A 130,038-nucleotide genomic window follows, 5' to 3' on the forward strand; every position below is an offset into this window, starting at 1 on the left:
GGACAAGTATTGTTTTTACAAAAGGTTTTAAGTAAAAGTGAAAATAATGCATATGTAACAATCTCCATGAAAATAACAATCTCTTTAAATTGTATATCCGGTAAACCAAACAAGGGAGTGGGTGAGCGAAGCGAGCAGGGGGCGTAGCCCCCTAGTTTAAACAAAAATAATCTCTGTCCACACCAGTGTTTTCACATAGTTAATGAAAGTATCTCCATCCACACTAAAACAACGGAAAACAATAATGACGTAGACCTTCACCTTCACTGGGCATGCACTTGTCAGTGGAAAAATCCTTGAAGTGATAATAAAATCGGCAACTACAAGATTTATCACAAAACTGTAGTGTCTGGTCAATTATTTGCCTTTTAACGCTTGTATGCAACATTTAAATTGTGTTTATGTCAACTGTGCAAAATAGAATGCATAGAGGTAAGCAACACTTTTTATTGCTGTGATCACATTCTCTTGGACAGACTTTAAATACAAGTTTCCAAATCGGAAATTCGGCATGAATCAAATTCAGTTTAACAAGTCAGGCCGTTCGGAGAAAGCAGTCCACTATTTTGGAATTTTAATTTTCTCGTGTGAAAGGTGTCCAATCAGGTTATTGAGACATTTTAATGGGCAGGATCCAATCAGGGAAGGCCTACATAATAACTATGAACAAATCCAACACGATTAAAGTTAATGTTTTGGAAAGTCTACGTTTTCATCCACTCACATTGCAATGCTCGGCTTGCATTTTCAGAAGTGTACATCTCTCTTATGTCTCCATTCTCAGAGGTTAGAAACACCAGGATAAGTGTGGATGAAGGGTGAAAATAGAGACTAATGTCTGTGTTTTCAAATAAAAAAAATGTAGGAATGTGAACGTAGCCCTTAGTGTCCTGCACTTAAGCGATATTTATATGATGTTTACAACGGAACACTCGTGTTGGTTGTATGTTCATTTACAGTATAAGTGTGTACCATGGAGCATTAAGGTGATACAAACAACAGTGATCAGAAGCCCCATGACTATGCAGGCGCACTGACAGGGCGACAGGAACACTTGTCCCAGTGCCTGGGCTTGTGGTGGGCCCTAGATGGTCTATGCAGAAATTCAGTGTTAATGTAATGGCTTTCTTTGGTAAAGCTATTAACAAGAGCATCGTCGAGAACCGTGTGGGGCTTTAGAAGGTGAGATAAGCATGATGATTTGAACCAAGTGGGCTGCTCTGCAAAACAGTTTGCTGCTTGTAGTGTCGCACTGCCAACCACAGGATACAAGTGGCCTCCCACCTCAGCCAGATAGCATTCACTCCAGAGTGCCTAACTGAACGGACCTTAAAGGCCACAGTCAGAAATCCATGAGAAATGACTTGGTTACACACAACAATGTATCAAGAAAGACTAAATAGCCCTGCAAGCCTATCCATCGATCGGGAGCTTGTGGATGTCATTAATGACTTTGTAACTGCGAAAGCTCAGTGGCGGATTCTGCAGAAATGAATGCAGTAAGGTAGGACCTGCTGTTTACTAGATTTGTTTTCCATGATGTTGAAAGGATATTTTGTTGCATTTGGTTTGTGATGTTAGAAAACACAAGGTGATAATCTTTGCTTCTAACTTGAAATGGAATGGTTTGAATTTGAGTTGAAATGTTACATAGTATTTGTTTATAATGTTTCATATTTGGTGTATAATGCTATAAAATACGTGTTGCTAATGTTCTGTTAGTAATGTTGTTAAATGGCTCACACACTGTGAGGCTGAGGATGTGCCCGTTAGTCCAGTTCTATCCCAACCCTCACTTGGACCAAATATTTTTCTTTGTAGCTTTTGTAGATTCTTGACATTCTCTTTATTGTATTGTGATTTACCATGTTTAATTTTGTTTACACTTGCTTTCTGTTTCACTTTTATATATTTTATAAAGTGTATGATGCCGTGCTCATTTATAAAATCAAGTTTTATTTGTTGACTGAAACATTGCATATCTTCTAACAGTGAAGCCAATGGCGCATAGTAAGTGACAACTATGAAATGCATTAAACATTCCATCCCTCTATTCCTGAATCACAGGATCACAAAGTGTTGTAAACTAGGAGCCCTAAAGTACGCAAAACTTTCAAGAATGTCCACTAGAGGGGGGAAACACCATCAAAACCCCTGGCAAGACACAGAAAGGGCCTCGTAGGATCTCTGTGCAATAATTGATTTATTTGTCACAAAGTAGTATTTCAATTACACCGAAGTTTAGATGAGCACCAAGTCAAAATGGAGTTGCCACACAAGACAATTCAAAACAATATAGTGATCCAGAAAACACAGTCAAACAACGGAGCATGAAGGTCAAAATGCCAGCTAGTCACAAAAGCACAGAAAAAAGCCACAAAAACTCCTCAAACTCTCTGAGCATATTCACAATGAGCGCCAAAAACTGTGGGAGACTCTCCGGATTTATAGGGAGGAGGGCAGTTCCGATGGTGAGGGAACCACCCAAAAAATACACATGGAACATAGCCGGGGCAATGAAATGTAAAGAAAAATTGTTACATACAAAACAATCTCAAATGAACGAAGACAACAAAAATCCTGAATTTAAACCTCAGCCAGGGGAGGAACCCCAGCTGAGACAAAACACGAGATGAAAAGACATTAACTCAGCAGCACATGAGGCAAGTAGGAACCGGTCTTGAGTGAGAAGTCTGCCCATCAAAAGCCACAATTTCACACAGAAATCCACAAATAAAACACAGCAGCTAATCAAATATGCAAGTCTTTGTAATATTAGCTCATTAGGAGAAGTTAGACTAGGACAGGCCATTCCGCCCAGCCAGGCACTCCAATCTTATCAACTTAACTCCTCCAAAATAACACCAAGTCGAGTTTTGGAGGACCCTAAACTTCTACTGTCTACCACGCTATTTGGTTATTTAGTCCATGCATGTGTGGTTCTTGGTGTGGGGGAAAAAACTCCAAAACATTTCTGTCAAATTTGTCCTTAATAAGCTTCCAACCGTGTCCCAGTATAGTGAATTAATTCCTTTCATAATTCCGAACACTTCAGTCATGTCACCTCTCTGTTATTATCTTAAACTGAAAAGGTTCAGCCCGATTGTGTCTCCTCATAGCTCAAACTTCTCAGTCCCAGGATCAGCCTAGTTGCTCTCCTCTGGACTTTCTCTAGTGTTATGTCTTTTTTGACTGCAGATGAGGCCTCCCTATTGCGGCATATAACTTGAACATAACCTCCTTTAACTTGTACTGCATACCTCTTGATATGTTACCCAATATCTCCATTGCTGCCTTGATCACTTCTGAACACTGTCTAGATGTAGACAGTGATGAGTCCACAAAGGCTCCTGGGGTCTTTCCGCATAAGTAGTATTCTCAAGTTTCAGACCTTCTGTTCTGTTCTCAGCAAGGTTATTATAGTTAACGATAACTAAAATCAAAACTGAAACTATTATTAAAAAAACATTTTCGTAAACTGAAATAAAATAATTAACAAAACCAAAATGAAAAACAAACTAAACGAAACAATTAAAGTAGCTGGATATAATCATTTACTAAAATATTTTTAGTTTTCTTTTTTGAATGAATATTCTTACAGTTCTAACGCTAAAACAGAAAGTTATCCACCACAAGCCGCCTGCACATATTCGTCCAGCTGGTGATGGATGGTGGCTGTTCACACAGCATTTGCGGTGACAGAGCAAGCTGAATGCGGGTGCGTAAAGAGTGTGAAATAGAAAGCGATTTACGTACCACCTTTCTTTGCGCTTGTTGCATATCAAGATGTAATTCAAACCGCTGAAATCAGAATGTGCTGGTCAACAAAACGTTTACCATATAGACAGAAAAATCAAGAGTAAGTAACATTTCAGTTTATTTCTCAGGTGTCTGCTTTTTATTGACAGCAATTCATCTGTCACTTCGCACAGGAGAAACAATTTTTACTTTCTCATATACGAAGTATAGAGAAAGTATAGTAATCATGAAAAAATTCGACATCAATATTTTGATGAATCTTGATGTTATAGACCTCCCAGAGTCCAAAAACACAGTTTTTTGGGATTGTGTGCGTGCGTGTGTGCAAACACGATAACCCAAAAACACAACCAGATAGATAGATGGATGAAATTCGGCATGTGGTTGTTACACCACAATTGTAGATCTGTATTAACTTTTGGGCCACTTTTGGGAAGTGGTACTTTACCTGAACATATACTTGATCTTTTTTCTTTTATTCATGCAGCTGCAGGGTCCGATTTATTCAACTTTACTTTTATAATAATTGCTCAATATACAGTATTATTAATTTGATTTAATTTGTTGTTGATGGTTCATTAATGCACATAATATAAAAATATAATTATTGTCTTGTGGTTTACTCCTCAAAAATCCATCCCCATATCTGAGTATACAAGAAAGTCTAGGGGAGACCACTCCTGGTTTTTGAAAATAAAACTACACTGATCGAGAGACTGACTAGGTCATCATACAAGATCGGTATATTGTTACTGACCAATCACTTTTGCTTTAAAACATTGTTTAACAATGAAGCGATACAAACAAAAGTAGGTAGGCGAACAGAGTCTGCCAAGTGATAAAAAACTAAACATACTAATGGGTTTTTGTATTTATCTTTTTTAGTTCATATTCACAACTCAAAATACCTCATATATTGTGAAAGTAATCCATTAGCAGAATTATATTTTAAAATGTTTGTCTCCCTTTTTTTAATGTTTTTCTCTCTCTCCCTCTCAAAATAGGTAGTTGAAATTTCACATTATTTTTATTCTTAACATCAGCCTTACCATACATTTTGCATACCATGGATTTTTCCTGCCTTACATCCAAACCTGCTTGAGTAGGCTCCAGGTTTCCTGCGATCCTGTTCTGGATAAACAGGTTTAGATAATGTATATATTGTTCTTAATCTCAAATGCTGTCTCTGTCGTTTTATACCTGTCTGTACTCCTATTACCTGCTCCTGCTCTGCTCATTATGGTTTTACTGTCCTTTATGTTGGGCTATTCAAGTCTCACTGCCCCTAACCTCGACACTACATGCTTGTTTTTATTTGTTTCCCTCAATACAGATAGGTGGGGTCTGCACACTGATTCAAGTCTAAGTAGCCCTGTTCTTCCTAAGCCCCTGTGATTTTAATGAGAAAATATTTTAAAAATGATAAAATTGTGTAAAAATATTCATATTCAGTATCTAATTTTGATTATGCTTGTTTTTATCAAACCAGTAAACCATGTAGTGTAGTAAGCTTCCACTAACATTAAACTTGTATCCAAATCTGTTAGGTATACAATTTCTGTCTGATTGTGACATAAAACTAAACTCTGTTGGAGCGCCATGCCATAATTACTAAAACTGAATTAATAGATATAAAAATAAAATAGAAATGTCTTTGTGAAATAAAAACTATAACTAAAACTAAAAAACACACGATGAAGGAAAACTGTAACTAAAATGAATTTCCAACTAAGGTCAGAAAAAATATAGAAGTAAAAACTAATATAAAAAGGCAAAACCATAATTACCTTGGTTCTCAGATCTAACATTTTTATTTCCTACGTGTAACATAATATATTTCATCTGCTACAAATCTACTCAATCTGTATGTTGTGCAAGTCCCTCCTGTCAATAAAGTTCACAAGTGGCAAGTTCACTTCTTTATCATCTGCCATGTCACCCAGCTTGGTATCATCTGCAAAATTAATCAGCTTGTTTTTTTCTATATTCTTGCCCAGACCGTCTATGGATATTAAGTTGAGCAGCAGGCCCGACACTGACTCCTGAGGGACACCACGTTTAACATCGTCTATATTACAAAAAAGACATAACACTAGGGAAAGTCCAGAGGAGAGCAACTAGGCTGATCCTGGGACTGAGAAGTTTGAGCTATGAGGAGACATTGAAGGTGCTGATCCTTTTCAGTTTAAGATAATAACAGAGAGGTGACATGACTGAAGTGTTCAGAATTATGAAAGGAATTAATTCATTATACAGAGGCACAGTTGCAACATCACCCTTTACCTCCTGTGTTTTAGCCAATTTTGCAACCACCCACTCACTGCACACTTAATTACCACTTTTTTTAGCTTGATTCCCAACCTCCCATATGCTTTCAGAATATCATGACAGATAATATGGGGACAATTAGAGAAACTCAAACTAATAGTATTTGCTACACCTGTATCTCACACAGGCAGTGACCGAGTTGCTGCTTGACACCAGAACCGTTAATTTGGGCTGACACCACACTTTGCCTACTGTAAATATATCCTCAGTGTATTGAACTGTCTTAAATTATTGTATCATTTTTAACCACCTAGTTCTGTCCCTTTAACATTTATCACTTTTATGCCAGAAACCCACCTTTCGTGATCGGTGCATTCAAGCACTGTCCCAAAGACTCCTTGTCCTAAGGTTCGGATTACCTCATCTATAATGATAATAAAATTTACAATCTGTAAATGCATTTTAAAGGATTCCAAGGTGAAATCGAGCATGGCAGAATGTCTATACATGTTTCTGTAATTTATTTTAACTTGAGTTTCCATGACTTTAATCAATTTTATAATATTCATAACACAAGCAATACTAAAATGCTTATAGAAAACATTTTAATCAAAAGTAATTAAATGTCACTTTAAATGATGGGCAAATCAAACCCATACATGTCCTCCTCTACATGTAAAAGTCAGAATTGAAATCAACAAAAATCATCTCTACATCTTGCTCTTATGAAGTCTCCAGGCTGAGTAATCAGGTGACCCTCCTCATCATCCCTAACACTCCTTGATCCTTTCCTCTGTGGGCTCCTCTGGCACTGTCATCATCATTAGCATCATAGAAAACCGGATTTAAAATGGGGTGGAAAGCGGCATGCATGTGTTCAGACATCCAAGAATTGGAACAAGGCGTCATGACAAAGGTGGTTGGCAGGAACAAATTCAAATTCATCCCCAGAAGTGACAGGGTGACACATATTGTGTTGCAAGAGAAAAACACAGCAAACAAATAAGTTTGTTCTCAGTTCAACACTGCATAAAATTCAGTCATTAGAAATGCTGAGGAGTTCAGTACATTACGTGATTACTTCTTAATGACAGGACACTTCTAAAGAGCTCGGCAGCTGGCTTTCATATTTCTAATTCGTCTGATAGCCAGCAAGAAAACCCCTCAGTTCGGTTGGTGAGCAAAGTACACTGACAAGCAAGCACACCCGACTCTCGATTTACACATTTCTGAAGTATGGTGATAGAACAATTGCCTGACAAAAACAAGTGGGTGGAAAATCCACATCGTTTTGAAACTTATTATTTTCAAGCCATTCCTGCAGAGGATCCTGGGGATAGGAACACTCTATCGTGCCTCAGCCAGGGTTTCTCTGACGGCTGGTGTTCAAATTCATGCTTTACGTCTGTTTTTGCCACTGTAACTTTTGTTCATTATTTGTAGTATTCTTCGTTTTTGAGCTGTCTTTAAGCGGCTTGTGTTGTGTTCTATGTGTTTTGTGGGTGGTCCCCCCAATAGGCCAGGCCATGTGTCAGTCACCATCAGGAACTGCCCTATAAACCTGAAGGGTCTCCCACAGTTCCTGGTGGTTCACTTCGCACACGTCTGGGAGTGTGGTGAGTTTTCTTTGGGTTTGCTATCCTTCTTGTTATTACAGATTTCATAACTTGCCTTCGGATTGTGTTTTTAGGATGTTGTTCCCCTGGGATTGCCTCATTTATGCATTTTGTGGTTTTGGGTGATTTTTAGTGAGCATTTTTTGTGATAAATCTTTTTATAAATAAAGGTGCCGTATAAAGACTCTATGTTTGCTCTTATTCCTACTCGGGATTTGATGGTGATATCTCCCTCCAGTGGACTTTTTTTTTTTTTTTTTTTTTGGGGAAGAGCTTATAGGAACTTATCTATAGAGTGGTCCAGATCTAATTATGCAATTTCATTACACTATAACTTAAGTTTATTACATAGAAAATCACCCGAAAAATCCCGGAACATCGAGAAGTGTGCGAACTGACAACATGAAGAATCGTCTTTGCGCTGAACTGGAATCATCCCCGGATAAGTCATCCAGACAATCTGGATCTGCATAATTAGATCTGGACCACCCTGTACTTTGGGACTCCTAGTTCACAACACCCTTCATCCCTGACTCTGGCACCATCACACAGATGCCTGCACTCCCTGGTACCAACAATCCTGTTTTACATCACAACTCATGTCAAACAGTGAGATGGTGGCACGCAGAGTGGCAAATGCTGAGTGACAGTGTTACTCATAGCCAATAGCCAGAGCACATTGAGTCTGCCTGCTGGGGAAATGCCTCTGTTTCCTTCAGAGAATTGATCATCACTTACATGTCTAATCGAATTTAATCTAATGATCGATGCCCTGTGTCTTCTTTAATACCATCATTTTTAATATACAGATCTTTCTAAATCTTAGTGTATCTGATACTGAAGAAATGAAAAGTAAAGAGTAGCAAATAGGAATTACTACTGTGGGGATGGGCTGCTCCTCTTTCCACCCATTTATCCACTGCTCAAACACAAGCTTGCCAAGAGGATCCTCTCTTTGGGGCACAAAGTCAGGTGTAGGCTGTACTGACTGAGAAGAGTGCAGCCCACTCAAAAATACTGAGTTACAGGAGAAAGAACGGAATCAGGGGAAAAGCAAATGGTAAAGCTGAATGTCAAAAACTAAACATCACAAAAATCAGGGCCAAAAATACAGAGCTTTGTTTCAGATATCCCGTAATTAAGAGCACAAAGAAGTGTCGCTAGCTTCAGTCCAATCTTAATAGTTTCTGGAGACTGTTTTGGGGTGACTTTTTATACTGGCTCACTGTTGACTTCACATACTGTACAGCACTGATGAATGATGGGAAGGTCCCCATGGAAACGGGACAGCACAAAAGTCATAAAATGCTGGTACCCATTGTCAAAACAAAATCATATCGGAAGGGCAGTAAAAAAAAAAAAAATCAATCTTTAAATAGACAACCTGATTAAAATTCTCATTGCAGAATTCAATTCCTTAGTTGTTGCAACCCCCAAAATGACACAAGAAAAATTTGAAAAGGAACTCCAATCATAACATTCGTTGATGGACGTCTGTTACCATTTAGTGTTCACACCAAATCCTAAACACACTAACGTCTAAACTTCAATTCTATTCTAAAACTATACTGAATGTTATGTTCTAAAACTTTATGGCGTTGTGACTCTAAATGTGTGATATTGCTGCATTCTGATACAGTAGAGGATGGTATTTACCTTCTATGTTTAAGAATAAATAAATAAAGTCATTACTATGGAATTTGATTAAAAATGTAATTGCTAGCGAATTGATTAAATCAGTGCACATTTAATATCATACATACCTTTCTACCTTTATATGCAAACACTCAAGACAGAGGCTCACTGTACATGGGAGGGTTCTGACATAAGACTCCGCCCAAATCAATCCCCACCTCCTCTTGTGACCCGCCCCAAAGTGTTGTTGTGCATGCCAAGAAACACATGCAGCCAGTCGCACAGTAATACCAAAAGCAGTCCTGTTCTGATATGGCATAAATTATTGTCTAGAGCTATTTTTCTCCACTAAACGGTAATCATGCAAATATGTGCCAATGTCTCTAAGGTAATGTGGTAACACCACAAACATGATGAAACACATGAAAGTCATCTCCATGAGGTAGAGAAGCTTATATTTCAAAACTGAAGAGACGCAGACACGTGCGAATGCAGCCATGGACACAGGATGTGTACCCTGTTCTGTTTATTGTACATAGTATGGTGTGTGCGTGGTAATCGGATGTAATGAGGATATTAGCCTTGGTGTTACTTGGTATTAGATTGAAAATAAATTTAGTAACCTCACCCATCCCAACATGCCGCTGCTGTGGTCACATGGATATTGGTAGAATGGGATTGGTACAGCCAGCATTGCAGCAGGCTCTTGCAAGTAGGGGTGGTGTCATGGCCGTGGCCCAATTGTCATGTAGCACTTGGGTCATTTGGAATCTTTCGACTTAAGTCCTGTTGATAGAAGTTTCTGCTGTGGTGCAGATTATAGGGTCGCCCAGAAGTGCTTCTTTTTTAAGTTTTAGTATTTATGATTTTTTTTTATGTTTTAGTTTGTTAATTGCATTTTTTTTAACATCACCAGATCCAAATATCTCTTTCTTGGGCTATTTTTTAGCTAGATGTATTTTCATATTACTTCAGCTTTGCGTAAATCAAGAGGGTGGGTGCTTGTCATTTTCAGTTTGAACAAGTTAAGACAAGTACAGTATGTTGCAAAAAAAAAAGTAACCACTTAGAGGTTAATAAATTACGAGCGCTTTACAGCCAACATACATGTTTTCCAGTCTGGAGACCAATCAATATTCTCTGAACGTTTTTTATGTAGATTTGTTGGCGTTAAAACAGCCCAAACTAAATCGTCTCACCCAGTCACCCCCGGCTTCCCTGTGCTGCCGCTTTGCCTCTTCTTTGTTCTCATTCTGCATCCTGCTCCACTCGGCTCGGTCACATCTGTGATTCTTCCAGGAGCGCCTTGCTTTATGTGACTTGCAGGAATAGTTTTGTTTTGACTTCCACAGTTTGTAGGTGAACCATTTGTGTTTTGTTTTCCTAATCAAGTATCGACAACTGAAAACACAAAATAACAGCATTCATAAAGTTAATCTCCGGCATTATGGTGGCAGGGATTCTCATTTGAGCCATTACTACACTACGGTTATAGAGAGCCAGCAGTGCTACCCGGCGTTGCCTGGGTGTAGTATGTAATTAACATAAGAAAGCAAATGTTTGTCTGTCATTGCTGGCTGAAATGTCTCAACCACCCCCTACACTACCTCTCTGATAACCATCAGTTCCTCAGCAGTGTGTGATTGGACTCCACAATTGTGTTAGTTCTTTGCTGGGCTGGAGCCATGACTGCTAGTTCTTGACGTTTCTTACTTTAGTGTGCTTTTACAAATGGATGTTTAATCACACAATAATAAACTGGCTTGTTGAATAATTGTTGATACGGTTGATAAGTGGAACAAAACTAACCATTTTTTGTGTTGTTAATATTGAACCACCTATTCTTAATGAAACTTTTCAAATTCCATAAAATCTATACGTTTGTTGGATTACGTGTGATATATGTACAAAATTTCACAAAAACCCTTTCTGCTGGGTTGGTGTAATGCATGGTTTTTGTGGTACTGACCCACCCATTACAACTCCCCAGTGAAGTTCTTGAAACTCTGCAAAGCCTTACATTTTAAGTTTCGTGAGATTAGACGCAAACGTTTTTTTAGTGTTGCCCGATTTTTGTGCTGCTCCCCCACCACACAACTGCCACTGTCATTTCCATTGAATCACTGACAAGGAATGTAGCGTAAACTTAAGGTGGGCCAAATCCAAACAATATGCTCAATTCAATGGCTGAACCATTTTGGCTTGATAACACTGTCTTGGTTTTGTTAGCCACAATTACAACCCATTTTCCTTCATGGATATTTTGAAAGACCATAAAGTGAAGATTTTAACCTGTATCAACGGTAATACATTTAAATGTATTAGCTAAGCAGACACTCTTATCCAAAAAGAGGTCAACATAAGCGAATAAACATCAGTCTGGGGGACTACTTTGGGACAAGTATAACATGACAAGGGTACAACGTTGACCATCACAAACGATTGGCTCAGATGAGAAAATACAACTGAGTAACAATTCCTAGATAATAAAACTTAACAGCTAATAATAGATAAGTAGAAATTAACAAAACAAGAGGGTCTGCAAACTCTTCTTAAACACATTGAGCAAGCTGGTATTCCAAATGGAGGTGGGCATCACCAGACGCTCTTCACCTCAGACCTGATGTTCAAGGATCTCAAAAGTGTGCCCATATTTATAGGTGCTGATCCATTGACTACTTTGTAGGATGTGAACTTCATAGGGCCGCTACAGGCAGCTAATGTAGTGACCTGAAGAGAAGAGTGACATGGGCCTGCTTCGGCTGGTTGAACACCAGATGTGCTGCTGCTTCATTTTGAATTGTCTGCCACGGTTTCGTGACACATGCAGAGAGTTGCAGTAGTCCAGATGTGCAAGACCAAAGTCTGGACCAGGAGTTGTGCTGCATACTCTTTGTATTGTGCTGGAGTTTAAATTATAGATGCTTATATTTTATTTTTTTGGTCAAACTAAACAAGATAAACTGAAATACCAGACACTTGCAGGGCAGGTAACATCAAAGCATCTCCTCTTCCCGAATTGTACCAGCAATCAGTTACTTTAAAACATCTGTGTAAATGAAGCAGAAGCCCAGGAAACAGTTATGATGTTTCGGACTGCGTTGATTTATTGCTTGGAAAACAGACATGTAGGAGTTTAAACAAAGACAAAGTGTGTATAATATCACATGTCCCCGAAGCCACACGTGGAATTTTTAAATAAATACAGCTTGTCTGAGGGACAAAACTAGAAGAAGAAACAGTGACATTAGAAGAGGATGAAGGCGACATCAGAAAAGGAGGCCAAGAGATGTGCGATCGTTTCATTTGATCGTCCGTGAAACCCTCTCATCAATAAAACCGATTGCTAAGTCAAAAGCCACGCCAGGACAGCTTCCAGTCCTTGACATTCTTTGTAAGCTTTGCTATCTACATTTTCTTTTATACTTTCCTCTACTGGTATTGTTATTATTAAATAAACACCGTGTTGCTTTTAAGTTTTTTATAGTTTGTCTTTATATCTAGAGTGATTGAAATAATACATTGAAAATTAAGACACCTGTATGGGGAGTAGGCACATAGGGTTTATCAAGGCTAAGAGGTCGCTCCTTGAAAGAAATGATAACTGCGGTAAAAGCCAGGCATATTGTTTGGTTGGTAAGTGGCATGACCAAAAGAGTTTTAATTGTGTCAGAATGACACCTCTATATCCATCAGTGCTGGTGATACTAAGTTCTTAAGTCAAGAATTCTATAGAATATCGTGAGACATATTAAGGCTCCATTGTCTTTTTTGAAGGCAAAGGGAATTCTAAGAAGAATACAGTATTGCCGGGTAACTGACAGTTAGACTTTCACCTGAGTCTTTGTCTGCAGGATCCTTATGCGTGATGATCTTAAAGTGCAACAGTAGACCAACCTAGTAATGAACTTGGGAAGTCCTACAGAAACCCACAATATTACGCTGTGTCAGCTACGGTCTGATCTTGCAGACATTGTGTAGAGACTGAGAGACTGTATTAACATGGTCTCTGAAGGACAGCTGATCATCAAAACCACCCCATGGTATTCACATAAAATTTCATGAGCTTCGATTCAGCGTTTATGGAGTGATGAACACATTCCATCATCCCTATTACAGCCACCCTTTCCAATAAAGTCTTTGAAATGCCATGTAGCCAAAATTTTAAGTTGTATGATAAACATGGAAAAAAAAAATCATTAAGATCATTGAAAAAAATGCAGAATTTTTGTTTTTCTGATCCCCCGTTACATTCCCTGTCTTTGATTACATTTCTGAAATGCTCATATTTCAAGTAAAACCAACAGCAACTTGCATGCAAAATTTTGTGAAAATCGTTTTTATGTGATTGACAAACAACCATCCAAGATGCGATCTGAGGGTTGAAACAAGGCCCTTAATGTGATTCAGAATACTCAAAGGATTGTATTAAAAATGTATTTATTTAGATGATATTGAACTTTCAAATGGTAATATTCGTTGTATGAGACAAGATGAAGTTGATCAAAGCACTGCTCTTGCAGAACTTGCTGATATGCTGTTTACCCCCCTAATATTTTCTTCTTTTTCATTCACTAGCAAGCAACCTGTTCTTTTTGCAACTACATAATTTTTTTTTTTTCTTCAAAACCCTGCCCTGCATTAGGAAAGCCACATGCTTCATGAAGGCTGTGACAACATCGTGGCGTCAGTCAAATGTCCTGCTACGGATGGCAAGACCAGATTAGCTGAAGCATTGTCACTTGTCTCACCATTTGTAAATGCTTGTTTAGATTGATTCCATTTTGTGTAGTGCTGTTTTGGGGCACTTTTTATTCACAGTTGGCACAAATGAAATTCAAACGCCTATTGGCAAGATGCCACTTGTACAAAGGTGACTTCCTGTATGTCTCCGCTTACTTGTCATGTAATTAACGTGCAGGTAAGGCCCTTTCCTGTTGTTCTGTTTGTAATTCTAAAAACATCTACACAATCAGGTCATCAGTATGGTTCTTATTCCTGATGTTGGTCGAAAAATCGATTCTGCACCTGTTTCAAGTATTATGGGGTGCAGGGAGTTTGGGTCCTTTCTTGCAGGGCCCGACCCTGGGCAGGTTGCCAGTCGCCCGTACTGTGCCAATGCAGAAATACCATTTATCAGGGATTTGAGGGGGCAAGAAGGAAGACAGGTGAATTGACCCCGAGTGATCAGGCAGACGCTGATGGAGGCAGCAAAGACGGGTTTGATGACAAGAACCACGGAGTCTTAGCCAGCTGAGTGATCTGTGGGTGAGCCAGAGAGACCAAAAGGGTGTGGCACCGGGCTTGGCATGGAATAGATAAGGAACTTTAGGTACCCAATAACTGTTTTATTCTTGGATTATTTATTTAGTTTTTAACTCACAAACTATTCACTGTTTTTATCGGATTGTTTCTTGAAGGAAGATCACTGCACTGTTTGCACTTTTGTTTGGATTTTAATTAAAACATTTGGCACTACTGCACCACCCCATTGCTGAATGTGAGTGTGTGTCCTCATTTGCCTGGCTCATCTCAGCTCATGCCTAGCAATGCTCCTGGAAGCAACCAGATGGCTTTGAGCTAACTCAGACTTTTATCTTAAAAATTTGTTTCCGTACACTTGGGGGCTTTTCCCCTTACCAGGGTGAACTATGAAACAACCAAGGAGAAAACTCATCTTCTGTTAAAGAATGAAGACAGTGGCTTTTCTTATAGTTGCAAGACAAGCGACTTGCTTCAGGTAGTGGAACACTGACATTCAAAAATGCATCCATCCATCAAACCCACTTAATCATTTCAGAGTTGGGGTGTGTCGCAGCTTATCCCAGCATGACTGGGCACATGGCCATTGCATGACTTTTTTCTCCAGGTCCTATGGTTTTCCTCCCACATCCCAAAGACATGTATTTGAACAGGCCGATTCAAATCGAACTCCGCTATCACCATGGCTGCCACACACTTCATCCTGTATGTACTGTATTGATGTTTCCCAGGCTCCTTCTAAAGTTACTTTTAATTCACACAACATTCATAAGATGTTGGTTATAAAAGCCCCCCCCTTATTTAGACAATGTCTCACATGCAGAACTGATTAACATGGCCAGTCAGCAAGAGCCAAATCAACACCAAATTCATCTTTCTATCAAAGAGACTTACCGCCAAGCTACTTTCTGATAATGTTGTCTCATGGTGTCAAAGAAGGTCCTCTGCTGTCTGCAAAGAGCAGTGCCTTTCCGGGGATCCCATGGCGTGGCATCCACACAGTGAGAGCAATGGCTTCTGTGTAGTAACGTCTACAAGAAATGCAATATGAGAACAGACAAGGGAAACCAGTTTTTGATTGTTTGAATTGAAAATGTCTTCAGCTAGTCATTTAAGTATTCTCAATACATGCTGAGAGAGCTGGAATACACCATGGCACACACCTACTGGAGGTACCTCCCGTTTTTTAGGTAAATTAAAATACACATGTGGCTGTTCGAGAAGAACCAACCCAATTTATATACAATCTACATCTGTCACATATAAAACAGTCATGGCCGAAATTATCGGCACCCCTGGAATTTTCCCAGAAAATGCACCATTTTTCCCAGAAAATTGTTGCAATTACAAGTGTTTTTGTATACACGTTTATTTCCGTTATGTGCATTGGAACAACACAAAAAAAACCCAGAAAAAAAGCCAAATCTAACATCATGTCACACACAACTCCAAAAATGGGCCGGACAAAATTATTGGCACCTTTTTAAAATTGTGGGTAAATCATTTTATTTCAAGCATATGATGCTTGTTTGAACTCACCTGTGGCAAGCAACAGGTGCTGGCAATATATCAATCACACCTGAAGCCAGTTAAAATGGACAAAAGTTGACTCAACCTTTCTGCTGTGTGTCTGAGTGTGGCACACTAAGCATGGAGAACAGAATGAAGAGTAGAGAATTGTCTGAGGACTTGAGAACAAAAATTGTGGAAAAATATCAACAATCTCAAGGCTACAAGTCCATCTCCAGAGATCTTCATGTTCCTTTGTCCACTGCACGCAACATAATCAAGAAGTTCACAACACATGGCACTGTAGCTAATCTCCCTGGACGTGGACGGAAGAGAAAAATTGATAAGACTGCAATGAAGAATAGTCCAAATGGTGGATAAACAGCCCCAATCATCTTCAAAACATATTCAAGCTGTTCTGCAGACTCAGGGTGCAACAGTGTCAGCTCGAACTATCCATCGACATCTGAACAAAATGAAACGCTATGGCAGGAGAGCCAGGAGGACCCCACTGCTGACAGAGAAACATAAAAAAAGCCAGACTGGAGTTTGTCAAAATGTACTTGAGGAAGCCAAAATCCTTCTGGGCGAACATCTTGTGGACAGATGAGACCAAGGTAGAGCTTTTTGGTAAAGCTCATCATTCTACTGTTTACAGAACGGAATGAGGCCTACGAAGAAAAGAACACAGTACCTACAGTCAAACATGGTAGAGGTTCTGAGATGTTTTGGGGATGTTTTGCTGCCTCTGGCACTGGATGCCTTGACTGTGTGCAAGGCATCATGAAATCGGATGACTACCTAAAGATATTGGGGCGCAATGTAGGGCCCAGTGTCAGAAAGCTGGGACTGTATCGGAGGTCATGGGTGTTCCAGCAGGACAATGACCCCAAGCATACCTCTAAAAGCACCCAGAAATGGTTGAAGACAAAGTGCTGGAGAGTTCTGAAGTGGCCAGCAATGAGTCCGGATCTAAATCTGATTGAACACTTATGGAGAGATCTCAAAATTGCTGTTGGGAGAAGGCATCCTTCAAATCTGACAGACCTTGAGCAGTTTGTAAAAGAGTGGATGGAAATTCCAGTTGATAGGCGTAACAAGCTTGTTGATGGTTATAGGAAGCGCTTGATTTCAGTTATTTTTTCCAAAGGACATGCAACCAAATATTAAGTTGAGGGTGCCAATAATTTTGTCCAGCCTGGTTTTTGAGTTTTGTGTGACATGATGTCAGATTTGGCTTTTTTTCCTCTGTTTTTTTGTGTTGTTCCAATGCACATAAAGGAAATAAACATGTGTATACCAAAACATTTGTAATTGCAACAATTTTCTGGGAGAAATGGTGCATTTTCTGGGAAAATTCCAGGGGTGCCGATAATTTCAGCCATGACTGTATATGAGGCTGGGTTTATACTTCATGCGACGCCTCCTGCGGACACTGCTACTGCCCAAAAGGTGTACTGCTTATACCTGGCGTGTGTACTTTATGTAAATCTGGAAGATTCCACCAGGTGGTAGTGTGAGATATCGTCACAGTAAGAAAACAACGTTCGACTTCATTGTGTTGTGAATTGCCTGAAACCTCCATTAAATTCTGAGGACACCTTGCTGCAATATCTCTGATAAAGATGGATGTTTAAAGATTCCATTCATCAATCCAGGGACAAGCCCATTCCAGCTAGCATCAGGCATGAGGCAGAAACTATCCCTGGACGGGGCATCAGCTCATCGCAAGGTGAATACAAGCACACATATACACTACTGTCATTTTTTTAGTATCCCCAAATCCCCAAACCTGCAAGTCCTTGAAAGCAAACCGGAGCACACTGTGGAAACCCAACAGGAAAACATGCAAACTCCAGGCAGGAAACATCAGGGATGTGACTCCCTGTGAGGCAGCAAGTGCTACCACTCCACCACCATGCTGCCCCCACATGTGTAACTATTAACAGTATTCATTATTTAAATGAAGTTAATGATTTATCTGTAAAATGTAAAATACATTTCATCATGAAAGTGATATTAAGTATAAATCTAAGGATTCTGAATGTGTGGAGGGCTGGAATATCACAAATTGAATGCGTTCTGTGTGGTGATTGCTGCTTGCCGCCGCTGTCAGTTCAGGATGAAGCCCCAGAAGGATTAACAACTGGGTCAGTTTTAAGATGACTTTTATGACAGTCTACTTTAATGATAAAATAAACTACAGGATTAAAGTGGAAATTTCGAGATTAAAGCCGAACTTTCCACTTTAATCATAAAATACACCTTTTAACTGTGGGTCAAATATGCTGCCGTAAATTCAGATGCTGTTGTAAAGGTGCAAAAAAAAAAAAAGATGGCACAGAAGATGGTATGTGAGATGGTATTGCGTCATTACGATGGGGAGTATGCGACTCTGGAATATAAAAGCACCACGAATATATTTGTCTGTGGGCATTGTGCTTCAAACATCAAAGCGCGCACCTTAACCCTGAAGGATCTCCAAAGCGGCTTTCTGTCACATGTACATAGTAAACTGAGATGTCACATTAAGACTTGATCACACTGCGCCCCCTTGACGTTTTGCTGGTACTGTAACTCACCCACGCGTCATGTTAATTTATGAGCACATGCTCAGAGGACGTGTCAAATGAACGCATGGCAACCATGATGCGTGGGCGTATACGTTCTAAGTGTGAAGTATAAACCGGCCCTTAAGAAGGCTAGCAGAATGTCAGCAAATCCAAGGTGGTTATGGTCAAGCTTTATAATGCACTGGTGAGGCCTCATCTGGAGTATTGTATGTAGTTTTGGTCTTCAGGCCACAAAAAGGACATAGCAGTGCTAGAAAAGGTCCAGAGAACAGCAACTAGGCTGATTCCAGGGACAAAGGGGATGAATTATGAAGAAAGATTAAAAGAACTCAGCCTTGTCAGTTTATGCAAAAGAAGATTAAGAGGAGACATGATTGAAGTGTTGAAATTATGAAGAGAATTAGGACAGTAGATTGAGACTCTTGTTTTATTCATCTAGGACACAGGGACATCTTGTTAAGGGTAAATGTCACACTAACATAAGGATGTTTTTCTTCAAATAGAGAACCATAGCGATGATAAGCAACCAAGTAGCTTGGTAAAAAGTAAGAATTGCGGGCGGTTCTGGTGTGGAAAATCTTCAGTTTCTCATCTGCAGACTGTTTAGATTTAAATTATTCTGCTCAAACAAGCCAGGATGAACTGAATTTACAGAGATTCAATTAAATTAAAACCTGTAAACAGATGGATACAGTAGGACTAGATATTACCAAATTAGTTTACAGCTAGCGAAAGGAAGGAGTGCGGAGTTACTTAAAAGATCAAACACTATGATCAGAGTCCTTCATCATCAGGGCAGGAGAGCCAATAAAACTGCCTGCAGTGTCCTGAAACCTAACGTATGGCTCTTCTGATGGACCAAAAAAGAAAGAACATACAACATCAGAAATCAAGAGACATGAGAACATCTGATTTGGATGACAGAAAACGTAACTATGAACAACACCATTCGCTAAAACAAAAGCTCCCTAGGACATTAACCTCTTGACACTTCTGATTTTCAGTCAATTTTTCTAAGACTGTTCAGATCCAAATTTTGCTGTATATTTTATTTTCTATTATATTTGCTTCTATTTGGTATTGTTTTACAGTATGTTAATAAACACCACATTGCTTTTTATATTTCCTATATTATGTTGTTTATCTAGAGTGATTGAGGTAATCAGTGGGTATCAATTATGAATTAGATGGCTACTGTCTCGTTCACAGTTTTTATCAAGGCTGTTGAGGTCACTTATCGATTATTAGGAATAACTGCGGTATAAGCAAGACATATTTTGGTGTTGTGGCGTAAAATATTATATAAAAGTTGATAAATATTTCCTATGTCTATTTGTAAGTCAGACAAAGCAAATGTAATATTAGTGTTTTAAGAGATATTTTATTTCATTGAGAACAGCAATACTTTCATGTCTAAACCCAAACCCCTCTCGAGTCTTTAGGACTGACTCGGGATGAGAATTTTACGGCAGGCCTGGGGTGCCTCAAACTGGTTTCTCAAGGGTTTCTGTGCTGGACATTCATATGAGAGAATCCCCACGGGATGCCTATAAACTACTGAGCTGGCAAGCTTCATTCAGCTCAACAAAGGGTCTTGGGGGCAGGTGTGAAAAGGCAGTGTGTGCACCCATTGGTTTAAAGTATGGATTGGTTTTGAATCGGACGCCATTCTGTAGCACGACACCTTGTTCGTGTAAGGATTTGGACAGAGAGTCTATAAATATGTTGGTTTCTAACGCTAATCTGTCTCTCTCTCTCTCTCTTTCTCACACCATGGCCATGAAGAGAAGAACACAAGCAGAAAGCACAACTTGGCCACCATATTGAGAGAGGCATGCGTCCTTTCCTGAAGAAAGCGAACTAACAATGATGGCTTAACTACAAACATTTGAGTAACTACGAGACTGTGTGCCGCATGAAACTACACATCTAGCATTGATCAGGTTGTATGGACTTGCTAATATTCACATGTACTTGGCTTATTGTTATTATTTTATGAATATTATCAACTCCTGCTTGTCTTTTACTCTGTGTAATAGCCTGAGGTTATAGATGTAGAAGGGAAGCTGGGGAGATGTTACAAAGTACAATACCTTAAAAAGCGTGGCAAGTCTATGGGATTTGAGGCATTTTGATAAAGTTACACAATAAAGAAGACAAACGGAGAAAGTCGAGTAATATAGAACTCTACCAAGACTTTTGGTAAGTGACATTTAACAAAAAGAGCCACGCTTTGCTGTGTGTTGCGATGACACCCGCTGTAAATATGCAGAATATTGTGGAGTGAACGGCATTGGCACCACTCGAGACTTTGCCCAGCTATGTGTATGTGTGTGCGTTAATCTTCAAGGGTGAGAGCACATGAACCCAATAAACATCGTAGATGATAATGCAGGGACCTCCAAAGCTCAGCTTGATGTTATTTGAGAAGAATTAAGTGGATAAGATGAGCGAGCTTTGAAGGCTGAATGGTCTGCTGTCGCCCAGATTGTTCTAGTACAGAAAGAACAAAAATACAATATGAGCAAAATAAAAATCTGCTGCTGACAGTGAGGGACACAGCAGAGCAGGAGGTTTATTTGGCTGAACAAGTTAATAAGAAACATGAGAAAAGTAGAGAGCATGGACATAGTAGCAATAAGAAGAAACTTGCCATGTCTGGGATTATGTTGGGTGGGGGGTTGGAGATAAAGTGATAAGCACAGATGTCCTATGTAAAGGCACAGCTCCCCACTGTTGATAACAAATGAATCCTTGCCAGCAGATAGCTGAAACATTTAAGGCCATAAAGTCTCACGAGAGCATCTCGGACATGGAATCCTAGCAACGCCATTAGAAGAAATGAAAGACTGGAGAAATGCTTTTATTTTTTGAACTGGATTACTATTGACATCTATTTGTGGTATGACTATCAACAGCAGATTATGCAAAATTAATTAAAAATAAAAAGACCAGAGCTAGCAATTGCACTGAGTTTTCAAGCCAGAATTGTATGTGCAGTAAATATGGATTGCTTGATGTCAGATTGAAGCCAGGCTTCTCTTACAATTTGAAAGCAAATGCCACCCTTAAAGACTTAATAACAGCTCTGAGATAAAAATGTGGAAAGCTACAGAGCAGTGCAAGGGTTGTAAAGATATCAAGGGTGCTGAGAACCATTTAGAGCTCGGGCATGTTGGGCATCAGAACCGAACAGCATACACCAGCAGCTCCAAGCCGATTGTCTTCTCGTAGTCAGTGGCTTTGCTTGAGACTTCGCTGAGATTCCATTGTCATGCCTGGCTGGGAAATGTCAATACATTATATTTGTATTGAAAGGATTTTATCATTTTTATAAGGCTTTTATTTTTGTTTTAATGTCAGATTTTGTTCTTGTTTAATGACGGAACTCCTGTAACTCTTCCGATATGATTGTGGAGGTCTAAGCTTGCATTAATGTGCAAGAAAACACAATTTGTTTGGAACATTGGGATGGGTTGACCAGTGGAGCACAAGAGGGGCAAACGACGAGGACAGTGTGTCTCCAGCAGGGGGCACTTGTGTTCTTTATTGATGCCGAACAGCCTGGAGCCATACACATCCCTTTAGTAACCATGGCGAGAGCAGTGTGGTGCAAAAAGAGATCAATGTATTTAACTGGGGTGGCATGGTGGCACAGTGGTAGCGCTGCTGCCTCGCAGTAAGGAGACCTGGGTTCGCTTTGCTGAGTTTGAATGTACTCCCCATGTCTGCTCCGGTTTCCTGCCACGGTCCAAAGACATGCAGGTTAGGTGCATTGGCGATCCTAAATTGCCCCAAGTGTGTGCTTGGTGTGTGTGCCCTGCAGTGGGCTGGCGCCCTGCCCGGGATTTGTTCCTGCCTTGCACCCTGTGTTGGCTGGGATTGGCTCTAGCAGACCCCTATGACCCTGTGTTAAGATATAGCAGGTTGGATAATGGATGGATGTATATAACTGGCTTTAAAATGTAGGTTCCACCCTCAAAATATAAATTATAATCATTTATTACATACATACCTAGGCCAGAGAGAAGCCAAAGGAACTTGGCAGTTGTCATTCATTTTTTCACTGGGGACCCCTGACAGCTAACCGAATCTGGTCCGGCAGGGTGGGAGGCAGCATTGGTTGGCTTCTGGTTTAAAAATGGCAATGGAAATCTTATTTGTTACATGACCGCTCAATCTACACTGAGAAGCTGAGTTCCGTCTGCCAAAATGAAAGTGTTGGTATTTTTTTTTTGGCCAAAGGGATGGTGTGGCTTTGCAGTGGTGATGTTTTGAACATATTACAATCAACCGGTTCTCAAATATTACACCAAACTTAGAATGCTCTTATAAAGTTTGAGGTACCACACAGATTTATACAGTCCATGTGAGATAATGTTAAAGGTGAAGGTGAATCCATGCAGATCACTGGTTTTCATGGAGTTGTTGATCTGAGTGATGGCACGCACATAAAAATCATTTGTGTTACACGTTACAAGGCCGGAAAGGTGCAGGGACCATAGATTCATGAACCTTCAAACCCTACCATTTAAATGAAAAATGAATGCAAATAGTTGAATATAAATTTGAGTAATGATTGCTTCAATTTATTTTCACTGAATTTATTTCACATTTTCCATATTAGAGCATGATTTTGATATTTTTTTCCAGTCATGGCATACATTCTTAGAGAGCATCCTTTTGTTATTTGAAGCTGCTCCAGAAAAAAAAAAAAAGCGAACACTTAATCATCACAGTCTAACACCAAGTCAGTTAAACTTCAGGGATATCAGAGTTAGGATACATAAGTGATTGTGAACAGCTGCTTTGGAACAAATGAAAGAGACAAGTGATCTGGAGAGGCAACAGCAAGACAACCCCCAAAAAGGGAATGGTGGCCACAGACGAGTGCTCGCTCCTTATCCTTCCTGACTGATTCTTTTCTAGTTTTGTGTTTTGCTATTGTCTTTACCACTACTGGTAGAATGAAGCGGTACCTACAGCTGATTCAGGCTGCACAGGTAGTCCAGCTCCTCCAGGATGGCACATCCATACGTGCCCTCACAAGAAGGTTTGCTGTGTCTCCCAGCACTGTCTCAAGAGCATGGAGAACATACCAGGGGACAGGCCATTGTTACACAAGGAGAGCTGGACAGGTCCATCAAAGAACATCAACCCAGCAGCAGGTCTGGTATCTGCTTCTTTGTGTGATGAGGAACAGGAGGAGCACTGATAGAGCTCTACAAAATTACCTCCAGCTGGGAACAGGTGTTAATGTTTCTGACTAAACTGTCAGTAACAGACTCCATCAGGGTGGCATGAGGATTCAACATCCTCTAGTAGGACCTGTGCTCACAACCCATCAATCTTGCAGCACAATTAGTATCCGTGTGAACCTGCTGTCATCTGTGAAGAGAACAGGTGCCAATGGCGGAGCCGCCAATTGTGGTCTTCTCTGGCGAATGCTGCCCCCTTGTCCTTCACCAATCAAAAGATGTTCATAGCCTTACTGTAGCCAGACTGTAAACTCTCCTCTCTGTGTCTCTATTGCAGTTTCTCTCCTTTTCCTCTCATCTTCAATCTGGTGCTCCTAATTAACAGTAGATGAAGGCTCATGGTAGGGTAGGGTTCAGCAACAGGGCTGGCCATTTTGAATTGTATGAGAGGTTGTTTATCTAAATAGTTAGAACAATGGTTCATTGTACTTGTAAATGTTTTTGACTCGCCACTAAACTAAATTGTACTGGCAGCATTCATGACTACCATTAACTACACTCCTTAAACTGTTGTCTTGTCTGGAAAGAAAAGATGAAGTGAACAGGAAAGCTGGACTTTTTAAAATTATAAACACACAAAAATGAATACTGTGATATGGATGCACTTTCTAGAAGATGCTTTTACATCAAAGTGTACATATCTCTAAGTTTTAGGTCCACTGTGTTAATTTTTTGTGGACAAAATTGATAGCTGGGTTGGAAACAAAGCAAAAAAAATATTTTTTAATTACAGTATGAGTTAGTTTACAGTCTGAGAAAAAATATACCACGATTCCGAAAACAGACATTTAACATAACTTTAAATTTAAAAGCTATGCAGCTGAAGCCTACAAGTATCTGAAAACATCCCTGGATGACGCACCACACACCCCAAGGAAATGTAAATACGCTTGCCCACCCAACTTTGTGTCTCTGAAGAGCTGGACAGTGAGAGGTCACCGAGGTCCTTGGAGGTAAAAGAAAGAATATGAAAACTCCACACTGAGGTGACCCCATCCTGAAAATGAAAGGAAGTTTAGGCATACTGAAGGAGCAATATTACCTGCTACTATGTTATTTTTCTGAGGTTTGCATAATAAATCAGAGTTACTGAACTTGGTAAGGGGGGCCACAGTGGCAGCAGATTTTCATTGAGGCCAACCTCTTTATGAAATAATGATTACAACACAACAGAAATCTACATGTGAGGTTATACTAACAATGCAGGTTTAACATAAAATATTAATGGGCAAATTACCAAAAATAATTATGAATTGGAATTTTATATCAAATTAAGTAGTAGACTATCATGTTACCTGGTAATATGTAAGAATAAGATTACATTAATTGCAATTAAACACAGACATTTTGATAGATATTTCAGTTTTAGACGCTACAGCATTTCCCAGTATGACTTATTTCAGAATACATTAGACAATCACTAATGGTTGAAATGAAGGCTTTATTATATCATCCATACAAAAGCTGTCAATAAAGACTATATTAACTTAATTGTACTTACGGAATTCTGTAATGGGGTTGTGGAAAAATAAGCCATCAAAACCTCAATAATCAATTAGGATGAGGGATTATGAACTGATACCTATATCAAAATGTATTTTTATAAAAGGTTATGTGCTATCTAACCTGTAATGGAAAAGGCAGCTCCCAAATGAATCTGGTGGATTGAAGGTTGTCAGAAGTAATCACTTTAAAACTATCAGTGGTCTGATGCGCTCTCTGGGCAGTAAAGCTTAATAAGGTGCTGGAGTTCAGTAGGATATCCAGTCAGCGGACACCTCTGATGAAGTTTCACATATGTATAAACACAGCGGTAGCAGAACACATAACCAGAGGTCGCCAAAGCGGTATCGTTTGAGCAAAACTTATGACAAAGAGGGCAAAGGGGCATCTGCCCGTGTACATCTAAGGGACTATTTTGTTGATCCAAATGTACAGGAGGAGGGGGGGTTGGGAGAGAAGTTAATGATTTAATTGTGTCCTGGTTTTCAGAGGAGTACCACCAGCTGAGAAACTGCATGAAGAAGACGCCAACCGAGAGGCCCGTTGAGAGAGACGAGGCAACTTTACCAATGGTCTGATTCAGAAAAAGCTTCAGTTTCTCTGAACAGCTGTAAATAGAAAGAAATTATTTTATTTAAGAAAATGTTTTCTGACTTTAGATGTCAATTGTCAAAAATAACAGGAAAAGAATAAATTGCCTCAAAAAGTCACATGCAGCTATATCATTGCTGTGCTTATAGGGCAGCATGAATAGGATTTCTCCTAAAGAAATCTGCCAAGAATGAAGAAAAGCTGGTTTAGCAGATAAAATGCCAGTCTACAAGTTTCCTCTAAATATAAGAACAATTTTTAGCTGTCACTTAAAGTACTTAATTATGGGAACTGTTAGTTTCATTGAGAAAGTCACTCTGAAGTCCATGCATTTCATCAAAATGTATTATGAGAAAAAAAACTTTTTTTCTTGAAATAAAAAGTAAAGCTTTGCAAGAATACATAACTCAAGTTTACATAAAAGCTTTAAATCGCCTAATCTCACTGTTGTCAATTACAGACTTGCTGTGAATGCTTTCATTTTCTTAAGCTATCCACTAAAAAAATAAACTGTATTTTAATTCATTCAATCAAAATTTTCAAGATTGAACATTTTATAGAAAAATTTTTAAAAATAAACAAGCAAACATAGACATGAGGAGAAATAAGAAATAATACAATATTTACATAAGCTTTCATGGCTTTTACTTAAAGCTATTGAATTTGTAATAATGGTAGTGAAAATGTACCTAGTTGAGGCCTTATGTTTGTATTCTTTTACTAGACACACTCTGACCTGCAGTCCCCAAAGAAGCGTCTCCCATGAAACACAGCCCCCTGGGTCACTCCGCCAAGGCTGCTGCAATGTGCTTCACTGGCAGCCTGACAGGCATGCCATGTGTTTTGTTTTTTTTTTTAAACAGGCCGCATGCATCCATGTTTCTTCTGTTCTGTTGCATGGACACCCTGCCTCTTGCCGAGTGAAGGACCCAAAGACATCTTTCACTATCGGGCTGAGCCAAGTTTTAATTATACCAACAACAACTGCTCAATTTTCCAAAACTATCTGCCTTTAGCTCTGTTGCAGGTAAGCGCTGCATGCTGCACCACAGTGCCATCTGTGACTACCTTGTGCAGCAATATCACACTTGTATAAGTTGGTGGTCTGCTCACGGAACTATGTCTTTACACCTGTAGTGTGAAACTCTTTCCCTCCATGCGGCTGTGTATTTCTTCAAGTTACAGGCAATAATTATTATTGTGTTCACTTTTGCCTCCCATGCATATTTAAAGCAGTGTGCAGTCAGTGACTATGCTGAAATATAATATTACCTTGAGAGGCCAAATGGAATGAGTATAGCTTGATAGTGAAAAAAGCCCGCAAGAACAGCGTATCACTATAAAATAACACAAAAATAATAAATGACTTTTAACTGATGAGGCATTAGCATCTTTTGATATGAAAAAGAAAACAAAGTGGATGAGTGCCATTATTATATCACTTAGAAATGATATTGATAATAATTTCAACATCAGTAAGCCTACAGACACGTTTGTGAATGCCTAACTGCATACGGGATAAAGACTCAAATTTCTTCATTGTGTTTGCCCGTCCCTGATGCTGTACAGAAAACAAACAGGTCCTTGTTGTGTCTAGTGTTTTCATTATGAGGTGGTACTTGATGTAACAAACTGAACAATGGCACAGTTGACAGGGATATTGGTTTACAGCACCCTAAAACAGGGGTCTCCAACTCCAGTCCTGCAGAGCTACTATGGCTGCAAGTTTTCATTGTAACTCTTTTCTTAATTAAATGACCAGTTTTTGCTGCTAATTAACTATTTCCCTTTATTTTAATTGACTTTTCTTGAGACTCTGACCACTGAATTGATTCTTTTTTTCCTTAAACGGCACCTAAACATAAATTTGATGTGAAGTAAGCCAACATATGTCCGACTAAGTTGGGGCCTCAAACTCCAACCAACTTCACTTCATTCAGTTTCTTAATTTGAAGCCAATTCTCGTTGCTAATTAAACCCGTTATTTAATTCCATGATGCTCATTTTGCAGTGGCAGACATTTCCAAAACTGACTTCTTTTTTAAGAGCGCTGTCAAAATGTTTTGTGGACCTGAGCAGATCAACATTACTGAGGCCTTCACTTTTCTTTATTTTCAGTTATTGTGTGATGGATGCAGGTTGTTGTTTATGTGTTGGTTCATTTTGTGTCATAATATTGTTTGGTTGCTAATTAAGGAAAAAAGAAATAATTAAGGCACCCGAGTCTTAAGTTGTGCATCAATTAAAATTAAGGAAGATGAGTTAATTAGCAGCAAAATCTGGTCACTAATTAAGAATAGAGTTAGAATGAAAACCTGCAGCCACAGTAGCTCTCCAGGACCGGAGTTGGAGCCCCCTGCCCTAGCGTCTTAGCCAATACACCTCAGATGGGCATTTATGTCTTATGTGGTTTCTGTTTTTTTCTCATGAATTTTTAAAAATGCAAAATATGTTTTAGGTTAAGGGGTGATACATCTAAACAGAGTTACAGAGGACTAATTTAGTATGTGTGGACTTAGTTTTTCTTAAACTTGAAGATTTCATTAACACATTCTCAAATATTTGAGTAGTTTTAGTTATCTTGTTTAAATTATTCACCTTTGATGTAAACCTGATCCAGGACTTGGAGGAACACTTTCAAGTGCACGGATATCATCTGCTGTGAGGTATGCAAGGCGCACTCCAGCCAACTTAAGAAGAGGTGAATGATGTTTAGTCCTACCAAATACATACAGCAACTGCTGGGAGAATATCCAACCCTCCCAAGTCATGCTGACAAAGGGGTACGCTGCAAGAAAAGCCTTGTAAAACTTCTTCTTAGGTGAGGCGGAGAGGTGAATAGCATAGTCATCTTCTTCCCTTAGCCTAGATGCAAACTTTTCCAGTTTTGTCCGTATGTAGGGAAACAGTACTAGGAGAAGAAGGGAATACAAGTGCTGTTTTTTTGGAAGGCCCTGGCTGGCAGGTGGTTGAGAAACCAAAGGTCGTCTTAAGGACATGCGTTTCATGCCATAAAAGTTTTCTGCAAAGGAAGCACTTGCTTGGGAAAGAAAGTGATGCTGAAGTAAGAGGTTTAACACGGTATAGATCTCATCAAACCATTTCCATAAGAAACAATAGCGGGCTGGGTTGGCATCCACAAGGACCTACAACAACACAAGTGCATATCAGTTGGCTATACAGAGAAGAGCGAGCATCTGAGCACTGGATACATTGAAAATCAATTATTTATGAGCAAGCACAATATCACAAAATTAACAGTCATAATAAAACAATTACTGTATTATTAAACTGCATAATTGGACTAGTGACTGGAAGGACAAGGATAAAGGAATTGATATCACAAAATGAGTCAAATGACTTCTGGGCATCATGGGGATACGACAGTGGGCACACAAACACCAATACTTCAATTGAAGACCGGCATCTAAGAAAGCCCAAATTCTGTAGTGAAACACTCACGGTAAGCTCAATATTTTGTGACTCCTTGGACCCATCCTGCCTTGTGCCCACAGCATGTGCTAGTGGTGGTTGTGCAAGTGTGGAAATGCTTTTTTTCCTAGGCATCTTAATACCAACTGAGGGTCATCGAAATGCCATAGCATACCAACTAATGTTGCTAACCACGTACATCAGTTTATCACCACGTTACCAGTTTTCAAGTGGACACATCCAGCAAGATAATGCACCATATCACAAAGTATGCCTCATTTGAGATTGATTCCATGAAGATGACAAAAACTTCCGTTTACTATAGTGATTTGCACAGCCCAAAAACCTCAACCCATTAAAGTACTGTTAAGAGGTGGTTAAGGCTTTGGACTTCAAACCTGACACTGTGTTAGCTGAGCAAGTCACTCCACCTGCCTGTACATTGCATTTGCTAAAGGTTTCAGCCCCATAATCTAATGTAAATGTAAGATGAGGTGGAATAACATGTCTACATTAAGAATATTTGGTCAAGATATTGAGTCATCATGGACCAGATTCGCCAAGGAATGTTTGCAGTACCTTATTTTATCTAAGTCTTGAAGAATCCGGGCTGCTTCTGGAAGCAAAATTAGCTCCTGCCAGCTACTAGATAAAGGTATCTAACTAAATTGGCCTCTAGTACTCAAGTAAAGATAAATTAAAATTAGATACACCTATCCTGGGGTGACAGCACATAAACAGATCAACATTTATTTAACAAAAAATAAAACAAGCCAACACGTAGAATTTATGGAGGGTCTTCGCTTATTTTTGCATCAGCGTGGAATATACTGTATAAAAATACTGAAATTTCCCTGGCATGAATTTGTAACATTATTCTAGTTCAAGTGTGCAGTGCTATTAGATTGTTACGTTTTAATGTTGAGCCAAATGTCTAATTTGACAAAATACAGACAGAGCGATGCATTTATCGATAATGGACCTCTCCACACGTTTTTCAAACATATCAAGGTAAAGGTAGAAAAACTAAAAACGTATTTAAATGTGGTACCTTAATGGCGTGTTCCAAGGCTGGTCTGACAGTTTCCATGAGGCTTTCCTGGGCAATAACCTCAAATATTGATGGTCTGTCGTCCAGATCTGCGACGACGGTGGTGAGGTGCGCAGCTCTTTGAGCCATGGCGAAGTTAACCGCGTCCAAATCAAATCGATGCGTTCTCGACTTTACCACACATCAAATGCGCCATAAATGGAGTCTCCCCTTAAACAGCCCTGTAATCCCATATTCTATCAAATAAGTAAGTAAACCGCTTTCCCGGGGAATAAAAAAACATCAGATTAATCAACTCGTGCTCAACAAATAGTCACAGCACTGTGGATGCAAAGGTCCATAACTCAACTTCCGGTTCACTAATCATATGCAGACAACCCGGCCACCGTAGGACTGTGGGGGCGTGGTTATGGGGTGATGCAAGGATATAAACATCTCCGCCCTGTGCTTCCAAGTTTTCAATGCAAAGGTTAGGCTGGGACAAATATTTATTGTCTACAGTTTGTACCTGCACAGATTATTTTTAGTAATAATACCATATTAGTAAAAGACGCGTCAAACTCGCCTCGTGTAAATGTTATCTCATGGTGAGGCTGTAATCTCATTTACTGGGATGATTTTGACCTGTTTCAAACAGTTTGTTTCTTTTTTCGGGGGTAGTCAAAATATGTCTCCACTGCATAAAGGAAAATAAAATTGAAGTAGGGATGTCTTGGTTTTACAGAGAGTCTTTCGGGTTGCTTCTGTATTAATTGAATCTATAAATATTTAATATTGCACAATTAAATATTAGGTAATTGTAAATGTGTGTGTACTACTCTGGACTGGTTTGTTTCCATCCTAATAAATTACACTGGTGATCAAATTCCTGTAGCTGGGAAAAAGCAGGTTCAAAGTAAACATAGATGTAGGGGAACGGATATTCATAATATCAGAAGAGTGTTACTGACAATCCAAATCTTCAAATGATTAACCGTTCTAATCATTATATTGTATCGACCTGTGGTTGAGTCTTAAAGTTTTCAGAGCCGTACTGAGCGATGCACTTCCCCCCAAGCTGGTCGGCCAGCGGAAAGCCAGCGCCATTCACGCAGCTGTACCTAGCTCAATAAGCCAGCGAGCACTCGTGTCCCATACACCGCACGACTCCGAGTGTCTCGGCAATCATTGCTTAGATGAAATCTTAGCAATAACACAGCTCTGTCCTGTTGTATCTTTTTATTAATCAGATAGTCAGAAAACAAAGCTCAAACTCATTGCATAGCCATTGCCAGGGTCATTAACGAAGCCACCTTTCTCATTGATGGTAACTATTTACAATTTAGTAACCACGGACGGCAATAACCCAAACCCATCCCACCAGTTGAACACAAACACATACAGCAATTACAACAGGAACAATAATTCGATTACCTTGCTAATTTAACACAACAATAAACTTTACATAAATTACCCACAATGCATCATGCCGCCAGCGCTGGCTGCCGGGTCACTACAATATGCATCATAAAACATACATAGAATTTTCCATGTTCACTCTAGTCTCATGGGGTTCATTTACAAACATTATCCATCCATCCTCTTCCGCTTATCCGCGGTCTGGTCGCGGGGCAGCAGCTTAAGCAGAGAGGCCCAGACTTCCCTCTCCCCGGCCACTTCTTCCATCTCTTCCGGGAGAATTCCAAGACGTTCCCAGGCCAGCCGGGAGACATAGTCCCTCCAGCGAGTCCTGGGTCTTCCCCGGGGCCTCCTTCCGGTTAAACGTGCCCGGAACACTTCACCAGGGAGGCGTCCAGGAGGAATCCTGATCAGATGCCCGAGCCACCTCATCTGACTCCTCTCGATGCGGAGGAGTAGCGGCTCTACTCTGAGCCCCTCCCGAATGACTGAGCTTCTCACCTTATCTTTAAGGGAAAGCCCAGACACTCTGCGGAGGAAGCGCATTTCAGCCGCTTGTATTCGCGATCTCGTTCTTTCGGTCACTACCCATAGCTCATGACCATAGATGAGGGTAGGAACGTAGATTGACTAGTAAATTGAGAGCTTTGTCTTACGGCTCAGCTCTTTTGTCACCACGACAGACCGATGCAGAGCCCGCACCGCACCGATTCGCCTGTCGATCTCATGCTCCATTCTTCCCTCACTCGTGAACAAGACCCCGAGATACTTGAACTCCTCCACTTGGGGGCAGGATCTCACCCCCAACCCTGAGAGGGCACTCCACCCTTTTCCGGCTGAGGACCATGGTCTCGTATTTGGAGATGCTGATTCTCATCCCAGCTGCTTCACACTCAGCTGCGAACCGTTCCAGAGAGAGCTGAAGATCACGGCCTGATGAAGCAAACAGGACAACATCATCTGCAAAAGCAGTGACCCAATCCTGAGTCCACGAAACCGGACCCCTTCAACACCCTGGCTGCGCCTAGAAATTCTGTCCATAAAAGTTATGAACAGAATCGGTGACAAAGGGCAGCCCTGGCGGAGTTACAAAGAATAGTGACTCATTAATATAGTGAGCCAAAGTCTGTCCTGTGTAATTTAGCCCGTCTGTATTTCAGTAATTGCATTCATCCTTCCATGCATTTTCTAAAATTTATTTTTCCATTACAGGGATCTGAGGAGCCAGTATCAGATGTAAGACAATCTACTCCAGACTGGGCAAAAGTCCATTGAAGGGCACATACACAAATGTCATTTGACTCTTTTAGAAGAGGTCAGTTTAGAATTGTCATTCATCCCAGCATAAGTATCTTTGTGAAGATGAAGGGAACTGAATTTCCAGGACAATAGCAACAAATGGAAACTGTGCAGATTTCACACTGTCAATGACCAGGGGAAAGGTTCAAAGTTAAGCCTCTAGTGCTTGGAGATAAAATTATCAGCTGCTGTGCTCCCTATGACAGAAACATTTTTTAAAAACTGCGGTACAAATAAGTAAATGTTATTAGACATTTTTAGAATGAGGATATGATGGGTTTTGAAGTACAGATCCCAAGCAAAATGTTGATTTTGCTTGGAAAAGTGGAAGGTATTTATTGGAAAAGTGGAAGGTATTTAGTCTCAAATCCAGAGGTATGCATTATGGCGTTCTGTTGCAGATTGTCAGGCATAGTCAAAGGGGATTCTGTTAGATGCCTTGTGTAACTGGTCATAAGTAAAGGTCCTGTTGAAGAAAAGTATTACAGGAATAGTGAGAACAACGCGATAAAGGGATTATGGGGTAAGGAGGCTGAGTAATGTGTCACAACGGCGGTGGGAAAAGCAATCCGAGGTGTAACGTGCCCAGCTTCAACGAATATTTTACTGCAGTATCTGAACGTAACCGTTTTTATGAATTTGTTGGAAAGGTATAAATATGTATACATATATAGTTTTTCAATTTCAAAAATCTAGAACTGCAGCTTTTTGTTTAAATCATAGATTATCAAGATCTAGATCAAGAATGTTAATCAAGAAAAAGAAAATGGAGCAAACGACGAAAGTAACCTGCATAGATTTCTTTCAGTGTGTTTATTCTCGTCTGAATATGTTATATTATCGCTACACCTTCCTCTTGTAATTTTTTCTAAAGGGTTTATGTACAACAATGTACAGTATATATAAAACGAGCCTCTTTTTTAACTTTCAAAGCGACTGTGTACATTTGAGTAAAATGAACTCTAGACCCCGCCCACCAATGACATCATCTCATGGCTTTGAACTTTCACTTGGTGCTTCTCCATTACTATTTCCGGGTGAAGCCCTCGGCGTTGTTTCCTCTGCAGGTAGCCTGTGGTCTGCCTGGGTTGCTGTTTGTCTTTTTGGGATAGCGGCACCTATTCTGTTTACCTAGAATTGCTTTGCGCGCATTTGGATTCTTTGCTGTCCTTTGGCAGGTCAGATATATCTGTTTTATTTGCATGGTCATATATTTAAGAAAATGTTCTTGTCATAATAGGAACGAGCAGGTCACACCCAACTCGGCTGCTTTAAAGTCCATATCCTTGATGTCAAGTAATGCTGATCGCGGTCTTCCATATTTTAAAATATATAGTGTTATTATTGTTTATGTCGGTCTGTTGTGAGCTGATTCTGATATTTAGTATTTCAAAACCTTTGTCTTCCATGTGTTACAGTATATCTGATGATGGATGGAGAGGCGGAGAATGAGTTGCCCCAAAACACCAGTTTGATCTCGATATACACCAATTTTAACTGATTCTGTATGTTAGATAACATTGTTTTTAAAAAGCATTACTTATTACCTGCCTAATTTAATAAAAACCGTAAAGGAAGTTGTAGCGATTAACGACTTATTCCCTGGTATCCCGTATTTCGATCGCTGGTAGTAATTAACCTTTTGGAAAATTTACCAAGAATGTAATAGACTCTCGAAAAATTTAGCAGTTTTCCACAATTTACCTGAAGTGTAAACATATTAAGAAATTTAGTGGGGAATAAGTGACCGTTTAATCCTATACTTTATGTTAAATGATAAATACCTTCACAAACCTCTTTGGAATTCTCATAAATAACGTTACAGCATGCATTACAGCATAACGGGTATCGCACATAAATCATCCTGCTTTCACAGTAAAGATTCATCCTTAATTATTTCAACCTTAAAAATCTATGTTCTGCAATTTTTGAGATACAAAATATGTACTAAAATATAGTTTTATAATATTATAAAATACCCTGTAGTTAGGATATAGCGGGTTGGACAATGGATGGATGGATACTAAATATTTGGGCGAGCGTTAAGGATATTAAAACCCCTAAGTTTGTTTTATACGGCGGGATGATCAAAAAGTTCTAAAACTGACCTATTAAGACAAACACCAGTAAGTTTTTATTTTTCAGCATAAAAACTTTGAACACTAATACACTAACTATAATGTTAATGATACTTTTCTACAATTTGTCTTGCTTCTGCCAGACCTGATGTCTGCGTTATTGGCATAGTGTCCCCCACGGAGGAAGTCCTTCAGATCTGAGAACAGGGTGTATTCACATAGGGCTATGTCTGGAGAATTTGGTGGGTACGAAGGCCCTTAGAATCCGTAATATTGCAAAGTGGCTTTTGAAACTAGGGCAGTGTGAGTTGGGGGTACTACGTGAAGTAGAAGGAGGGTGAATGACAGCTTTCTTCACTGCTTTCCCTTATTTTAGTGTAATATTGAGGCATATGAGTTACATAATCAATATGGTCTACATGCTCAATTTGCACATGATCTTGTGGACACTGACTTGGACCATGGATTTCTTTGGTTTTGGTGTGGAGCTCAAAAATAGTGTAAAATATATATATTTAAAAGGTATGGCCTGTGGCATTCATTTTCAACCAAATAAAGAAGCAATATCAGAAACTGTTTTTAGCATATCAGTATTCATTATTGAAGGTGTATGCATCACATGATGGTACAGTATGAGTGTGTGTATATATATGTGTGTGTGTGTGTATGTATGTATATATATATATATGTATGTATATATGTATGTGTATATATATATATGTTTGTGTGTGTGTATGTGTATATATATATATATATATGTATATATATGTATATGTATATATATGTATATGTATATATATGTATATGTATGTATATATGTATATGTATGTATATTTATGTATGTATATGTATGTGTATATATGTATGTATGTATATATATATATATATGTATGTATATATATATATATGTATGTATGTATATATATGTATATATATATATATATGTATGTATGTATATATATGTATGTATATATATATATATGTATGTATATGTATATATATATATGTATGTATATGTATATATATATATGTATGTATATATATATATATATATATATATGTATATGTATGTATATGTGTATGTATATATATATATATGTTTGTGTGTGTGTGTATATATGTGTATATATATTATATTATATTATATTACATTATATTTTATATAATAATGAGTTGTAAGTTAATTATTTTGTGTATTAATGATATACCCTAATGTTCTTACTTCTAGGTGGCCAGATAATCCTAAAGCCATGACAGATTCCAAATATTTTACAACAAATAAAAAAGGTAGGTTTACACACGTTATTTTCTGTTGTTCCCAGCAGTGTGCCTGAAGTAAATACAATAAGGGAGAGTGAGGACAAGGTGAGCTGACTATATAATCCTGCTGTACATAGACAATCCCGAAAAAGTTTATCAACCTGTTTGTTCTTTTACTTCGGAGGAGACTGAAAGCTATATGATGAATTACAAATCATCCACCAAAATGTAAAGCTAAATGGATTGCTGGATTTTGAAATGTACAAAGAACACAGTGAGCATCCTGTTTCATCATGGCAAAAATTAAACTTGAGATTATTGAAACAGCCATAGAAAATGCAAATATGAAGAGTGATTTATCCAAAGGTCATATTTATTTTAATGCAACTTAAGTATTTATAAAGGCCAGTATTTCCATTTCAGATGTAAATCCCAGAGCTTATTTACATTTCAGATTTCTGACTTAATTTTTAACCATTTTTCAGACTTTAGATTAATTGATTTGAATTTTATTACTGACAGTTGCTAGATGAACAGCTTTTTACTTATCCTGCTTAAAGTGGACCTGAGAGCATTCTAATAAATTGCTAAATTAGCATAAAGTATTTCACAAAATGTACATCACATGCAAAATGACAATTTAATCGTCAAGTCAGTATTAATTGCACAGAATTAATCTTATGCCACACTTTTGTTAATGCATATTACATACAAGCCGTTAACAGCTAAATAGAAATACATGTAAAAAATACAATTATTTCTCATAAAAAATAAGCTAAAAACAAAAATAAATACAAAGGGTTTTACTGCTTGAGGAAAGGCTTGCAATTAAATGTTTTGGTATTGTCCATAATTGGCTTATATTGTCATGCAAATAATTAAAGAACATATCGAACATTGAAAAAAATCTAAGAATTCAATGTTTCAATGTTTGTTATGGTCATAGTAGCAGACTAACGTACTATTTTTAACATTAGAAGACTGTGTTTTTAAAACTTTACTCATAGCAATAAACTATGGCCTGCTGTAACATTCCAATGATAGCACTGAAAGTGCTGTTCCTGTGATCAGTTTTCTCTAATTTGTTTTTCATGTGTATTTTTTGCACTGTGGCAGTCATGAACTATTTAAACTGTAGCAAATAAATCTGGCAATGCTAAGATATACAGCTAGACAGTGAGGGTGATATTTTTATTATATATTGATAAAATATATATTCTATTTGAAGCAATGTATATGAGACTGAAGTACAGAATGTCGTTTTTCTGTGTAATGTTTTGCATCTAACACATATAATTTTAGTAAAATTACATTTCCTGTGTTTAGTCCCCCAATTTCAGCTGTGCAGACGTTTTGGAGCAAATGAACCTGAAGCAAAAAAAAAAAAAAACTTGGTTAAAGTCAGTATTTGGTGACTTACCTTTACTCACCATAAATGCCCCAAGTCTGTGACCCATTGACATCACCAGACACTTGATAACTTCTCTTGGCATGCTCTGCGAACCCTTTATGGTAACCTCTTTCAGTTGGTGCTTGTTTTGGAGTTTTCTGGCTTTAGTTTCATCTTAAATGGATAAAATGCATTTTCAAACAGACTGCCTAGATCAATCCTTAACTTTTCACTGTGTTTTTTTCCTGTCATTAACTCCTTCATTAAGTGGGTTATTGTCTTGCTGTATTTCTATCCTGTCCAATAAGCTTGGAGGCATTTTTTGGTTCTGATAAGACAAGATGTTTCTGTACACTTTGGGGATTCATTTTGCTGCTTCCGTCATCCTTTACATCATCAATAAAGACCAGTGAGCCAGTTCCAGAAGCTGTCGTCCAACACAAGCCGTGACGCTGCCTGCTCCATGCTTCACAGATGAACTGGTGTGCTAAGGATCATTTGCATTTCTCTACACATTTCCCTCCCCATCACTCATTTTGGCTTAATTTTATACTACTTTGGGAATTCCACCCTGGTCTTTCTGTTGTTGGTTATGAGATGTTTGCATCTTGCTGTACAGCTTCTGTATTTCTTCTCTTTAATTCTCCTGCCAATGGTGAATACTGACATTTTCACTCCAATCGGTAGATCAGCTGCTTTGGTCTTCCAGGGGTGAGCTGCTCATTGTAAATTGCTTACATCTCTGGTGGTTTCTTTCTTTTTTAAAATATTCAATGCGGTTCAATTTGGAATGCCAAGGTGGTCACCAGTGGCTCTGACTGGAATTGCTTTAAACTCATATATAAAATTACTTGTATTTCTGTTATAGTCAATTATGTAGTTTTATTCTTCTTTTTTTTGTTCCTTTGATATCAATACTGGACTCGGAATGAAGACTCCAGTGACTACAATCTAACTTCCACACTCCTTTATATGTTGTTAATTAAGGGAACAGGGAAAATGGAACAATGGAACACATGAGCAATTGCAATCAGCTGTTGATCATTTATCCTAATACTTATGCCCGTCTAGAAATTACATTACATTACATTACAACCTTAGGAAGCAAAACCCGTGAGACTGTGACTTTTGAACGTCACGCTCTACTTACAAACAATTTAAAACAAGTTCACAGACATCTAAACTAGCAGTTGTTAGAATGCTTTTGGAAGACATACTTAATGTGCTCCCAGCTCATAAAACAACGACAAGCGACAAGCAGAACACGCAGCTCGCCAGGAGATGATCTGAGCGCATCCCCTTAGCATGTGTTCAGCCCACGCCAAAGGTTGTAATGCCTAGTCTTGTGTGACATCAAAGTGTCTCTCTGACATTATCACATCTTGATTGCTTCGCTCAACTCCCTCGGAGGCGTGCTATGCTCCTGCCACTTTGCGTCTCTCCCGCTCGCATTGTGAAGTTGGCTGAACGCTCATTAAGGAGATGTGGACGGATCAGCTGCTGGCTTTCTGCTGCTGCTGCCTTGCAGCTTGTTCTGCTTGTCATGCTGCGTGTCGATCATTTAAAAGCCTGTACAGCAACTGTCCTGTTGTCTCACTGCCTTGTCTTACGTGACGTTAAAATGTCTCTCCCGGGGCGTCGGATTGTCTTCCGAGAAGATATGTCTCGTCTCCTTCCCAAGATTTTCCAAGACTTGTTTTTATAATGGAGATATAAATGCTTTCTGCAATTCAATAAAAATTTAGCTGCACAGATTTTTAATTTGTTGATTAATAACAAAACATCGAAAGTAAGAAATAATAGCTAGCTTAATTAGAATTGAAGTGCAATTGCTATAGTTCCTGTTCTACAGTGAGTAAAAGTGGTCTTAATGAATTATGCATGTTGGTACAAACACAGAATCTGTAGCAGCCAGAAAATAATGTAGTACCACATCACCATAAAGAGATCTGGAAAGAAGTCAAATAAATTGAGCATAGACAAATCTCAGTTTTAACCCTTTAGTTACTATTTCCTAGACGTTTTCCTTGGTATTTGTATTAATGGTACCTGCAGCGTTTAAAGAGACTAGATTGAGTACATAAATAAATTAAAAAAATTCATAAAGGCAGAAAGACAAATGCATTGTCTGCCATGTCTTATCAAATTTAAACTTAGTTGACGTTAATGTATTAAGGATAGAAATGCATAAATGAACTGCGACTATTAAGAATATTCAAAGATCAAAGCATGTCACACACAGAAAAATGTTTGACTTTATGCTAACAATAAGTTTTTAATTATAGATTTTCCCATAGGGCAGTAAACTACTTCTCCTTCCTGTGACTGTTTTTTGTTATATAGCTGTTGCATAAATTCTGTTTTTATCATGTGCATACTGTTGTATATCACAAAGCTTCTAAATTCATTAACAGTGTCATGAAGGTTTTCTGCAATACTCAAAATGTATAAGTTTGTGTATCCTATGATGAGATGCAGTGAGCCAGACTGAGGTATATGTTTCCTACTCCAGCTGGAATGCCAAATTTATTAAGAAATCTGTTGAGGCAACATCAGTAATTAGAACTTTATATATGTTTACACATTGGCTGTCTTTACCCTAACTACAAAGTTTAAAACAACAGTCTCAGAATCAACACATAAAGTGTATGTACCTGTTTGATTCTAGCTGTTTCTCCTTGGAGATGATACTTTTCCTGGATTCCTACATAATCAGCTGTCCCTTGGAAGGATGTTGAGTGTCCTTTGTCTGTTTTTTTTTCCGGGTACATTTCTCTTTTTCACTTTGGTCACACATTGTGTTTACAGGCTGCATTGCAGTTTTACAATATTTGGGGTTTCTCTCTCACACACACACACACACACACAGAGGTCCTTTATTGTAATTATTAAATAATTGCATCTGTTGGGTGGTGGTCATTATCAGATGAGACCCAGAAACCGAAGAGAGGCCCCTCTGAGGAGAGCTCATACTTTAGCTGAAGTGTTGTTGAACGAGGTGCTTACAGCTTAAGCTTAAACAAAAGACTTGTTTGCCATGTCAAGCAAATTGTGCAATTCTGCCTTATCCTACACCTTTCCTGTCTCTGCTTATTCTTATAGGAGTCAGAGTAGAGATTTGCACAGTGACATATATTAACATACAGTTACAATTCAGGCTGCCACATGAAATAATACAAGGCCTTTAACAACAACAACATTTATTTATATAGCACATTTCCACCACCCAGTCCCCTCTAGGCATTGTACGTAACATAAATGACCTCATTCAGTCCTCATTGTATTCAGGGTTCTCATGGAAGAATTTGATGATGACAGTCATGGGGACTTTAATCCATCAATGTAGGGACATCATGATGCTTTGATTAGGTGGTGGTGGCGCCAACATATCAATAAAGTTGAATGGTACAAATGGCAACTCTTCCGTGCTAATTATTGTTTTTAGTCTAAAAAATGTAGTTATGACTATGATTACAGTGCTGTCTTGCATTTTATCAATGTATCCGATAACTCCCAGACTTAGAGTGATGTTAAGTATTACATTCAGTTTGCAAATTATTAAAAAACAACCTCTCCATGAATTAACAACTCCCAGTTCATTTTTGTGATAGTGGTAGTTAATATTATTATATAAACACAGTTAAACTCAAACAATTAATTAACTTGTGAATTTCATGTGTTAAAAGCCTTCATGTATTTAGAAGCATCCAACAGTGTTGTCTTATTTATTTTGTTTGTCTCTAAATGGGCATAAACCTTTTGTTGTAGGTGAGATATTTGAGCTTAAAGCAGAGCTGAACAATGAAAAGAAGGAGAAAAGGAAAGAAGCTGTCAAGAAGGTCATTGCAGCCATGACTGTGGGCAAAGATGTTAGGTAAGTTGCTTTTTAAAAAGTGTTACTATTACTATCCTTTGATCAGTCATTGTCAGTATTCAAGACCAGTACAGAATGTTTACTCTCTTTGTATTTTGTACTGTTTTAAAAAAAAATGTATATAGCGTTTTATTTTTAAACATGGCCTCAAAAAGTGGTTGTTGGACTCCGATAACTGTTATAAAAAGAATACATATTTAGTAACATTGTTAAAGATAGTGGCATCCCAACTTATATTGTGTATTCTTTTGCATTTTCGATTCAATTGTCTTCAGAATCTGGATAATTTTTAACACAAAAATGTAATTCTTTAGGAGTTAGCAGTTAAGTTAAGAGTTAAGAAACAAGAGCAATGTAAAAAAAAAGAGAGACAGTCATAACAAGTTTTAAAGTAATTTCATAATTAGAAAAGGAAATGTTATCCAAAAAAAGTGATAAAGCAAAATGATGAAATATTACACGTACTTCGCAAATCAGTTGTGAAGACATTTAAACCTTTAACTCCTGTTACCATTGTGTGCAAGTACCCAGAAAAAGGTTTGATGAGTTTGCTTGTGCGTTGTTACACCTTTACTTAAATATTTTTGCTTCATGAGAGTTCTGCTCTCATATAACCTTATATCCACAACTCTGGGTCACACTTACTCTTTGACATACTCACCTTTGATGATGAGGCCCAAGGGTTTAAAAAAAAAAAGGTTTCTTCTTTATTTTATTGACTTTAATGATCATATTAAAATAAGTAAAAAGCAGAAAATGTGGTTCTTTCTTTTGAAAATAAACACCAACACCTATAGTAGCAACAGAACAAAAACACTTCTGCAGCACTGGATGAGCCTGAATGTGACATGGCAATGATTTGCTCAGGCCTGAATCGTATGTGTGTGTGTGTGGTTTATTATTTATTTAAGACTGTTCTAGTTGGATCTTTGTGCAAATTTGCAAAGAAATATTACCCGTGCACATCTTTGTGTATGCTTTAAATCATATCTAGATTACTTATAATATGTTTTTCAGATCTGTTGATATTTGAAAAAAGAAAAAGTATTTCAATATGTTATGTGATAAACACCAGCTGTTCTTCCTCATTCAACCCCAAAGGTTATGGGTTTTCAACTTTGAGCCAAACTTGTGTTATAGACTTTTAAAAATTCCAGCTATAGCTGCAACTATCAATATAATGTTTCCTCATTCTGCTCTTTTCTAGTTCTTTGTTTCCTGATGTGGTGAATTGTATGCAGACAGATAACTTGGAACTGAAGAAACTGGTATACTTATATCTCATGAATTATGCCAAAAGTCAGCCGGATATGGCAATCATGGCTGTCAACAGCTTTGTTAAGGTGAGATTTTAATTATTGAACTTAGTTATTTTAATACTATATGTCCTTTATTACATACTTTAATTCTGTGTTTTGTGCATTTTTTTTCATTGAGATAGTGTGATTACCTATATTATAGTAGTTTCAAATTTTTGTATTATGTTCAGTTCGTTTATCAAAACTTTGTTTTAAACATATAATGGAAAAGAATAAGTTGTAATTTATAAAAATGGCAGAAAATAGTTTAAGGAGTCAATATCCTAGGTATTGTTTTTGTAAGATAACATGTATACAGTACTATCATTCTGTAAAGGATTAGTTTCCATTGTTAACAATCTGGTTCATTGATATGCTCTTGCTCCTTGGGATTCTGAACAAAAAAGGTTTGTTTGTTTCGCATTTGTATCCATTTTATTTTCACTTACCACCAATGACTGAAAAGTACAGATGCATGTTCAGTAAGGACAATATTGCACAAAATATAATTTAAGATTTGAAATGGAATGAATGTGTTTTCAAACATTCATAATGGCAAATGTATTTTACACCCATTTTGTAATGCGGGAATAGTTAGTATCTTACTAACCAACCAGAAGAAGTTAGTTTATCTTCTTTTTGAAAGTAGGAGTATGTGATTTATGCAGCACCAACAATAACGCCAGGAGCATTACAATTCCTGATTCCTGTCCTTGGGCGTATGTGCTCCAAATGTTGAGTAAAGTGAGTTGGAAGGAAGTGCAGCTGAAATACAGTAATACCACATCTAGTTTAATAGGTTTGGCACCAATATTGTGAGATAAGAATTAATCCTGCAAAAATGAAATGGCATTTTTAATGTTCTCAACAGTAGTTATTTTATTAGCAATTTTTACATATTGAAGCAGGTTGTAATGCTTGTTAAAAATCGGCTGGCACTCTTTTTGCCAATTACAGTAACCTTGAACGTTCTATTCAATCTTCTATTTTACAGTATCTCTTTGGTATTCTTTAAGATTTGGAGAAAATATTACCTTTTAATACTTTTTTTCTTTTTTATTAGGATTGTGAAGATCCTAACCCACTAATCCGAGCCCTTGCAGTCCGTACTATGGGATGTATTCGGGTGGATAAAATCACGGAGTACCTATGTGAGCCTTTGCGAAAGTGCCTGAAGGATGAAGATCCTTATGTGAGGAAGACTGCAGCTGTTTGTGTTGCAAAGCTTCATGACATTAATGCCCAGATGGTGGAAGATCAGGGGTTTCTGGATTCACTAAGGGATCTTATTGCAGATTCCAACCCAATGGTAATTTTTTTTACTCTGCTTTTTTAATTATCCCTTCATATTAAGCTTTTAACATTTTTTTTCAATTAATATTTTAATGAAACACGATTAACATATATAGAGTACAGCATAATGGATTGTCATAATAGCAGCATTGAAGTCATTTACTGCATCTTTAGGCTTCACACCTATAGTATTCCCCTGCCATTGAAGGTTGTTCTGTATATTGTTGAGTTTCTGCAGCCTTCTAATACATAAATTAAGTGTTTATTTGTAACAGCCTGGTTGCTGTTCAAAGGTTGTGGTATGAAATGAGCAAATGTCTGTGGGAAATGTGTCTTAAGACTAGCACCATGCAGCACACCATCTGACTTTCTTCCACAAGGAATTTGTAGGGTAACATATGTCATTGAGTTGATTCACAATGAGCCAGCAGGAGTAATGAATGAGAACAAGTGAGAACTTTATTACTGAACAACAGGAATATGAGGTCTGTCCAAAAAGAAACCAAATATTATTTTAAAAATGCGTATTAATATGCTTACAATTTAATCAGACTTGTCTCCTTTGAAGTATTCCATTCCTCTATGTATAGACTACTCCCAACAGTTCTTTTATTTCTGGAATGCGTCCTGAAACCTGTTTTGTGGAATGTCACGTGTGTCCCTTGGAGAATTATCTATCATTTGAAATCTGTGGATTTCAACTTCGGGAACAAAGAAGAGTCAGCAGGGACTGTACTCCCATGTTTAGTCAACAGTTATGACATGTTTCAGAGAGTTTTTAGCAGCATTTAAACACTCTAAACTCCTGACTGTCTGTAACACTGTTTGCTTTTTGCTCATCTGTCAATTTTAATTGACATGGCGTGATCGAGTAAGTAAGGATTTTAAAGGTCAAGGTTGCCGCTACACACAACTAATATCACAAGTCTACCACATTGGCTCATTGACACACAATTTAGGAAATTCTGTTTATTTTGTGACAGGCCTTGTACTTTTTGTATGCATCCTTCGCTGGCTGTTAAATGCAAGAAATCTACATCACTTCTGCTACCATTCTCCATCACTAACTGTTTTAGCTAGTTGTCACTCATACGGTGGGTACAGAATAGAATCACCCCCTTCGAAATATTCCAATTTTTTTGCTTTACACCAGGTTTACTTACTCAATGCAATCTATAACATCCAAGTGAAAGATATCACAGCTACAGTTCAGAAGAATTAAAAAAAATCAAAAACAAGAAATACTGAGATTAATTAAGGATCACCGCCCTCATAAAACAATCTTTGTAAACTCAATTAGGTGTAAGTAACCAACATTTTCATTGCACACCATAGTTACTGGCTTCCACCTGTGATCAATTGTAATCAGTGAAGCATAAAAACAGCTACTCCTGGAGCATTCCCTTGCTCAGTAGTGCAACTGTCAGCAAACAACTAACTATGGATATCAAGCCACTTTTAAAAGATCTCGGGGATAGAGTTGTGGACTGACATAAGGCAGGAGATGGATACAAAAAATCTCAAAGGCTTTATCAATCCCAAGGAGCACAGTAAAGTCCATAATAAAGAAGTGGCAAGTGTTTGGTACTACTATGGCCCTACCTGGATCCAGCTTTCGCTCCAAACTGGATGGAAGAGCAAGGAGGAAACTGGTAAGAGAGGCTACCAAGAGGCCAATGTCCACTTTGAAGGAGTTACAGGATTTTATGGCAAAGAGTGACCATTGTGTACATGTGACAACAATTTCACAAGTGCTCCTCAATTGTGGCTTGTTTGGGAGGGTTGTTAGGAAAAAGCCACATTAAGGCTCATTTGAGCTTTGCCAGAATGCACCTTGAAGATTCTGATGCCAAGTGGAAAAAGGTCTTATGGTCAGATGAGACCAAAATCAAACTTTTTGGCCTCAATACCAAATGGTACACCTGGCGGAACTCCAATGCAGTTTACCATCCACAACACACCATACCTGCAGTAAAGCATGGAGGTGGCAGCATCCTGTTGTGGGGGTGTTTCTCTGCCGCAGGGCCTGGGGCTCTCTTTAGGGTAAGAAGAAAAAATGGATGGGGCAAAATACTGTCAAATTCTTGAGGGAAACCTGCTACCCTCCGCCAGAAGTTGAAGATGGGCCAAATGTTCACCTTTCAACATGACAACGACCCGAAGCACACAGTAAAATTGACCACGCAGTGGCTGAAGGAGGAAAAAAAGTGGAAGTCCTTGTGTGGCCCAGTCAGAGCCCAGACCTAAATCCAATTGAAAATCTGTGGAAAGATTTGAAGACAGCAGTCCACCAACACTCACCATCCAATTTGACCGAACTTGAACAGTTCTGTGAAGAAGAGTGGGCAAATATTGTTCAACCTAGATGTGCAAAGCTGATAGAGAAGTATCCCAACAGACTCAAGGCTGTCATTAAAGCAAAAGGTGGTTTTGACATTTAGGGAGTGATCCTTTTATTAATCTCAGTATGCCTTGTTTTTAATTTTTTATAATTTTTCTGAACTGTAAATGTGATATCTTTCACTTGGATGTTATAGAATGCATTGAGTAAGTAAAGCTGGGAAGAAATATTTTTTGTGTGTGTTTTCATTTAAAGGCAGTAAAGCAAACAAAAAGGGAATATTTCGAAGGGGATGATTCTTTTCTATACCCACTGTATGTTACTGGTGGTATCAGTGAATAAAAGGTTTTACTTTCTGATCACTTGTTTTAAGCATTCCTCTCGGAACACTTCTCAAAATCAGTAACCTTTATTGATCACTATGCATGTCTTCCTTTCAAACTGCTAGTGACATACTGCTTCAGTCCTTTCAGGTTCTTAGTGTTGCATTATCTTTATGCCCAAAGAGCTGTTTTTAATTCAGAAAGGTTTGGTGCTTTGAAATGCAAATTCAGAAACATCAGGTTACAGTTTTGCTATTTTTTATATACTGAAAGTACCTTTAACAAAATTAAGTGTTAAGTATAATGTAGAATTACATTAACAATTGAATGAAAAACATTTCAAAACATTCCATATCTGAATTATTTTCACACTACCTGGTATCTTCAGCTGTGAATCTAAAACTGAGAAGAAATAAAAATAAATATAAAACATGAATAAAAATGCATCAGCAGGTTTAGTTTTTCTCTAGTCTGCAGCTATGAGTACACTTTTTCAGTACAGATACTCCAATGGTATGTTATTTGTCAGTAACTTTCTCTTTAGGTGCGTAGACTAGTGAATCTCTCTATCACTGGGTTAAAAAAGAGTTGTATTTTTCAAGAAAAAATTCCTCAGTACCATGTGAAGTTGTCATTAACAAAATGAGAAGTACTTGAAACATTTTCCACTCATTATCTACTGTTCCTAAAGGGATTTTATGTGAAAGTTTTGTTGACCAGCACATTTCAGCTTCAGGCTGTCCTCCTTGGGATACAGCAAGTGCAAAGAAAGCCAGCATCTCATCATGACTGACATCAAACCTCATTTGTGCACCATGTAATTTGCTTTCAGTGTGTGTTACTGCTATGCTTGTTCATAATTATATCTTACATGCTGTCACTTATGAACAGATTGAAATCCTTTAAGAACAGATACACACATGCCTTGAGCCCTGGAGTTGCCCTGGATGTCAGCTTTAATAGTTGCCCCACACTGTTGTCATACCAAGCACTTTCAGACGTGGCATCATAATTAAATAGTTAAGCAAAATCATTATAAATGTATGCATCACTATCACTAGAAAAGGAATTTTTCATGTCCTATTTTGAAGAACAGAAAGCATTTCTACTTTCTTCCTCACATGCTTTACACTCAGACCGCCTGTGTTCAGCCTTCCCTGCTGCTGCACTTCAGTCCTACAGCCAAAGTCTGTCACGGATGACGGTGCATGTGCCACTAGAGATGGACATATTATCTTATGGATAACAGTAAAGGTGTTAAAGTGGATTCAATCAGGCAGTTTTGCTGCAGAATGATTTCTTAAGAAAAAATGAGTCGTTTTTTAATTTTAAATGTTTTGAATAATTTTGGGGCCCCTGTTAACTAACAGCCAAGATTAACCTACGGATATATCCGGCCATGATGAAAACATGTACAGTCTACTGACTACATCAACTCCTGTATGGACATTGTAGTTCCAGCAAGAACCGTAAGCTGCTATGCTAACAACAAGCCATGGATTACAAGTGACATCATGGGCCTTTTGAACCAGAAGAGAAAAAACTTTTAAATGTGGTGATCAGCATGAGCTCAAGCGCATGCAGAAGGAGCTCCGAGTCCAGCTCAGGGCGGCAAAGGAGCAGTACAGAAGAAAACTGGAGCAAAAGTTGCAGAATAACAGCATTAAGGAAGTGTGGGATGGGATGAAGATCATCACTGGCTGCAGCTTGAAGTGGGGTGCCACCATCGAGAGAGACGTGGAGAGAGCAAAACTGATGAACAACTTCTTTAACAGGTTTGACCACCCTAACCCACTCATACCTCAGAGTACTGTATCCTCCACCCATCCTTCTGCTGATACCAGCATAGGAGAGAGTTTCCCCCCACCCACAATTACAGCAGCCCAGGTAAGCAGAGAGCTGATGAGACTTCGTGCCAGCAAAGCAATGTGTCCAGATGGAGTATCATCATGAAGGCCTGTGCGCTGGAACTGGGGAGTCCTCTACAGCCATCTTCAACCTGAGCCTGGAACAGGGGCAAGTACCGAGGCTTTGGAGAACATCTTGCATCACCCCAGTCCCAAAGGTATCACGTCCTTGTGAGCTGAATGACTTCGGGCCTGTCGCTCTGACGTCACATGTGATGAAGACCATGGAGCGGCTGCTGCTTCACCACCTGAAGCCACAGGTCCGCTTTTCCCTCGGCCCTTTGCAGTTCGCATACCAGGAGAAACACCATCCAACCTCGGCTCCTTAATGACAAGCTGACAGAGATGGGGGTAGTTTAATACCTGGTGGCATGGATCGGGGACTATCTTACAGACAGACCTCAGTATGTGCGTATTGGGAACTGCAGGTCTGACATTGTGTTCAGCAGCACAGGAGCACCACAGGGGATTGTGCTTTCTCCAGTCCTGTTCAGCCTATATACATTGGACTTCCAATATAACTCGGAGTCCTGCCACATGCAAAAGTTTGCTGATGACACTGCTATCGTGGGCTGCATCAGGAGTGGGCAGGAGGAGGAGTATAGGAACCTAATCAAGGGCTTTGTTAAATGGTGTGACTCAAACCACCTACAACTGAACACCAGCAAAACCAAGGAGCTGGTGGTGGATTTTAGGAGGCCCAGGCCCCTCATGGTCCACGTGATAATCAGAGGTGACCTATAAATACCTTGGAGTGCTGCTGGATGATAAATTGGGACTGGACTGCCAATACTGATACTCTGTGCAAGAGAGGACAGAGCTGACTATACTTCCTTAGAAGGCTGGCATTCTTCAACATCTGCAATAAGATGCTGCAGATGTTCTATCAGATGGTTGTGGCGAGCACTCTCTTCTACGCGGTGGTGGGCTGGGGAGGCAGCATAAAGAAGAGGGACGCCTCACACCTGGACAAACTGGTGAGGAAGGCAGGCTCTATTGTAGGCACGGAGCTGGACAGTTTGACATCCGTGGCAAAACAACGGGCGCTGAGCAGGCTCCAGTCAATCATGGAGAATCCACTGCATCCACTGAACAGTCTCATCTCCAGACAGAGGAGCAACAGATTGCTGTCACTGTCCTGCTCCACAGACTGTTGAGATCGTTCCTCCCCCACACTATGCGACTCTTCAATTCCACCCGGGGGGATAAATGTTAACACTACACAAGATTATAGACTGTTATACCTGCCTCACACTCCTCACCTTGCATTTTTTAACCTGCACCGCCAGCAAATCTGACCACCTCAGTAAAAGCACAAGTTTTGACAGTTTGCTGGTTTGGAGCATTCAGGTGTGTGTTAACACAATGCCAAGGAGGTCAGACGTCGGCAATGATTTTAGAGAAGCAATTGTCCCATTTGTCCATGATGCACAGCTCCATGTTTGGTGAAAAAAAAAACCACAGCATATCAACACAAACGTCTCATACAAACTGTCAAGCATGGTGGTGGAGGGGTGGTGATTTGGGCTTGTTTTGCAGCCACAGGACATGGTGAGTTGACCATGAACAACTCTGTATGCAAAAGTATTCTAGAGTCAAATGTGAGGCAGTCTGTTTGACAGCTAAAGCTTGGCCAAAAAGTGGGTCATGCAACAGGACAATGTTCGTAAGCACACCAGCAAATCTCCAAGCAAATGAATGAAAATGAAAGAATGAAGGTGTTGCAATGGCCCAGTCAAAGTCCAGTCCTCAGCCCATTAGGAATGCTGTGGCGGGACCTTGAGAGAGCTGTGCATAAATAAATGCCCACAAACCTCAATGAACTGAAGCAATGTTGTAAATAAGAGTGGGCCAGAATTACTCCACAAAGATGTGAGAGACTGAGAGTCATGCAGAGAATGACTAATTCAAATTTTTGCTGCTAAAGGTGGTTCTACAAGCCATTGAATCATGATGCATAGTTAGTTTTTCATGTCTTGGCTTTATTTTTGTTAAATAATGACACAATGGAATCTGCTGTGTGTTGTTTTACACCTGAGGCTCGAATAAAATACATTTTATAACCTGCTAAGGACCAGGTGCCTTGTGTCTAAATGGTGTCAACTCCCATTTCCATGTTTGCATCAAGATGTATAAAAATTAAACTTGGCGTAAAGCCACACACATTGTCGCAGAAGCTTCCCCACCTTGCGTACGCACTTTTCTGCTCGGTTTTGCAAACTGGCATCACCCATCGTTAAAACAGTACTGTTTCTGTGTGGTCTCCCCTTTTTCAGATTTGCATCAGTGACTTGGGATTTATCATATATATTGAAATTAACTGCATATCGTTTACAAATATATTTCACTTGATTGTAATCATTCTGTAACAATATAATGGTGCACAGAATGAATAAACATTTCTAAATGCCATAGCAACACTGCCAAAAGAAAGCCACCAGCATCTGCATGGATTCCACTCGGCCATGCCGCAGTCCATTTGAACTTCTCTTTGACTTGTTTGTTTGCACTTTTTCTTACCTCACACTTGATGCTTGCTGGGACAGGTGTGACCCTGCATGGATGGAATAATTAAACATGTATAAATAAGATTTTTCAATGTCCCTTAAAAGTTCTGAAGAATCGGTAATCTAAGCTTACAGCTGGCTTTACATTTATTACAGAGCTTATTGTGTGGCGATTGGTTAAAGCCAACACCCAAAGTGTATCATCACCTGTATTACTGATGTGGAGCCTAATATAAATTTGTAAATTATGTTAGCTTTGGAAAGTCACCCTTGCAAATGTACTACTGCAGGTGTTGCTTTGTTTTTTAGGTTGTGGCTAATGCTGTGGCTGCATTATCTGAGATAAGTGAATCTCATCCAAACAGCAATTTGCTTGATCTAAACCCTCAAAATATCAACAAACTTCTGACTGCCCTGAATGAGTGCACTGAATGGGGTCAAATCTTTATTCTGGATTGCCTATCTAATTATAATCCCAAAGATGAAAGAGAGGCTCAGAGGTAAGTATTCTTAGTATCTCTGCCCACATCATGATCAGTAACTGCTTGTGCTTCTCTAGACTAGTATTGTGTTAAATTACTTGAATTAATAACTAGCATTATTTTTGTTATGACAAAATAATAAGTGCAAACTTGCCTTTTAATTGCTTTATCAGTACGTACTTGAGTAGATCCATGGTTATTCTTTGTTTGTTTAAAAGGTAATACACTCCCAAGCTTCTAATTAACGGCATTTTAGGTCTTGGCAGTTGATGAAATCTCATATTCACATGATTGAGAAAGGGATAATGATGGCATGAAAACTCACCACAAACTCATAATTGATTGTTTAGCAAAGGCATGCTTTCTTTGCTGAAGAATTGCTAAGAGTGTCATCTCCCCCTCCCAGCAACTATGCTTTCCAAGGTGACAGGGCTGAGATGTGTGTTTAATATGTTGGGAATTGAAAGCATCAGTATATGCCACTCAATTACAGCTGCTAATGTAGCAGTTAAACTTCGATGGAGCCATGCACGTCACTGGTTACATTCTAAGATGCATCAGAATGAAAACACATAATGATTTAAAATAGTTACAAAATACCTTACATACATGTTGTTCCTCTTCATTAGTGGTGACTGCTAATTAGTCATCCATGACAATACTAGTTTGCTTTGTTAGTAAGTAGTAGGTCCCTAGTTGAAAACAAATTCATATTCAGTTGACAAGAAAAATCTTGGCTGTTTTACAGTGGGTACGGAAAGTATTCAGACCCCCTTCAATTTTTCACTCTTTGTTATATTGCAGCCATTTGCTAAAATCATTTAAATTAATTTTTTCCCTCATTAATGTACACACAGCACCCCATATTGACAGACAAAAAAGAATTTTTGAAATTGTTGCAGATTTATTAAAAAAGAAAAACTGAAATATCACATGGTCCTAAGTATTCAGACCCTTTGCTGTGACACTCATATATTTAACTCAGGTGCTTTCCATTTCTTCTGATCATCCTTGAGATCACCTTCATTTGAGTCCAGCTGTGTTTGATTATACTGATTGGACTTGATTAGGAAAGCCACACATCTGTCTATATAAGACCTTACAGCTCACAATGCATGTCAGAGCAAATGAGAATCATGAGGTCAAAGGAACTGCCTGAAGAGCTCAGAGACAGAATTGTGGCAAGGCACAGATCTGGCCAAGGTTACAAAAAAATTTCTGCTGCACTTAAGGTTCCCAAGAGCACAGTGGCCTCCATAATCCTTAAATGGAAGACGTTTGGGACGACCAGAACCCTTCCTAGAGCTGGCCGTCCGGCCAAGCTGAGCTACTGGGGGAGAAGAGCCTTGGTGAGAGAGGTAAAGAAGAACCCAAAGATCACTTTGGCTGAGCTCCAGAGATGCAGTCAGGAGATGGGAGAAAGTTGTAGAAAGTCAACCATCACTGCAGCCCTCCACCAGTCAGGGCTTTATGGCAGAGTGGCCTGTCGGAAGCCTCTCCTCAGTGCAAGACACATGACAGCCTGCATGGAGTTTGCTAAAAGACACCTGAAGGACTCTGAGATGGTGAGAAATAAGATTCTCTGGTCTGATGAGACCAAGATAGAACTTTTTGGCCTTAATTCTAAGCGGTATGTGTGGAGACAACCAGGCACTGCTCATCACTTGTCCAATACAGTCCCACAGTGAAGCATGGCGGTGGCAGCATCATGCTGTGGGGGTGTTTTTCAGCTGCAGGGACAGGACGACTGGTTGCAATCAAGGGAAAGATGAATTCGGCCAAGTACAGGAATATCCTGGACAAAAACCTTCTCCAGAGTGCTAAGGACCTCAGACTGGGCCGAAGGTTTACCTTCCAACAAGACAATGACCCTAAGCACACAGCTAAAATAGAGAAGAAGTGGCTTCACAACAACTCTGTGACTGTTCTTGAATGGCCCAGCCAGAGCCCTGACTTAAACCCAATTGAGCATCTCTGAGAGACCTAAAATGGCTGTCCACCAACGTTTACCATCCAATCTGACAGAACTGGAGAGGATCTGCAAGGAGGAATGGCAGAGGATCCCCAAATCCAGGTGTGAAAAACTTGTTGCATCTTTCCCAAGAAGACTCATGTCTGTATTAGCTCAAAAGGGTGCTTCTACTAAATACTGAGCAAAGGGTCTGAATACTTAGGACCATGTGATATTTCAGTTTTTCTTTTTTAATAAATCTGCAACAATTTCAAAAATTCTTTTTTTGTCTGTCAATATGGGGTGCTGTGTGTACATTAATGAGGGAAAAAATAATTTAAATGATTTTAGCAAATGGCTGCAATATAACAAAGAGTGAAAAATTGAAGGGGGTCTGAATACTTTCCGTACCCACTGTATGTGCACGTTTTTATATCTGTGGAATTGCTGTAGGTTGACAATACAGAACCTAAGAGACACCTCTATATGGAGAAAGCAGAACTGAGACGTACACACATACTTTTGTTAAAAACTGTTATTCATGGTAAAAATTTATTTTATTTTTTTGTATTCCAGTATTTGTGAACGTGTTACCCCTCGACTGTCTCATGCAAACTCTGCTGTTGTACTTTCTGCGGTGAAGGTTTTAATGAAGTTCCTTGAGCTGCTGCCAAAAGACTCTGACTATTATACTACTTTGCTAAAGAAGTTGTCTCCTCCTCTTGTAACTTTACTTTCTGGAGAACCAGAAGTCCAATATGTGGCACTCAGAAATATAAATCTCATCGTACAGAAAAGGTGAGCAAGTATTGTAATCCTGCCTCATTTACAGTTTTAGTTTGATAACATAACCCTGTAACACTTGCATTAATTCTAACTTTGTCAGTTCTGTTAGTGTCTCAGTGTACATGCAAAATTAACAGTGCCATTAAAAAAAAATATTCAGCCCAATTCTCTCATTTTACTTAACGACAGATGCAGTTTCTCTTACATTCTTTACTTGTTTTCATTCATCCATTCTTCTTTCTGTATTAACTATATGCCCTGTTCCTGGTAATGAACAGAAGCAGTACATGAGAATGTTCCCACCACAATACTTCACTTTAGTTGTTGTGTTTATTTGAACCATTGGCAGTGTTGCGTTAGTGCTACATATGCCTCTTTGATCACATCTCTCCTGTTCTTATCTTGACAAACTCCAGATGTGATTTCACATAGCTGTCTTTGAGCAGTGGCTTCTTTTGTACCACACTTCTTATAGGCCAGTATAATGCAGAGTTCTTGATATTGTGGATTTGTGCACAATTACTTCAGTCTCAGCTACTGAACTCTTTAGCTCCTCCACAGTAATTGTTTGCATTTTGTAAACTTGTGAACGAAGCCACACTCTTCTTTGTTTCTCATTTTGCACAGAGAATTCTGAGGGAAGACCTTTTCTTAGCACTGTCTGGGTGGCAGCTTTATCTTCCTGATAACTGAGCCATCTATAAACTGTTTTTTTACCCTTGTCCTAATTTATTAATTTGTACCTTTTAATGTCTAAATTGTTAAGAATGGATTTTAGACTTTATTTCTCATTTTTTCATATTTACTACTCGAATAATAATCTCTTAACTATATTCCCCTCCAGTAATATTGGCACCATTTGTAAATAAGAGCAAAATGTCAATATCTTATTGATCTTTTCTTCAATGTATTAAAAAAATCTAACCTTTAATATTTCTTACTGTTTACCACTTATTTTTCTCCAATATATGTGTACCACAGTTACTGGCACCACCTTGAAAGTCATAAAAGTATAGGTATATTCGATTCGTATTTTATGTTTTTACGTTCATCATATGAGGTGTCAATCTTAATGAAGGACGCTGTATGGCTTCCTTATCCAGAAAAATGTGACAGTTATATAGGCCAGTCATAAGGCTGATGTCCTGATTAGGCAGGTGTTTTTCACTTGTGTAAGCTTGAGTCCTTCCACCACACAGGAAGCAAATAGCATATTTCCTTTTTTTCCATATGATTTTTTTCTAATATGTAACTTGTCAAATTAAAAAAAAAATATATATATATATATATATATATATATATATATTTTTCAGTGCTTTAAGTTAAAATATCTCAGAAACAAATGTCAGTGTAGGATTGATTATTCGGTAAAATGAGAGAATTGCTTAAGGGCTTGAATACTTATGTAGTAATTTTACATATATGAATAGTAAAAAATATTGAAGCATAATTCATTAATTGTGGCAAGTGATCTAATGTTTTAGAACTGAAATCTCAGTTCAATATTTATTATTTAGATTATCTGCAGCTAAATTATACTTTTATTTTTTAATTGCTAGCATTTACAAAATTCACCAGCAAAACTGAATTTTATATTAATTTACAAATTAAATCATATGGGCAATATACATGTTTCATACAAGGGTCATTCATAGAAAAGGAAGTTGTAAAGGTTAGAAGCAAAATTAAATTTTCTGTCATAGCAATGAAAATAAAGTAGTAATACTTTCTAATAAGTATAGCCATAAACTCCCAATGTTCATATATAACTCAGGCTTTTAAAAAGAGAAAAAACATCAAATGTTGTTTCATATGTGAATATTCACACTAACAGTGAATCTGGGTGTTTTCTCAGGCTGAAACCTCAAAAGAGCACCTGTACCCATTGCCTTCACATAAAAATTCTAAACGAAGGGAGTTGCATTGTTATCAGTAGTTTCTTTAGTATTGTGGTCTGGTAGTCATGCTGGATAAAAACATTGGCTGAATATAAAAATATACTTTTGCAGTCATGAAAATAAAAATACTTAGAATTTTTAAAGACGCACCTTCCAATTACATCACTGGTTTTATTGTTCATGGTGTAAGTGCATCTGTTTGTATTGTTTAAAAGCTGATTTGTAATGATGTTCTTACTTAAAACACTTCACTAAATTTGGACTCTGAAGGAGCCCAGGTGCAGTCATTCGGTCTGATTGCCATTGCTTGAGTTCCATACTCAGATTTGTTATGGGGTGTTGTGGAGTTTTATGTGTAGTTCCTGCATGCAACAAACTTAATATTGGTTAAACTTAATATGCTTAGCAAAAAAGTTCCATACTGTAAAAAGATTGAAGATAAACTTTTAATCTTATCATATTTATTATTTACAGGCCTGAAATTCTTAAACAGGAGATCAAAGTTTTCTTTGTGAAGTATAATGATCCAATATATGTGAAGCTAGAGAAACTTGATATCATGATTCGATTGGCTTCACAAGCCAACATTGCTCAGGTAAGTAAGCCTTATAGCATTAAAGTCTGTCTTGAATATCTTTTAAAATCTGTATCACTTTGCAAATTAATGTTTGAGACAAAATTATTTGTTGGTAGATATTAAAGGTCACAAACTGAAATCTGCTACTTACACAATTAAGTAGATCCTACACATCAATTTAAAACTACAGGTTCACCCTTGCGATTCGTGGGTTTATGATTTGTGGATCTGCGTATTTGCTGGTTTGTCATCAATAATTAAATGGAGATTATTTTGTGAGTTTTGCAATCTATTGTGGAAAACTCGATTCTGTGTCAGCGTTTTATAAATGAACTGCAAATTCCAGCAACCTCTGGGGTACTGCATCTTTGGGCAGCTTAGGTGGTTGTCACAAGGGCTGCTGGGTGAAAGATGAAGGTGCTAGTTTTAAATGTATGCCATAAGAAGCCAACTGGATCACAGTCAGTGGTGTCTTTTTGTTTCAACACAAAACTGCACAATTAGAGTACAATTACACCCACTGGTTGCATTTTTCTCTGGATTTATGTTCTTGTCTTGTGTCTACTCATTCATGTGATTTCATCTGGATTGCAAAAACATCTTCGTATGGGAGTGTTCCCACCTTCTGCAAATCTTCACATACAGTACGTCAGCATCACGATAGAACTAAACTTGACATGACTTTCAGGAGGCTGTTCACAGGGGGTTTCATTTTCTAACCACACCACCATCAGTTGCATCTACTAAACTGACAGTGTTTTTTTATCGTTTTGTACTTAGTTTTTTTGTTGGATTTCTTTTGAATCTGTAATATTCATCATTTTTGCTGTTTACTGCCATAAATATACACACATTTATACATTTTGCAAAAAGTTATAGTTCACTGAAGAACCACTGAACTGCACATCTTTATCTTGGCAGACAGTCTCACACACACGATTTGCTTGCACAATATTCATTCTATCTTGCATTTCTTATTTAGTGCAGTAAACTTAGAATATATACTGTAGTAATTATATTCCCAAAATGTATTTGCAGATTTTAGAATATACAGTAGTCATGTGCCTCTTTGCGAGGGTCCTATGCCCATAATACCCTCAAATCACAAGGGGTTACTTTACAGGGTGTTACAAGTTCATGTGAACTTGTTCACTTCACTTAATTGAGTTTTTCGTGTTTTAATTTCCAATAACAAGGTGTCAAGGCAGTCTTTTTTAAAATGGAAAATTTGGTGGTCCTTTTGACCAACATCTAAACAACAAATCTCAGACAACAGAAAATCTAGAATAAGGAAAAGAAACATTTAAATGAACACAGTGTGTCACATTTCATCCTGAGCAAGTCATTAAGCAGAGTCAATTTCTGAAGGTATGAATGATCTTTTTTTTATATTACTTTTCATTATGTGTTTCATGAGATTAACACCTATGAAATTGCTTAAAAAACTTATCTCTCTATTATAAAAAAAGATCCTGGGAGAGAGAGACTAAGGAGACGAGACGTGATCTTCACGTGAAGATCACGGAACACACTTAAAAGACCTGCGAGATGAAAGAGATTAGCCACGGAGCTTCTCGCAGGGACCTTAAACATGAGACTTTGTGCCAAGAGATTGACCCAGGACCATCTCACGGGGACGTAGAACATGAGATTCTTGCAAGACACACCCTACTTACAATCAATATCAAATCAGACCACGGGCAGCAAAACACTCAGTCGTGTGAAGGCTTTGAGCACACACAGATTCAGGGCTCTCAGCATGTATAAAGTGTATAAGGACAATACGTTATAGATGAAACGTCAAAGACTAAGCGAAGAAGAAAGAGCAGCGCAAAGAAAAGAGACTCAAAAGTGTTGAAGAGAAAAAATGCAAAAAAGAGAATAATCTAGGTGCAAATTCAGAAAATAAGGAAAGTAACAATTAGCCTGGAAAAAGTGGAATTGAAAAAAAAAAACATCCAATCGGGCTCAGAATTAAAAGACAAAGTAGAACTTCATAAAGATGTTCAAAAACATTAGTTCTATACAACTATGCAAAGAAGGTTAGAGATTATGAAAGCAGTGGAATTTGAAAGGCTCAAAAAAAAGTTGGCGCGATACAAATGCAGAGAAAGTTCAAGAATATGAAAGCAGGGAAATTAGAAAGTATCAACAAAAAGAAAGTAAAGATTGCAGTAGCACAAACACACGGAAATTATTACTCTAAAAAATCGAAAATAATCACCACGGACCAGGTGTCATTGGGAAAAAAAAGCAGGACAAAGCGAGGTCAGAAATAAAAGACAAAAAGTACAAAAAAGTAAAATGTCAAAGAGGTTAAAAAACAAGTTGGCCAAACACATGCAGAGCAGGTTAGAGATAATGAAAACAGTGGAATTCAAAAGTCTCAAAAAAAACGTAGGTGCGATACACATGCAGAGCAAGATACAGAATATGAAAGCAGAAAAAAGCGAAAGTGTCAATAAAAAGAAAGTAAAGATCGCATTGGCGCAAACAAAGAGAAATTATTACTCGGAGAAATAACGAAAAGGCAAATAGAGATTGAATATATAGACACAGGTGATATGTCAGAAGTATGTAAATATTGTAAAGCTTTGAAGTTTAAGTCAGAGAGTTTCAAAAATGGGGTTTACCTCGCATGCATTTATTGGTTACTTTGCAAAAAACAATTATTAACTGCTGATGATGTAGATCGTTTTGTCTGTGCTAAAATTCCAAACAGAGAAACCTATCCTGAATTATGGTACAAAGTCATTATAAACACGTCTCACGGACAGCTTGTTGGGACTTAAAAGATTCCAAATATTGTTTCTAACAAAGTTCTGAAATAAAAGTGAAACCAATGAAATAGCAACAATTCAAAGAAAAAAATTATCTTAAATTGTGTATCCGGAAAACCAAACATGGGGGTTGGCGAGTGAAGCAAAAAGGGGGCGAAGCCCTGTAGTAATAAAAAGATAAATAGGATTATTAAGGGATATAATGAAGGTTTATTTCAAAAAAGGGTCTGTATGTAATAGCTTTTTAGAATGTCACAATTAACCTGGGTAATAACAAAGACAAACAACTTTCTTTGCTAATGCTGTGTTTCAAGTACAAGGGAACTAAGGACAATCTAAATTTAAAATACAAGGACAAGACTGCACTATTCAAAAATGTCTTCATCATGAGTGTTGAAAGTATGCTGCAGATTTTGTAAATAAATGACTGCCTTCCTTTAAAAAGGTTAGACAGACAGATGAAGGGCAAGACTGAGGGGGCTAAAAAGTAACTGATAAGTATAATTGAAAAATGAGAATTTCACATTGATTGAGTTGAGTTTAACAAACAAGTAAGGTCATAGTTGTGAGCAGTTTGGCCAGGGATACACACACACACACACACACACACACACACACACACACGCAACATCCCAAAACATTGGATACACTCTAAAATAAAAACAAGCAGCTGCCACTCAAAGAAAGAAAGCGTGAAAATAGCTAGGGGACCAAAAAATAAGTAAATAAAAGGCAAAAATATTTTTTCAGGGCTGTAATCCATATAGGGTCCCTAATTGGATTGTAATAAAACAAGAGATCACAAAATACTATGCAAAACATCTTCTATTCCAGCAACACAAAATATTTCCCTTTTCTGATATAATATTTGAAGCTCCAGCTGCTCCTCTGGTATTCATGAATGCAAACAAAATTATCTTAACAAAGTACTGCTGTCAGGCACTTGACTTAATTAAAAAAAAAATTTAAATGCTTGTGCATATGGCTACATTCCCTGCTACAACACAAGACATGGAGAAACTTGCTATGTTATGAAAATGCATAAATGTGCCCACTTTGTGATAAAACTGAAGAAGAAAGGCAGAAAAACCAGAACAAGCAAGAATTATACAATATATTAACATTCAGCCCCCAGAATTCCCACTTCTTACACCAAGGATAAATATAAATCATTTACATTGTATAGCACCTGTCAGAGAAGTCTTTCAGTTGTGTTTTGTTTGCTTTTATTTTCAACAAGAAGTCTTTGTTAAAATATTTTAATTAGGAAGAGTGCACAATTAAACAAAATTAGTTGATGATCAACCAGAATTTTTATGTATTTGTAACCCTCCCAACTGTAACGATGCAGGTTCTCTCCACACTCCCAACGTCCTTATGGGAGCCCTGAACCCAACACCGTTGGTAATGTCACCGAGATGAGCTGATTAATGAGGACACTTCTCAAATGAAGCCAGGGGATATTTCCAAAAAGTGTTAAAGTGCTTTTATTAAAACCAACAAAACAGTGCCCAAAGTGCAGTGCATCAACTTCAATAAATCCATAAAAACAAGTGTTCAGTGGGGATAAAAACGATAAATAAATCCGATTAAAACCAGAGGTTAAAAAAAAATGCAGAAGTTAAAATGCAGTCTCTCTCATTACTCTCCAGCCCACCTCCGTCTCTCTTTCTCCCCGGCTCACCCATTGCTCCCTCAGCCGGCGGAGACTCTGCAGCAACGAGCTCCTTCAGCCACCCTCCGTCTCGGCTTCCCTACGGATATCACTGCCAGACCGTTGAGGTCGGCTCTCCTCCCTTCATCCTTCACACTCCCATTGTCACTCCTTGGATCACTCAGGAGGACACCTGCCTTGCTCACCTTACTCACTCAAACATTCAGTGGGGTAGACTAGCTTATAGAGCGCACCAACAAACGCTCCTTCTTGGGGCCCCAGCTCGTTCTGTCTCCTCTTACTAGGTGGCTACATTCTCCTGCTTAGACTGACTTTACTGTCCTTTTACCTTCATTATCATCCTTTTCTCTACCTCGATGCATCTATCCATCTATATCTCACCCTTTCCTGGTGTCGACCTGAATATATACATAACCCCGCGTGCTTCCATGGGCACAGCACCTTAATCACACACCGCAGAAAGCCAGTGAGGCAATCGAGACTCGCTCCAACTACCTCATTAACTCCCCGTGGTCATGCAATCGTGCCCACGGAGAACAATATGGCTATACGGAATTAAAACTTGGCCCTTTTTTTTTAATTTTTTTTTGAAGCTGCGGATCCGCTATACCACACCAACCACTTAAGTCTCCATTTATGTGAGAAGGTGGGACTACTACGTTTTCCTCCTGAAGTAATAGTAATTTATTTTATTCAGATGGCATATTTGCCATGCTCCAAGTGCTTTACAGAAACGGGTGATACAACGTTGGAAATAAATAATCACATAAAACGCTAAGTAAAGATACTATAAATACAGGAAACACAAACTTTGAATTAGAATAAGAGACAATAAGCCAGAATAAAAATACAAAATATACAAGACTAGCAAAATACCAGCGCTTCGCAGCGGCGAAGTACTGCCTTAAAATTTTTATTAAGAAGAAAATTAAACCTTTTTTAACTGGTTTGAGTTTCATGGTTTGTTTCAATAACGACAGTATTTGCACGACTTGTGTTGAAGTGACATTCGGCATCTGTCAAGCGTTGTAAGCATACAACAGGTTACATCGATAACTTCACATCCAGCTTTTGAGAGCTTAAACTTTCATAAACGTCAAACTGTCCACTATTGAAATCATCACCTGTGAATCTAAGATGTTTAAGAGGCATTGGCGGTTGTCGAAAGGTGTAAAATATTTGGCCATTTCGGCACACTTGAAAGCGACAACCGATCGATTCAGCGGCAGCCATCAACTCACATGCATAGGTGAAGGGCTTAAGCATTTCACTCTTATAGTGCTCCTGTGTAGTATAATTATCTCCTGTACAGTCATCAGTCCACACCTTGAACCTGTCCCAGTCATTCAATACATAAGACACAATGTTCATCCGGATATCAAGAGTGAGCCTGATATGGCCGTGCAATATGGGGGTACGGTTGGAACGATAAAGGAAATGGGTACCTGAAAAATGTAGAGTAAGTCTAAAATACCTACACAATAACTATAATCGTAATAAACGAACAATAAAACAGCGGAGAAGCCTTGGATTAAATAAAAAGGCTGTAGTTATCAGCAGGGAGACCTGAATCCCATGGTGAAGCAAGGAAGGGAATGTAGAGACCGGAGCGACGGACGGCCTTCTATAGGCAGGCAGCCAACAACGTGGGAGGCGTTGGGATAGGGGACCCAACGCCGCCTCACACAGTGACTGAGCTGCAGGCTATGGACGTATATGTGTATGTAAGTAGGATTCAGTTAGCGTTGGGACCCCGCGTAATTTCTTGAAGATGGGACCATAAGTAACAAAGACCGTTGGAAAGTTCAATATGGCGGCCGACAGTGGCGTCATACCAGCGAAATAAGTACGTACATTGGTTTCGGTTAGCGCAGGGAAGCCACCTTCCAAATTTCGTGAAGATGGGGCCATAAATAGGAAAGTTCAACATGGCGGACGTTGTCGACCGTTATGACCATTACGCGTAGAATTTCGAAATGAAACCTGCTTAACTTTTGTAAGTAAGCTGTAAGGAATGAGTCTGCCAAATTTCAGCCTTCTACCAACACGGGAAGTTGGAGAATTATTGACGTTGGAAAGTTCAATATGGCAGCCGACAGTGGCGTCATACCACCGAAATAAGTACGCACATCGGTTTTGGTTAGCGCAGGGAAAACGCCTACCAAATTTTGTGAAGATGGGGCCATAAATAAGAAAGTTCAACATGGCGGACGTTGTCGAAATTTCAAATTTGAAATTGAAATTTGGAACGGCTATCTGCATGGTGTGAAGACAACAAGACAAAAGATATAATTGTGGACTTCAGTAAATCGCATCCTGCCCACATCTTACTCAGCATCAACGGTTTAGATGTGGAGACTGCTAGGAGTACCAAGTTCCTCGGTGTGCACATAACTGAGGAACTTACGTGGACATAACACCTCATCACTAATCAAGAAAGCCCAGCAGAGACTACACTTCCTGAGGCGGCTGAAGCGAGCAAGTCCTGACCCTCTCAGTCCTCGCCATGTTCTACAGAGGCACCATTGAGTGTGTTCTGACCAGCTGCATCACTCTCTGGCATGGCGACTGCAACATATCTGACCGCAAGTACCTGCAAAGGATAGTGAAGACAGCAGAGAAACATTATTGGGGTGCCTTTCCCTTCACTACAGGACATATTTTACAAACAGTGTCCGTAAGGCCTGCACCCCTCACATGGACTTTTCACACTTCTGCCATCCAAGAGAAGAAACTGCAGCATCAAAGCCAGATCTGCCAGGCTGCAGGAGAGTTTTTACCCCCAAGCTGTCAGACTCTTTAACACCATGCTGCCCCCTGGGATCTTCCACACTGTCTCAACCACCTCTAAAAACAGAACTTTTATACATGCAAGCCACTTTCCTGCAAAGACTAGTGTGCATGTAGAAAAAAACTGAAAATCTCATATTGACTTTTAAGTGTTTTGACACTCTTGATATCCTTCTGCTGTGAAACATTCTGACCTGTCATTGTTTTACACATGTCTTAAACAACTATTATCATACACTGATAATTTCTGTATTATCTATATTTATTATTTATTATATTACTATCTATTGACTATATTTATGTATCTAGATTGCAAATACCATACATTGCATCAATGTTCATATTGCTAACTACACGTCAATATTGCTGCTACTTCTTTGTCTTGTCTTTGCACGATGTCGTTTGTGTTTTAATTTTAAATTTAAAATTAAATTCTATTTTTAATTTATTATTTGCATGTCATGTTGCTACACTGTGGACCCTGAGCTTCGCAATTTCGTCTATCTGTATACTTGTACAGTATATGGTTGAGATGACAATAAAGTTCACTTTGACTTTGAAATGTGGAGGAATCCACCAGGTGGCAGTGCGAGATATTATCATGGTTAAAAACATGTTCGGCTTTGCTGTGTTGTGAATTGCCTGGAAGACCCATTAATTTCCGATGACACCTTACCGCAATATCTCCGATAAGGATATTTAATGATTAAATTCATCGATCCAGGGATGTGTCCATTCCAGCTAGCATTAGGCATGAGGCAGAAACAATCCCTAAACGAGGCATCAGCTTATCGCAAGGGGAATACAAGCACTCACATACACTAGTGTCATTTTTAGTGTCACCAAATCTGCATATCTTTGGAAGGAAACCGGAGCACAGTGTGGAAACCCAGCAGGAAAACATGCAAACTCCAGGCACAGAATACCAGTGACGTGATTCCCTGTGAGACAGCAGTACTACTGCTCTGTCATCATGTCACCCCTATGTGTGTAATTATTAACAGTGTTCATTATTTAAACAAAATGAATGATTTACTGTATCTGTAAAATGTAACATACATACTTTAATGCATTTTATCTTGAAAGTGATATCAAGTATAAATCTTAGGATTCTAAATGTGCAAAGAGTTGGAATATCATACATTAAATGTGTTCTGTGTGGCGATCTATTGCTGTTTGCCACTGCTGTCAGGTCCGGTGGAAGCTACAGGAAAAAAAAGTAGTAAAACTAGTAAACCGAGACTCTGACGTCACATTCCAACTTTTACCACACTGCGACTCTCCACCCCACCCCGACTTTTTGCTGGTACTGCAACTCATGCACGCGTCATGTTAATTTCTGAGGACCAGCTCAGAGGAGGCGTATAATGAATGCTGGGAATGCATGGCAGCCAGAGCGTGAAGTATAAATGAGCCCTTTTTCTGCAAAGTATTAGGAACACTTGTGCACCTGGTCAATCAATCAGTCAACATTTATTTATATAGCACATTTTCATACAAAAAAAATGTAACTCAAAGTGCTGGTCATCTATGCAATTATCTAATCAGCCAGTCATGTGGGAGCAGCACAATGCATGCAATCATATTATATCATGTAGTTACAGGTCAGGAGCTTCAGTTAATGTTCACATCATCAAACATCAGAATGTAATTTCCATGATTTCGGCCATGACATGATTGTTGGTGCCATACGGGCTGGTTTGAGTATTTCTGTAATTGCTGATCTCCTGGAATTTTCATGCACAACAATCTCTATAGTTATCTCAGAATGGTGGGGGAAAACAAATAACACCTTGTTGATGAGAGTGGTCAGGGGAAATGGCCAGACTGGTTTAAGTTGACAAAAAGGATATGATAACTCAGATAACCAATCTGTACAACTGTGGATAGCATAAAAGCATCTCAGAATGCAGAATACATTGATCCTTGAGGCGGATGGACTACAACAGCAGAAGACCATGTCAGGTTGCACTCCATCACCAATGAACAGATCACTGAGGCTGCAGTAGGCACAGGCTTACCACGGCCAAACGTAAAGGCCTGATTCTTATACTTTTCACTTGAACCCAGCAGTCATTGTCATTGGTGCTGTTAAGGGTAGCGATAGAAATATTTATGGCACTGGTAGATAAAATGTTCATGCAAAATATAACAGTGTAATCTAGTCTCTAAATTTGTACCAAGATTTGTGATGGAATTTGTTACGTTCTCCTCTTGTCTGCTTGGATTTTGTCTCCCCATTACTGTGGTTTTCTTACCAAATCCCCAAAATGTTCATGTTGATAAACTGGCCACTCTGTTCTAGCACCAAGTCTATGATTGGATCCTGCATTGCACCTTGTGATATCTGAATAAGCTCTGGGTTACCTCAGTTTTAAAGCTGGCATAAGTAGAGTCAGAATTTTGATAAATTGCTTACAATGGAAATGTAAGTTACAGTGAAAACGTTTGGTATATATTTAATTTTTGCATGATACAAGTTACAATTCTAATGTGATGTTAAATTGCATGCCTCAGAATTGCAAAAAGTTTTATTTTTTTTATATATATATATTTTTGAAAATATCAGGAAATTAAGTTTTGTGTGATAAACCTTTCACCAGGGTTATTCATTTATAAGAAGAAAAAGAAGATATAATATTAATACATAATGTAGATAAATGCACATAGCATTTTTGGTTTCCTAAGTAACCACATAATTTTGAGAATGTTTGTAGTCTTGTGTGAATTGGGACTTGAAGTTAAAATTTAGAATATGGTATAAGCCAGGTCTGTTCAAGTCATGGCAAGTTTTTTGATAGAAAAACTTTAACTGTATTTCTTTATAACTGCCTATCTATTTACCTTTATAAAGCTGGACATGTTTTGTATGTTTTGTATTGTACTGCCCTATAAAGCTTCTGTCCTGTATAGTACTGTAATAATCTTGTAATTTTTTTTTCTGTTGTTACTCATTTCAGGTTTTGGCTGAGTTAAAGGAATATGCTACCGAAGTTGATGTTGATTTTGTCCGAAAAGCTGTTCGAGCCATTGGAAGATGTGCTATTAAAGTTGAGGTAATGTGTGCTAAGAAGAAAGTCCCTAGTATATTACTGTTCATTGCACAGTTCATTGTTCATTCTTAATATGCAAGAATGGAAAATTATAGTTATTTTAAACAAAGTGTTTGCAGCAACTATAATCATTAAAATAAAGCTTTACCTCAACCCATACCATAAAAAAAAATTATTTATTTCACAATAAGTGGTCATAGAACCGAGCTTCTACTAGAAGTGAAATAGTAAACCCTCCTACTTGAGTGAAACAGTAATGTATATTTCCTGAGCTGTACAAATTTCTCTAAAGTAGATTTTGTGTAGCTCTGAAATTTTAAACAAACGGTTTCTGCCCATGGACATAGTTAGGTGGTGTTAATGTTTTTAAATTCTGAAACACTTCAGTTTTTATTCTGCATTAAACCTGAAAACTTAATGCATAATCAATACTTTTGTTATACAGGTCAAATCCCGTTATAGCGAATACTGAAGTACCAACATTTTCAGAATATTGAATACTTTTTGTGGTCTCAGACAAATGTTTATACAACATCATGTTTAACGGATTTCGTTTTAAACAAAAATAGCCATCGCAGATAATAATGCGATGCAAAAAATACTTAATGCTGCTCCTACACATTTCATTCTCGACGACCCTGCAATAGGCTGTTTTATTCCTGTTAAAGTAAAAGAAAGAAAGTGACAATCTGTTGCAAAATTTCTGATCTCGGGCAGTTTCAGCAAGAGTGTAAGTGCGACCTCATACTAATAGCTGAATTCTGAGTCAATGCTCCACTAAACATCAATGTGGATAGTTGTGTTGTGAGCAAAATATGTGAACTTTTTGGAATTATCTGGTTTACTGCATGCATTGGTCATAAAAAGTGATCTGATCTTCATCTAAGTCACAGGTACTGATATACACAATGAGCTTAAGCCAATGACACACAAAAAATTTTACTCTTTCATGCCTTTATTTGACATACGCATTCAATGTTCACAGTGGTAGTTGAAAAAGTAAGTGAACCTTGGGATTTAATAACTGGTTGACCCTCCTTTGGCAGGAATGACCTCAACCAGACACTTCCTGTAACTGCAGATCAGACCTGCACATCGTGCAAGGGGAATTTTAGCCCATTGTTCCCTGCAGAACTGCCTCAACTCCTCCATATTCTTTGGTTGTCTTCTGTGTATGGCCCTCTTCAAGTCATTCCACAGCATCTCAAAAGGATTGGGATCTGGGCTCTGACTGGGCCACTCGAAAAGGTGGAGTTTGTTCTTCTCAAGACACCTTCACATTATCCTGGAGAATTTGTTGATAAACCTGTGAATTCATTCATTGTGAGTTCATTAAATGGACTCCAGGTGTGCTAAATTCTGACTGTACTGAGCTTTTTAAAAAGTCATTAGCTTAGGGTTCATTTACTTTTTCCAACCTTCAGTTTCACAGTTTGAATGATTTATTCAATATGGTCAAAAATTCTCTGAAAATCTGTGTATTGTTAGTTATAGGAGTCTGTGTTTGTTCATTATTGTGACTGACATGAAGATATGACCATGTTTTATATGGGAATTAGACATAAATATAGATAATTCCTATGGGTTAACATACTTTTTGCTTTGACTGTATTGTTGTTTTATTATTTTATTATTAATGCTTCCATTATCTGACCAGTGGATCCATTTCTGGGTCATAGGAAGCAGTTTCCTAAGTTGTAAAACTGAATGAAAAGCGGGAATCAGTCCTGGGCAAAATGAACCTTGTTACTGTCATCAATTTGACTAACAAGCATTTTTTGGGATGTGGGAGGAAAATCCACACAAACAAAAAGATGCTGTGTAAACTCCACATAAGCAGTTGTGGACTGGGATTCCAACACAGTGAGCAGTACCTACTGTATACTCTAAATTTCTTTTTTATAGAACCACTGGCAGGATAACTGACTAGCGTGGCAAAATGAGTCATGATCGAACCAATTCAGTGTTCTAGCCACTACATCACACTACTTGTATTTTTTGGTTGTTTTTGTATGTGCTTATTATTTGAAACAGTGATTGTTTTTTTTCAGCAATCTGCTGAGCGATGTGTCAGCACTCTCTTGGATTTAATTCAAACAAAAGTTAATTATGTAGTTCAAGAAGCTATTGTGGTGATTAGAGATATTTTCCGCAAATATCCCAACAAGTAAGTGCTATATTGTTATGCAAACAAGATTTTTGTCTCTAAAGCTACAGTATTATATCTTTGTATGTATTATATGTGTCTTCTGAAATTTCTTTACATATTACTGCATACAAAGATTTCAGTCATTTGTATAAATGTTCATGAAAATTATTTTGTAGTGTTTGGTACTGAAAATAAATATCTTATGTATGCTTTATTAGTTAATATTTTCCTATCCTATGTACTACTTAATCAGTGATGGTTATTTGCCCAATTCAACTTAAATCAAGCAGATAGGTAACAGTGAATTTTCTATGTGTATGTTATTCGGATGGGCAATGAACAAATCTAAAGATTATAGTGAATCAGAACATGAAAAAGTGCAGCTGGCAGTCTAAGCCACCCTAAGTCTACTTTGAACTTATTGAGCTCATGTAATCACCTTAAAAATAATAGGCTAGCAATTATTTTGTTTGGAAAGTACTGTTAATGCATTCAGCAAACAAAGGAGCACAAAATTTCCAATTTCACTTTATTTTTGTATATATAATAAAATTCACTGAGTACAGACCCAGAATACTTATACACATTTATACCGACAGTGCAATAACAGTATATATTTGGTAAAGATCAATTTCAGTTTAATCAACAAATCACAAATAAAAAACATATACATGCATTAACAATTTGAGATATGACCAGGTGACAGTGGAGGTAAGGATAATAAAACCTCCAGTAATCGGCATTGATGAAAAAAAATAAGCCTCTGGAACAAATGTGCAATCACTTATAACAGGCAAAGGCTCAGTCAGAGTAAAACATCGTCAAAGTTTTGGTGCTTTGCCAAATTGCTGTCCACCTCCTTCTGAGCTTTCTACAATTTTCTGAAAACATGCTAGACAGTCTAATAAGAAAGCTTAATCATTTTATCCTTTTTGTGCCAAAGTTTGAAATATCATTGGTATATTTCTTTTGGGTAGGATTAGCAGCTTGCCGATATAACAGTGGCACCAACAGCCATAGCAGGACACTGGAGAGAGAAACAAAACAGATAACCATCTCTAATAGTTCATTATAATTGTCACACTTATACTTTCCTGCAAATGACTAGCAAACTGAAATGCAGTCAGCAAATCAAATCTGGCTCTGATAAATTAAACTAAGGAGTCTTCTGCCTAGATTTAAATGCTGAGGCATGGTAGGTATTTCTTATTTAAGCAGGCAGGTCATTCTACATCTTTCTGCAGATTTGTACTTAGCTTCTTCTTAAAAATATTCTGTGGTTGTTACAGACATAGCAAAATACACACCTTGTTTTACTTTTTGTCATGAATGGTATATGGCAGCATATAACTGGGTTAATGGTAACTGAAATACTGGGTATTAGATGCATTTTTCATTATATAGCCTCTTGTATAGTACACGTGAATCATAAGAGAGATGCAATTTTTTAATTTAGTGACCATTTTGATTTATTTAACTTTATGCCAGTGCTACATTGCATAGTTAAACTGACAGCCAATAATGTCCTGCCTGACAGAGCCAGTGGCCATGCAACAGATTTACGGGTACAGCAAGTTCAGCCTCGATGTCTGACATTTTTTTCCTTTTAGTTTTTCCATTCTGTCATGGTGCATTAAACATGAGACATCAAAGCGATGAGTCTCTTTTCTGTTTGCAAAGTCTAAAATAACCATGTTTCTTATTCCTCGCTATTAAATTATAGGAATTGTGCTCCTTGGTGGGTGCTCATTGGTTGTCAGCTGTCATACACACAAGCTCGTCCCTATGACTTGAGACAAAATCAAGCCTCTGACTCACTAAGATTATGTAAATGGACTGAAAATCATTGGAATAGTGGTCTAATGTGACATGATGTTTAAATGAGAAATTCCTTTAAGAAAGAATTATACTTTAAAAATGTATAAATAAGGCATATATCTAATTTAAAATAAAGTGGAGCTGGAATTTAGTGTTTCAAGTTCATTGATGTACAGTCGATTCACAGTTATTTACATCCCTTGTAAAGATGAGTAAAAGGGTTGTAGACAAAAAAAACTTTTTTGGTGAGTTACCTTAATCTCACATTGAAAGAATAATTTAATCCTACCTTTAATTGAAGTAAATTTATTCTGAGAAAAAATAATCCCTCTTCAGGAAATAATTTTTTTTAATAAAACCAAAAATGCCACAATTATTGACACCCCTAAAAGTTCTTATCAACAAAGTAAAACTGAAACTTTTTTTCCCATTTATATATGACTTTTTGAAGTTGATCCAGGTGTGTAGAAACTTTCAAGCTGTAATCCATTATTTAAAGTTTTAATAAGGTGGCACATAGATCAAATTCCCTTATTTATTTAGCAACATGGGAAAGATAAGAGAACACACAATTCAAACGAGAGAAAACTCTATTGACCCTCATAACTCAAGGAATAGCTATAGAAAATTGTGCCTGCCTGAAAATGCCCCAGTCTACAGTGTAAGAAATACAACACCAATAGGTCATAAATTGGGGTCCCGGCTGATGATCCCCATATAATTGATGCAAGATTGAAAAGGTTTTGACAAATTGTCAAGGAAAGTTCTTCTCAGATGGGAGTCCAAATAGAGACTGAGGAAGAATGGCAGTGGAGAAGTTTATAAGGCAGGGTGGCGGAAGAGGTGGATTCAGGTGACTGCAAACTGGAAGTGACATCATTTATCTTCACGCCATTGATCTTCTGGTCTGCAGGAAGAAGAAGAGGAGAGGCATTAAGTGACAGTGCCAACCCTCAACTCTTCGTGAAATTGCAATTCAATGAGCCCTGAAGTTGTCTTTCAGGTGTACTTATGTGACAACAGTTCAATTTAATAACTAAATCTGGAAGTGTCACCAACATGCCTGGGAGAGGACCCAAGTTTACTTTGGCCACGCATACAGTGAACAAGGTGAAAAGAAGGGTAAAAAAAAAATCCCCAAGGATCACTGTTGGAGAAATAAAGAGCAAAGAAACATCCTGAAGTCGCCAAATCTCCATAACTACCATCAGACCCCACCACCATGCCAGCAGATTATTTGGAAGGCATCCCCCCCAAAAAAAGCCTTTCCTATCTTTTAACGATAAATTTTAGCACATGGAAATTTAATTAGAACTGTGTTCTCTGATCAGGTGAAACAAAAATTCAAATTTTTGTCAACAAGCACTCAAGGTAGTTGTAGCATGAAGTGGATGTACTGTGTTGATGTTGGGCTGTTTTTCCTCCATAAGCTCTGAGAATCTCATTGGGGTACATAATATCATGAAATACCAGGACATTTTAAGTTTAAATCTAGCTGCCTCTGCCAGGAAACTAAAACTGGGTCATCGTTGGATCTTCATCAGGACATCGATCCATAAAAATATTTCCAGCACAAAATCATGCTTCTACTATGTTACTGGCAAAGGGGGTTTGAACGAAGTATTAAATGCAGTGGTGGCAAAACCTGTGGAATGTGTGGTTTTGTTAATATTATTTTGTGATGAGGGATTATTTTTCCTTGGAATAAATTTACTTCAGCTAAAGGTTTGATATCTCTCATTTTTATCAGTGTGTGATTCAGATAATTCTTTCAAAAGTTTTTTTTTTTTCCCCCCCAGGGGTGCTGGTAATTGTGGAGGAGCTATAAATGTGAACCTTACTGACTTTAATATTCATTAATAAAAATTGATCCTTACTATTAGCTAAAAATGTGAAATCATACTTTACATATTAATTGCTGTAAAGTTAGTAAGTTTTCTGGTTATCAATAACATTTGTTTTATTAGTAATACAGTTCAGTGTCAAAATACTGCAGGTTTTTCTCTTTCATGTACTAAGATCATACAGTTCATATGCAAGTAACTGGATGATCTTGGTAGTGATTCCATAAACCTAAATAATAATCTTTATTATGCTAAATAAATGCACCAAAAACTCAAATTTATATAGGTGATGAGTCATTAAACTTTGTTTTGAAGGGTATGTTGCATCTTACGTAAGCCTTTTTTGTACAAAAGACCTGATAGAAGTACAACAAACATTTTCAAAATATTGCCAAATTTTTAAAAAATCATTCTCCAAACTTCCTTTCTGTGTTTTTCCAGGTATGAGAGCATCATTGCCACATTATGTGAAAACTTAGATTCATTAGATGAGCCGGATGCACGAGCTGCAATGATATGGATAGTGGGAGAGTATGCTGAAAGGATCGACAATGCAGATGAACTGCTAGAGAGCTTCCTTGAAGGCTTTCATGATGAGAGCACCCAGGTGTGTATTTGCATTGATAAATAAAAGAAGACTATCCTTGACATCCCCTTTTTTAGAAGATAAGTCCTAGACTTCGTGTGGTTTGTTTTTTTTTTTTCTTTTGATGTAGAAATTAAAGGTATAGATTACCGTTTTATTTTTGTATGTATTGGCTTATTTATCTTTTCAACTTTTAATGTCCAAGAATTATTTAAAGGATGTATATTGTAACTCTTTGTTAGTAGTGTTATTTTTAAATTAATTTCATTTCTTTATTATTTGACAATTGATAAGTTGTTTCCAAAGGGTTATCTATAAAGTTTTCAATTAACATTAAGTAGAGATTGATCCAGAATATACCACTTCATTTTTATTTTTTTTTATTTATTTATTTTTTATTTTTGGTGTCTCATATAAACCATAATTTATATCGTTTGAGCTAGTCAGTTGGCTTTTCAGTAAAGTCTATCTAGTAAGTTTGATTTCCACATAGCTTATTTGTAAAAAATAAATAAAATACTTGCAATGTTTCTGAAAAACAATTTTGAATTACAGTATGTAGAATTTACTGCCAAATGTATGTAACAGTTTGCATTTAATGTCAAGATCAAACTTTTTGAAACCCTTCTGATTTTGAGGACTGACCATTTAATTTTTAAAAAAAGCTTACAGCTTTGCTTTTGGTCTTTACAAGGAAAAGGTACAGGGCTTGAATAAGGATTGGGGAAATCGTAGCTATTACTAAAAAAACTTGCACTGTTTAACTTAAATTAAAGGAAAAAAAACTTGCTTTTGATACTTTTATCACTTTTATGCTGAAATCCCTCCATGTCTTTTTAATAAACCCCTTTATAATCACACTGGGGCTCATTTCGGATAATGTAATTATAATTCCAGGAACTGTATTTGAGGAGTGCTATAATAACTGAGGAAACTAAATGGATAAATAATTGTTGCATTTTTTAAATAGCAAGTCATGGTTCCAGCAACTACTTAATATTAATGCCTTTTGCATGTTTGTATAGTTTATTAAATGACACATTTTTAGGTATTATTTTACTTGTCCTTGCATCGTAATTCCAACTTAAGTGTTTCCATAACATTTGAATGTGTGTGTGGCTCTATTCTTGTAAATGGCCCAAATAAGTACAGTGCTCCAAAAAAAGCTGATGCCATCCTTGTTTCAGGCAGGCTAGTGTCATCAGTTACCAGTAAATATTTAAAATGTAATAATTTACTGTATGCTTGGTTTCATATTTTCAATTTAGTTTACATGTATTTTATGCTTTTGTGTGGTATTTGTAAAAAGAGAAATGTATTTGTTGGTATAGTTGTAATTTTAAGTTTGCATTAAATAAAGTTTTGTACATTTACGATTATTTTTTAAGCATAATTTGGTTTAAATTTGACTAACATCTCACATTACTCTACTTCTATAGAGGACAGTTACTAAATTTGCCACTTGTTTCAAACAGGTTCAATTAACACTCCTGACTGCCATTGTAAAGCTATTTTTGAAAAAGCCATCAGAGACACAGGAACTAGTACAACAAGTCCTCAGCCTTGCCACACAGGTATATCAACGCTCTAAATGTACTTTTTTTGCTTGTTCAGTCCTGATATAGACTATTAAAAGTAACATTCTATTTGCAGCTCAGTAAAACAGTACTGTTCCTTCTGCTGGACTTATTTATACATGCGTAGAATGAAAGTATACTGTTTCCCTGGTTCTTTGATTGTATCTTAAAAGCTTTGCTATTGCCTAACCTCCTACCTAATAGTTAAGTCCATTAGAAGCATTGATATTGAATGTGTTATTACGCCTCAACAAAGCAAAAACTCTGCACAGTGGTATTTCATCATTTAAAAGTTAAGTTTTGAACTTTGATCTATGAATTTATCTTGTCAATTGCTTTCGTATCAGCCATGAAAAATAATAAAAACATCATGTACAGAAATAATCAAACTTTTTTTGTACTCTCAGGACTCTGATAATCCGGATCTCCGAGACCGAGGCTATATCTACTGGCGCCTCCTGTCTACTGACCCTGTTACAGCTAAAGAGGTAGTTTTGTCTGAAAAGCCTCTTATTTCAGAGGAGACTGACCTAATTGAACCAACACTACTAGATGAACTTATCTGCCATATTGGATCATTGGCTTCTGTTTATCATAAACCTCCTAATGCATTTGTTGAAGGGAGCCATGGCATTCATCGAAAGCACCTGCCAATCCAGCCTGGAGGGTAAGTAAAAAAAAAAAAAAAAAGTTTCTTAATCTATATAGAATATATATAATTGAATTTATGTCTATCTGTTAGAGCATCCCATGAAAACCACCACACCTATTTCTACAAAACTCTACAGCTAATTCAAATGTAGTCTGGCATAAACTATAGGCTAATAAAACTTAAAAACTATCATATGTAGAAAAAACCTAATGAAAACTACCTCACTAAATGTTGCCACTATCACTGAAATATTACTTTGTATCATTACATATCCTCTATATGGCAGCAACAGCTCAATATTGTGCCTTACTAAAATTGTTTGAAAGGAATGGCACTTTATTTGGTATCTGTCTTCTCTTGCATCTCAATTTTAGAGTTATTGTTATATGTCTGTCTGTTTGAGCATCATGTGAAAGCCACCACACCTATTTCTACAAACCGTTCCTTTGAATACATGTTTTCCAATGTTTAAATATCTAGAAAAAATTTTTAAAAAATAAGACCACCTCACTCATGGTTGTCATTTTTTGCTGGATCTTTGTGCCTTTTAACCTCAATATCTACAGTACACAACATGATATTATTATGGTGTGTACTTTAAAAGAATTAGAAACACTTGTGTAACAAGATCTCACCAACTTCAGGTGTTTATCTTATCCACTTTAAAATCCACTTTTTGAGATTTTTAAAATATTTAAGCCTGTTGAAAGGCAATACGATTTTAATGTTTGCCGCTCAATTACTCTTTTATTTGATAATGGTATCAAAAATCCATTCTCTCTTTTTATGGAAACTCATTTCATGATGAAGAAAAAAGGGTTGTTTTCAGTTTTTGCCTAGGGCCTTTGTCAGTTGTGATGAGATCCGTGCTTGAGCTGGATTAATGGAAGTCTTTCGGGATGGCAGGGGTGCAGAGTGTTGCTCAGGGAGGACAGTGGCATGAGTGTCACTTGACCCTTATTTGTCTCTCAGTGATTGATTTGTACATTACAACTGTATAGTCTATTATACACACTCTAAAACATTTCAGTATTACTACTGAGTTCTGTTGGAGTGTGCGTACCTCTGGTCCTCAAATAAATGGGAGTTGAAAGAGGTGAATGATGAACTTGATTATGAATTGTATTGAATTATGGATTTTCACAGGCCTGCTTAATGATTTTGTGGTAGTTATATGGCATTAATATGTTATTACTTTAAATGCACCTGGCATTTTTGTTTTATCATTTACATCACAGGTTTTTTTTTAATATTTTAAATACTCTGCCTCTGAGTTAACCTGAATGGAGTATTTTCAAGCTCCTTTGCTATAAGCTGTCATCTTTATTATTATCCACGTGTTAAGTGGATGCAGCTTTTAGTGATGAAAGAGGGTAAGATAATCAAATGGCTCTTCAGAGCTGTCAAGGGGAACTGCTTGAGGTGGAAATGAGGCAGTAGTCAAGATTCACATAACTAGTTGTTTTCACTTGATGGCACGTGAGCTGAACAACAAGAGATGCCATGTGTTCCTGACATTTTCTATGCTGTTTTCACTTCCTATAACCTTGAGGTATAATTCATATTATAGATGTAAAATTACTTTTGAATGGAGAGAGAGGCTTCATATTCAAAATGCAAAAGCGAGCATGTTCTCTCTGCAAGATGGTGGAACATAAATGCAAAAAAAAAAAAAAAAAAAACATTTTGCACTAAATACTGATTTTCATCCCCAAATCACACAATGCATACTAGTTTTTTCATGATAAACACATTTTGTCCATATCATGGAAGTGTGCTTTGCCTTGTTTTACACTTGGCACTTTATAAATGTGTTCTGAGTCACTGATAAGCTCTGTTCGTGCTTAGTTATATGGTGCTATATTTATTTACGTAAGGATGTTTGCCTTAAGAAGACCATATTTTTGGGATTGGCTCCTGTCTACCACAATGCTGTTGTGCAGAAAAGCTTGGATTCATAACATTCATAAAGTGGATAGAAGGGCAAATATGTGTATCAACAAAGAAATAATTAAAATCTCTACATTGCTTTGGAAAAGATCCCCCTTTTCTTTTTGATAGAAATTTACAACTATTAGATTTATATCTACATAACTAAACCATACAAATTTTAACAAATAGTATAATACAGTTTAAGATTATAGTAATATGTACGTGTAAGAGGCTGTTTTTCATTTGTTTACCCATTATCTGGTATTTGCCAGATAAATAAGCTATTTAATTTAGTATTTATCTTTCAGGAATTTAGCCTAGCCTGACATCACAGTTGGCTTGTCCTTTCTCGCTCGAATGCACAGCCTTGGGTGAGAGAGAGCTAAGCTCTAATGCTGTGACTAAAAGCTTTTTTTTAATTTGGGGAAAAGCTTATAAAAGCTAGAGGTTCACTTGACACTGTTATTCCTCAGCTTAATGCATATTAAAAGGTAAACATGAGAAGATCAAGCATTAAATGGCTGTGCTTACTAGCTACTCTTGAGTTATTTTTTGTTTTTTGTTTTTTGACACCAAGACTTTAAAGAGATGTCTATTGCTATGTGGACTTATATTGTCATTGCTTGGGGTTCAATTATATTAAGTTGTCTTTGTTGTGGTTCCTTTGTGTGTGCATTTGCTGTGAAGTAGTCTTCTTTGGTTTAAATTTGCCTGTTAGCTCTTTGCTGTGTCCTTTGCAGATTCCAAGTAAAAAGTGAGTTTAGTTGCCAATATGCCATTACTGGAGTAAAAATGATGATGATAATAATAATACTGTTTATTTATATAGCACCTTTCTCATGCTTTAAACGATTCCCAGAAATTCAGAATGAACAATACTGGATGCAAATATCTACAAAAAACACTAAATAAAGATCAACAGAAGATGCACAAAGCTTTGAATTAGAATAAGAGATAATGTGAATAAAATACAAAAATACAAATACTACAAGAAAGCCATAAACAAATGGTATAATTTGGGATACAAATCAGTGTAGCTCCTACTGTCAGATTAGGTTCAGTCCCTAACATGAAGCAGAAGCTTAAAGAGCTGATCCCAAAGCAAGTAATCATCCAGAGGGATATCAGAGAGTGAGTGTCCAGCTAAAAGAGAGCTTAGGGGAGAGTATGCTTTCAAACAAATGAGTAGTTTGGCCCAAAACAGAGTGAAGAGATATGTACATCTATTTTTTCAATCGGAGGCTGCTTTTACTGATAGATTGGAGTCCAATTCCTGGCTATATGTGCATGACGGTCTCCTTTATAGTAAGCAAGAACTCAGCTAAGGACGAATGACTTGCTTAGATGTCTGTTGTTCTGGCAAAGTTTGCAGGGATGTCAGCTTGCCTTTAATTAACATGTTTGGTTATGAAATCAAATTTAGAAAGCAAGCCAACCAAATCGTAGCTTATAGTAGAGCTGCAGTACATTTCATCCACTGAAAAGTATTCTTCTGGAGTTTAGATAGAGGAAGTGCAGCAGGCTCACTGCATGTCTCTATCATATAAGCTATCAAGCTTGATTCTTAATAGCAAAAGAACAGTTAGCAATCTCCAACGCGCGACTTTAACATGTGACCAACTCTGGAGAAGAGAATTTCATTTTGTGAACAACTTTCATAAATTAAAGGAGCTTCTGTGTTTTGTGAGCTGGCCAGGCAATAGCATGTTTTACATCAAATTACCAAGACACACATTAATAAATAAAATAACAGTTATAGAAGACTAGCAAAATACCCACGCTTTGCAGCGGAGAAGTAGTGTGTTAAAGAAGTAATGAAAAAGAAAAGGAAACATTTTGAAAATAATGTAACATTTTTGTCAATGTAATTATTTTGTCACTGTTATGAGTGTTGCTGTCATATATATATATATATATATATATATATATATATATATATATATATATATATATATATATATATATATATATATATATATATATATATATATACAGTCATGTGAAAACATTAGGACACCCTTTGAAAGCATGTGGTTTTTGTAACATTTTTAATAAATGGTTATTTCATCTCCGTTTCAACAATACAGAGAGATTAAAGTAATCCAACTAAACAAAGAAAACTGAGGAAAAGTCTTTTCAAGATCTTCTGTAAATGTCATTCTACAAAAATGCCTATTCTAACTGAGGAAAAGATAGGACACCCTTGCCCCTAATAGCGAGTGTTACCTCCTTTGGCTGAAATAACTGCAGTGAGACGGTTCTTGTAGCCATCTACCAGTCTTCGACATCGGTCTGAGGAAATTTTACCCCACTCCTCAATGCAGAACTTTTTCAGCTGTGAGATGTTTGAGGGTTTCTTGCACGTACAGCCCTTTTCAAGTCACCCACAGCATCTCAATGGGATTCAAATCTGGACTTTGACTTGGCCATTCCAGGACTCTCCATTTCTTCTTTTCAGCCAATCTTTGGTTGATTTACTAGTATGTTTTGGGTCATTGTCATGTTGCATGGTCCAGTTCCGCTTCAGCTTTAATTTTCTAACTGATGGTCTCACATGTTCTTCAAGCACCTTCTGATACACAGTAGAATTCATCGTGGATTCTATGATGGTGAGCTGACCAGGTCCTGCTGCAGCAAAGCAGCCCCAAACCATGACACTTCCACCTCCATGCTTCACAGTTGGTATGAGGTTCTTTTCTTGGAATGCTGTGTTTGGTTTACGCCAAACATGTCCTCTGCTGTTGTGTCCAAATAATTCAATTTTGGACTCATCTGTCCAAAGAACATTATTCCAGAAGTCCTGGTCTTTGTCAACTTTATCTCTGGCAAATGTCAGTCTGGCCTCGATGTTTCTCTTGGAAAGCAAAGGTTTCCTCCTTGCACACCTCCCATGCAAGTTAAACTTGTACAGTCTCTTTCTGATTGTAGAGGCATGTACTTCTACATCAACAGTAGCCAGAGCCTGCTGTAGTTCTCGAGATGACACTTTAGGGTTTTTGGAGACCTCTTTTAGCATCTTGCGGTCTGCTCTTGGGGTGAACTTGCTGGGGCGACCAGTCCTGGGCATGTTGGCAGTTGTTTTGAAAGCCCTCCACTTGTAGACTATCTTCCGGACAGTGGAATGGCTGATTTCAAAATCTTTTGAGATCTTTTAAATCCCTTCCCAGACTCATAGGCTGCTACAATCTTTTTTCTGAAGTCCTCTGACAGCTCTTTTGTTCTCACCATGGTGCTCACTCTCACTTCAACAGTCAGGAGCACACCAAACTAAATGTCTGAGGTTTAAATAGGGCAAGCCTCATTCAACATGCAGAGTAACGATCTACTAATTATGTGCACCTGGTGTGATATACCTGTGTGAGATCTGAGCCAATTTAAGAGGGAATACATGTGAGGGTGTCCTATCTTTTCCTCAGTTAGAATAGGCATTTTGTAGAATGACATTTACAGAAGATCTTGAAAAGACTTTTCTTCAGTTTTCTTTGTTTAGTTGGATTACTTTAATCTCTCTGTATTGTTGAAACGGAGATGAAATAACCATTTATTAAAAATGTTACAAAAAACCACATGCTTTCAAAGGGTGTCCTAATGTTTTCACATGACTGTATATATATATAATACACACACACACACACACACATCCATCCACATATATATACTGCATCCACATATATATATATATATATATATATACTGCTCAAAAGAATTAAAGGAACACTTTTTAATCAGAGTATAGCATAAAGTCAATGAAACTTATGGGATATTAATCTGGTCAGTTAAGTAGCAGAGGGGGTTGTTAATCAGTTTCAGCTGCTGTGGTGTTAATGAAATTAACAACAGATGCACTAGAGGGGCAACAATGAGATGACCCCCAAAACAAGAATGGTTTAACAGGTGGAGGCCACTGACATTTTTCCCTCCTCATCTTTTCTGACTGTTTCTTCACTAGTTTTGCATTTGGCTACAGTCAGTGTCACTACTGGTAGCATGAGGCGATACCTGGACCCTACAGAGGTTGCACAGGTAGTCCAACTTCTCCAGGATGGCACATCAATACGTGTCATTGCCAGAAGGTTTGCTGTGTCTCCCTGCACAGTCTCAAGGGCATGGAGGAGATTCTAGGAGACAAGCAGTTACTCTAGGAGAGCTGGAGAGGGCCATATAATGTCCATAACCTATCAGCAGGTCCAGTATCTGCTCCTTTGGGCAAGGAGTAACAGGATGAGCACTGCCAGAGCCCTACAAAATGACCTCCAGCAGGCCACTGGTGTGAATGTCTCTGACCAAACAACCAGAAAGACTTCATGAGGGTGACCCAAGGGCCCCATGTCCTCTAATGGGCCCTGAGCTCACTGCCCAGCAGCATGCAGCTCGATTGGCATTCGCCATAGAATACCAGAATTGGCAAATGCACCACTGGTGTCCTGTGCTTTTTACAGATGAGAGCAGGTTCACCCTGAGCACGTGACAGAAGTGAAAGGGTCTGGAGAAGCCATGGAGAACATTATGCTGCCTGTAACATCATTCAGCATGAGCAGTTTGGTGGTGGGTTAATGATTGTCTGGGGAGGCATATCCATGGAGGGTCACACAGACCGCTACATGCTTGACAAAGGCACCTTGGCTGCCATTAGGTATCAGGATGAAATCCTTGGACCCATTGTCAGACCCTATGCTGGTACAGTGGCTCCTGGTGCACGACAATTCCTGGCCTCATGTGGTGAGAGTATGCAGGCAGTTCCTGGAGGATGAAGGAATTGATACCATTGACTGGCCACCACACTTTCCTGACCTAAATCCAATAGAACACCTCTGGGACATTATGTTTTGGTCCATCCAATGCCACCAGGTTGCACCTCAGACTGTCCAGGAGCTCAGTGATGCCCTGGTCCAGATCTGGGAGGAGATCCCCCACAACACCATCTGTCATCTCATTAGAAGCATGCATCGATGTTGTCAGGCATGTATACAAGAACACAGGGGCCATACAAAGTGCTGCGTACAATTTTGAGTTGCTGCAATTAAATTTTGGCAAAATGAACTAGCCTGCCACATAATTTTTTCAGTCCTGATTTTTGGGGCGTCTTTGAATTCAGGGCTCTGTAGGTTGATCATTTTCATTTCCATCAAACGATGTGGCATCCTTTCGTTCCTAACACATTACCCAGTCTATATCAGTATAGATATCCAGGAGGATTTCTTTTTCCCATTGAGATCTGATGTGTTTTCAAAGTGTTCCTTTAATTTTTTTGAGCAGTTTTTATATATATATATATATTTACATACATACACAGACACATACATACATATACACACACATACAGTGGGTACGGAAAGTATTCAGACCCCCTTCAATTTTCACTCTTTGTTATATTGCAGCCATTTGCTAAAATCATTTAAATGAATTTTTTCCCCTCATTAATGTACACACAGCACCCCATATTGACAGACAAAAAAAAGAAGTTTTGAAATTGTTGCAGATTTATTAAAAAAGAAAAACAAATATCACATGGTCCTAAGTATTCAGACCCTTTGCTCAGTATTTAGTAGAAGCACCCTTTTGAGCTAATACAGACATGAGTCTTCTTGGGAAAGATGCAACAAGTTTTTCACACCTGGATTTGGGAATCCTCTGCCATTCCTCCTTGCAAATCCTCTCCAGTTCTGTCAGGTTGGATGGCTAACGTTGGTGGACAGCCATTTTTAGGTCTCTCCAGAGATGCTCAATTGGGTTTAAGTCAGGGCTCTGGCTTGCAACCAGTCATCCTGTCCCTGTAGCTGAAAAACACCCCCACAGCATGGTGCTGCCACCGCCATGCTTCACTGTGGGGACTGTATTGGACAAGTGATGAGCAGTGCCTGGTTGTCTCCACACATACCACTTAGAATTAAGGCCAAAAAGTTCTATCTTGGTCTCATCAGACCAGAGAATCTTATTTCTCACCATCTCAGAGTCCTTCAGGTGTCTTTTAGCAAGCTCCATGCGGGCTGTCATGTGTCTTGCACTGAGGAGAGGCTTCCAACAGGCTACTCTGCCATAAAGCCCTGACTGGTGGAGGGCTGCAGTGATGGTTGACTTTCTACAACTTTCTCCCATCTCCTGACTGCATCTCTGGAGCTCAGCCAAAGTGATCTTTGGGTTCTTCTTTACCTCTGTCACCAAGGCTCTTCTCCCCCGGTAGCTCAGCTTGGCCGGACGGCCAGCTCTAGGAAGGGTTCTGGTCGTCCCAAACGTCTTCCAAATTTAAGGATTATGGAGGCCACTGTGTTCTTGGGAACCTTAAGTGCAGCAGAAATTTTTTGTAACCTTGGCCAGATCTGTGCCTTGCCACAATTCTGTCTCCGAGCTCTTCAGGCAGTTCCTTTGACCTCATGATTCTCATTTGCTCTGACATGCATTGTGAGCTGTAAGGTCTTATATAGACAGGTGTGTGGCTTTCCTAATCAAGTCCAATCAGTATAATCAAACACAGCTGGATTCAAATGAAGGTGATCTCAAGGATGATCAGAAGAAATGGAAAGCACCTGAGTTAAATACTGTATATGAGTGTCACAGCAAAGGGTCTGAATACTTAGGACCATGTGATATTTCAGTTTTTCTTTTTTAATAAATCTGCAACAATTTCAAAAATTCTTTTTTTTGTCTTTCAATATGGGGTGCTGTGTGTACATTAATGAGGAAAAAAATTAATTTAAATGATTTTAGCAAATGACTGCAATATAACAAAGAGTGAAAAATTGAAGGGGGTCTGAATACTTTCCGTACCCACTGTATGTATATGTGTGTGTGTGTGTGTGTATATATATATATATATATATATATATATATATATATATATATATATTATTATTATACCCTTTGGGGTGCGAGCAGCTGTTGCTGGGCATGCCAGAATCCATTGAGGAAGAAAACAGAAAAACATTATTTGTACAAATTCTTAATTTATCTATCCATTCCTAAATAGTTAAATGGGCAGGCTATTTCGTATCAGGGCAATACGCTGCTTGTTAAAATGGATGACTTCCGCTCTTACGTGCACATAGTGTTGTGTGGGCATTATGAACTATCGTATCTGTTCAAGTTCTATTTGAATTTTAAATATAAGTAATTTTTATTTAGTCGACAGAAATATCTTTGGTAGGAATGCAAGTTAAATTTAGTCATCTATGCATAAATTTTTCTTCACCATAGAAATGTAAAGGCTAAATTCAACTTACATTCTTACCAAAAATATTTCTGTCGACCAAATAGAACCTACTTATATCCAAATAGAACTTGAAAAGATATATTTTTTCGAATCTGAGCACGCATTTTAGATGGACTTAACACGCACTACATCAAGCCCCATGCTATTGTGCTCTGGCCTGCCTGCCTCAATAAGTCCCCGTCGCTTCGCTCTTACTTTTTTACCATTCATTTAATCATGGGCCTCTCTACAGTTTTGTTTATTTTCGGGTTGTAATGTTCATTAAATTTATGTATCATCTGGTCCGTTGGCGGACCGCGCATCTCACACCTAGGCCTTCAGTACTGCTCTGTCTGAATCAACCTGTCCCTCAAAAACTAATTTATGGTTATAAAAACCACCTTAATATGCAGAAACACAATATAAAGAGCCGCTGCATTGCAGATAGAATCGCAACATTTTACTCACCAAAAATTCGGATTATTTGTAAACAAAATCCATCCTCCTCTCTTTCCTCAAAAACAGTTCAATCACTCTGTCGTATGGATTATCCGTGCGCCTCAGTTCCATCAAAAAGTCCCTTTCTATCGCCATCGAAGCTAATGCTGAAAATCGAACCTGCGGCTTCTATCCAATTAATGGGTCTGAATACGGTGACGTCGCCGTACGCCTGCTAGAGGGCTGTACTAACACCAACTCAAAATCTGATTGGTTGAAGCAACAGGTTAATCGACATTTATTCTGTGTTAGAGTGCCTGCACAACTAACTGTAAAGTCCTCTCTGCCTGGCAACAAATGATGGCTGAAATGTGATTGGTTAAATGCTTTAATACGAAAATACATGCCTGGAAGCAGCACAACCATCGGAAAAGTTATGAAAGGAAGCGGACAGACTATTTGTTATTATTTAATAAGTATTCATGGACAAAGTATAATTAACATCAGTTTGTGATTCAGATATTTTTACTTATGAATATGCTAAGCACAGTCCTTCACCCGCGAATATTTACCTTATATGGGCAGGCACTCAATTACGTGGGAGGCGTGATGACGCGACACGCAACTCCGCCTCCCACGGCCATCGAGCTGCAGTCTATTACAGTATATGGACGAAAAAATAGGTTCCAGTTATGACCATTACGCGTAGAATTGAAATGAAACCTGCCCAACTATTGTAAGTAAGCTTTAAGGAATGAGCCTGACAAATTTCAGCCTTCTACCTACACGGGAAGTTGGAGAGTCAGTCAGTCAGTCAGTCAGTGCTTTGCCTTTTATTAGTATAGATAGATGGAGGTGTATATGTAGGTAGAAGCTGCTGAGTGGCTGGCAGGGTCCTTTCTTGGTTAAATTAAACTCAGTGATGGCTGACTACACTGTAATTATGGTCTTTAAGGTTACATACAGTGGTCCCTTGTTGCTAGCATAAAGTTAGTGGTCAGTTAACCCTTTACCTACCCATATATATTGCGTGTGCACATCACAGTCTTTTTGCAACTCCTGCTTGGCAGTAGAGAATCTGCTATTGAGAACAGAGAGCAGGTGCTGACACTTGAACAACAAAGAGTAGGCAAATTTCTTTTGGTTAAGCGTTAATGGTTCATTTCTTTTGTGTTCCAGCAATGAAACTGGTGAGAGTCCTGTAGGAGCTGGTCCCACAACCCAACTTGATCAGCCACAGGTCATCCCTTCACAAGGAGATCTCCTGGGTGATCTTCTAAATCTTGACCTAGGTCCACCTGTCAATGTCCCTCAAGTATCCTCTATGCAGATGGGAGCTGTGGATCTTCTTGGTGCTGGTCTGGACAGTTTGGTAAGCCTTTAAGTCTTCATGCTAAAAAAGCATAACTATGGGGAAAAATGTAGAGGTTAAAGTCCCTTTACAAAAAGAAAAAAATATTATTCAAATTTTGCAGCTGATTTTTTTAAATATAGGTGGCAGTGATATTAGGGGTGATACGCTTGTTTAAACTCATGTCTGCTAATATGAATAATTTGGTAGATTTTATAGATACCTGAGCTGTTGCAAGGATAAATACAACTCAAACACCCACAAACTTACACTGTTAATGACTGAACATAGGTATGTCCACTAAATTATATCAGGCTTCTACTGTATATTCATTAGTTAAGCATTAAAGTCAATGCTGAACAGTTTTAGATTCTCTCTGTTTTAATATGTTCACTTATTTTACTTATTATATAATAAAACGCCCATTATTAAATAAATAACAAATTTACCATCTGTTTTAATAAACCAGATGTGTGATTAACTAAATGTTTTATGTTCAAAACGTAAGCTCAAACAGAACAGTATACAGTGCACATTTGATCTCTGACAGCCCCAGTTGGTCTTTGCTGTGTTCAGGTTATCATGGCCTTGCTACCTTGGTCACAGTGAGTTTTGAGGGATCGCCAGATATTGGAGAAAATTTAAAAAAGGTTTCCAGGAAGAAAAATTTTCAGACTGCTGATGATTTAGAAGACGCTTTGCCTACATTGTATGCCATGAAGGCCTAGGAATAGCATATCAACAACAACTTGGAATACTTGTGCATAAAATAATATATTCTTTGGTGATAATTTCTATAAATTCATAGATGTAAGTAAAAAGACAAAACACCATCAATCTTGGGTATTGAATTTGCAAATGTTAAGATTGGAGTAGAAGACCTTATCATGACCCGTGAGTGCATTGAGAACTACACAACGAAAGTGCTATTATCAAGTTTAATTTTAAACCCATTATTAATCTAAAAGGTAAAATAACAAGCTGTGATCTACAGAGCAGTGGGAAATCGTTATGGCTGAGTTATGCATGTGGAATTCAGCACATTAAGTCTGCTTTCCTGCATACTTTCTAAAGTTAAAGATTTTGATGGTTCTTTTATGGTATGGGAACAATTCTTTTCATGGTTTAGGTCCACTGATTTCTTTAGTATTCAAAGAAAGTGACAATAGAGAGAAGTCAAATCTGTGTAAACATGCTCATCCTATGGTGCAGCATTTCTTTCCTAATGGTAGTAAAATGCACTTATTAATAGAGCATGAGAGATCCCAAATTAATTTTAAGTGTATGAGAGTGAAATATGCCACAGCAGTATCAGTCCTTACCATTTAAGTGAAAGGTTCTCATGGAACAGTGCCGTTGTGTACCTCTTCCAGGTAAATTGGAGACTTAGTGTCCTATTCAGACAGTTTAGTTGGGAATTTCCTTTTCTGTCAAGTAACACATAGATGGTGGTAACAGTGCTAGCTCTTTAAAGCACTTTGTCATGTTACATGCTGTTATGGGTACTACATACATTTATGCGTATGTTTGTGTAAAATTGTTTTTAACTCATTGTTATTAAGTCATTAACTAGAACCTTATGGTAAGTAAAACATGACCTGGAACTGAGGGGGATAAACAAAGTTCTGCTATACACAAATGAAAAAGAATGTATTCCTTGTTCTGAATAAATTGGTTACTGCACTGTTTTCAGAAGTAACTGCATCCAAACATTTCCTCTTGTTATTAGTCAGTCTCTCACAGCACCATTGAGGAGTTTCAGCTAACCAACTTCATGATGAAATACTTTTACTCAGTAACATTTTCAGACTTGCTAAATTCAGATCCTGTCACAATATCTCAGTTAGATCAGGTCTAATTTAGACCTGATTATTAATTAGGCTGTCCAAAGATCCAAATGTTTTTCTTCAAGCTTTCTGATGTAGACTTTCTTTTGGGTGATTGTCTTGCTGCATGACTGATCTGAACTTCACCTTCAGCTCACAGGAACTGATAAGTTGTGACATTTTTATGAGAAATATTTTGATATAGACCTCAATTTGTGACTCATCCGTGCACTTAATATGTTTGAAGAGAGCACACATTTTTTTTAGTGAGTGGTTCTAGTCTTGCTTACTTGTAAATTGTCTTTTTGTAATGAACACCTACTACGGTCGCATGGAAAAAGAGATATGTAAATACCACATTCATGCAGAAATTTTGGTAAGTAGGTTGCTCATAAACATATTTTAAATGCAAATACTCAACAAAAAAAAGACATCAAGTGGTATTTTAAACTAGTGCAGAGTGAACCATATAGTCTATCAAGCAGCCATACTGGTTTTCTGCTTAATTTGGTATGATTTCCATAATTAAAGCGTTTGCATTTTTCTTTTTTCATTTTGCTTTTCCTTCTTCAGATGGGAGAAGACACACAATGGGTAAATAAAATCTGCTGTATTTATCTTTGAATCATTCGTCTCTGCATGTGTTTCCTAAAGATTATCTACAATGAACAAAAAATGGTCTCATCACCCATCATGTCTGTCTTGCAAATTCAATCAGATTAATTCATATTTGAATGAGTGGGTTAGCTGTTGCCTCTAAGGGTACACTTTTTTGGCAGATGGTTATTCTAAGTCTCTCCCTTAGATCTAAATTACAGATGTTATCACTCCATTCGTAGAGAAAATTATAGTTTTTATTCATTTGATTAATTATTCCCAAGGTTGATTGCTGAACAGTTCATATTAAGTTCAGCAGTTACAAACTGTACAGTAAAATGTTCTATTCTACAATGCAAGTATTTTGCTCAATGAAAACAAACAACTTAGTCAGAAATGCAGACCATATTACTATTTTTTGTCAAAGTCTTTCACTTAACAGTTATACAAGACATAGTGTTTTTTTTTTTTGACACACGACACATGTTTAAAAGAAACCCTTTTAACAAATTGATAACAAAGCTCATACAACTACTGAGTGCTACATGTAAGCGTAATTGTTTGACCATACATTAACTTTGATATGCAATACATTCTGACCAGTACTGATAGCATCTTGTTTATTCCAATATGCACAGTTTTTACAAACCAAGTTGGAAAAGTGTACTAAATGGGACACTGTCTGTACTTATAGTTTTTGTAATTAATATCAACATACAGGTGCATCTCAATAAATTAGAATATCATCAAAGGTAATTTATTTCACTAATTCAGTTCAAAAAGTGAAACTCATATTATATAGATTCATTACACACAGAGTGATATATTTTAAGCGTTTATTTCTTTTCATTTTGCTGATTATGGCTTACAGATAACAAAAACTCAAAATTCAGAATCTCAGGAAAATTTGAATATTACGTAAGACCAATTAATAAAATATATTTTTAATGCAGAAATGTTGGCCTACTGAAACATATGTCCATGTATGCACAAAATACTTGGTTGGGGCTCCTTTTGCATGAACTACTGCAGCATTGTGCCGTGGCAAGGAGGCAATCAGCCTGTGGCACTGTTGAGGTGTTATGGAAGCCCAGGATGCTTTGATAGCGGGCTTCAGCTTGTCTGCATTGTTGGATCTGGTGTCACTCATGTTCCTCTTGAGAATACTGGGTTTAGGTCAGGTGAGTTTGCTGGCCAATCAAGCACAGTGATACCATGGTCATTAAACCTGGTATTGGTACTTTTGGTAGTGTGAGCAGGTGCCAAGTCCTGCCGGAAAATAAAATCCGCATAAAGCTTGTCAGCAGAGGGAAGCATGAATTTCCTTGTAGATGTCTGTGTTGACTTTGGACTTGATAAAACATAGTGGACCAACACCAGCAGATGACATGGCTCCCCAAATCATCGCTGACTGTGGAAACTTCACACTGGACCTCAAGCAACTTGAGTTCTGTGCCTTTCCACTCTTCTTCCAGACTCTGGGACCTTGATTTCCAAATGAAATGCAAAATTTACTTTTATCTGAAATGAGGACTTTGGGCCACTGAGCAACAGTCCAGTCTGTTTTCTCCTTAGCCCAGTCTGTTTTCTCCTTAGCCCAGGTAAAACACGTCTAACTTTGTCTCTGGTTCAGGAGTGGCTTGATACAAGAAATTTGACAGTTGTAGCCCATGTACCAGATATGTCTGTGTGTGGTGGCTCTTGAAGCACTGACTCCAGCAGCAGTTGTCCTTCTGAATCCCCACCCAAAATCTTGAATGAGCTGTGCTTCACAATCCTCTTATGGCTGTGGATATCCCTGTTGCTTGTGCACCTTTTTCTGTCACATTTTTCCTTCAACTAAACTTTCCATTAATATACTTGGATACAGCACACTGTGAACAGCCAGCTTCTTTAGCAGTGACCCTTTGTGCCTTACACTCCTTGTGGAGGGTGTCAATGACTGTCTTCTACACAACTGTCAAGTCGGAAATCTTCCTCATGATTGTGTGGCCTACTGAACCGGACTGAGAGATCATTTAAAGGCTGAGGACACTGTTTCAGGTATTTTGGGTTGATTAGCTGAGTTTAGTATGAGACCATAAGTCTACAATTTTTTTAACTTTTCCACAATACAGTAGTCTAATTTTCTCAGATACTGAATTTTGGGTTTTCATTAGGTATAAGCCATAATCAGCAAAATGAAAAGAAATGAACACTTGATATATATCACTCTGTGTGTAATTAAACTATGTAATATGAGTTTCACTTTTTGAATTGAATTACTGAAATAAATGAACTTTTTGATAATATTCTAATTTATTGAGATGCATCTGTATATTGAGCTCTTGGTCACTTATTATATATTGAAAAACTTTAACTGTAAAATTTGTTTTATTTTTCAGTGTTCAAAGCTGCAAAACCGATGCCAGGATTGAGCAATGTATCATAACTAGGGCATGTCTTTTAGGCATTGAACATGTTATTCTACAGAAAGGCAATAGATAGTATTAATACATAGGCTACAAATTTGATGCACAAAGTGGTCTACTAGTTAACATTCTTTTTTTAATAGCTTAAATAATAATTTAAGTATGTAGTTAATGTTGAAAGTATTAATTTAAATGCATACTTCCAAAATACAGCATTCTAGGCTGACATTATTTGGTATAATGATTCTTGCATGCCACATAAAGGATTTCCACTGTTAATTATTTGACTGGGTGTATTTTTTCTGTTTTCTTTTTTAGCTTGGAGGAGATCTTGGTAGTGGTGCTGGGGGAAGTCCTGCTGTAAGTTGCATAGTAATTTCTTTATGAATCTGTGAAAGACTTTATTTTAAGCTTCTTGAGTTTTACCACTGTAAGACAGGTTCCAGTAGCACCAGCTTGGTTATTAGCTCACATGTATTTTGTGAAACAAGAATGATTTTAATTCTCAGAGCAATACAGTAAAATAAATTGAATCCATAAGACAGACTAAAGTGCTGTACGTGGTAAAACTAAAAGTAACCGAGGTGCTAAATTTACATTACTATTTTCTTTTCAGTTTTCAATTTCTATTTTTTCATCAACCAATAAAATCCTTCAACTCGTACTTTGACATTAAAATGGAAAATGCTTATGCAGTATTGGAAAGCACTATATACAATGCATAGACTACAGTAATTTAACATAATACAATAATAATGGAAATTAATATGAACAGAGCTTTGTTATTGTGTATATTGTTATATTCACTAGAAACCTAAATGAGTTGAAATGGTAACTTAAATCGATAACATTGTACTGCTCCACATTTCACTAATTGCTGTAGTAAAACAAGAAAACCAGTAATTTACGTGTTATTTCGGACTGTCTCCTTTATGCTAAATGATTTTCATGATGTAGATAAAGTACAGGTGCTTACATATATTGTAAAATTAGAGTGCAAGTGGGTAAGTGATTTGCTTAGGGTTGTACAGTGCTCTTAATTGCTTGAACTTTGCCATGCTGTGTAAAAACAAATGCACTGAGTTCTGACCTTTGATATAGAAATCATTTGACATGAAGTACTATTTGTAGACTGATTCACAATTAGCAATGGTGACATGCTGCAATCAAGGGATCAATTTTTCTAATGGGACTGTAACATACAGTTGTGGCCAAAATTATTAGGCCCCCTTATGAAATTAGGCAACATTCCTGATTCCAATATGAAAATGACCATTAACAACAAATGTTTGTTTTTTAAAGCGTATCTGTGTCCAAAATAACAAGGTCCACTAATTGTAGTTTGGATATTTTATTGATACACTGAGTGGAAACAAGAAAGGGCAAAAATGAGACATCCAAAATTATTAGCCCCATGCCCATTAATAGTCAATACTGTACCCTTTTTGAACCACAACTGACAACAATCTATTAGAGTAGGTCTTTACTAGATTAGCACAGGTCTCCCGAGGGATTTTGCAAATTGTTCTAGCTGGTCCAAATTGCGTGGTTTCCAAGCATGGACATTCACTTTGAGCACTCGCCACAGATTCTCAATGGGATTGAGGTCTGGGCTCTGTACGGGCCACTCCAAGATCTTGGTTTTGGTATCCTTGAAAAACTGTTGAACTAATTTTGATGTATGCTTTGGGTCATTGTCTTGTTGGAAGACCCAGCGACAACCTAAGCCTAGACTACGAGCAGATTTCTGCATATTCTCCCTCAGAATGTCAACATAATTTTCTTTTTTCATGATGCCATGCACCCAAACAAGGCTCCCTGTGCCTGAGGCTGCAAAACAGCCCCACAGCATGATGCTCCCACCACCATGTTTAACTGTGGCAACTGTGTTCCTAGGGTTGAAGGCCTCTCCCTTTCTTCGTCAAACATAAGCAACATCCATGTGCCCAAAAAGTTCCAGTTTAGTCTCATCAGACCAAAGCAAAGACTTCCAAAAATCATCTTTACATTTCAAATGTTCACGGGCAAACCTCAGTCGGGCTGTGATGTGCCGCTCTTTAAGTAAAGGGGTTCTTCTGGGACAATGGCCGTGAAGCCCACCACGGTGAAGAGCCCTCACAACTGTGTTCCTTGAAACATCAACTCCAGAAGAGGCCAGGTCAGCAACAATCATCTTGGCAGATGTCCGGGGTTCTTTGCTAACATCTCTGACTATTTTTCTCTCCAGAGTTCTTGAAATGTTGAGCTTACGGCCACGGCCAGGTTTGTTTCTAACAGAATTTGTCTCCTTGTACTTGGCAATGATGCAACGTACAGCAGTTCTAGACACTGTGAATCGCTTGGAAATGGCAGTGTAGCCTTGCCCCTTATCATGAGCCTCTACTATCTTCTTTCTGAGCTCCAGACTGATTTCCTTTGTCTTTGGCATGGTCAGTAACAGTAGTCCCTCTTGTGTTCAAGTGCCCTGTTCCTTGGGAGTCTTTTTATGCTGATTGAGTGTTGTTAGGAAGCCAATTGACTGCAGGTGTTGTTAGGAAGCCAGTTGATTGCACAGGTGTGGTTTCAAAGCTGATTGGTTAATTATTGTAGGTGTGTTTTGAAAGCAAACATTAACATGGGGCTAATATTTTTGACCACCCCATTTTTTACTATATTTGATATAAAGCAAGACTAAAAATATATTTTATATTACAAAATGTATCAAAAGCTAGTAAATAGCACTGGTGGATGTTTGATTATATCAAGTTTAATCAATGTTGCAAACTTTGGGAAGAAGTTTAGGAAAATGTTCCATGATTCCAGGGGGGCTAATAATTTTGGCCTCAACTGTACATGTTATGAAAGTATATTACTCTGCAAGGTTTATGATGAACAGTCAAGTCTTTCAGAGCAGTGGTCAGAATAATGTAATAGTGCTATTAATGATAGATAGTGAATGATAAGTCAAGTACACATCTTTGAGTAGGTCCAATCCAATGAAATACAGATAGTCACTGAATTGCTTGCAGAATACTTCATTTTTAGAAGACAGGAAACAAGGGTCAGTGTTTTCATTATGATAGAGTTATGATTTCAAAACAGTTCTGAAGAATGAAAGGAAAAAAAAAAACAATATATATTTATAGCAATATAGAACATTAAAACGGTGATTTGCATTATCCAACTAACATGAATCTTGATGCTACTCTCCAGCACCATGATGAGCAAGAATGCATCAAAATACATGTACAATGTTTCAATAAGTGACTTGTTCCATTAACAGCAAGCAATGTTTTAACACATTTTTGAAGATAAACCCTACCTCTCTTCAGGATCAGGGTTTAACACCCAAAGTCAGTTTTATATGCATTCACATGTATTAACAAATATATTAAAATTTCTGTATTCTTGAAAATATGCATCAAACTATGTACATCTGAAAGGCATGAATAAGACTTTGTAAAAATTATTTTAGTGGAGTATGTTAGAATGTAATGGAAAAAGCTTATACTTCTTAAATATTACATGGAAGTCATATGGATATGTTTACTTTACTTTGGTTTTTCAATTATAGGTTGGTCAGAACTTCATTCCTTCCTCTGTGCCCACCACTTTTGCTCCATCTCCGACACCAGCAGTGATTAGCAGTGGCCTAAATGACTTGTTTGAACTCTCTACTGGAATGGGTATCGCTGCTGGAGGTTATATTGCTCCCAAAGCTGTATGTATTCCAAAAATAATAAAATGCCATTTATTGTTATTATGATATTTATTCCACTCCATTCAAACTAGTGTGACTAAACAAGGGAGATCTATAAATTTCACATTGTTCTGAAATAAAAATTAATGATAAAACATTTAAGAAATATGATTTGTTTTAATCTAGAAATTAGCTGTTTATTACTAGACATCCTTTTAAACAGAAAATAGTTTTAAAAAAAGGATGAAAAGAATTGTGATAATCCACTAATTATCCTGATCAATTACAATATTTTACATAGAAAATATGGCTTTACTTAGTCTTTCTTTTCTGTCTCAGGTTTGGCTGCCAGCTGTAAAAGCTAAAGGCTTGGAGATAGCAGGCACATTTTCTCGAAGACAAGGGCATATGTACATGGATATGAACTTTACAAATAAAGCCCTGCAACATATGACAGACTTTGCCATTCAGTTCAATAAGAACAGGTAATTACCATTAAAATAGTTTAATACAGCACAGTTTTAATATGTACCTGCATCTATGTATTTCTCAGTTTTGGAAAGCACTGGGATACAGTTAAAGTTCACTAAATCCTCACTAGGGTGTTGTACCACGTTAGCCATTATGGATGTAATGAGAAGTCAAGAAAAATGACACCTTTTATTGGCTAACTAGAAAGATTACAATATGAAAGCTTTCCAGGCATCTCGGGCCCCTTCTTCAGCCAAGATGTAATATTATAACATTTAAAGATTAAGTTGCATCGAAAGCTTGCATATTGTAATCTTTTAGATAGCCAATAAGATAGGGTATTCATTTTATTTGGATACAGATGCCTTTACTCCAATTGATTTATATATTAAAAAAAGCAATACTGAATTTGCTTGCTGATTTAACTGTTTGCAAGAGTGTCACATTGGTTTTGCTCTGAGCCACCATATTGCACTATTGTGTAAACTGTTGTAAAAAAGGGGGCGAAGCCCCAAAGTAACTCAGTGGTTCAGAATTTTGGGACAGAGCATAGTCAGTGACCAGCCTATTCAACTGGCCGAATGCAGCCCAGAAGCAATCCCATGGTCCTGCCAGAAACAGAGGAAAACAAGAAAAACACATTTCATGAGCCTTCAGAAATTCCTACTGTACTACAGCCAGTGAATGCAACACTCTATATAGCTGAGCAGCAATCAGCCCACAATGCAGTGTGTAATCATGTGTCTAGAGGTGGCCTAGGTCAGATATGACCACAATGTTTATTTTTTGTTTTTATGCACTTTTTGTTGTGCCTGCATAAGATATGATCAAATTTAAAAAGGAAACAGTAAATAAACATTTTTGTTTTTAATACACTCATTTGCATTGATTTAAAGTTTATTAAATGCTGCTTACCGGCCATTGAAAATGTCTGGTCCAGCTAAATTTTTTGGTTTCAAAATCTGGCCCAGCTGAATTTGTAATTGAATGGCCCTGGTCTATGGTTTAAGGTTTCTTTATTTAGTCATGTTTACACAAGAAAACATGAAATTTGCCTTCTCAGTTGCATCTAATAACAGACAGAATGAGATAAAACAAATAGAAAAAAGAAAGGTTAAGGTAAAGCAGTTAGATAATGCATATTTACACCAAAAAAAATAAGGCGGTTGTAAAAATTTTGCCAGAGAATGATCCAGTGGTGTGGATTTATATAACGAACATTTTATTGTCGTATGCAGAGCAGGTTAGAGATTATGAAAGTACTAAAATTCGAAAGTCTCAAAAAACTGATAGTAAAGATCGCATTAGTGATAACAAACGGAAAGTATTACTCTGTGAAATAATGGAACAGCGTAAAGAGATCGATTATATGGACATAGGTGATATGACAGAAGTATGTAGATATTATTCGGCTTAAAACTTAAAGTCGGAGACATGTAGATTGTCTAATTCATGTTGCCATCAGGGAAAAGTAGTGTTTCTTCACAATGAAGGGCTGAATCCACAAAAATAAAGATTTGTTGTTTGGAGAAAGTGAAATCCATATACATAAGCAGCAGAGAAGCAAAATTATCTCCGAGAAAATCTTGTTCCAAGATTTCCTTTTATAATAGAGAGATATATAACACACACACAGATTTTGAGCTTTATATATTAGATATCATTCCTTTTGTGATCATGTCTTACCTAATTCAAGACTAAGATGTTCACTATCTTCATTTTTGTCTCTGGTTGTTTATCCAGTGCTTCCTTTTTTATTTTCAAACAGCTGGGCTGACATGGCCACAGTGAACCATCTCACTCAGCATGTTGTGGAACTTTAATGTCTTATTAAGCCAGTTTAAATTCTGTTGTGTTTGCAGCTTTGAATTTTTTATTTTTTGCTTTCAGACTGCTCATTTTCAAAGCAATCATTTCACATTTACAGATATATAGTTGTCACTTGTATAGTTCCTGCATGCTTCCCAGTTTAAGGCTATAATGGGACAGTTTAGTGCATTTGTTTTTTGCTAAGAGGTAATATTTTCTTCATTATGCAAATGATCGATCATTTTAAGTAAAGCATATTCCAGACCATAATTCTAATTTGTTCTCTTTATTTCTCCATCTTAAACTATAGTATGAACTAAAAGGAAACTCAAAACTGACAAATCAATAGAATGGGGCATACTGCCTTAAAGAGTCTTTGCTACTCATTAGAAAAAAATCAGCCATTTAACAAGTACTTATTAGAGCACAGTTCATATAAAATAAAACAGGAAACACATGAAGAAAAACTGGGGGAGATGCTCAGTGTAGTAATGGAGTGTAGCTCAAATGAAAAGAAACTGCAACTGACAAAATCAGCTGTTTGCTGAAAGTTACGTCATTGTGGGTGAGTGGGGAGCAAAAGAGACAAAGAACACAGCACCAAATTCTTTCAGTATTAAACTTTAAAACGCTATGCACACAGAAACTAAAGCAACAAATTCCATCCTTCAGCTTTATAATCAGTTTGATCCTGTTGTTTAAAATGTGACCGTACATGCTGTTCAGATTCTAATTATACATACAGTGCAAATGTCACATCAACTGCAAATAAATCACATTTAAATAAATATTGACATTTCCTGCACAGATTTTGTTTTTACAAGTGTATTCATAAACTTTTTAAAATGAGCAATGCAGAATAATAGGTCAGCTGCATGGATGCATTGTAGCCTGCTGCGTTGTAATGCATAGATGTTATGCCTATGTTGTCCTTTTTTTTTTTTTTGAGGGAACGGTTACTGAACCGGTACAATTGATGCTTAAGCACATGACAGGCCATTTATAAATCGATCGCTATTTGCATCTGAAAAACTAAAAACTAGCCAATAATGATATAATACAATACAGTTTATTTTTGTATAGCCCAAAATCACACAAGGAGTGCCAAAATGTGCTTTGACAGACCCCCAGCCTTGACTCACTAAGAAGACAATTAAAAACTCCCAAAAAAAAACCCTTGTAGGGGGAAAAAAATAATGGAAGAAACCTTGGGAAAGAGAGAGACCCCTTTTCAAGTAGGTTGGGTGTTCAGTGGATGTCAAAAAGGGTGTAAATGCAATACAATACTCAGGACACAGTAATCCTTAATACAATTGTGCAATAGGAATATTACAAGTACAGAGCAAAGTGCAAGAGTAGATGATACTGTACCACATAACAAGATTCAGATTTGTTTAGAGTCCTGGACACCTAGGCCATCAAGCTGCATCCCCCTACTGGCCATTCCACAGCCGAGTCAGTGCTGGGCCAACCAATCTGATGAAAGGACCCTTCTACCCAACAATTCCAGTGCTCCTCTGTCAGAGATGACCTTTCGTTAGGCAGGCAGACAACTTGGCAGTAGTGCAGTGGCGTTGAGACGAGAAACTGAATAGGTGAAGTTTAATAACAAATTATAACTATCATACTACTTATGTTTTAGAGCTAATGACTAACAACAGAGATGCAGTATGCAGTGTTAATCAGCAGCTTTACTCTGGGTATGCTGAAGTGAAGTAGTGAGTCTTCAGCTGGGATTTGAAAGCTGAGACTGAAGGGGCACCTCTTACTGTAGCAGGCAGACCATTCTACAGTTTAGGGGCCCTGTAACTAAAAGCTTGACCTCCCACTGTTATTTTATTAATGCTTGGAATCATAAGCAGACTGGCATCTTATTGTGTGTTCTAGTTTGTAAGTAATAATAAATTCAGATAAGTAAGCTAGACCTTGGCCATTTAAGGCTCTATATGTTAAAAGTAGGATTTTGAAATCTGCCCTAAACTTAACTGGGAGTCTGTGTAAGGATTTAAGAACTAAGTTATGTGTTTGTATTTTCTTGTTCTTGTAGTAATTCTTGCAGCAGCATATTGGATTAACTAGAAGCTGTATAAAGAAAGATTTGAGCATCCAGTGAACACAGCACTGCAGTAGTCAATCCTACTAGAAATAAACACATAAATTCATTTCTCAGTATCCTGCATAAATAGAAAATACATTAATTTTTAAGTTGGAAGAAACATGATTTTGACAATTTTGTAATGTGCGCTTTAAATGACATACTAGAGTCAAAGATAACGCATAGATTGCAAGCTGATTCAGTATAATTAATGGTGATTCCAACTGAGTTAAATAATGTCAAATGATGTAATGTGTATAATGATGGAGTACTGTCGGCACATTTCTTTAATTACTGGAATCAATTGTAATAACTAACAACTAAACCAGGCAAGGATTTTGGCTGTGAGCCTAAGTCATTTTCCAGCCTGTGTAGTAAAATAGAATTGGTCAATGGTGTCAAACGCTGTGCTTAAGTATAAGAACATAATTACAGTGAACTGTGCTTCATTAGAGGATATCAGAATGTTCTTTACAACACATGTTAGTGCCATTTATGTACCTATGACCAGTGTGGAAGCCAGACTGGAATTTCTCAAACAAATTGGGAAGCGTAAATTGTGACTGAAGCCGATTGGCAACTACTTTTTTCAAGAATTTTAGAGATAAAGGATACATTTGAAATGGGTCTGTAATTAAGTATGTGTGGATCTAGGTTTGACATTTTAAGTAATGGTTTGATGACTGACGATATAATGAACCATTAATAATGTTAAGAACAGTGCTGCAAGAACATCCATTGCACCTCTTACTAGTTTTGCTTGCACTGGATCTAGGGAACAAGTAGTCCCCCTCCATCAGTAAAATACATGAGCAGAAGCAGTTTAAAAAAATGGAGAATATTAAGAAACTTAACATTACAGTTATTGCCAAGGCTAAATAAAAATTAAGAATCTAAGGAATAGGAAACTGTTATGATCAGAATATATGTAGATAACCAAGAAGGTGACAGAAACCAGCAATTTTCCAAGTTGTGTGTTTATAAGAGTGCCTTGTTGTTTTCAACTCTGTGGTCGAATGTTTACTCCAGTTCTTCAAATTATAAAGTGCAAACTATTACACTAACATTAATACTTTGTGGCATTGTGTTTGCCCCCACAGGAATTGAGAGGATTATTGGATATCTTCGACATTGGAATCTTTTTTCAGTGTTCAGTCTGTATTAGTTTAATAATTTATACTGAAAACAGCATGTTAACAACCTCATGGATACACATAATGCAATCTCATAATATAATGTACATGTATCCCATAGAATGCTGAACCCAGATTTTAATTTATTCAAATAAATTCATAATTTTCATAAGTAATATTCAAATCTTAATTATTGGTTCAGATATCATCTCTACTATGAAGTGAAACAAAGTCTCGCACCTGATAATCCAGCTAATAACTCAAGCCTATGTAGTAGAATAGGTTTGGTTCTGAGAACTTTTTAATAAGAACAAATAGTTACCTGAAATTATTTTATCAGTTAAAAGATATTTTGTATTGTAAAAAAAGAGAAAAGGTGATGGATGGGGATGACCTTACTAATTATAGTTATATTAACATGTACCTGTATGACATGTGGGCGGCACGGTGGCACAGTGGGTAGCGCTGCTGCCTCGCAGTTAGACCCGGGTTCACTTCCCGGGGTCCTTCCTGCGTGGAGTTTGCATGTTCTCCCCGTATCTGTATGGGTTTCCTCCGGGTGCTCCGGTTTCCTCTCACAGTCCAAATACATGCAGTTTAGGTGCATTGGCGATTCTAAATTGTCCCTAGTGTGTGTGCACGTGCATGCCCTGTGGCGGGCTGGTGCCCTGCCCGGGGTTTGTTTCCTGCCTTGTGCCCTGTGTTGGCTGGGATTGGCTCCAGCAGACCCCGTGACCCTGCAGTTAGGATATGGTGAGTTGGATAATGGATGGATGTATGTATGTAATTTTTTTTATTGATTTTATACAGTGATTGAGAGACGGTTCAAGCAAATATACAATCAATTCTATCATCCAGACATTTTAATATTAGATTATAGCAGCTGTTCAAATTGGGTAGGATTGGGTTTGCTACTCCTCTCAGAGTGCCCAATGTGAAATGGTCAATCTTATATACTGAGATATCAAAAGGGATGAAACAATGGCCCAGTCTGTTTATTTTATGACATTATTAATTCTTTAAAAGATTCTGAAAAGATTTGATAGAGAAACTTATTTTTTGCCTACTGTGGGGTAAAATAGGATATTCTTTTTCATTGAGCTGTGAAGGTGGGTTACAATTCTTCCAGTTGTATAAGATAGGACAAACAAGCGATTTAGCATATAATGTCACAATTGATTTTTGTAACATAATATTATTCTGTCTGGTGTTAATCCAAATAAAGGAGCATTTGCTGCAATTGTAAAACAAAAACTGACAAAAGAGGAAAACTTTTTTTTTTCAATGTGATCTGAATATAAGATACAGGTAGTCCCCAGATTACGGACATCCGACCTACGATTTACAAACGAGGCCACAGCTGCGACGCTTGCGCCTCAGTAACTGCCGCTCCGTCATCTTCGGGCTGGGGATGCTGCAAGTGGTGGCTGGAGGGGGGCGATTTCGCTGCTCACGTGGTGTGGTGTCCCTCTGGCGGCTCCCGCCGGCAAGCGGTGACCTGTGGTCCATAGTCACCGGGGCCACAGCTATCGCTTATGTGCAGGATGATGGTTCATTGACCGCCCACTACGGCACCGCAGCTACTGCTCCTGACTGGACGCAGGCTGAATGGAGTGGAGGGGGGCGTTTCACTCCCCGCCCAGCACACACGGCTGGTAATGCTGCAACCGCTGACCCGGTTGTGGCTGAATGGAGACCATTGAGGGTGAACGGGGTGGCGGGGGTAGCTTTGTAATGTTCCTCGGATGGCTGCCTGTTGAATTGGGGTTGGGCGATTCACTACCCGCCTTTGGCGGCACCATATTCGTTCTCGGTGGGCGGACGCTGCAGGCAGCATACTGTAGTGGAGGTGACTGTGTGGTGGGCGAGTGATGAACCGCCCCTCGATGCCCCCATTCATTCTCAATAGCAAGCCTGCTTGTACTTTTGCATAGCAGGAAGTTGTCTCTTGTCAGTACATCAGACGTGTTGACAACGGGTGCCTTCCTGCTGTAATAGCGTGTACAGTGCTGTGCAGAAGAGCTCATCTTAACCTTTTGTCTTCACCCTTCAAGAATGTCTCTAAAACACAAATCTGATGTAAGTGCTGGTGATATAGTGATGAAGAGAAAAACCATCACCATTAAAAAATAAAGTAGAAATAATAAAAAGGTCAGAGAGAGGTTAAACTCCATCATTTATTAGCAGAGCACTTGGTTACAGTCAGTCAATAATAGCATTTATTAAAATAATGTACCTGTTCCGACTTACATACAAATTCAACTTAAGTACAAACCTACAGTCCCTATCTCATACGTAACCCGGGGGCTGCCTGTATTTCCAAAACATACTCAGTAATTCATGGTGTGATTGTGTCTGTGCATATAGAAAACCATGAATAAAGTAATGAATACATTAAAGAAGCAATGTAGTTATAGAATCTTCATGAAGTGGTTGTTTTTAAACAGTAACTTCACAAAGAAAAAAATACAATAACATGCCACTCATTTTCTCAGTTTTATTTACTTTAATGTAATTACATATTTAGGATAATTTTAGTCCCTGGAAAATGTCAAAGCATTAAGCTTTGTTATTAGATTTTAAGAGCTCTAGTTGAATTAATGCATATTAATATGCATGAAATAAATAAATGATGCCTAGATCTGCAGAGGCAAAACTGATGTTCATTTCAGAGTTATAGATGGTTTTTAATATAATCTGTAATGCTTTCTTTCAGCTTTGGTGTCATCCCTACCACTCCTCTTCCAATTCACACTCCTTTAATGCCCAACCAGAGCATTGAGGTTTCTCTTCCTCTCAACACTATAGGACCTGTAATGAAGATGGACCCACTCAACAATCTTCAGGTTATTTTCTTTTTGCTAGCTGTTTATCAATGTAAAGTTTGGAAAATATATTTTCCTCTGCTCATTATTAGACTAAAATTAATGGTACTTTTTAACTTGTTAGATGTTTAGTCACAATAATTTTTATTCCACATAAATTTCAGAAGTGTTTTTTTTTTTGGTCTTGATAATCTTACTCTCATTGATCTGACCAATGTCTAATACAAAATTACTCACAATCTCTACCTACGTAATGCTTATATATGTGAAGTCATAGACAGCTTATGATATTTCTGCAACATTGGTAGCAATTTAAATGCATACGGATGTGTAAATCTGGCAGCATTAACCAGTGGGATCTTCATTGGTTGGACTATGGAATCTGTCGACCATTACAGCTTCTAATGGAGCATTTGTGGTGGTTGTAATTGATTTATACATAGTTTGAATAATGTGCATCATACACAGGGTTTACAATTTTTACATCAGGATAAAACTCATTTTTATAGACTTATGTCATACTTATGTACTTCCATATACAATATATTCTCCAATAAAATATCCAACAGTTGTTAAAATATTTTATAATATACTTATTGTTACAGTATTTCTTTCTATGTAACAAAAATTGAGTACTATGTAGCAAGTTTTGCTGATTATTTTAATGGGTTTGTCATTATTTTTATTTATGGGAAAAAACTATCCTGGGAATAAAGTCGGAGTTTGTCCCTGCAATTTTGCTGACATCATATTGGAAATAATATTTCTCACATTATATTTTTTATTTCAATTTTTCAGGTTGCAGTGAAAAATAACATAGATGTGTTCTACTTTAGCTGTCTTATTCCTCTCAATATATTTTTTGTTGAGGATGGTAAAATGGGTGAGTGTAAAAGTCATTTATTTCATTCTGTGTTTTAGAAGATTGGACTTGCCTTATTCTTTTCCTTATAATACAGCCCCCTGCCCTTAAACCAAACATATCCTGATACAACTTTTCCTGTTCTCAAAGCATTTAATCAATTTCTGAATTATATTGTTATGTTTTGGATTTTACCCTGGGTGGGTCTGATAATTTAGTACTTTTCTACACATGAAGTACACATTCAGATACACTCTTTGGACATTTGAGAAGTGTTGGGTATTTTATCATTAAAATGGCAAGTATTGTACTTCATGAAGGTGTGAGCTCAGTTTTTGCAGTACTAAACAGGTTGCCCAAATGATCCTACTTTAGTTGTATCTGTTCCTGCTGAAGCCCCAGTCAGAAATTAAATATTGAAAATTCAGGTACCTATCAGGTTCCTGGACAATGCAAAGCCACTAAATTGTTCAAGGATATTCACAGCCAGTCTCCATCCTCCTCTATTCCAAAGACATACATTAAGATCACACATGATTATTATACATTCATACTGTATATTTAATCATTCACACTTCTTTGCAAACATCTCCTTCAGTAAATTACAAGGCTTGTTATTTTGTAATAATTACTTTTAAAAACAGAACCTTGATTCTAGTTAAGTAAAGGGTAGACTTTTGCTAACAATCCAGCAGAATTATAAATAAAACAAGATTGTTAGTACAGCTAAGTAACTACTTAATTGCTCATTAGTCATTAATTTTTCCACACTCAATTATCCCGAAATGCAGGATGTTAATAGAAAATATTTTTATTTTGAGTTTGTGAAAATTCAACTTTAGATCATAAAACCATAGATTGTCTACCATTAGCATTTTTTTTTTATTATGTTTCCCTTTTGAGAGTTATCAAAGCTCTGGCTTTCCACTTATGTACATATAAGGTATATTATTTATTTTGGAAGGGACAGTAATTGTTTTGTCTTTATTTTGGTAGACCTTTATTCTTTAAAATTAGTGTCCTGCGCTCATTTATGGCTGATCAAGTTGAGGCCATTCGTACATACTGCCGAGAGCTGTAGGAAAACAGCGTAGTAATAATATTCTGGAAACTCCCAAAACCAACTACTAGATGCCACAAAGGCTGTTTGGCTTTTGTTTATCTTGTACTTGTGGCAGCGTTGACTGCCATGCACTCTGCATAGACACAGTGAGAGAAGTAGTTCTGGAGCTGCAGAGGTAACAGTGTTTCAGCTGTCTGCCTTTCTGTACTGATGCTGCAACCAACAAATACCCACAAACTACCAATATGTGAAGAAGAAAATGGTCTTTGTGCTCACAGTGCTGATGTTTTTCAAGCGGCGGCCACATTTTTTGTTTCTGATCTCTGCAGATGGTTCAGTTTTTTCTTCCATCAAGAATGTAGAAATACCTTGTAAATAATTATATATCATTCATTATTATTATTTTACATGGTCATATGTTTTCTGATTCTTGGAGGGCCCTTTAAAATTTGTTTTGATTGGTGCTGCTGCATGTGTTTAATTCTTATACATTTGGCCCACAATGCCATCCCTTACATGGACTAGGCATATGGATGCCAAGACTTGAAAACGGAATTGTGCTACTCTGTACCAGCACACCCAACCTACAGAGCCTCAGATGCAATGACCTGTAGAGTTTGTGACCAGCACGTGGCGAATTTGACATACAGCCAAATGTAGCCATAAGTTGGCACATGACTGTACGCTAAGTGAGTTCATGCGCCTTTATATAATATACCGTATGTCTTATTTTAGAGCGTCAAGTATTCCTTGCAACATGGAAGGACATTCCAAATGAAAATGAACTTCAGTACCAGATAAAAGATTGCCACTTGAATGCAGGTGAGTGTTGAGTAAAAAGAACATTTAGTTTGTTTTAAAAGCAAATTATGTACACCAAAAGGACAGCCAGGGTTGGATCAGCTAAATTGATTTAAAAAAAAAAAAATTAGGGTATCTACCATCAGTTCAATGTCTGGTTAAAAAAAAAAAAATTATATTCCACTGCTGAATGGCAGTTTGTTGCTACTTGGAAATACCTGTTTTCACATACAGTATGTATAAAGAAGAAAGTTTGTTTATTTGAAAAAACTTTTTAGGAATTCTCTCATGAAGGAGGTTAATGGTTAGGTTTTATCAAAAAAAATCTTGGTGCTCCTAAGATGCAGAATTCAGTAGTACTTCATAACGTCTGAGCAGTGCAATGTAAACAAGAACAACGTATGTATCTAAGGTATGTTGAGGGTGCTGAGCCTGCATTTACTCTCCTTTTAACTCAAAATCTTTTAGGTTGGTTAGTTACGAATTGTAATTCAGGTGTATATAAAACCTTTTGTATTAAAACCTTAAAACCTCAAGAAATGTGTTTTTCTGTCAATCTCCATAAATAATGCTCAAGAGTGATCTCTTGGAGATTTCTCTTATTAGCTTATAGACTCCTTATTTTGTCCTGCGATCAGCTTTGCATGGCTTGTTCAAGACCTGCAACTGGATATGGCAGACATTTCTATGTATTTGCCCAGATTTGATAACTATAAATATTTTGTATCGATCTACTTTGCAATAAAAGTTTTCCAAGCAGCACTGACACCTACCTATACATTATAGCTTAGGGAGGAATTGTTTAACATTTAAGGAAAGATAATCATTTTATAGTGATATATTTATGAGCACCATTTAAATTGAACATTTTTTTGTTATTGTTTTGCATATTTTTTTACAGTCGTCTAAAATTAGAAGTTCTGGTTTAGTGTTGATTTAATAATGAATGTGTATTAGTATGCTTATAGATACGACTTTGTTTAAATTGTATATCCTCAGCACTTCATTCCCATCTCTTAAAATTTGTGTTTAGTTTTAAACTAAGATATAGTGTTCTTTCTTCATCAATATTTAATTACTTCTTGACTAGAGTGTACTTCAGATGCTTCCATTTGATTATTTTTGTTATTTTCATCTTTAGATTAACACATTAATTTCAGTTTTCTTGGTTTTTTGGTGATATTTGATTTAATTTTTAACTTGTCTCAAAAGACATGAAATTGTTTAAATATTGTCAAAAACCTTCATCAATTTACAATCTACTTTTGTTGGATTCCAGTAAATTTATAATTAATACAATTATACTTACCATTTATAAATGTGCAAAATGATAAGGAATCTGTCTGTAATAAATTACCTTAGTGCTTGAAGTACTGTACATTTGATGATATTTAAATATTTTAATTTTGCAGTATTTAAGGACAGGATTTGATATCCTGAATATGATCATTTCTTTAGGGACCTGTTCAACAAGCATAGAGCAGACTGTTTTGAAACTCTTTTTAGGACAATTATTAAAACTGTGTGTCTTTTTGTTGTTGTTTTTTTTACAGACACTGTTTCAGGTAAACTGCAGAACAACAATATTTACACCATTGCAAAGAGAAATGTAGAAGGCCAAGACATGCTGTATCAGTCCCTGAAACTTACTAATGGCATTTGGATTCTAGCTGAATTGCGTATTCAGCCGGGGAATCCAAACTACACAGTGAGTAGTTGATGTAATCTCTGTTATCTTTGTGGAATGCTGTAGAGGAGTATCTCTTAATAAATAACGTTTTCTACACATTAGTTGCTCAGAAAAATTATTTGGGAACAGTATAAAAAAGAAATTTATTTCTCAACTACTTGACTGTCAAATCTCACTGATCCAGAATTTGTTATAAACTAGCTGAAAGGGTGCCTACTCTATATATCTTATTTGCACATTTCTGTCTTGCTTGTGAATAGAACTTCTTGGCAGCCTTTCAAAATCTTACATTTGATGCACACCTTTTTTCTCTTATTTGAAGAATAATTTTGTGGCATGTGTTAGACTTTCATGATAGTTTGAAATGCAGTGATATACAACTGCTGCCCTAAAAAAAAGGCTTAAAAGCCTATGTATACTTAAGGCAAAGGCCAAGCAAATGGAGTTGTTTTCCCACTTGAAGCATGCAGCATGCACTGTGCAATCTAGTTATATGTTCCAAAACTGTTACGTAGTAAGTTTGGTGGTTTATAAGTTTACACATTTTAAAATGATCACTCTTGCACATTGCACACAAGATAAAAGGGCACAATACATGAATGCTTTGCAGCACTAGGTATTGGTTTTTTAAGTAGATGTTAACTTTGATTTAAATTCTGCCTTGAGCATCAGCGATTCCTCCTGTCTAAGTTAAATGCACACATGTCAGTTTTTGGAAATACAGTATTGTTATATACAGTACTGTTTATAGTTGTCAAGAATGTTTTATTAAAAAAAGAAAGAAAAATATAACCTTTCTTTCCTTCCACAGCTTTCCCTGAAGTGTCGTGCCCCAGAAGTCTCCCAGTATGTCTATCAAGTGTATGATTCAGTACTGAAGAACTGAAGGCCAGCTCTATTAACATTTGCACCTGGAGAAAAGAACCAATTATTTAATGTTGGTTTTTAACCACTGATATAAAGTGAACTGTGAACAGAGCCATAATGAAAGCTCTTAATACTTTGTAACCACTGCATTAGCCACAGTTTATGGTGACTTTACATGTATTCATTCCACTCCTATGTTAGTGCTTCCTTTCCCCTAATTTCATTTTGTAGCTCTAGTTAGAAGAGGTTAAATTGTATTATGACCACAAAAAAAAAACTACTCTTTACGCTTGTGCTTTCCACCATACTTCCATGTACACTTTCTGTTGTGGTTCTTGCACACATTATTGTGTTTTGAAACTGTAATGAATGAAAACTGTTCACAAATCATTTTACTATTGCTGGGTTTAGTTTGTAATTAAGTCCCATGTTACATTAGACAATTAAATATTAATATATCACTACAGAAGTAAATTAAAGCAATTGAAATGGAAGGCTGTCAATGGTTTTGGGTGGGGGGGTATATAGGAGCTAAGCTGCTAGTGCCAACTTCTCCTTTCCAGCTGTTTATCCAGTGCCATTAATAAGTGAGCTTGTATGCTGTTAAACATTTATCATTTGCTTACAATTCTAGTATTTGTTTCTTCTCTTATAGCAGTTTAGACGCCCTACATATGATCTGTACTGTGCAGCTTCATGTCCGCTGGTAATGTCATGACGAATAATATCATTAAAATGGCTTTTGTTGATACTTTGAATGATTTCCCCTCATCAACTAACAGCCTCTGTTTCTACTCAGCCTTATTCCATCCACATATTTATTTGTTTCACTTGGACACTTTCCTTATTTTACATTATCATTATGTTCCCTCAATACAGAATGAATACAAGTTAAGTGGTCAAATTCAGTTTATAATGTTCTTTATGCCAGACCTTGGCTGGTGTTGCACATGACTGCTAAGTGCATGTGATTGGCCCTTTCTGTGAGATCAAGTAAGGATTGCTTCATACATTGCTGTCTGCATTAGTTTTGACACTTTTTCAGTTTGTAGTACGAAGACATCTTTCAGACTCCTGTCTAGATGTTACTGTCATTTATGTGTACTGTATTACACTTTGCAGTGTGCAAAAAATATTTGTATGTTAACCACATCTTGCTTTTTGATATCTTTGTTATTACGCATTGAAGATTGCTGATAAGAACCAGTTTGGTTTTATTGTTTTTGACTTTGTTCATTTTATACTGTAACAGTGTCTCAGAAGCCATTTCATTTGGTTGAGATTAACATTGAAATGTGTGTTAATTCTTATGAATTTGGATGTTCAGTCGTGTATGTAATGTGAATTGTAAATTAATTATGATCCTTTAATAATCTGCACATTAATCAATTGATAAACTGAACCTGTTTGTCTTTTTGAAAGTCCTTATATATATATCCACAAACACTGAGCAGAGAAGGTTTTATGTGGACATACAATACATTTGTAGTATTTTAAGATTGCATTGAAGATCTTTACCACTTGTGAACTGTATCGTACAGTACCTGTTACTCATGTTTATGGTGAAATATAAGTGAAAAAAATGTAAACAGGGCTTTCTAAAGAATATATATCCTTAGAATGTGTGTGAAATATTTTACAGTGATGTCCTGTAACTTAAGGATAAGTAACTACCTGAATGTGCTTTTCAGATTAGCCTAACAGTAGTCCATTTTGAAATGAATTAGTCTGTTTATTCTGCTTAACTAAACCTGACATCTGCTTTGTGTCTTATTAGGTCTGCAGTCAGGGAAAGGTAATAATTTTCTTGCCTATATTACTGAGTCATTCTACAATTTTAAAATGTCCTTTTGCAACACAAAACAAACAACATAATTGCTCCTTTCAAGCATTTCTATTTCTGTGCATCACATGGTTAGACATATTTGCATATCATATAACAAGGTGACATAGTGTTCTTAGGAAAGTATTTGTAGTTTGGCACCTCTGTTAACTGTGCCTGTAACCTGCATGTTAGAAGCACTCTCCTCATTTTAAATATATAGCCCATTAAGGATGATTTGTCTACTATTGCAGACTAAAATATCGCTAAATGCTTGCTTAATCAGCCATTATTTTATTTTGAAACAGCAATCTGTTACTTTCTCCATTATAAAATGCGAATATATTTGTTTGGTACTCACCCTTAATAATTGGCTCCTCTATCTTGCATTTTTGGTTTACATACTGCTTTACAAATGGATGTTCCAGTGTAGCTGTGGTGAGCTATAAACTATGAGTCAAGGTTCTTGACTCTTGACTACTCCCAACATTGAGAGATTATTTGAGCTTACATTTAAAGCTTCTTTATCCTCCAGAAATAGTTTTCTAACTGGTATCCATATTATATTTACCATTATCAATAAATGTATCTTGATTTTATATAAGACTCTTATTCCTTGAACATGAAGTGTCTGAGGATGCTAATTGCAGCCGTTATTTTTATTGATTTTCATAAATTAAACACAAATCAATAAATTGTGATTAATACTACTTTCTGTACATTTATGCGTTATATCAAATTAATCTCAACACCCCTTTCCTGCCCCGCTTTGGTAATGTAAACAGTGCAAAGGAAGTGTATTAAATGAAATATGCTGTACATTCATAAACTCAGTGGTTATTTTATTAAGTATTTTCATACAGTATTGACTAGAACCCCTTTTTACCCACAGAAAAAGGTATGTTGACAAAGTTCCTGCAGATGTTTGGCTACACATACTGATAACTAATTGCTATACCTCTTGTTGATGGTGTACTTTTAGATTGGAGAATGTACTAGCCATCTAAGGAAACTGCAGTTAGATTCTTGTTAGTTGAACTAACTGCTGTAAGTATCCATGGGGAAAAAGAGTAGACTGTGTTAATAAAGTGATGCACTTGACCTGCAACAGTGTTTAGGTGCACAGTGGGGTTTAAATGGCACTTGGCTGGTTTTAACAAACATAATATTTAATAACAAAACATTCACACACATAAAATACCACTGCTAGCCTGTGTCAGTGATTGAAGGAAAGGTAGGTTTGTAAATTAATGCTATCTGTGCTAAATTCTGAACCTTCCATCTACAGTCATATGAAAAAGTTTGGGAACCCATCTTAATTTTTTGGATTTTTGTTTATCATTGGCTGAGCTTTCTAAGTAGCAACTTCCTTTTAATATATGACGTGCCTAATGGAAAAAGTAGTATTTCAGCAGTGACATGAAGTTTATTGGATTAACAAAAAAAATGCAATATCCATCATAACAAAATTAGACAGGTGCATAAATTTGGGCACCCCAACAGAGATATTACTTCAATACCTAGTTAAACCTCCTTTTGCAAATATAACAGCCTCTAGACGCCTTTGATGAGTGTTGTGGATTCTGGATGGAGGTATTTTTGACCATTCTTCCATACAAAATCTCTCCAGTTCAGTTACATTTGATGGCTGCCGAGCATGGATCGCCTGCTTCAGATCATCCCATAGATTTTCGATGATATTCCATTCAGCGGACTGTGACGGTCATTCCAGAATATTGTACTTCTCCCTCTGCATGAATGTCTTTGTAGATTTCGAATTGTGTTTTGAGTCATTGTCTTATTGAAATATCCAATCCCTATGTAACTTCAACTTTGTGACTGATGCTTGAACATTATCCTGAAGAATTTGTCGATATTGGGTTGAATTCATCTGACCCTTGACTTTAACAAGGGCCCCTGTTTCAGAACTAGCCACACAGCATGATTGAACCTCCACTAAATTTGACCGTAGGTAGCAGGTGTTTTTCTTGGACATCGGTGTTCTTCTTCTGCCATGCAAAGCACTTTTTGTTATAACCAGATAACTCAATTTTTGTCTCGTCAGTCCAAAGCACTGTGTTCCAAAATGAATCTGGCTTGTCTAAATGAGCATTTGTATACATCAAGTGACTCTGTTTGTAACGTGAGTGTAGAAAGGGCTTCTTTCTCGTCACCCTGCCATACAGATGTTCTTTGTGCAAATTGCGCTGAATTGTAGAACGATGTACAGATACACCATCTGCAGCAAGATGTTCTTGCAGGTAATCTGTGGGTTGTCTGTAACCATTCTCACAATCCTGTGCATATGCCACTCCTGTATTTTTCTTGGCCTGCCAGACCTGAGGTTTAACAGCAACTGTGCCTTCCACTTCTTGATTACATTCCTTACAATTGAAACAGTTTAAACCTCTGAGATAGCTTTTTGTAGCCTTCCCCTAAACCATGATACTGAACAATCTTTGTTTTCAGATCTTTTGAGAGTTGCTTTGAGGATCCCATGCTGTCACTCTTCAGAGGAGAGTCAAAGGGAAGCACAACTTGCAATTGACCACCTTAAATACCTTTTCTCATGATTGGACACACCTGCTTATGAATTTCAATAGCTTAACAAGCTAATCCAACCAATTTGGTGTTGCAAGTAATCAGTACTGAGCAGTTACATGCACACAAATCAGCAAAATTACAAGGGGACCCACATTTTTGCACAGCCAGTTTTTCACATTTGATTTAATTTCATACAACTAAATACTGCTTCACTAAAAATCTTTTCTCGTAAAACACTCCAATAGTCAGATGTTCATAAGAAATGAAAGACATACCACTGTTATTTTTCTTTTTTCAAAGTAGAGAATTATTATGGTGGCTAAGAGGGGTTCCCAAACTTTTTCATATGATTGCTTGTATTGCAGCTGAAGTCGGTGTCTCTCAGGCCAAGTGTCTTTTTCCTAATCTGCTATCATCTAGTTTTGCTGATTGCGTCCTCACTATAGCCTTATATTTTCATTCTTAGCTGACTAGACTGGCACTCTTTAGCCCGTTAGTGTCATCATCTGATATGTTGTGCATCCGTTACACAATGCAGTTGTAAGGATCTGCTATTGATTATTTTTGGCTGTTCTGTAAGTTGAATCAGTCTGGTCATTGTCTTCTTAACTCCATCATGAACATTGTATTACCTCCAAAATACTACCATTCACTGATTTGTTTTTTTTTTTTTTTTTTTATGTCATTCATTTTCATTGTAGTGGCTGAACGTGACAGAGGAGATATGTTTGTAAAATGATGGAGCTGTTACTTCTGGTATTTACTGTTGTAACAGCCACTTAGGTGATGCATCTAACATACTGACTGGAGAAAACTTAACCTCCTGACCTTAGCAGCCTGCAGAATATATTGAGGTGTAACCATATGACTGGCAATTTAGATGAGCCGTGTAAAGTAGATTTATCATATAAAATAGGTGGTGATTGTGAATGTCAATTTATTTATGTAGCACATTGACCACAGCATTCCTATGTTGTTTTAAAAGTGCTTTACAATGATAGAATAAAAGAAAACAAACAAATAACATAAATATAAATCAAATATATGAACATAAATAAAATACATGATAAATAGAAGTAATGTTATATGTTTGTGCAGACATATATATATATATATATATACACACACACACACACACAGTGGTACCTCGGTATACGGTATGCTTTGGAATAAGTCCAACTTGGTATACGTCCTGTTTAGAGGCGAAATATTTTGCTTGGTATACGAGCTTTGTTTGGAATACGACTCGTGTGCTAGAACAACACGTGTGGTATACCAGGCGCGCGCCTTCAAAAATAAACAGTTTTAACCTGTACAGTAATCCCTCACTATATCGCGCTTTGTCTTTTGCAGCTTCACTCTATCGTGGATTTTATATGAAAGCATAACTAAATATATAACGCGGATTTTTCGCTGCTTCGCGGGTTCTGTGGACAATTTATCTTTTTACTTCCTGTACATGCTTCCTCAGTTGGTTTGCCAAGTTGATTTCATAGAAGGGACACTATTGGCCGATGACTGAGAAGCTAACCAATCAGAGCACGCAGTTAAGGTCTCCTGACTGAGAAGCTAACCAATCAGAGCACGCAGTTAAGTTCCTGCTTGCCGAATGTAGTGTTAACCAGGAAGTCTCGTCTCGCTCATTCAGCATCAACGTGTTTCTCTGTGTAAAGAGTTGTGCTCTTTTGTGTTTATCTTTGTGCATAGTCAAGCCCTTCATTATGGCTCCAAAACGATCTGCTACTGCTTCAGGGGCCATGCCCAAGTGCAAACGGAAGATGTTAACGATTGCCGAAAAGGTAAACGTTTTGGATTTGTTGAAGGCTACGATTCTTTTTATTTAAAAAGTAGGAAAGGAATATAAGATCTACGGCCGCAGTGTCCTTTTAACCAGGGTGCAAAACGAGTTGTAAGTGGATGTAATAAGGCAATAGTCTAGATGGAATCTGCTTTAGGGATTTGGATTGAAGACTGCCAGAAGAAGAACAACGGCAGTGCTACACAATCGCCTGAAGTGGCTCCTTTAAGGGCTGTAACGCTCTCCTTTGTTGTGCTGTAAAATTAAACTCATTGTTATGGGACAAGTCATTTTCATTTATTTCATCTAATTGCTTTTGTATTTATGTATTTTAGTATTAAGCAGTGTTTAAATTATTTTATACAACCCCATCAATGTATAATATGCCAATAACAATTTGATTTTTTTCATGGGAACGAATTAATCATTTTCCCATTATTTCTTATGGGAAAAATTCGTTTGGTATAAGTTCAAGGATCTGGAACGGATTAAGGACGTATACCAAGGTACCACTGTATATAATATATATATATATATATATATATATAAATTTATACACACAAACACACACACACGCAGCAGTGGGTATAGAAAAGAATCACCCCCTTCGAAATACTCCCATTTTTTTGCTTTACAACCTTAAATGAAAACACACAAACCAATATTTTTTCCAGCTTTACTTACTCAATGCAATCTATAACATCTAGGGTGAAAGATCTCACAGCTACAGTTCAGGAGAACTTTGAAAAATGAAAAACAAGAAATACTGAGATAAATAATGGATCACCCCCACACCTAAATAATCTTTGTAAACTCAATCAGGTGTAAGTAACTACCATTTTCATTGCACACCATGGTTACTGGCTTCCACCTGTGATCAACTGTAATCAGTGAAGCATAAAAACAGCTGTTCCTGGAGCATTCATTCCCTTGCTCGCTAGTGCAACTGACAGCAAACAACTGACTATGGGTGGCAATCCTCTTTCAAAAGATCTCAGGGATAGAGTTGTGGACAGACATAAAGCAGGAGATGGATACAAAAAATCTCAAAGGCTTACCAAGGAGTACAGTAAAGTCCATAATAAAGAAGTGGCAAGTGTTTGGTACTACTAGGACCCTCCCTGGATCCGGCTGTCTCTCCAAACTGGATGGAAGAACAAGGAGGAAACTGGTAAGAGAGGCTACCAAGCGGCCAATGGCCACTTTGAAGGAGTTGTAGGATTTTATGGCAAAGAGTGGTTCTGTGCATGTGACAACAATTTCACAAGCTCTCCACAATTGTGGCTTGTTTGAGAGGGTCGCAAGGAAAAAGCCACATTAATGCACCTTGAAGATTCTGATGCCAAGTAGAAAAAGTAGGGTAAGGTCAGATGAGACCAAACGGTACATCTGGCAGAAATCCAATGCAGCTCACCATCCACAACACACCATACCTACAGTAAAGCATGGAGGTGGCAGCATCCTGTTGTGGCGGTGTTTCTCTGCCACAGGGCCTGGGGCTCTTGTTAGGATAGAAGGAAAAATGGATGGGGCAAAATACCGTCAAATTCTTAATGGAAACCTGATACCCTCTGCCAAGACATTTGAAGATGGGCGGAATGTTCACCTTTCAATATGACAATGACCCAAAGCACACAGTAAAATTGACTACACAGTGGCTGAAGGAGGAAAAAGTAAATCCTTGTGTGATCCAGTCAGGGCCCAGACCTAAATCCCACTGAAATGCTGTGGAAAGATTTGAAGACAGCAGTCCACCAATACTCACCATCCAATTTGACCGAACTTGAACAGTTGTGGGCAAATATTACACAATCTAGATGTGCAAAGCTGATCTGTTTTCAGATCAGCGTATCCCAAAAGACTCAAGACTGCCATTAAAGCAAAAGGTGGTTCAACAAAATATTGGCATTGGGGGTTGATCCTTTATTATATGTCAGTATGTCTTCTTTTTAATTTTTTTTTATACTTTTTCTGAACTGTAACTGTAATATCTTTTCACTTGGATGTTATAGGTTGCATTGAGAAAGTAAAGCTGGGAAGAAATATTTGTGTGTTTTCATTTAAGGCTGTAAAGCAAAAAAATGGGAATATTTCGAAGGGGTGATTCGTTTCTATACCCACTGTGTGTATATGTAGTAGTCTCAAAGAGACTCTCTCTCTGTATGTATGTATGTATGTGTGTGTATATATATATATATGTGTATATGCGAAATGTGTGTGTATATGTAGGTTTATATGTATATTTATATGTATATGTGTTGTGAAAGAAGTCACCCTCGGACCTAGCTGCAAAGGTTATTTGAAATTTCACAGATGCGCTCAGGATGAGTTCTCAGCGTGAACTGATGAGTAGTGGCAAAGATGGTGGCTTTAAAGGCCATCAAAGGAAGTGATGTCTTATTGGAAGTCTGAACCAGAAGTGATGTCACTCGTTTCACCAGAAACTGGAAGTGATGTATGAGAAATCAGGCAGGTTTTCCCGTGTTTGGTCTGCAGAGAAAATAGAGAAAGGTTTAGTGCACCCCACCGCCCCCTGGCCTGGCGTGGAATTACCTTCTTTAAGTCTATTCAGCTTCCTCCTCCTCGCACGTGTGTGAAAGTGTATATATAATCTATTGTGTGCGTGTGTGTATGTTAACACACAATCCCATAACTATGACTCTAAGCCATTTAGTTCAGGATAATGGAGAATACTTTGAACTGTCCCAGCAACAAAAGAAATTTAATCTCACCAGTGTTGCCAGATCAGTGACCTCAAGACAGCTTTTTGTCTCAGTCTTGAAAATGTATGCCCTCTTAAAAAACTTCAGTCTTTTTTATTGTATTTATTTTTTTTACAGCTTTAAAGCAGCAATATGAGAAAATCACTGTGAAAGATGAGCATACTTCCCTTTAATTCTAGTAGATTAATTAATGACTTTAGATTCCTTGACTTGATGTGATTTCTCTCTCTCTCTCCAACCGTATATAACTTTTTTCTTTTTTTTTTTTTTTAAAAAAAAGAGTCTCGCTTCACCTTGGCGTCCGCAGCACCAATGAAGCCAAAGGAAGCAATGCATCGAGACTGTTCATGATATTATCAAAGTAGGAAAAGCAAATGTAAGTAAAACTATGAGCATCATTGCACGGAAGTCTAAATGGCTAACTTGTCTGGTCTCCTGTGTTATGCTGGTTTGCAATGGCTCTAGATAAAGCCTCTCTCTTCTTTAAATGGTTGCTTTTACGTTGTGACCTGGACTCCTTGCAGGCCATGGGAATTATGGCCTTGTCATGGTTTAAAATTTTAGAAAAATAAGTTAGAAAATGTGCACATGGCATAGCATTCAGGGAACTGGTTAACTGACTGGAAAGTAGTGTATTTTACACTTTTTAGTTTCTTCAGCAATAAGATTCTGTAGTTATCAGATTTTTGTTTGTTAAACTAGGGGGCTCTGCCCCCTGCTCGCTTCGCTCGTCCACCCCTGTGTTTGGTTTACCGGATATAAAATACAATACAATTTATTTTTGTATAGCCCAAAATCGCACAAGATGTGCCACAATGGGCTTTAATAGGCCCGCCTTTTCACAACCCCCCAGCGTTGACCCTCTAAGAAGACAAAAAAAAAACCCTTGTAGGGAAAAAAAAATGGAAGAAACCTTTGGAAAGGCAGTTCAAAGAGAGACCCCTTTCCAGGTAGGTTGGGCGTGCGGTGGGTGTCAAAAAGAAGGGGGTCAATACAATACAATACACAGAACAGAACAAATCCTCAATACAGTATAAAAATTCTAGAAGTACGGAGTAGAATTTCACATTAGATGATATCACATAATATAATTTGGATTCGTTTAGAGTCCTGGAGACCTCATTCATCAAGCTGCCTCCCCCATTTTGCCATTCCACATCTGAAATAGCGCTAATCCGATGAAAGAACTGCTCTTTCCCACAATTTCTCGGATCCTCCATCAGGGATGACTTTACCTTTGGCAGGCAATATACAATTTAAAGAGATTGTTGTTTTCTTGGGAATTGTTACATATGCATTATTTTCACTTCTACTTTAAAAACCTTTGTAAAAACAATACTTGTCTTTTATTTTCGGCCCCGTGCGTGGTTACATCTCTTCCTCGCCAGACGTATAACGCTGCTCGCGTTGTGAAGGGGAGGGGCAGCTAAACGTACGCTAAGGATATGCCGTCGCATCATCTGCTGTCTTCCTGCTGCTGGCGAGCTGCACGTTTTGCTTGTTTCTTGTCGTTGTTTTAAGAGCTGGGAGCACATGATTCTTGTCTGACAGATGCAATCCAACAACTGCTAGGGTTAGATCTCTGTGGACTTGTTTTAAATGATGGCTCACTGCCTGGTCTCACGTGAGGTTCTAAAAACAATGCTTGTCCTTTTTTTTTTTTTACAGCCCCGAGTCTGGTTGAATTCATTCTTGCAGGATGTATAACGCTGCTCGCGCGCGGTTGGGAGCTTGCTGCTGTCGCGCTCCCCTTCGATCTTTTTAAAGCCTTTACAGACGCTGTCCTTTTTCCTACTTGGCATGTTTTGCAAGAATCTCGTTCTATGTTCCCATGAGATCCACCGAGGCAAGTCTCTTTCGTCTCGCGGGTCTTTTAAATGTCTTCTGAGAAGATCACGTATCATAGCCTTGCTTTTGCTTTCAAGGACAGGATTTCTTTTTATAATAGAGAGATAATTTTGAAACAATAAGTCCTATAGTATATGCAGTTACATGAATTAGTAGATTTTATTTTCTCCCACAAGGAATGAACCTTAGTTTCCTAACCTTCTCATATTCCATTTTTTCCTCTCTGACCTCTGCTCTGGCGCTGGGTGCGACTTGTACATTGGCCACACTACTATCTATGCTTGGCTATGGAACAAGATGTTGAAATAGTGGTGACCAGGTAACCTCAACAGACACAGCGTGAAGTCCTCGCGTGAGTATATGACAATTCAGACTCCTCAGTGGCCATGTGATGATGTACTTTGTCTAGAACAGAGGTTCCCCACCCTTTCTATGCCCCTTACCCCTAAAAAATGTTTGATTTATGTTTGCATCCCCTACAAATGTAATATATTTAATGATGAAGTTAAAGTTTCTAATTTATTAACCACATATAGAACTGCAGGTGAACAAACAGAACTTAAAAAAAATATTAAAATAAACTCAGTACAATAAATTTAAGCATTGACCATTTTCACTTTACCAATCTCAGTAATCTTGTAAATGTGTCCCGTATAAAGTTTAAACACTCTATTGACGATATGGGGTTTTGGTGTATCCTGTGATGTATTAAGTGCTGCAAGAAAATGACACACAGTCAACAATCAGTGGTTTTGGGGGCTAGGAGACCCCTGTGAAGCAGTGGCTGCCGGCACGCCACTAAGCAATGAAAGACAGTCATCCACTGATAACACCCGCACTGCAGTTCAAAAACAGATGCGTTGCACAGTTAAAAACGCTGCACTACTGCCAGGACCACCGGCAAGAGAGAGAGGCGGAGTCTAAGCAGCAGGTGTTGCAATCAATTCAGTCCCCCTTGTCTCCGCAAGGCAAAAATGTCAGTCAACCCTAGAAATCAATACCATTTCACAATCAGGGCTTGCACAGAAATCGACACTAGACCTTATCTATGAATGTCATTGCAAGGTCCAAATTTCTTTTCTTTAAAAAAGTTACCCACCTCTACAAACGGTCTACCTACAGGAAGAAACCTGCGACGATGCTCATTTCAGCAGCTCAATCACTGGTGACAATTGCATGCACGATGCTTGATTCTTTTCATGTCATAGAACAAGAGCACACACTAATAAATGACCAACAAGTGATAGCACACTGCAAGACACCACCTGCACCACAATAAAGTCAGACAACGCACCTCACTCAATTTTGCTGAACCGTAACGCAGCCTTCCTCTTTGTCGCACTCCTTTGGGAACCCCTGGTCTGGAAGCAGGAGTAACCTGGGTCATCTTAAAAAACTGAGTTTTCTTTTTCCTCTCCCCTGTTATAAATTAACCAGGTAAGAACATAAGAAATTTGAGAGGGAGACCATTCAGACCATCAAGCCCAACCATCTCATCCAGATTCTTTTTAAAGGCTGTCAAGGGTTCTGCTTCAACTACATGTCAAGATAGTTCTTTTTTTTTTATAAAGAAGTGCTTCCCAGCTTCAGTTTTAAAAGCACTTCCCCTTAATTTCCACTGGTGTCCTTTAGTAAGATCTCCTGCTGTCATGATTTCTGTTACATTTCTCTACAATTTATGGACCGGCCTTGTACTGCTCTTTTAAAAGGGGAGGTGTACTTATTTATTTAAATGTTCATTTGTAAGAACCATGACTTTGTCTTCAGTGAATAACACTATACAAGAATAAACTAAATTTGATTAAAATCAGACCAAAGAAATGCAAAACTCGTTGAGTGGCAATACTGAATAGGCTGAGTATGTGTACTGTAGATGTGCGATACACATTAGGCTCTGGTCAATCAATCAATCAACATTTATTTATATAGCACATATTCATACAAAAAAATGTAGCTCAAAGTGCTTTACAAAATGAATAGAAAAATAGAAGACACAATAAAAGATAAACATAAGTCAACATTAATTAACATAGAATAAGAGTAAGGTTCGATGGCCAGGGTGGACAGAAAAAACAAAAAAAAAAAACTCCAAAGGCTGGAGAAAAAAATAAAATCTGTAGGGGCCATTTTCTGGATTAGGTAGGTTCAAAGAATTGGTGGAAGGATAAATTACCTTATGAATAAGAACTGCGTCTATGCTGCGGTAATGATCAGCTAATGAAGACTGTATTTGACGCAGTCTTACACGCTAACAGCTTCTCGGTCTGACTCTCCGCTAGCTAACACCTTGAAGTGCCTTCTCATTCTTGTAGTGAACACTTGCCAGTCTTCGTCCATCGTCGCATTGTAGGCCACATAGCACTTGCGCTGTGCCCCAGAGGACCCCCACACTGCCTTAGGAATAGGCGTCTACCCAGGATTCAGATAAGGCTGCATTATAACACTGCTTTTAAATGGTGTTTCTTCCTTTGTGTGCACTGCAGGCCCTTTGTCGTTTGTGCTGCTTCAGTTTAAAGTCTCTGCCACATGTTTAAAAATAGAGAACCAAACCTTTTACATCTGAATAAGTGCCTCTGTAAAGAAGAAAAAATACACCTATTTTTGGAAATCGGATCATTTGATGGCTCAGAGAATCACGCCAGTAATAGTGGAACTAATAGGTTTTGTGGAAAAGCCGGAGGAAAGAATCCCAGTCGTTTCACTGCGGGAAAAACCAAAAGAGCGCCAAGAGATTTGTGTCGGTGCATGGTATGCATCTTAAATAATAAAGGAATTGAGGGATATATGCTTTAATCCACATATTGGGACATCCTGTACCTGACCGTAATCTTACATGTTAAATTATTTAAATATAAGCCAACACCTCCTCACTTGTTTAGCCTTTTAATAGTCCAGTCAAGGTGTTCACGAAAAGAATGACATTTAGTGCTTCTAATTTAATCTAGAATTACTGATATGCCCAGCCTCTCAGATGCATCCACCAGAAACAGTGTAATGTGAGCAATGAGTTAAAATGCAAAAGTCCTGCAAATTTGCCTCCATCTCTTCTGTCTTTTCAGATTAGACCTACAGGAGCACATTGACAGTTTACTGAAGGGCTGTCACTTCAATTTGGGTGACACTTTCTTTATATTGAATCCAAACATCTACTGTGATCGTATTTTTATGTGCCATTTATAAAGCACTCGGGTAGAACTGTGTTTCTACATCACGCGGAGTACAGCAGTAGAAAGTACTGCGAGCTTAACAAGCCATAAACTAACTGACATAAAAATCATGGAAACCTCATTCACATTAAGAACTTTGAATGCCTGAAATAGACAGTTTGTGGGCTTACATAAGCAAACCACATTCGGAAGAACATTCAAAGCAGAGAGGAGAGTCTTCAGTGTTGGCAGATTAAAGACAGCGTAGCACACAGAGCCTAAGCCCACCGTTTCCACATACAGATGGTGGCTGAAATAATAATGAATACATTGGTATGATCTGTAACCCTACTTGCTTCATATTTATATATATATATATATATATAAATTACACATTTTATATATAAATAAAATAAATTGTGTTATAATAAAATATTATTATGTAATATATAATAACAGGTGGCAACATTAGAACACTCTAGACGAGAACAGGCCATTCATCCCAACAAAGCTTGCCAGTCCTATCCACTTAATTCTTCAAAAATAACATCAAGTTGAGTTTTAGACGTCCCAAAACTCTTACTGTCTGCCGCACTACTTGGTAGCTTATTCCAAGTGTCTGTGCTTCTCTGTGTAAAGAAAACTTCAGAATGTTTATGCAAAATTTACCCCTTTAGGCCGGAGTTATACTTCACACGACACATGCTGCAGCGGACGCTCCTGCTACACAAGCGTTGTAGTGTTCATACTTGCGCGTGTACTTTACGTAAATCTGGAGGAATCCACCAGGTGGCAGTGCGAGATATTATCACGGTGAGAACATGTTCGGCTTCTCTGTGTTGTGAATTGCCTAGAACACTCATTAAATTCTGATGACATCTTACCGCAATATCTCTGAAAATTATGTTTATTGATTAAATCCATCAATCCAGGGATGTATGTGTCCATTCCAGCAAGCATTGGGCACGAGTGAGAAACCATCCCTGGACGAGGCCACAGCTCATCGCAAGGTGAATACAAGCACACACATACACTAGCGTCATTTTAGCGGCACCAAATCCCCAAATCTGGATATCTTTGGAAGGAAACCGGAGCACATTGTGGAATACAAGTAGGAAATACCAGCAACATAACTCCCTGCGAGACAGCAGTGCTATCACTCCACCACTGTGACACCCCCATGTGTGTAATTATTAACAGTATTCATTATTTAAACACAATTATATATAAAATGTAACATACACACTTTAATGCATTTCATCATTAAAGTGGTATCAAGTACAAATCTAAAGATTCTAAATGTGCAGAGAGTTGGAATATCAGACATGCCATGTGTTCTGTGTGGTGCTCTATTGCTGCTTGCCGCTGCTGTCAGGTCCAAGAAGCTCATAGCGATTAAAAACTGGGATGACGTTTACGATGGTCTGCATTAATGATAAAATAAACTACGAGGTTAAAGTGGACATTTCGAGATTAAAGCCGAAATTTCCACTTTAATCACAAAATACACGTTTTCACTGTGTCCTTTATTTTTTTCTCAGTGGCTCAAATACTGTATAACGCTATACATTATGTAGCTGTTGTTAAGTTGCAAAAAAAAAAAAAAAAGACGGCACAAAAGACGGTATGTGAGACTTTTAAAATGTATCGTGTCATTATGATCGGGAATATGCGACGCTTCAATATAAAAGCACCACGAATGCATCTGTATGTCGGCATTTTGCTTCACCACTTCGAAGCATACATCCCGTAGGATCTGCATAGAGGCTTGCTGTCACATGTAGATAGTAAGCAGAGACTCTGACGTCACGTTCCGACTTTTAGCACACTGCGCCCCCCCGACTTTTTGCTGGTACTGCAACTCGCGCATACGTCGCGCTAATTTCTGAGGACGTGTGAAATGAACGCTGGGAACGAGTGGCAGCCATGATGCGGATGCGTACGCGTTCTGAGCGTGAAGTATAAATGAGCCTTAACAATTCCAACTGTGTCCCCGTGTTGTTTTTGAGATAATTTTAAAATAACAGTCTCGATCCACTGTACTGATTCCCTTCATAATTTTAAACACTTCTATCATGTCACCTCTTAATCTTCTTTTGCTTAAACTGTATAGGCTCAGCTCTTTTAATCTTTGCTCATAATTCAACCCTTGTAGCCCTGGAATCGGCCTAGTCGCTATTCTCTGGACCTTTTCTAGCACTGCTATGTCCTTTTTGTAGCCTGGAGACCAAAACTGCACACAGTACTCAAGATGAGGCCTCACCATTGTATTATAAAGGTTGAGCCTAACCTCCTGTGACTTGTACTCCACACATCAGGGCACTAGAGGTCTGTCTATTAAATAACAAGACTGACACAATAAATCACTTCAATTTATATAACAATTCTAATGCTTGTCCCTTTCAAAATTCTCCCCATTCACCATTGCGCTCCGATGCAGTCTTGGTTTCCACTGGTTGAAGGCGTGGAGCAGATCAGTTTCTGTCAGCTGTTTCAAGAGAGCTGGCGTTTTCTTCTTTACTACATCTATTGACTCAAAACATGTTCCTTTAAGCACAAATTTCAATTTAGGAAAAACACACACATGAGACATACAGTCCTCCCCGTAAGCCTCAGTAAGCATTTGAAACGATCCTGTTGGTGTTTTGTTCAGTTTTACTAAAGATTTCAAACTGACATGTTGCTCAACTTTTAAACTGAGCATGATATCGGCAGACAAGGGGAAACACAACTGCATTAAACGGTGACTGACAACCAACTAAATGGCAGAGAGTGTTGTTATTTGTTGTACAGGTCTGGACAGTTTTAAACCTGCATGGCAAGTGCTCATAATCAGTTCTCACTGTTTTGTTTAAGAGATAGAAACACATACTTGTTATTTAATAGACAGTCCGCATTTAGCCTAGCATTTTGTTTGCCTCCTTAATGGCTCTGAACACTGTCTGGAAGTTGATAGTGTAGTTAGTCCATTATGCCTCATAAATCCTCCTTATAAATTGTAATCTCATTTTTTAGACCTCTCATTGTGTATTCAAACCTAACATTTTTACTTCCTATGTGTAATACTTTACATTTACTAACATTAAGTTTCATCTTCCACAAATCAGCCCAAGCCTGTATGCTGTCCAACTCCCTCTGTAATGATTTGGCGGATTCCAGATTATCTGTCATCATTTGCAAATTTAACAAGCTTAAAATTTATATTCCTATCCAAATCATTTATATATATATTAAAAATAGCAGCAGCCCCAGCAGTGACCCCTGTGGACCACCACTCTTAACATTGGCCAATTCTGATGAGGTTCCTCACACCATCACCCTCTGTTTCCTGTGTCTGAATATGCTATATATACTATTAATTCTGAGTTAAGCATATGAAAGCCAAACATTCTACAGGGTGCTAAAGAGTATCAGCACTGCGGCACAGAGGACTACATATCCCAGCAGTCCTAGCGGTGTTGCTCTATTGGATAACAGCGGATTATACAGGAGCTGCTGGGAAGATAATCAGGCTAGCGGGCCCTTTAAAGAGGGAAGCAGCAAAATGAGCGGAGGTCTGAGGGCCGAGGTCTCATCACCCCTCACTGTATCAGGATCCTGGTAGGGCAAACGTTGCATTGCTTAAAGTGAACTGTTCACAGTATTTCTCTCAGTTTGTCTCTCGTCCATCATCATCATCATCTGTTGCTGCTACATTTGGACTTAAGTCATTAGTGTTTATCACTCTGGTTTATTGTTGTTGAGTTATGTTATTATTTTTCATCGTTGTAGGGGAGTGTTGGTGGGTTAGCTGTTTTTTCTTTTGTTTATTTTTCTATTTAATTTAGAATATTGCATTATTATTGATTTAATCTGCTGTTTTAACTGTGTCTCTGTGAGTGTGTGTGTGTGTGTAAGTCAGGCCAAAGATGGGTGTGTTCCTGGGGTCCCCACCAAAATACTAAATGACCATCCCTTCAACAGTGTGAATCATAGTGTCACTGCGACAGCTAAAAATGATAAAACGTAAGAAAAGGAATTTTTAAACTTGTGTTGTTATTATTAAGAAGATTCCAGACATGTGTTTACAATGATGCTAGTGATAGGAGACTCTCTGTCTTTTTAAAGTTAATAGCAGACATCTGTTGGCAGGTACAGACTAGTGTTTGTTCTGTTTCTGTTAAACACGGTAGTCTCATATAAAGCCATACATTTTTACAAAGCACCCTGTGTAAGTCAGAGGTACAATTTGGGGAAAACAACACATAATAATACATTTCGGGCTTTATTATTTTATTTGTTTTTTTCAGAAATGCTGCTATTTCTACTTGTTAAAGGTGCAGAAGGCGTTGGAAATACAAGAAGACAAACAAACCGTCAGTCACTTGTAACCAATTGGAAAAGCAAGGGAGAGAATACAAATACACAATGAGTTAAACCAATTTATTTTTATTTACCTGGATGGACTTTTGAACATGAAGTTATAAAACATTTGCCATCTCAAAACCAATATGTGGTGTCTGCCTGAGAACAAACAGAAGCCCAGCAAGGACAAGGAAAGTGACATCCGGTTTTGCTGAATGGCTGCTGACTGGTGGGAACTTTCACCCTAACTCAGTTCTGTTCCATGAGTTTCCTTTGGCTGCTTGGATTTAAGGCTATAGACCAGAAATAACAGACTGGTGCAGCTGGGAGGAAATCACAGGATCCAAGGAAAGTTACAATTTTAATCTGCCCTAGTCAACTGTAAGTGCTTTTATTATGAGGAGGGAGTGTCAAGGAGCAACATCAAGTTGCAGACCACACAAACTGACAAAGTGGGGCCACCAAGTGCAGCAGTACATCGCTCATACAAATCCCCTGTCCTCTGTCGCATCACTCACAAAAGATTTTCAAACTGCCTCACTCTGTTCCAGTGTGGTGCTGTGGTGCACTCGGGCCCAATCCAGGGGGTTCATTGTGTGGTGGGTTCGGCAATGCACTATAGGCCCATGCTCCCAGCCTCTCTTGTTCTCTCTCTGGAAGCAACATCAGCACAAGAACTGTGTGTTGAGAGTACCATGAAATGGGTCTCCATGGCAAAGCAGCTGCATACAAGCCTAAGATCATTATGTGCAATGCCAAGTGTCAACACTGGACCCCGGAGTAGTGGAGTGATGGATCTCTCTTCACTATCTGGCTGTGTGATGTACAAATGTGGGTTAGAACAATATCTTTATTGTCATTGTAACAAATACAGCGAAATTAGGTGCAGTCCCTGCATTGTTAGAATATAAATACATATAATTACAAAAGGATAAGAAGAAATAAGGTAGAACACAAACATTCAGCATAAGACCTTATTGCACATGAAACACTATCGCACAAGATGTAATCTGTTGCACTGCTGCATTGAAGGTGATTAGGTGGCATTCGGTGCCCTAATAGCAACAGGGTAGAAAGTTAGGCAGATGCCAGAAGAATGCTACCTTTCAGATGACATAGTGCCTCTTGTAAAGTTTTGTGAAGGAGGGATAAAAAGTCTGTGCTGGTTTTTCAGGATTTGGTTTGTCCCCTTGGTTTCAGTGAAGCGTACTGTTAATGCTACAGCATACAATGACATTTTGGATATTTGTGCTCTTCCATCTCTGTGGCAATAGTTTGTGGAAGGCCCTTTTCTGTTCCACCATGACCGTGCCTCTAGGTACAACCCTTTTTGATGTGCTGGAACACCAGTTACAATCCAAGTCTTCTCTATCAACATCAGTATCTCATAAATGTCCTTTTGGCTGAGGGGGAACAAACTTCAAGAGATACACTCCGAAATCTTGTGGGAAGCCATTAGAGTGGAAGTTGTTATAATCTCAAATTGGGTTGGGCAATTCCATATTAATGCCTATAGTTTTAAAATGGGATGTTGTGGGGTAATATTTTAGAAATTTAGAAAAGCTATAAGTTGCTGCTACAAATGAATTTCATAATTGACGTCTTTATTTCAACAAGCTTGATGGAGCTGGCCTCACTGCGCTTCACTGGTTCACTTCAGACAACTAAAATAATAAAAAAGAAGTTTAAAATACAGTTCCGTTTATTTACATATCATTTAAATTTATACCAATCAGTACACAGATAAATGGTATGTATTAATGTTATACCTAAATATTTGATTCAATCTAAAGGTCCCAAAATTATGAATATGTTACAAGTCTTTGACTTGCACATTTATTTATCTCTAAAGAGAAGATTCTTATTTATAGTCTTAAATAAATAAAATATATTCAATTAGATAGATAGATAGATACTTTATTAATCCCAAGGGGAAATTCACATAATCCAGCAGTAGTATACTGATACAAAGAAACAATATTAAATTAAATAGTAATAAAAATGAAAAAAATGAAAATAAAATTAATGTTAGCATTTACTCCCCCGGGTGGAATTGAAGAGTCGCATAGTGTGGGGGAGGAACGATCTCCTCAGTCTGTCAGTGGAACAGGACAGTGACAACAGTCTGTCACTGAAGCTACTACTCTGTCTGGAGATGACACTGTTAAGTGGATGCAGTGGATTCTTCATGATTGACAGGAGTTTGCTCAACGCCCGTCGCTCTGCCACAGATGTTAAATTGTCCAACTTTACTCCTACAATAGAGCCTGCCTTCTTAACAAGTTTGTCCAGGCGTGAGGCGTCTTTCATCTTTATGCTGCCACCCCAGAACACCACCGCGTAGAAGAGGGCACTCGCCACAACCGTCTGGTAGAACATCTGCAGCATCTTACTGCAGATTTTGAAAGATGCCAACCTTCTCAGAAAGTATAGTCTGCTCTGACCTTTCTTACATAGAGCATCAGTATTGGCAGTCCAGTCCAATTTGTCATCCAGCTGCACTCCCAGATATTTATAGGTCTGTACCCTCTGCACACAGTCACCTCTGATGATCACAATGACGATGATTATAATGATTCATAGTTATTTGTTCAGAACACAATGGGTACAGCATATTTTCATTACACAGGAAAGACACAACCAGAACACTTATAAATTCACACAGAAATAATAAAAAAGAGGGATACAGTTTTGGCTTTTAAAGCTCTTATAGGTGTGTAAATGAGAGGAAGGT

At 37.8% G+C, this 130,038-nt stretch overlaps 3 protein-coding genes across 7 annotated transcripts in view; 1 reads left to right on the top strand and 2 right to left on the bottom strand.

Annotated features, from left to right (window-relative positions):
* The window catches only part of LOC120531382 (dual specificity protein kinase CLK4-like), a 28,432-nt gene extending 12,697 nt beyond the window's left edge, over positions 1-15,735 (bottom strand). The window contains exons 1-3 of one of the 4 annotated variants that reach the window (XM_039756752.1): positions 15,435-15,733; positions 10,478-10,679; positions 6,385-6,451 (exon numbers count right to left, since the gene is read on the bottom strand). Coding sequence is in view for 2 of the 4 variants with exons in the window: in XM_039756749.1 (XP_039612683.1) it covers positions 10,478-10,530 (53 nt within the window). In the remaining 2 variants the exon portion in view is untranslated. Of the gene's footprint in view, positions 1-6,384; positions 6,452-10,477; positions 10,680-15,434 lie in introns of all 4 variants that reach the window. The other 3 variants (XM_039756749.1, XM_039756753.1, XM_039756751.1) reach the window with 3 other exon arrangements.
* An 8,848-nt stretch (positions 15,736-24,583) lies between these two features.
* Positions 24,584-30,827, bottom strand: pex12 (peroxisomal biogenesis factor 12). Its single transcript, XM_039756754.1, has 3 exons — positions 30,458-30,827; positions 28,573-29,120; positions 24,584-25,991 (listed from the first exon to the last, which is right to left on the bottom strand). Exons 1-3 carry the CDS (start codon positions 30,584-30,586, stop codon positions 25,580-25,582), a joined length of 1,089 nt encoding a protein of 362 aa, XP_039612688.1. The 5' UTR covers positions 30,587-30,827; the 3' UTR covers positions 24,584-25,579.
* Positions 30,828-34,198: 3,371 nt separating this feature from the next.
* ap2b1 (adaptor related protein complex 2 subunit beta 1) lies at positions 34,199-111,622 on the top strand. 2 transcript variants are annotated; one of them, XM_039756755.1, is made up of 23 exons: positions 34,199-34,332; positions 36,461-36,519; positions 41,651-41,756; positions 42,964-43,099; positions 44,118-44,363; positions 51,735-51,925; positions 54,435-54,656; positions 57,017-57,137; positions 67,325-67,420; positions 69,469-69,584; positions 73,670-73,835; positions 75,290-75,388; positions 75,799-76,058; positions 86,779-86,971; positions 89,350-89,370; positions 92,103-92,144; positions 95,338-95,484; positions 95,803-95,948; positions 103,688-103,817; positions 104,595-104,679; positions 106,457-106,543; positions 108,076-108,230; positions 109,024-111,622. In XM_039756755.1, the coding sequence occupies exons 2-23, from the start codon at positions 36,483-36,485 to the stop codon at positions 109,096-109,098; spliced, it is 2,877 nt and encodes a 958-aa protein (XP_039612689.1). In that variant the 5' UTR covers positions 34,199-34,332; positions 36,461-36,482; the 3' UTR covers positions 109,099-111,622. The 2 variants fall into 2 exon arrangements, with proteins under 2 accessions (XP_039612689.1, XP_039612690.1); XM_039756756.1 differs by lacking the exon at positions 89,350-89,370.
* The last annotated feature ends 18,416 nt before the right edge of the window (positions 111,623-130,038 follow it).

This window comes from Polypterus senegalus, chromosome 6 (genome assembly GCF_016835505.1).
Source record: "Polypterus senegalus isolate Bchr_013 chromosome 6, ASM1683550v1, whole genome shotgun sequence".
Taxonomy (NCBI): Eukaryota; Metazoa; Chordata; class Cladistia; order Polypteriformes; family Polypteridae; genus Polypterus; species Polypterus senegalus.

Coding starts and splice junctions, on each gene's coding strand:
- ap2b1 (XM_039756755.1), top strand. CDS start 36,483: ATGACAGATTCCAAATATTTTACAACAAATAAAAAAG. Junction 95,949..103,687: donor ATTCAGTTCAATAAGAACAG/GTAATTACCATT, acceptor GCTTTCTTTCAG/CTTTGGTGTCATCCCTACCA. Junction 104,680..106,456: donor TGTTGAGGATGGTAAAATGG/GTGAGTGTAAAA, acceptor GTCTTATTTTAG/AGCGTCAAGTATTCCTTGCA.
- pex12 (XM_039756754.1), bottom strand. CDS start 30,586: ATGGCTCAAAGAGCTGCGCACCTCACCACCGTCGTCGCAGATCTGGAC. Junction 29,121..30,457: donor CCTTGGAACACGCCATTAAG/GTACCACATTTA, acceptor GTGTTGTTGTAG/GTCCTTGTGGATGCCAACCC. Junction 25,992..28,572: donor GGATCAGGTTTACATCAAAG/GTGAATAATTTA, acceptor TTCTATTTACAG/CTGTTCAGAGAAACTGAAGC.